The sequence below is a fragment of the Gopherus flavomarginatus genome, chromosome 1 (genome assembly GCF_025201925.1).
Source record: "Gopherus flavomarginatus isolate rGopFla2 chromosome 1, rGopFla2.mat.asm, whole genome shotgun sequence".
NCBI lineage: Eukaryota > Metazoa > Chordata > Testudines > Testudinidae > Gopherus > Gopherus flavomarginatus.
Window position 1 is genome coordinate 269,803,531 of NC_066617.1, and position 123,960 is coordinate 269,927,490.

At 43.3% G+C, this 123,960-nt stretch overlaps 1 protein-coding gene across 3 annotated transcripts; it reads left to right on the plus strand.

The window, feature by feature from the left end:
• Positions 1 to 46,828: 46,828 nt before the first annotated feature.
• Positions 46,829 to 121,515, plus strand: TMTC4 (transmembrane O-mannosyltransferase targeting cadherins 4). 3 transcript variants are annotated; one of them, XR_007773748.1, is made up of 19 exons: positions 46,829 to 46,920; positions 49,257 to 49,472; positions 55,897 to 56,012; positions 59,477 to 59,693; positions 62,757 to 62,844; positions 79,680 to 79,777; positions 82,000 to 82,092; positions 85,693 to 85,854; positions 86,850 to 87,052; positions 90,554 to 90,725; positions 90,816 to 90,947; positions 113,202 to 113,281; positions 113,487 to 113,594; positions 113,699 to 113,840; positions 114,630 to 114,744; positions 115,618 to 115,730; positions 118,825 to 118,964; positions 120,419 to 120,488; positions 121,007 to 121,026. XR_007773748.1 is itself a non-coding variant. In XM_050948389.1 (18 exons), the coding sequence occupies exons 2-18, from the start codon at positions 49,311 to 49,313 to the stop codon at positions 121,156 to 121,158; spliced, it is 2,223 nt and encodes a 740-aa protein (XP_050804346.1). In that variant the 5' UTR covers positions 46,829 to 46,920; positions 49,257 to 49,310; the 3' UTR covers positions 121,159 to 121,515. The 3 variants fall into 3 exon arrangements, 2 of the variants coding, with proteins under 2 accessions (XP_050804346.1, XP_050804347.1); XM_050948389.1 differs by lacking the exon at positions 118,825 to 118,964 and having other exon boundaries at positions 121,007 to 121,515; XM_050948390.1 differs by lacking the exon at positions 118,825 to 118,964 and having other exon boundaries at positions 59,609 to 59,693; positions 121,007 to 121,515.
• The last annotated feature ends 2,445 nt before the right edge of the window (positions 121,516 to 123,960 follow it).

The window sequence follows — 123,960 nt, forward strand, 5'->3', positions numbered from 1 at the left end:
GACATACGAGTATGTGCCCCCTGGCAATGGACCCAGCTCAGTCAGTGGCGGGACTTTCCACTGCCTGCTAGGCTGGACAAAGACACCGCCCCAGGGATGCATTCTTATACACAGGTACAAACAAGTTACACATCACTCCTGACGTACTAAGGTACAACCTCTCTACATAGCAAGGTACAACTCCTCTATGTAGTAAGGTGCCACCTCTCACCTTGTACATGTTGGTTTGAACAAAACAACTCTATCCATCGTATTACCCTTTTGGCCCTGTCATTGGGATGGGTCGGCCTGTTCCTTGTTATCTGTGGAATGTTCCAGTATTAGAGTGTCCTGGTACCATGTTTATACTTCAATACACTATATGGATATACGTTTATGCAACATCAGCCCTTTTCTTGCCAGCTTCTGTGAGCAAAGTCTTTATGTTAGCAAAGTCTTAACCATTACTTTAGTTCAGGCCTTAGGCCTCATACCAGGCCTCTGATACCAAGGTTTATATCTCAGGGCCTCTTCTCACTACACAATGTATGAATAAGTAAAAATAAGACATTAGTAATGCACTTATCCATCAACTTTTATAATATTCACATTATTATAGATTGTTTAAAAAAAATTAAAATGCAATATATAGGATCAAAACATATATACTCCAAATTCAGGAATTTCTACAGGATTCACACAACCAATGTTTTCCACCACATTGCACATATGTAGTGTTTCAGACAATTCTTTGCCTCATTAAATATACTCCTTAATACTGAGTATTTGAAAAGTGGCCAGCATTTTAGAGGGAAACAGCATCTATGTGGGGTGGGCAAACTTTTTGGCCCGAGGGCCACATATGGGTATGGAAACTGTATGGTGGGCCATGAATGCTCATGAAATTGAGGGTTGAGGCATGGGAAGGGGTGAGGGCTCATGAAGGGGTGCAAGCTCTGGGGTGGGGCTGGGGATGAGGGGTTTGGGGTGCAGAAGGGTGCTCCAGGCTGGGACCAAGGGGTTTGGAGGGCGGGAGAGGGATCAGGGCTGGGGCAGGGGTTGGGGCCTGGGAGGAGGACAGGGGTACAGGCTCCAGGCAGCGCTTACCTCAAGAAGTTCCCAGAAGCAGTGACACGTCCCCGCTCCCGCGTCTAGGCAGAGGCATGATCAGGCACCTCTGCATGCTGCCCTGTCCACAGGCATTGCCCCTGCAGCTCCCATTAGCCATGGTTCCCAGCCAATGGGAGCTGCAGGGGCCACACTTGGGGCGGTGGGAGCATGTGGAGCCCCTTGGCTTCCCCTAGGTGTAGGAGCTGGAAGGGGGACACGCTGCTGCTTCTGGGAGCCGCGCATAGTGGGGGCCAGCCCCTGACCCCACTCCCTGGCTGGAGCACCGGAGCAGGGCAAGCCCCGGACCCTGCTCCTCAGCAAGAGCTCAAAGGCCGGATTAAAATGTCTGAAGGGCCAGATGCAGTCCCTGGACCATAGTTTGCCCACCCCAATCTATGTGAAACTTTGCTACCAGTCTACACAAAGCACTCCACATAGACTGGAGGGAACATTCCAGTATTGACAGGGAGAGAGACAAGATGATCTAATTGATCTCTTCTTTCTCTAATTCCTGTGATCCTTATTGTGGTTAGGAGAGATGCATGGCTCTTTAGAACTTCATGCTTATTTGGCTTCCTGAAAAATATTAGTACGCATGATGTCTGTATTTTGACTTGTCTACTGGCCTGAAAGAGATGTTTCTGGCGCCCTACTTCTCTCTCTCTCTCTCTCTGTGTATATATATATATATATATATATATTCTGTGTGTGTGTGTGTGTGTATATATATATATATAAAATAAAACGTATAGATTAGTGAAGATCCTGTCTGTAACATCAAAAGCGTAATTGGTAGATCTGTGTTACAGCCTTATTTTTGACCCATGAATCTCTATCAAAACGTGTTTAGCAAAGAGACCTCAGACATGCTATATTCTCTGTCTGGATCTACTCATCAAATGCATTTCACTAATTCAATTATAAAATTAATAGAAAATTAATAAACCTAGAAGTTTAGATTGTATTTTTAATATTCCTGATCAATAGGTTCCATTTTCTGAACACAAGAGGAAGAATACAGAATATAAACAGATAAGGGAAATTGCCTTTCTAATGGATGTAATCATGGGAACAACACAAGGAAACCATTTTCTTTTGTTTCCATAATATGGGTCCAGTGTGAATTTCAAAGGGGAAAAATAATTTGAAACAATGCAAAAACCTAACATTTAAATAATATTTTTAACAAAATTATGAGAAATTGTTGGGTCTTGGTCATAAGAGGAAAAGAGTTCACAAAAAAGGAGACCAATATCAAATGAATTGCTTCCATAATTCAGTAGCTATAGAGTCTATATTTTTGGCTTGATTAAGACCCACCTTTCACCAATTCCTTTCTATACATAGTGTGGGCCCTCTTCTTTATGGAGTGAGGTGATAGCAGGATTCCAGAAGTATTCCAGCAGGAAGCTCCACTCCATCCATAGGACATAAGCATTGTGAAGCACAAGTATATATTGTTGCAGTGGTTTACTGAGGACAGGCAGGGAGGGAGCTAAAAAATCCCTCATTACATGGGTCCTTCCTCCTGCAAGAGTCATAAAAGAAGCAGCATAGAGGTTGTTCTGTAGACAAAGACCAAGGAACCCTAAAATAAACTGTAATTAAAGCAGAACAAACTGCAGTTTCTCTGAAGAAGAATCAAAGAAATAGAAGACTATGTAGTTTCATGAGGGGCTTCTCAAAGATCTGAGCCTAAATGGAAACCCTGCACTGTGAGGAGGCACGCAAACAAGAGCACTACAAACTGCACGGGCAAAGTCTTGTGTACTCTGTGTCAAGCAGGGTCCAAATTTTGAAGCAAAGTCCCTGGATTCCACAGAAGGCTGGTAAAAAGCTGGAGAGATTCTGTGGCTGTTTAAAATATTATGTTCTATTGAAATAAATATTAAAATGATCATTATGGTCAGCTCAATAGCCCCTGTGTTGGTTATTTTAGGGGTTACAGGATAAGCAAACTTGGATTATTTCAGCTGAAATGGTCAACAATTAAACAGTTAACAAGACTGACATTTTAAACTGTCATCTTTAAGTTACAGAGTTAGCCCTCCCAAGCTGTGAACTCTGGCCAATGCAGCTGCATCAGTTTATACTTAATTCATGTTTTCTTTGCATCCATAAACATTAGATTTTTTTTAATGAAAGCTGAGATTCTTGAGGACAATTCTGCAGTAAGGGTGAATTCCATGGCAAATCCCATAGCCACGTAATATTAGAGCCTAGGTAATAGCTTCTAGGGAAAAATATAAGGGGAGTAAAAAAGCAAAACAATGAAAGGAGTCAAGAGAGCAAGAAGTGCTTTTATAAATCAGAGCAAAAGGAGGTAATTGGGAGAACACTATTATTATCTATCTATCTAATGAGGCCCATGTCATAAACAGATGGTTAAGGGTTAATGCCTCTTTTACCTGTAAAGGGTTAAGAAGCTCAGGAAACCTGGCTGACACCTGACCAGAGGACCAATAAGGGGACAAGATACTTTCAAATCTTGGTGGGGGGAAGTCTTTTGTTTGTGCTTTTTGTTTTGGGGGTTGTTCGCTCTTGGGACTAAGAGGGACCAGACGTCAATCCAGGCTCTCCAAATCTTTCTGAATCAGTCTCTCATGTTTAAAACTTGTAAGTAACAGTCAGGCAAGGCGTGTTAGTCTTATTTTTGTTTTCTCAACTTGTAAATGTTCCTTTTTGCTGAGAGGATTTTATCTCTGTTTGCTGTAACTTTGAACCTAAGGCTAGAAGGGGTTCCTCTGGGCTATATAAATCTGAATACCCTGTAAAGTATTTTCTATCCTGATTTTACAGAGATGATTTTTACCTTTCTTTCTTTAATTAAAAGCTTTCCTTTTAAGAACCTGATTGATTTTTCCTTGTTTTAAGATCCAAGGGGATTGGATCTGGACTCACTAGAAATTGGTGGGGGAAAAGAGGGGGGATGGTTAAATTCTCCTTGTGTTAAGATCCAAGGGGTTGGATCAGTGTTCACTAGGAACTTGGTGAAAAAGCCTCTCAAGGCTGCCCAGGGAGGGGAAGGTTTTGGAGGGACAGGAAGTGTCCCAGACACTGAAATTTCTGGATGGTGGCAGTGTTACCAGATCTAAGCTAGTAATTAAGCTTAGAAGTGTCCATGCAGGTCCCCACATCTGTACCCTAAAGTTCAGAGTGGGGGAGGAACCTTGACAGCCCAGTTCAGCAATCCAATCCTATCCACCACAGTATTTCCCCAGGTGTTCAAATCCCATTCACTTTGCTGGGATTTAAGTGCATGCTTACATGCTTTTGTGAATAGGGATGGACTTAAGCAGGCGCTTAAATGCTTTTTTATTTAGGGACACAGTACCAACAATGTGCTAGACATGAGGTGGCATCTTTGAAGGGACTTAGGTGTCTGAACACCTGTCTTTTCTTGTTTCATGAATTGCTCTGGGACACAGGCAGGAGTTAGGCACTTGGACTCCTAGAATAAGGCAGCAGTGCTCATGTCCGGAAGCAAAAACTTATGCACGTAGGGAACTTTTACACTGAAAAATTAGTTTGGGCACCTACATAGTTCAGCAGGAGTTTTGTGGATCACAGTGGGGCCAAAATTAGGATTTAGGCACCTAAACTTGAGACTTAGGCACCTAAGTAACTTTGTGGATCCTGATAATTGTGGGTTAAACATTCTATCAAAAAAAATCAAGTCAATATTTGTAGTTTTAGCATTTGTTCTGAGGCTCTCCTAGATAGTGTTTGCATTATCAGTGCCAAACATTCTCCAAGGTCAGTAGTTAGAGATATCTTCTTGTTTAGTAAAAGCTTAGTCACTTTGTTAACATTATAATTATATACCTATTAGAGCAGGCTTGTTTACTCTCTTATCATGGAGGTTATTCCCAGCATTCATTATTCTTAGAATCCAGCACACTCAGAGTTCAGAGATGACCCATTATAGGTGCATTGCAGCCTTAACAAACCTATGAAATAACACAGCAGAGATACTTTGTCACATTGAGTGTTCTGATTAATGGCATCAGACATAGCTATAGATATGAGTGATGTCCAGATATTTTTTCTTATTTTAACCAAGAATAATCAGAAAGGAAAGTTCAAAGATTGTATACTGTATGTTAGCTAGCTCAAATTATAATTTTAGTACATTAATTAAAATTCTGCTAATTGGAAGTTGGACTGATCTTGTGGATTGGAAGGAAGGATGATCTTGTGATTAAGGCACTAAACAGACTCAGAGATGTAGGTTAAATTCCTGGCTGTGCCACAGATTTTTATGTGACTTTGGGCAAGTCATGTAAATTTTGTCTTGACGAGGGAAGAATATGGTAGCTAAAGCTGACTTAAATTTAACTTTTTTCCTAGTGAAGATGCAGGGGAATACCTTGTAGTTCAATTTTAGCTGATCCAGCTATTGCCAAGGGTGACCAACTAAAATCAAGCTGAGGAGGTACGTATTGTGGAAAAGCTTTAGAAGATTTAAAGTTAGATTTAGGTGCCACATGTTAACTAATCTTGACCTAAACTCGAGTATTTTCCCTCATCAAGACAAAGTCCTTGGCCTTAGTTCAGCAAGGTGCTTAAACTTATGAGTAGTCCCATCCATATTCGGCAAATGACTAAAGCATGAAGGGCAAATTAGTACGATCTGGCCCTATAAAAATTAGAGCAGGACAGGATATGGTTTTCCCATCCCACAATAATTTTTGGAATTTCAAAGAATTGTTCTATCTCAAATCAAGAAGAAAAGTCAAAATCTTAGAAACTTTCTCAAACCAATAATAAAAATTGTGGAACAGGTCCACTGAAATGTTTTGTTTCAATTTCAAAACATTTTTTGGTTCGACCTTTTCTGAATTTTCATAACTTTTTTTTTTAATATCTGGGAGATTCATTGAAACTGACTCCCACAAACAGTTTTGGTTTTGACAAATCAGCATTTTCCAAGGAAAAACATTTTGCTGGACAATTCCTGACCAGTTCTAACAAATATATTTTTAATATGATAGTTTGTGCTTTTGCTCCATTTGCAGCAAAGTGTGTGCTAGAAAATAAATACACTATCAGGAAGTCAATGATAAATGAGAAAAAGAAGTCCTATGTATTACCAACACATCCAGTCAACGTTTATCTAACATCAGTTTCCATGGCAAACCACATTAATGAAAAATATCTCAGTTCTGAATTGCATCACAAGAGAGCAATTGAAATGGAAGTAACAATGAGATATGTAGGTGATAACATTCTTTCTACACAACATAGCAAAATGGGGAATAAATATCCCTGTTGTATAGTAAATGCCAGTAGGTATAGCCAAAGCGTTTATTGTACCAAAGCCCTAAGGAAAATTGTATAAAAGCTAGAGACAATTTTTCTATTGGAACTTTCAGTTAAATGGATGTTCATTACAGCACATAAAAATGAAACAATTTAAGGCCATTTAAAATATATTTTTATCCAGTTGAGCAAAGATTGTCACATTATTCTCACTGTAGGATATGTGTTGCTGCATCAGTTAGCATCTGTTCTCTGCAATTCCTCCAGTCAGAATGCAGTCATTTAGTAAATATACAGAAGGCTGTACTTCTGCAAATTATAATTTTTCTGGAGGTGTTTGTTTTTATTTCACATACAGTAGATGGCACTGGCTGATTAGGAAGTTGTGATATGCCTGTGGCAGTTGAAGTGAATTTTGCCAGCCTATATTAGATCTCACAAATCTTGCTTTTCTCTTCAATGGGAAAACAACAAAATACTGGAGAAACCAACTAGTAGCCTAAGACCCCAAAACGATTGGAAAAACAGTTTCCTTATTTTTAAAACAGAGAACATTTTCATCTTACCTCACAAGAACTAATGTATGTAACTATAACTTAGAAAGCCACAGCATCAAGCACTCAATAAGTTTTATATTGCAGAGAGGTTGCTGGGGCACTGCTGTACTCCAAAATAACAACAGCTATAGGAGACCCAAGATATTTCCTAGCAACACTCTCGTATGACAGCTTCAGAAAGGCACCATTTGCTATCCCTAGAGTGACATTCAGTTTTTACCTCATTGTTCTGATGACAGCTGCCAGGGCAGAATGCTGGTGAGAGGAGAATAATGAAAAAATTCAAGGAAGAATCCCATGTAGTTTCAAATTAAACTGCTGAGTATAAAGGTGTGTTCAAAGTGTTAAGAAAAACATTATGGGTTAGAGAGGGGAACTGAGGTAGCTTAAGTTACTGATGAGAAAAAGAGACTGGGGATGAGGAATATATTTTGAAACTTCAGCGAGCCACGGGCCTTGAAAGACTCTAATACACTGTACCAAACATGCTCACATCTTATCAGAAGCTTTTGTTCCATTAGAAGAGAAGGTAAAGTCCCATATCTATTATGTAAGATTAAACACTCTTTGGAGACATCTGCAATACTCACCCTAAGCACAAAAAGCCAGCGCTGCCTTTCCTAGATTTTCTTAGCAGCTTAAATATTACTGCTTTGTAGATTCTTTTATTACAATGTTATGCTTAATAGTAGCATTTTTAAAGTAAAAGCAAATTGACTTTTACTTCTAAATGCATTTTAAAACCATTTTGTTAAATTAAAAGCTTCACATGGTATAACTTCCCATTCTGTATGTGAATAGAAGTAGAGAGAAAGAAAGCTTTAGCAGTTACACAAGAAAATGCAGTTGTGACTGTCAATTGTCCCCCTGCACTGAGAAATTATGCAGGCAATTTGCATTATTTATGATAAATTCTGTTCTATAGTAAGGGTCCTTGCTGTACTACAGAACAACTAGTCGCTGTTTTCAGTATACTAATTCTTCTTCAGTGCATCATGCAAGTACCATGCTATTATGAAAAATTTCCATTCACCTCAGGACAGAGTAGCATACTGACAGTTCTGGAAAGTCTTTCCTAGATCTATCTTCTCTGCATGACTTTGGGACTGCACAGTCTCATCTTTCACTTCATTGTATGTCACTGTGTTAAGTGAAGAAGCAGGCAACCTATTGACTTCCTTAATCCTTCAGTGCCAAGTAACACATGTATTCTCTCCCCAAACACTGTTCTGGCATTTACTTCATGAACATCTGTTGTCCAAGGCCAGGAACCTCGTGGCTCCTTCAACAGATAATAGCAGTAGGCAGCTCATGCCTTCACCTTTTTCTAAAAGTTCAGCTATCTCCACCAGCTTGAGGTCTATAACTAAGGCCAGTCAGAGATCAACTACCACAGAAAGCCAGAGGACAGAGCAGTTGTCGTCACTGTAGCAAAGTAAAATGAAGAATGACATTTGACTGACCTGTTCCAAAATTTCAGTTCATCGTCCTGAAAACTTGGAATCTCTCCAGAATTCACAGGAAGAACTGGCATCACAAAATGTGTTATATGAGTACCAGAAACATGTCAAGGTCTGTCCCTGACTCTTGCTGAAAAACTGATTTTGGGGGAGGGGAAGAAAATATATATGGACAGTGGGAAGGGAAAGAGGAAATCTACTAGATTATTATAATTATACATTATGAAAGGAGGCTAATATTTCTCAACTCTAGTGCAACAATGTCAGAAATGATTTGTAGTTTAAAACAAAAGTCATTAAGTATAATTTGTTTCACTTCTTCACAGTTACAGTTGGCCCATTGCCAAGGCATTCATGGGCTGCCAAAATACTCCTCCTGCTCAGAATCAAAGCACACAGTAGGGATAGTTGGTTCTACAGACGAAAAGGGAACAAAAGAAAGAAAATAGCTAGAGGTGTTCCAAATTCTCTCCAAAATATACACCCAGTGGGGATGAATATGCTTCATCAGTAGGCAAGTCACATATCTGATCATCTTCTGTGCTAATTTTAGTTTTGTTTATTTTGAAGGTTCTATTTTTTAACACTCGTTCAACTATTTTCTACACTTTCACTTTCTAGATTGCAATAGTTCTCTGTAATTCTGAAATGCAAGCCATATACAATCAATGATTCTTTGTTCTCACAGCATACAGCTCCATACAACAGAGATTGCTCCTGCTGGCCTGCCAGCTACTGGGTGAGGAGCATGAGTTCAAAGAATCAAAAAATAATGACAAATGGTATCATTCGTTCTAGTTCATTAATTTTCAGTTTGAAGCAAGCTGTGTCTGCTGTGGACAAAAAAGTCACATCCATTCATCTAATTTTTGGGGTACAGAACTCTAGGTCTCCAGTTTGAAGATGATACCTTATTTCATAAATTACAATTATAAACTGACTTTCTGTTAATACTTGGGAATGAAATAATGAACTCTTAGCTAGAAAGGGGGCCATGAAGGAACCAAGATTTGGGCAGCTGCATTATTTTCCCTTGCATGATGCTGGTTTGAGTGAATGACTGAATGGTTCCTTTGGGAGGTGCCAAGTGCCCACTAGCTGTCATTGGCTCAACTCTTCACAGGATCACGCTGCTGATTGTTAGATCCTTTTGGACTGGAAGCCCTGAGGGATCTTGTGTGACTCATTTCTGCTCCCCAATAAGATGGCCCCTCAACAAGAACATTCCATGTCTTACTACTTAGCAACAATTCTTTTCACCTGACGACCGCAAAAGTTGGAGAAATTGATGTCCCACCCCCACACAAACATGCACAAGAATATGCCAGTGTTTGCTAGAGGTCTACAATGTGCCTACACCCATACACACATATATCACTGTGTAAATATAGATGACAAACTGGGAAGAGAGTGAAAATACTCTACTCTTAAACCTTACTCAACCCATCCACAATCCCAGCACGCTTCACTCGTTACGCCCACAATCTCAGCATTTCATACTAACTATGTCCACAATCCTGACATCATCCACTCACCATTTCTACTCTGCTGGGTCCTCCAATTTTTCTAAGACATAATATTGTGAATGGAGGCAGTGCATGAAATAAAAACCATGATGAGACTGAGAACTCTTGAGTTGTGATCCTGTCTCTGCTCTTGCTAGGGTGACCAGGTGTCCGGTTTTGGACTGGAAAACCCAGTCGAAAAAGGAACCTGGCAGCTCCGCTCAGTACTGCTGACTGGGCCGTTGCCTGTCCAGTTGGCGGTGCCGCGCAGTTCCCAGGAAGCAGCTGGCATGTCCCTCCTCCGGCTCCTATGAGTAGGGGCAGCTAGAGGGCTACGCACAATGCCTCCTCCTCAAGCGCAGCCTCCACAACTCCTATTGGCTGGGAATCATGGCCAATGAGAGCTGCAGGGGCAGCACCTGCTGCCAGCACAGCACACAGAGCCATCTGGCTGTGTCTCCGTGTGGCAGCCAGAGGGAGGATATGCCGCTGCTTCCCGGAGCTACTTGAGGTAAGCACCGCCCAGAGTCTGCACCCCTTACCCCCTCCTGGGCCCCAACTCCCTGCCCCAGCCCAGATCCCCCTCTCACCCTCCAAACCCCTTGATCCCAGCTCAGAGCACCCTCCTACACCCCAAACTGCTGATCTCCAGCCCCACCCCAGAGCCCGCACCCCCACCCAGAGCCCTCATTCCCTACGTACACAACCCAACCCCCTGTCCCAACCCTGATCCCCCTCCCACCCTCCAAACCTCTCAGTCCCACCCCGTAGCACCCTCCTGCACCCCAAACCCCTCATCTCCAGCCTCACCCCAGAATCTGCCCCCACAGCCAGAGCCCTCACCCCCTCTTGCATTCCAGCCCCCTGAGCCAGCCCAGTGAAAATAAGCAAGTGAGGGTGGGGAAAGCAAGTGACAGAGGGGAGAGGGCTTGAGTGAGCAGAGGGCAGGGTCTCAGAGAAGGGGTGGAGCATGGGTGGGGTCTAAGAGGAGGGGTGGGGCAGCAGATGGGGCAAGAGTGTTTGGTTTTGTGCAAGTAGAAAGTTGTTGTATGGTCTTGAACAAGACAATTTACTGATCAATCTCAGTTTTCACACCTGTAAAATGGAGATAAAAACTTACCTACATCACAGGAGTTTTGTGAGGACTAATTAGTTTGCGTTTGAACAAGCAAAGTGTTATTATGAAAATTAAGTGCAATTTTATGCCACAAATTCTGGATTGAAAAAGTTTATGAATAGATATGTTTTTAAAGTAAACACAATTGGCATTTAATTCTTCAGCAATTTTTCTCACAATGGATTCAATTTGTAATTTACAGTTATTAAACTGGATACTGTAAAGACTGTGACCCCAATTGTGGGCCACCTTAGCCCAAGATAGGGTGCAAGATGTGGACTCTGGAGCCCTAGGATGGCTGTAAACAACGCTGTGATTCAACAGCTCCCTGAAATCCAGAGAGTACTCAGCACCTTAGAGGATCAGCTCCTGAAAGAACAATCTTGTGAGGTTCTAATCGTCTCTGGAAGCTGCTGAGCATCCTCATTTCCCATGGTGGTCCATGGGCCAGTTCCCTGAATCAATATTCAGGGCCTACCTGCCAGCTGCTGAGCACCCTGTAGGAGGGAATGGACAGCCTCCGCTTTCCGCAGGGGGCAATCAGCACCTTTCAGGAATGAGCCTTTAATTTTTATTTATTTAAAAAAAAACTGAAAAAGAAGGCCCTGGGCAAAAAGGAAAAACAAGGACATATGTTGAAATAAACCCACCATCTTTTGTTAGTGTGTGATGCAAGATTCAGATGATTCTATATGGAAAAAAACATGTAGGCAATAAATGTGGGTAGTGTTCACTTTTAATGCAGTGAATCAATATCAGTTATAAAAATCTGTAAACATGACAGGGAGGAGGATGTAAAATTACCTAGAACACATAACTCCAGCACAGTGAGCCATCTATAGTACATGACTCTACTGTTCAGTGTGGAGCCTCTTTGCTAGCAAATGCACTAGAAAGCTATCTATCACATTGCTTATAAATTAAATTTGAATTGACTGTATTAATACTGAATAAGAGTACATTATCTCATTATTAACAACACGTGTTTATAAATATGTAAATAGCACTAGGTTACCATCATTATCTGAAATAATAAACTGAAAACACTTAGCATAACATTGGAAATCATTAATGAAAGTCTACTAGGGTTTGTTGTGTGTTTTTCTTGCCCCCACCCCCTCCCGTACTCTGAGCAGTCAAGAATCATGCATAATGTAACAGCGCAGGCTGCAGCTGGTAACAGCAGGCTGGCTCACTAGCGATATTTTAAATGTGTTTTTATTAACACAAGGAAGAGTCCCCAAAATTGCTACTCCAGAGAAAAAGCTGAAGGTTATCATATTTTAAAACTTAATTGTACGTAATGATCTCCAGCAGATGCTGTCATGAAAAACAGTTCCCCTGTATTTGATCCATATTTGTTGACTACCTGACCTTCAGTGAGCTTTGGACCAGGTGCTGAGTACAGAATAAGCCTACTGAAATTATCCACAAACATTCCGTCCAACTTTAAATGAGAACTAAACGATGATCAATATCATCTATGAACCTGACATTAAAACTAACTAAAAAGAGTCCAAAGACTCAAGGAACTCTAGGCAAATATTTAATTTCATAATTGTGGGGAGTTAGAGCCCATCAGCTCACATCCCTCTAGCTATGGCGGCAAGGGCCTACCCCTGTGTACACTCTCTTTCACCTAAAGCTGTTCAACACCTTGCAGATCCAAGCAAGTCTCTCATCTGTTAAAATGGCGGGTGGCGATCATGCTCAGGATTATGTCTGAAACTGATATCAAAATCAGAGATAAGACTAAGCTGCAAAATTTGGATCTGATCTAGGTTTTAATCCCTTCAACTTCCCTCACCCAACCCCTCCTCAAAAGTTTGGGAGGTTTTGGTTCTTAGGTTTTGGTGGAAAATCATTACAGAGAGGGGCCAGACATGTCAGTTCCAGAGAGACATTCCCTGTGTTTTAAAATAGAGAATTCTGGGAGCAGCAGTAGAATCTTCCACTGCATGCCAGGGTTGAGGCAGATTGGCAAGCCAGTGTGTAGATGCATGCACTGCTGATGTACATATTCTGTGGATAAATAGACTCTAGTCTGCAGAACTGTTATTCTAGCACCTTTCATGAACACTTACTTTCATTTTTAAAAAAACTAAATTAACGGAGATGTCAGGAAATTAGATAAACTGCAGTGCTGTATGGTTGTTAACTAAACCAATCTGCTTCGGGGTTGAGAGGCTTCTAGAACTGCAAAACTCTAACAAGATTCACACCAGGGGAGAAGAGAATTCAAAAGCTGGTGAGTTTGTGCCATGATAGGAAGCACTAGCAACATATTAGGGTCACTCTACCTCCTCCTTTTCTTTGGAGCAGGAGGGATCTGTAACAAAACCTTTTTTAAAAGGTATGCTTTTTGGTAAGGGGGTGGTCAAAGTCCTTGCTGGTTCTGATTTTATCCTGATCAGTTTACTAAGCTTTATGGATAATACTATCAGAGACTGTTTCTGCTACTGGTGAGGACTTAGAAACATATTAGTTCTTGTCTATTTCTCACTTATTTTGGGCATCTTACTTTGTAATGTAGAGCTTGATAGAGGGTCTGGGCAACCTTTTCTCTGTATAGTTGTGTGTGCAGAATGGAATTAAGAGTTATTTATAGCCTTCATGGCTTTAAGCAGATTTTTATGGAAGAAGAGACCTATCTAACACACTCTTCATCATCCTGCAGGTGTGTTTGATATACCTAATTACATGTGAGTGGGGATATCAGCCTTCCTTAATGTACTTGAGACATATTCTCTATTGTGATCTTTCTATCACTGATGGTTTACAAAAAATATACATACAAAACAGGCTTTTTAAAGTAAACTTGGTCACCTGTGTAAAGTATTTTTCATTTGAACCCTTCCTTAACATTTTGTTTAGATTATGGCAAAGGACTTAACCCATACAATATATTTCCCAGCATTAGATTTCTGTGTATTTTGTGATTTCTATATAGCAGGGGCCGGCAACCTTTCAGAACTGGTGTGCCGAGTCTTCATTTATTCACTCTAATTTAAGGTTTCGTGTGCCAGTAATACATGTTAACATTTTTAGAAGGTTTCTTTCTATAAGTCAATAATATATAACTGAACTATTGTTCTATGTAAAGTAAATAAGGTTTTTTAAATGTTTAAGAAACTTTATTTAAAATTAAATTAAAATGCAGAGCCCACTGTACCGGTGGCCAGGACCCGGGCAGTGTGAGTGCCACTGAAAATCCGCTTGTGTGCCGCCTTCAGCTCGCATACCATAGATTGCCTACCTCTGCTAGATAGTATATCAAACTAACCTTTCTTAAACAGATCTCTTTTTCTTCAGGCATGTGCTAATCTACAGCATATACACAGAGCCAAATCCTTCTGCTAAGCAGGCATGGGGTCTGGGTACCTCTGTGGCTTGGCTGGTGTTTGTGCCCATAAAGCTGCAAACAATGCCCTCAGCAATGATGCCAGAATTATTCCATGGCCACTGACTGCTATCAATGGCACATCTGGGACACCAGCCTGTATATGGCAGTGGGTCTGGTGATATCTGGGAGGTGATGCACAGGAAGAGCAGTGAGTGCCTCAGCTGACTGGTAGAGAAGGAAACACTGCAGAGAGTGAGCATCACACCCTTCTGGCAACAGCCAGCCGACAGCCCCAAGTGACATTGGGAGCCACCAGCTGAAAACACATACAACAGGCAATTGGCAACACATAGAATCATAGAATCTGAGGGTTAGAAGGGACCTCAGGAGGTCATCTAGTCCAACCCCCTGCTCAAAGCAGGACCAATTCCCAACTAAATCATCCCAGCCAGGGCTTTGTCAAGCCTGACCTTAAAAACCTCTAAGGAAGGAGATTCCACCACCTCCCTAAGTAACCCATTTCAGTGCTTCACCACCCTCCTAGTGAAAAAGTTTTTGCTAATATCCAACCTAAACTTTACACACTGCAACTTGAGACCATTACTCCTTGTTCTGCCAGCTGGTCTCACAGAAAACAGTCTAGATCCGGGGTTGGCAACCTTTCAGAAGCGGTGTTCCGAGTCTTCATTTATTCACTTTAATTTAAGGTTTCACGTGCCAGTAATACATTTTAATGTTTTTAGAAGGTCTCCCTCTATAAGTCTATATATTATATAACTAAACTAGTGTTGTATTGTAAAATAAACAAGGTTTTCAAAATGTTTAAGAAACTTCATTTAAAATTAAATTAAAATGTTGATCTTATGCTGCCGGCCCGCTCAGCCCACTGCTGGTCTGGGGTTCTATTCACCTAGGCCGGCAGCAGGCTGAGCGGGGCCTGTGGCCGGGACCCCAGCTGGCATGGGTCTGGCAGCCAGAACCCCAGACCGGCAGTGGGCAGGGCGGGGCCAGTGGCCGGGACCCCAGACCAGCGGTGGGCTGAGTGGCTCAGCCTACTGCTGCTCAGGGGTTCCATCCGCCGGCTCCTGCCAGCTGGGATCCCAGCTGCCGTACCCGCTCAGCCCACTGCCGGTCTGGGGTCCCGGCTCTGCCCACATACAGTGGGTACCTACCTTCTCCCTGGTTCTGGCCCATTCTCTTCCTCTCTCTGCACTGAACTGAGGGTGGGAGTGCACTGAGCACAGGGCTGGGGGTAAAGGGTCTGGCCAGGAGCTAGAATGAGGGTGGGGGCTCAGAGTTGGGGCAGGTCCCATTTGGTGCGAGGGGTGCAGGTGGGAATGGGGGGGTTGCAGGAGCTCTCATTTGGTGCTCAGGGTGGGGTGGGTATGTGGGGGGTGTAAGAGTCAGGGCAGAGAGCTGGGGGCATGTGAGGGGGTGCAGGTGTCGGGGGGGCTGGGTATGTGTGGGGGTGTCAGAGTCAGGGCTGTGGTCGTGGGGCGTGTGTGAAGTCAAGCAGAGGGGAAGGTGCTATATGGCTCAGGGCAGGAGCCTGGGGGGGCGGTGTGGGGCACAGGGCTCAGGGCATGGGTCTGAGGGGTGTGGGGGGGTCAGGGCAGAGGGTTGGGTAGATGTGAGGAGGGGTCAGGCAGGGGGCTGGAGGGGATATGCCCCTATTCCACCCCTGTCATAACAGATTCCCAGATTTGGACCTTAGCGTCCAAAATATGGGTGTTAGCATGAAAACCTCCAAGCTTAGTTACCAGCTTGGACCTGGTAAAGCTGCCACCACCCAAAAAATTAGAGTGTTTTGGGGCACTTTGGTCCCCCCAAAAACCTTCCCTAGGGATCCCAAGACCCAAATCCCTTGAGTCTCACAACAAAGGGGAATAAACCATTTCCCTTCCCTTCTCCCTTCCAGGTGTTCCCTCCCTGGGTTCCTGGAGAGATACACAGAAGCAAGCTCCGTGAATCTAAACAGAGGGACTCCACCCTCCCTATTTCCAGGCCTGGAAAACACAAGTACCGAGAGAGAGCTAATCTCTCCTCTTCCTACCTCACCCAGAGGGTATGCAAAGTCAGGCTCGTAAATCTAACACACAGAGATTTTTCCCCCTGACTTCTTCCTCCCACCAATTCCCTGGTGAGTTGCAGTCTCAATTCCCTGGAGCCCCCACTAAAGAAAACTCCAACAGGTCTTAAAAAGAAAGCTTTATATAAAAAGAAAGAAAGATACATAAAAATGGTCTCTCTATATTAAGGTGACAAATACAGGGTCAATTGCTTAAAAGAATAATGAATAAACAGCCTTATTCAAAAAGAATACAATTCAAAACACTCCAGCAACTACACACATGTAAATGCAAAAGAAAAAAAAACAATAAACCCCTATTGTTTTATGATCTTTGTACTCACAACTTGGAAACAGAAGATTAGAAAGGCAGGAGACAGAAAAAATCCCTCTCATAGCCGAGAGAGTACAGGCACAAGACAAAGAACAAGGAACTCACACCCAAAACTTCCCTCCACCTAGATTTGAAAAAGTCTTGTTTCCTGATTGGTCCTCTGGTCAGGTGTTTCAGGTTACTCCTTTCCAGGTGAAAGAGACATTAACCCTTAGCCATCTGTTTATGACAACCCCCTCTTCCCCAAGGCCCTGCCTCCGCTTCTCTGCCTCCGCCACGAGCAGCGAACACACTGACTCTGCTCCTTCCTGACCCCCGCCCTCAGGGGTGGCTCTAGGTATTTTGCCGCCCCAAGCACGGCAGGCAGGCTGCCATCGGCAGCTTGCCTGCGGGAGGTCTCCGGTCCCGCAGATTCAGTGGCACGCCTGCGGGAGGTCCGCCAAAGCTGCAGGACCAGCGGACCCTCCGGAGGCATGCTGCAGAAGGCAACCTGCCTGTCGTCCTCGCAGCCACCAGCAGAGCACCTCCCGCGGCTTGTTGCCCCAGGCACGCGCTTGGCGTGCTGGTGCCTGGAGCTGCCCCGCCCGCCCTGGCAAGGGCCATCAGCTGATTGGCCGGCAGGGAGGGAGGGTCAGGAACCCAAGGCACTACGGGAAGAGGCAGGGGAGCCAGCAGGACCAAGCTTCTGCCCCCTGCCCCCATGAGGGGGAGCAAAGGGTGGAGAAGAGTGGGCCGGGCCAGGCTGGGCAGGATTTTTAATGGCACGCTGCTGCCTGCCGGGACTCTGGCAGGCAGCAGTGTATCATTAAAAATTGGCTCACATGCTGTCTTTTGCACACGTGCCATAGGTTGCCAACCCCTGGTCTAGATCTATCCTCTTTGGAACCCCCTTTCAGGTAGTTGAAAGCAGCTATCAAATCCCCCCTCAGTCTTCTCTTCTGCAGACTAAACAATCTCAGTTCCCTCGGCCTCGCCTCAGAAGTCATGTGCTCCAGCCCCATAATCATTTTTATTGCCCTCCATTTGACTCTTTCCAATTTTTCCATATTCTTCTTGTAGTGTGGGGCCCAAAACTGGATACAGTACTCCAGATGAGGCCTCACCAATGCAGAATATAGGGGAATAATCACATCCCTTGATCTGCTGGCAATGCCCCTACTTATACATCCCAAAATGCCATTAGCCTTCTTGGCAGCAAGGGCACACTGTTGACTCATATCCAGCTTCTCATCCACTGTAACCCCTAACTCCTTTTCTGCAGCTCTAGTCTGTAGCAGTGCGTGGGATTCTTCTGTCCTCAGTGCAACACTCTGCGCTTGTCCTTGTTGAACCTCATCAGATTTCTTTTGGCCCAATCCTCTAATTTGTCTAGGTCTCTCTGTATCCTATCTCTACTGTGCAGTGTATCTACCATTCCTCCCAGTTTAGTGTCATCTGCAAACTTACTAAGGGTGCAATCCCCACCATCCTCCAGATCATTAATGAAGATATTGAACAAAACCGGCCCCAGGACCAACCCTTGGGGCACTCCGCTTGATACTGGCTGCCAACTAGACATGGAGACAGTGATCACTCCCCGTTGAGCCCGACAATCTAGCCAGCTTTCTGTCCACTTTATAGTCCATTCATCTAGCCCATAATTCTTTAACTTGCTGGCAAGAATACTGTGGGAGACTGTATCAAAAGCTTTGCTAAAGTCAAGGAATAACACGTCCACTGCTTTCCCCTCATCCACAGAGCCAGTTATCTCATCATAGAAGGCAATTAGGTTAGTCAGGTATGACTTGCCCTTGGTGAATCCATGCTGACTGTTCCTGATCACTTTCCTCTCCTCTAAGTGCTTCAGAATTGATTCCTTGAGGGCCTGGCTCCATGATTTTTCTAGGGATCACATTAGCTTTTTCCATATCTCTGTCACTAGATTGCCTCCCTTGTTCAGCAAGGGGCCCATACTTTCCTTGACCTTCTTGTTGCTAACATACCTGAATAAACCCTTCTTGTTACTCTTAACATCCCTTGCTAGCTGCAACTCCAAGTGTGATTTGGCCTTCCTGATTTCACTCCTGCATGCCTGAACAATATTTTTATACTCCTTCCTGGTCATTTGTCCAATCTTCCACTTATTGTAAGCTCTTTTTTGTGTTTAAGATCAGCAAGGATTTCGCTGTTAAGTCAAGCTGGTCACCTGCCATATTTACTATTCTTTCTACAGATTGGGATACTTTGTTCCTGCAACCTCAATAAGGATTCTTTAAAATACAGCCAGCTCTCCTGGACTCCTTTCCCCACCATGTTATTCTCCCAGGGGATCCTGCTCATCAGTTCCCTATGGGAGTCAAAGTCTCCTTTTCTGAAGTCCAGGGTCCGTATTCTGTTGCTCTCCCTTCCTCCTTGTGTCAGGATCCTGAACTCGACCATCTCATGTTCACTGCCTCCCAGGTTCCCATCCACTTTTGCTTCCCCTTCTAATTCTTCCCTGTTTGTGAGCAGCAGGTCAAGAAGAGCTCTGCCCCTAGTTGGTTTCTCCAGCACCAGGAAATTGTCCCCTACACTTTCCAAAAACTTCCTGGATTGTCTGTGTACTGCTGTATTGCTCTCCCAGCAGATATCGGGGTGATTGAAGTCCCCCAGGAGAACCAGAGCCTGCGATCTAGTAACTTCTGTTAGTTGCTGGAAAAAAGCCTCGTCCACCTCATCCCTCTGGTCTGGTGGTGTATAGAAGACTCCCACTATGACATGACTCTTGTTGCTCACAGTTCTAAACTTAATCCTGAGACTCTCAGGTTTTTCTGCAGTTTCATAACGGAGCTCTGAGCAGTCACACTGCTCTCTTACATACAATGCAACTCCCCCACCTTTTCTGCCCTGCCTGTGCTTCCTGAACAGTTTATATCCATCCATGACAATACTCCAGTCATGTGAGTTATCCCAACAAGTCTCTGTTCTTCCAATCACATCATAATTACTTGACTGTGCCAGGACTTCCAGGCTTCTTGCATTTGTGTATAGCATTTAAGATAACTCGCTGATCATCCTGCTTTCTCAATATGAGGCAGGAGTCCTCCCCTCTTGCGCTGTCCTGCTCATGCTCCCTCCTGGTATCCCACATCCCCACTTACCTCAGGGCTTTGGCTCCTTTCCCCAGTGAACCTAGTTTAAAGCCCTCCTCACTAGGTTAGTCAGCCTGCTTGCGAAGATGTTCTTCCCTCTCTTCGTTAGGTGGAGCCTGTCTCTACCTAGCACTCCTCCTTCTTGGAACACCATCCCATGGTTGAAGAATCCAAAGCCTTCTCTCTGACACCCCCTGCGGAGCCATTCGTTGACTTCCACGAATCGACGGTCTCTACCTGGGCCTTTTCCTTCCACAGGGCGGATGGACGAGAACACCACTTGCACCTCAAACTCCTTTATCCTTCTTCCCAGAGTCACATAGTCTGCGGTGATCTGCTCAAGGTCATTCTTGGCAGTATCATTGGTGCCCACGTGGAGAAGCAGGAAGGGGTAGCGATCCAAGGGCTTGATGAGTCTAGGCATTCTCTCCATCACATCATGAATCCTCGCTCCTGGCAAGCAGCACACTTCTCTGTTTTCCCAGTTGGGATGGCAGATAGATGACTCAGTCCTCCTTAGAAGAGAGTCCCCAACCACCACCACCCGCCTCCTTCTCTTGGGAGCGTTGGTCGTGAAACCCCCATCCTTAGGACAGTGCATCTCATGGCTTCCAGGTGGAGTCTCCTTCTACTCCCTTCCCTCAGATGTATCATCTAGTCCACTCTCTACATTAGTACCTGTGGAGAGAACATGAAAACAGTTGCTCACCTATATCTGCATTGCTGGTACATGGATGCTTCTCTTTCTTCTTCTGGAGGTCACATGGAAGCCCCCACAATCTTTCCTAGTCCCCTCACCAACGTTTTTGCATGTACCATTACAGAAAAATGCTAGATACTTCACAGGAATAAGTGAAGGCATAGTTTCCACCCTGAAGAGCCTACAGACTAAATTCAGATATGTTGCAAAAATGGAGGATTGTAAACAAACAAGAAAGGGGAGGAAGGACAATAGCAGGTTACACAGATAGTCAGCCATCTGGTTCCATTAGTTGGTTTATTTAGCTCATAAGTGACATGGCAAAAAATGAGTTTTTAAAAGGGATTTGAATGAGCAGTATAGTCTGAGATACTGCCCCTTCACCTCCTCAGAGGGAGGACCATGGGTACCACTGAAGTGCCAGGTGGGGGAAGTGAGGAAATCCACTGGGAGCTATGGAACTCCAGCTATTCCACACCCTTACCCTGTGATCAGTCACACCATCATGGTAATGTCAAGCTAGTGTTGTGCTTCCCTTCTTCGGAGCCTGAAGCCTCTGCAACCTTCAGGCCCTGGACCACCTGTCTGTCTCATGTGATTAGCATGGCTCTGCCACTGAACGATCACAGAATTCCATCTGTAGTGCAGACATATGCATACACGGTAACCCTGACTCCCTCCTGTCCCTGTCCCTCTTCCTGCTCCTCTAATGTCAACAAAACGATTTTTAGAGCTATTGCACGTGGGGGTGGGGGGGAGGGTGTTTTAGAGTAATGAGATCCTGTTGCTAAAATGACAGCAGGTGAACTACTGTAAAGAAAACTTTAAAACATGCTCCTTGCCACCATCTAGTGGGTGGCTGGACATTTTATTTGCCAGAATAAATTACTGGGCTATCTTTTAGCAGAGGCCACAGTAACACTTCACAAGCCTACAAGAAATAGCTAATCATTTGCCCTCATAAATAGCTACTCTACTAATAGAGTCAATAATATAAAATATGTAAAACATTTGCATCATAAATACATTGCTAAAAGCATGGCCTCTGTTCTATAGCTTCATGCTATCGATTAAAAATAGGAACAATGTTGGAAACAGCTGTGTGCATTTATACTGACTTCCATTGTTTCTCTGAGCCCTGCTTTCAGTTAGCCACTAGCATGCAATAAAGGGTTTCTTTTCATGTTCTTGATTTGCATTTTAAAAAGAAGAGAGAGATTTAGGCTGCTTGTGCAGTGTTGGCCAGATGCTGAAGTTCTCGCTATGTTATTCCCGCGACAACGCTGTCACTGACATCCTGATCCCACTGAAGGTCAATGGGTTTTTTGGCATTGTTTTCAAACTGGTCAAGATTTGTCCCAGTGGGTCCCTTGCTGATCTAAGAAATGAGTGAAAACGAAGGGTCAAATCCTGAAGTCCTTACTCAGTTTTTTCTCAGTGTTTAATAGGCATATAGAAGAATTAATTTGTTTTTCTTTAAGAGGGAAGATGTAGAGATATGTTTATAAAAGACTGTGATTTGGAGATGCTCCTTCATAAGATACCGTGTTACGAGTGTGGGAATTTGGAGATGTGCCATGGAGGTGGGGGTTGGGAACACCACATAGTTCCATGCAGCAGCTCACTACAGAAAAAGTTTTATTCCTTTGTTATTTGTTTGTTATTTAATGAACCCCAAGATTATTACTGCTTTCAAGAGGGAAAGCTGAGTAAGGACTTGAGGCTTTGCCTGTTTGAATATGAGCTGGGTAATGGCTATTCAAGTACCAGTAGTAACTGCAAATCAAATTGGGAAAGTTCCTTCTGAGATTGCAGCCTAGGACCTTAGAATAGCTTTGACAAATTGTGGCCCATCTAATTCTCCCTTACAGAAAAACCAGCCTAGGAAACAGGAAAGTCTGCAAGGAAACAAGAAAAGACTTAGCCAGCGTGTTCTGTTAGAGTCAGCAGGGGTCCCAAGCAGGTGATTCTTAGGCCCCCAAAACCTGTGGCTCTCTTGTCAAGCACATGAATAGCACAGGCCAGAACCAGCTACTTTGCTTTTTTGAATGGCCTTTTGGCCTTTTGCCTCCTGCAGCCCTCTCCATATCTTTTCTGCAGCTATTCTTGGATCTCACCTAACCAGAGGGACCAACAAGGCAGAATAGAGATTTCAATGTTTTTGCAGGCTCAGGCTGTATTAACTGATCAGCTTAGCACATCCTGCCTCCAGCCCCACTCCTGCTCTTTTCTTCCACCCCCAGCCGGCCCCCTTGCCACAGAAGGGCTTGCCTAAGGACATATGGGGGCAAGGCATAGAGGCATCTGATCCCTTTCCTGGAAGGGAATCTGCTATGTTTCCAGAGGGGATGATTTGATCATTGTAAACATTTCCCCTTCCGCACCACTGTCAGTAAGAGGTAAATTCCAGCAAAATGACAAATACTTACCCTTCTCTGCACGACTTTTGTTCATTTTTTTCTGCTTAGCACCTAACACTGTAAGATTGCTGTAGCCCACAATTTAAGTACTGTCACACTCCACACAACCATTGCCTTCTCATTCCCTTATTGGGCTTTGGGGCACAGATGCTTTTAAACTGCACTCAAGGATTATCCATTTTCTTTAGACATGAACATTTTTTATATGAATGCAGCCCTTTACCAGTAAAAATGTGATTTTTCCAGTGACACTTCTGTGTGTATAACCTTTGTTGATTTGGCTATTGCTTACAAGAAGTGACTGGGATCAAAACTGTAATCTTGATAGGGAAAATAACAGGCTGAATTCAGAGATGGGGAAAGTGTTTTCATCATTAGTTAGCACTTCTATCCTGTAGTTCTAAATCATACAGATGCTATCCAACAAACCATTCAGATACCAGTTTGTAAAAAGTAGCAATCTGTCAGTTTGGGATAAGGTACCCTCAAATTAGGGAGGCAGTGAACTTTAGGGTTACGAAACAAAAGTAACTCTGCATTTTAGTGGCATAGTTAACCGCTGTTTAAATCTGACTGTGGAACACGTATTCATGTTGCAGAGCATTGACTCACACAAGTGTTGAAATTGACATTGATGCAATTTCTCTTGGGAGTAAGTTCTCACCAACAAAAGTGGTCCAACAATGAATTCCTAAGTGCATATTCTTATTGCTAACATATGACTTCATTGCACTTGACACACACACTCTCAGTTAATACTGAATGAATTTACACTATTTAAGCCTTCATCTTTATAAACAATGGACCCTATGTTTTTGTACTGATAAGGTTTTCTATTTCCCAAATCTAGAACTCGGGTGCAACAATAAAGATGGCAGAAATGTCTGGGGATACAGATAGCTCTGGAATTCTAACACTCCAGACTCCTCCCAAAGTCATATAGCATGTGAAATGACAATGATACACTCTAGGGATGAGCCCAAAATGTCAGAATTCCAGATCTGTCTGTCTGTCCAGGCATTTGGGTTCATTATTGTTGGATACAAGTTTAAAGATTTCTGAAACAGAAACTCATTTATCACTACATAAAGCTTGGGACAGCTGTTGTGTCTGTGGCTGGAAAAGATGGAGTGTGTCCTTGAACAAAAGAAATTTAACATAAATGCAACTTTTTATGCTTAATTTCACCTTCACATTGAAGGGATGGGGTAAAAATTATTAGCAACTAATTAGGTGGTGCTATTAATGGACCTCTGCTCATGGGCAGCGTGTGAACCGCTGGCTGGAGGACGCTAGCCTCCAGCCATGCCCCTTCCACCCGAGAACCCCCCTTCCATGTCCCCCACCCCAGCCCAAAGCTCCCCCCACTGCAGCCACTGGCCCCCACTCCAGGCTACTGCCGCCAGCTTCCTCCCACCCTGGAGCAGGTAGTGTGGCCACAGCCCCCCCAACCTGAGAGCAATGAGAGGGCAGTCAGTATGGCCCCAGCCTTAGAGCAACAGGAGGATGGGTGGTGCGGCCCCAGTTGAGGCCCCCCCACAGGGAGACTGGAGGTGGAGCAGCCATGCCGAGCAGAAGCGGGGGGCGCTGGGGGTGCAGTGTGGGCAGGGCCATACCTGACTGTTTGGAAAGGCACAGCCTGCACAAGCCTATGGTACCGCCGCCCATGACTCCGCTTTCTGTCTATGTAATGAACTTCTGGTGGAACATACAGTCTAAAGCATTTACTGAAAATAAATATTGAACCAAAGATAAAATGCTTTGTTTCCGTGTAGCAGACAGTAATCCAGCCTTATACATTATTTCTATAATATAAGAGTTTTGTCCCTTTAAAAAACAGAACAAAACCAAAAAAACCCAGCTCCCGACAGCATGTTGGATTTAACTTTACAGTTAGAGATCCAAATTGGCACCACTTCAAGGACATTTTTAGAAGGGAATTTAGACAGGCTAGTGCTTAATGGTACTGTTGTCATAAACAGATAGTTAAGAGTTAATGTCTCTTTTACCTGTAAAGGGTTACAAGCAGTGAACCTGGACCACCTGACCAGAGGACCAATCAGAAAACAAGATACTTTAAAATCTCGGTGGAGGGAAGTCTTTGTTTTGTGTTGTTTGTTTGTCCGTTGTTCTCTCTGGGTTCTGAGAGTGACCAGACATACCTACAGGCTCTCTAATTTTCTGTTCAAATAGTAAGTACCAGTAGAAGGCAGTTTAGTCTTTTTGATTGTTTTCTTTATTTGCAAATGTGCATTTTGCTGGAAGGATTTTAATTTGTATTTGTGCTGGGGGGAAGGCTTCTCTCTAGTGTCTATAAGCTGAAAGACCCTGTAACATTTACCATCTAAATTACAGAGACAACTTTTACTTTTTTCTTTCTTTTATTAAAAACTTTTCTTTTTTAAGACCTGATGGATTTTTTTCCCCTTGTTGAGGCTCATCTGTATTCACCAGGGAATTGGTGGGAGACAGGGAGAGAGAAGGGAGGAGGGAAGGTGCATTTCCCTTTGCTTTAAGATTCAAGGAGTTGAATCACAGGGAGGGAAAGCCTGGGAGAGGCAACGGTGGGAGAAAGGGTTTACTTTCCTTGTGTTAAGATCCAGGGGGTCTGGGTCTTAGGGTCCCCAGGGAAGGTTTTGGGGGAACCAGAGTGTACCAGGCACGCCAAGTCCTAGCTGGTGGCAGCACTACAGGATCTAAGCTGTAAAAGCAGCAAAGAATCCTGTGGCACCTTATAGACTAACAGACGTTTTGGAGCATGAGCTTTCGTGGGTGAATACGGATCTAAGCTGGTAATTAAGCTTAGAGGAATTCATGCTGGTACCCCAACTTTTGGACTCTAAGGTTCAGAGTGAGGATTTATACCATGACATGGTGGCAGGGAAGAGGCAGCCAACAAAATAGAGCAAGAAGCCAAAGACGCGAACCACAAAAGAAAAATAGAGCTCCAAAGGGAGGCACACCAGCAGGCCCTGGAATTAGAACAGGCTAAGCAGAAGAACACAGCCAATCCTACCAACCCTTCGCCAGTTATTGTTCCACATCCCAAGAAATTTCCCACCTACAAAGCAGGTGATGACACTGAGGCCTTCTTAGAAAATTTTGAAAGGGCCTGCCTTGGGTACAGCATCCCTGAAGACCAATACATGATAGAGCTGAGGCCACAGCTCAGTGGACCCTTAGCAGAGGTGGCAGCTGAAATGCCTAAGGAAAACATGGACGATTATAAACTTTTTCAAACCAAGGCCAGACTCAGAATGGGGATAACACCTGAGCATGCCTGTCGGCAGTTCAGAGCCCTAAGATGGAAACCAGATGTGTCATTCCCCCGACACGCCTACCACATTGGAAAGAATTATGAGGCCTGGATATCAGGAACAAAGGCTAACAATATGGAAGAGCTGCACCTCCTAATACAAATGGAGCAGTTCTTAGAGGGTGTCCCTGAGGAAATAGAAAGGTACATCCTAGATGGGAAACCCAAAACTGTAACCGAGGCGGGGGAGATTGGAGCCAAATGGATGGAAGTGACAGAAAAGAAAAAAGCTACTGTCACGGGGCGCGAATACCACAGGGGGCACACCGACAATAAACCCTATAACCGAGGGCAACCCAAGACCCCACCTACAACCCAAGGAAAGCCCCAGACTACCTATTATCCCACCTCACCAGTCTCCAGTAACCCACCTCGGCCCAGTGACCAGTCAGCTGGGTGATGCTTTAAGTGTAATGAACTAGGACATATAAAGGCCAACTGCCCAAAGAACCCCAACCGAGTGCAGTTCATTACACCACCATCACACCAAAGATCCCCAGGCCCAGATGCCTCTCAAATACCCTTGGAGTGAAGGGAAATTTTGAGAGCGGGCAGAAAGAAGGTTATTGCATGGAGAGACACGGGGGCACAAGTGTCAGCTATCCACCAATCCTTCGTAGACCCCAAATTCATCAACCCAAAGGCCCAAGTGACAATTTATCCCTTCATGTCACAAGCTGTAGACTTGCCTACAGCTGAACTGCCTGTCCAGTAGAAAGGCTGGTCAGGAATGTAGACTTTTGCAGTCTATGACAATTATTCCATCCCCATGCTACTGGGGGAAGATTTGGCCAACCAGGTAAAGCAGACCAAGAGGGTGGGAATGGTTACACGCAGCCAAACCAGGCAAGCTTCCAGACCCATCCCTGTTCCTGAGCCGTCCACAGGGGCCCCATCTGTGTTACCAGAGACCCAGACAGAGGTAGTGGACCCGGATCCCCTACCAACGACTGAAACAGCCACAGTGCCTCCAGTCCCAAACCAGGAACTGGAAAAGCAAGCAGCACCAGAACTATTGCCAGCACTGACACCAGCACTTGCAAACTCATCTTCAACCCCAATGCCAGAGGGCTCCAGCGAACCTGAACTGGCAAAAGCAGCAAACAACCATACCCAAGAGGCTCAGCCGGAGCCTGAAATACCACCTGGTGTACCAGCGGAGAGCAGCTCACCAGCAATGAAAACAACCCTATCACCTACATCGCTTCCCGAGGGACCAAGCCCAAGTCCCCAGTCTAAGGAAGAACTGGTGTCTCCAGCCTCAAGGGAACAGTTCCAGACTGAGCAGGAAGCAGATAACAGCCTTCAGAAAGCTTGGGCGGCGGCACGGAGCACCCCACCGCCTCTCAGTTCTTCTAACCGATCCCGGTTTGTTATAGAACAAGGACTTTTATACAAGGAGACTCTTTCTGGTGGACACCAGGAAGACTGGCAGCCGCAAAAACAGTTGGTGGTTCCAACTAAGTACCGGGGAAAGCTCTTAAGCTTAGCCCATGATCATCCCAGTGGCCATGCTGGGGTGAACGGAACCAAAGACCGGTTGGAGAAGTCCTTCCACTGGGAGGGGATGGGCAAGGACGTTGCCAAGTAGGTCCGGTCTTGTGAGGTGTGCCAAAGAGTGGGAAAGCCCCAAGACCAGGTCAAGGCCCCTCTCCAGCCACTCCCCATAATTGAGGTCCCATTTCAGCGAGTAGCTGTGGATATTCTGGGTCCTTTCCCAAAAAAGACACCCAGAGGAAAGCAGTACATACTGACTTTTGTGGACTTTGCTACCCGATGGCCAGAAGCAGTAGCTCTAGGAAACACCAGGGCTAAAGCTGTGTGCCAGGCCCTAACAGACATTTTTGCCAGGGTAGATTGGCCCTCCGACATCCTTACAGATTCAGGATCTAATTTCCTGGCAGGGACCATGAAAGAACTGTGGGAAACTCATGGGGTGAATCACTTGGTTGCCACCTCTTACCACCATCAAGCCAATGGCCTGGTGGAGAGGTTTAATGGAACTTTGGGGGCCATGATACGTAAATTCATGAATGAACACTCCAATGACTGGGACCTAGTGTTGCAGCAGTTGCTTTTTGCCTACAGGGCTGTACCACATCCCAGTTTAGGGTTTTCACCGTTTGAACTTGTGTATGGCCACGAGGTTAAGGGGCCCTTACAGTTGGTAAAGCAGCAATGGGAGGGTTTACACCTTCTCCAGAAACTAACATTCTGGACTTTGTAAGCAACCTACAAAGCACCCTCCGACACTCTTTAGCCCTTGCTAAAGAAAACCTAAAGGATGCTCAGGAAGAGCAAAAGGCCTGGTATGATAGACATACCAGAGAGCATTCCTTCAAGGTAGGAGACCGGGTTATGGTCTTGAAGGCGCAACAGGCCCATAAGATGGAAGCATCATGGGAAGGGCCATTCACGGTCCAGGAGCGCCTGGGAGCTGTTAACTACCTCATAGCATTTCCCAATTCCTCCCTAAAGCCCAGAGTGTACCAAGTTAATTCTCTCAAGCCCTTTTACTCCAGAGACTTACAGGTTTGTCAGTTTACGGCCCAGGGAGAAGATGACGCTGAGTGGCCTGAAGGTGTCTACTATGAAGGAAAAAGTGACAGTGGCGTGGAAGAGGTGTACCTCTCCACAACCCTGGAACATCTGCAGCGGAAACAGATCAAGGAGCTGTGCACTAGCTTTGCCCCATTGTTCTCAGCCACCCCAGGACGGACTGAACGGGCATACCACTCCATTGACACAGGTAATGCTCACCCAATTAGAAACCCACCCTACCAGGTGTCTCCTCATGCCCAAGCTGCTATAGAACGGGAGATCCAGAACATGCTACAGATGGGTATAATCCGCTCATCTACGAGTGCATGGGCATCTCCAGTGGTTCTGGTACCCAAACCAAATGGGGAGATACGCTTTTGCGTGGACTACCGTAAGCTAAATGCAGTAACTCGTCCAGACAACTATCCAATGCCACGCACCGATGAGCTATTGGGGAAGTTGGGACGTGCCCAATTCATCTCTACAATAGACTTAACCAAGCGGTACTGGCAAGTACCGCTAGATGAACCTGCCAAAGAGAGGTCAGCATTCATCACTCATGCGGGGGTGTATGAATTTAATGTGCTTCTTTTTGGGCTGCGAAATGCACCCACCACTTTCCAAAGGCTGGTAGATAGTCTACTAGCAGGATTGGAAGAATATGCAGTTGCTTACCTCGATGATGTGGCCATTTTTTCAAATTCATGGCCCGAACACCTAGAACACCTGGAAAAAGTCTTTGAGTGCATCAGGCAGGCAGGACTAACTGTTAAGGCCAAAAAGTGTCAAATAGGCCAAAACAGAGTGATTCACCTGGGACACCAGGTGAGTCGACGCACCATAAACCCCCTACAGGCCAAGGTGGATGCTATCCGAAAGTGGCCGGTCCAAAAGTCCAAGAAACAGGTCCAATCCTTCTTAGGCTTGGCCGGGTACTACAGGCGATTTGTACCACACTACAGCCAAATCGCTGCCCCACTGACCGACCTGACCAAAAAGACCCAGCCAAACTCAGTTAAGTGGACTGATGAGTGTCAAAAGGCCTTTACCCAGCTTAAGGCGACGTTCATGTCTGACCCTGTGCTAAGGGCCCCGGACTTTGACAAACCATTCCTAGTAACCACAGATGCATCTGAGCATGGTGTAGGAGCAGTTCTAATGCAGGAAGGACCGGATCACAACTTCCATCCTGTCGTGTTTCTCAGCAAGAAACTGTCTGAAAGGGAAAGCCACTGGTCCATCAGTGAAAAGGAATGCTTCGCCATTGTGTATGCCCTGGAAAAGCTATGCCCATACGTTTGGGGACGGCGGTTCCAGCTACAAACCGACCATGCTGCACTAAAGTGGCTTCATACTGCCAAGGGGAACAACAAAAAACTTCTTTGATGGAGTTTAGCTCTCCAAGATTTTGATTTTGAAATTCAACACGTTTCAGGAGCTTCTAACAAAGTAGCTAATACACTCTCTCGTGAAAGTTTCCCAAAATCCACTGGTTAAAAATTGTCCTTAAAATATAAAAAGTCTTGTAGTTTACATTCTTAGTAGTATATGTAAAGGTCCATGTGTTGTATTAATCTGTTAATTCTAAAGTTCTAGAACGAAATCACCACCAGTGAGGTTCCCCATTGTCTGCGATTTGGGGGGCATGTCATAAACAGATAGTTAAGGGTTAATGTCTCTTTTACCTGTAAAGAGTTACAAGCAGTGAACCTGGACCACCTGACCAGAGGACCAATCAGAAAACAAGATACTTTAAAATCTCAGTGGAGGTAAGTCTTTGTTTTGTGTTGTTTGTTTGTCCGTTGTTCTCTCTGGGTTCTGAGAGTGACCAGACATAACTACAGGCTCTCTAATTTTCTATTCAAATAGTAAGTACCAGTAGAAGGCAGTTTAGTCTTTTTGATTGTTTTCTTTATTTGCAAATGTGCATTTTGCTGGAAGGATTTTAATTTGTATTCGTGCTGGGGGGAAGGCTTCTCTCTAGTGTCTATAAGCTGAAAGACCCTATAACATTTACCATCTAAATTACAGAGACAACTTTTACTTTTTTCTTTCTTTTATTAAAAACTTTTCTTTTTTAAGACCTGATGGATTTTTTTCCTCTTGTTGAGGCTCAAGGGAATTGAGTCTGTACTCACCAGGGAATTGGTGGGAGACAGAGAGAGAGAAGGGAGGGGGGAAGGTGCATTTCCCTTTGCTTTAAGATTCAAGGAGTTGAATCACAGTGATCTTCCAGGGTAACCCAGGGAGGGAAAGCCTGGGAGAGGCAACAGTGAGGGAAAGGGTTTACTTTCCTTGTGTTAAGATCCAGGGGGTCTGGGTCTTAGGGTCCCCAGGGAAGGTTTTGGGGGAACCAGAGTATACCAGGCACTCCAAGTCCTAGTTGGTGGCAGCACTACAGGATCTAAGTCGGTAATTAAGCTTAGAGGAATTCATGCTGGTATCTCATCTTTTGGACTCTAAGGTTCAGAGTGGAGATTTATACCATGACAACTGTATTTTTCATTGACATGTGGGACGTGTAAATTAGTCTCCTGGGGCTACAGAAAGTGGGGGTGCTAAGAAGGATGCACAGTCATATGCTAATACATAATGTGAGAAGAGAGAACATTTTACTTTATAGCACATAGCCACAAATCTTCCAGCTGAGGAGGCAGCAGTGTTGGCTAGTTCCAAAGTGAACCATCCCACAGTACTAATCTGGAAAACTGATAGTGCACAGTGAGGCAGGAGATTATTAGTAGTACTATTTATACAATGCCATAGGTGTGACAGGAATTTTTCAACCATGTTGGAAACATTTTGGCCTAAGTCAGTAGACACCGAACCATTATAACAATGAAATTACCCTAGTATATGCATAAAACAATTACAATGGGGCCCAATCCTGCAGGCCCTCTTCACACATGTCCTGATCCAAAACCCATTGAAGTCAACGAGAATCTTTTAATTGACTTTAATGAGCTTTGCAGGAGGCCGATAGATGGCTGAAATCATCCAACATACAGGATTTGGTCCTAAGAACTCATCATATTTAGCTACTATTATTATTATTATTTCATATTTATGGTATAATAGTGACCACATTGTACTGTACAAACAGAGGCAAAGAAACAGTCCCTTCCTTGAAGAATGCTGAGGAGTCACATTTGGCTGAGAACAGGAAACAGTTAATAAAACCACAGCTGTAGATCTCAGTACTGGGATTTAGGACCCTGACATGTATCTACTGCCATCAGAGGAGGGATCAGCAGAGATAAGATGATAATACTTAGCATTTATATAATGCTGTTAATCGGTAGATCTTAAAGTGCTTTGTTAAGGTTAGTAAGCATTATTGTCCCTACTTTACAGATAGCAAAACTGAGGCACAGAGAGCTGGGGTCATAAAGTGAGTTAGCAGTGGAGATGGGACAGAACAAAGGTCTCCTGACACTCAGGTGAGTGCACTATCTGTTGGACTACATTGCCTCTGTGTGAAAGGAAGAAAGGTGTGCATCCCTTTTTTCAAAAAGTCTTACAGTTTAGGGCCAGAACAGACCATAAAATCATGTACTCTGGCCTCCCATATAACAGGCCACAGAATTTCATCCAATTCTGTATTAAGCCCAATGGCTTGTGTTTGACTAAAGTCTATCTTCCAGAAAGGAATCCAGTCTTGACCTGAGACTTCAAGAGATGGAGAATCCACCACTTCCATTGGTAGTTTGTTTCAATGGTTAATCATCCTCACTGTTAAAACTATGTGCCTTATTTCTAATTTAAATTTTGTCAGGTTTTAGATTCCAGCTGTTGACTCTTGTTATGCCTTTCTCTGCTAGGTTAAAAACTCCTTAGTACCCATATATTACTTATACACTGTAATCAAGCCACCTGTTGATCTTTTTATCAATAAACTGAAAAAATGTGTCAATTAGCAATGAGGTCACCACTGGACAGAGACCCACCAAACTCGTTTCACTGAACAACTGGTGCATGGGAGTGATTTTCAGTTACTGCTCACTGGGCTGGATTTTATTAACCATGGCACAGCAGTAAGATAATCTATATGCTGTTATTTTACCCCACTGGGCCATCTAGTCCCCCTAATAGTTTCCTCAAGAGATTACTTTACCACTAGAGGTAAAGAAGACCATCCCTTTCCACCCCTTCAGGCCACCAAAAATGACCTTCCACTGAGGTAATTATAGTCATTGCTCACAGGACTGAGGTGATAAGCGGGTGGAGGAGATGGGAAGGAGTTACTGGGTGTGGTTAGATGTTGCTAGATGTTTGGCTGTGTGTGTGTGTGTTCCCTTTGTGTGTCACCCAGCCCTGCACAGACAGCTGGCATGGCAGACTTCGAGCGAACCACCCAATGACCACAAGAAAATATCCGATAAGGAACAAAAGCACCCAGCCAGGTTTATTGTCAACAAAGTATGGTACTAGTGTCCCACAGACTATGCCAGTCACTAATACATGTATGCCCATAACAATGAACCAGCTCGGTGAACAGCGGGACTTTCTGTTCCTCCATAAGGCCAGACAAAGATACTCCCTCTGAGATACATCTTTATACTCCGATACAAACAAGTTTGTACTGCCAATCTGACATAGTTAGTTACTCCCCCCTAACGTCGCTGGTTATCACCCATCATCTTGTACATGTTGGTTCAATCAAAACATCTTTATTATCATCCTGACCTTATCTTTTAGGCGGGGTCAATATGTTCTTGTTATCTTTGGGGAATGTTTTTGTACCATCCTTGATATCAGGATGTTCTGGTACTACTTGGTATCAGGATGTGTTTGCGTGAGCACTTTGTGACTAGCACTTCTTAGGAATGTGTATTTCTGCAATATTAGCCCGGTTCTTCCCAGATTCTATGAGCAGGTCCTTCCTTATAACAAGCCTCTAATACAAGGGCTTACGTCTTAGGCTCTCTTCCTGCTACACTGGGCCTTTCCCAAATCTACACAATTAAAAAATCTAGTTTGGTTTGTTTCTGAGCTTCATGAATAAGACCAATTCTTATGTTGTCTGAACTGGCTTGTTCATCCCTATTCTAATCCTTTAAAAATTAGATACTGACTGTGATACCCCATCTGATAATAACACTTGCTGAATCTAAGCACAAAATAGGGGTTCCTGAAGGAATTATAAAATTGGTGGGATTGAGTTGCACAAAGATTTTTTTATTACTGCAGTCAAATGCTATTACATTTCCCCCCATATATTTAAAGAACCACTGCTGCACTAAGGCAAATGTTTGAAAATACACTTCATGGAACTTCTAGGATAATATAATTGGAATCATTGTCTGTTATAATAAACGTTTAGGGTATTAATTTTCTCTTCCTCCTTTCTCCTTTTTTCCTTTCTGCCTCCTTCTTTTGAATCAGTATGTTGAACTTTTTTAAAACCATATGTTATCGTGATACAGTAGAACCTCAGAGTTACGAACACATCAGGAATGGAAGCTGTTCATATCTCTGAAATGTTTGTAACTTTGAACAAAACATTATGGATGTTCTTTCAAAAGTTTACAACTGAACAGTGACTTAATACAGCTTTGAAACTTCACTGTGCAGAAGAAAAATGCTGCTTTTTTAGTAGTTTATGTTTAACACAGTACTGTACTGTATTTGTTTTTTTTTTTTTTTGTCTCTGCCTGATTGTGTACTTCCAGTTCTAAATGAGGTGTATAGTTGACTGGTCAGTTCATAACTCTAAAGTTCTACTGTATGTGTGACTGCATATCGTTGGTTTGACTTTTTGTGGTTTTGCTGTACACTGTAATATGCCTATTATTTCAAACCAGGTAATGTGTTCATAGAAAAATGTAATAAAAACACTGTTAAAATACATTGACATTCTCAGAGTTGTACAGGGTTTTAGCCTCAGTTCCCATTTAGTCTAGTTTATCTGTAATGGGAATCATGATGCTACAAACCTACAATACTCTATGTATTTTGTACATTTACTGGATAGTAGTAGACTAGCCCCAGCTTATGTACTTTTGCTGCATTTGTTTTCCCATTACTGTTGATTACCAAGATATTCATGAATAAATAGAAGCTGTCTCCTTTCTGATTGGTCTATCCCTTCAGAATGGTTCATTCATTTGAAAAAATACCCTACTGAAATTACTCCCTTGTGTTATACCAGGACAGAATTTGGACCACTGAGTCAATGATCTTGTGTCTATAACACCATTATTGCTGCCATAGTGATTAAATGTGAGGTCAGAGACAATGGACTGTGATATTACTGAGGACATGATCTTGTGAGATGCAGAGTACTTCCTCAGAGACACTCAGTATCTCACAAGATTGGACTCAAAATGAGTCATGCTGGAAAGGAGGCTTTAGGAGAAAGTTTGTATGTAAACAACTTGGGGCACAATCCTGTATGGTGCTCAGTGCCTCCAGCAATGTGGTAATCATCTTTTACCATCAGTGAAGTCAGTGGTAGCTGAGAGTGCTTGGCAACTTTCACGACTGGCACTTGATCTGAGGCAGAAAACGAACATAATTGTAGGGGGAAGTGAGGTTTGCTGTAGTTGTTTAAAGGTACAGCAGTGTTACACAACTTCTCTAACTAGTGAGAGCCCTAAAATGATATAAATAAAGAAAACACTGAGTTCATTAACCCTGGGAGGGATACGAAGATATTTTTATGCCAGCAACTGGTGCCTGAACTACGTGAGCGCTCCTATCACTTGCTAGCCCTGAGAAAGCTGTATTGATGCTAGTACAAAGTACGAAGGAGAAAGAATTCCCTAAAATCCTCATTTCACTTGGAAGTGAAATATTACAAGAATGAAAAACAGAGGACATGGTAGCCCCCACGAACTTCTTCTATTCATAGAGTCTGTCTGAAGGCTTCTACAAAATGTTCAAAGAGCCAAACTGCTGAAAGCTCTCTTGTATATTTGCCTGAGGGGATGGGACTGGAGTGTATCTGTGTAATTATGTTTATTTCTAGCGGGCAGAGTGAAGTATCTCTTTCTGGTTGACATGAGTTCACTTATTTGGTGATATGTTTAAAAAAAATGTTACAAGCCCAGAAACAATGGCAAAGGGATTTTTCTTTCTTTCTTTCTTTTTTTTAAATACAAGTTAAATAAATGCAAGATATTGTTGATATTGTCTTGGCTTCAATTTGGGTAGCACTAAGCTACTATTTTAATTATTTTAATTGACTGAGCCTGTTACAGAATCTATAGCAGCCCAACAATTCCACAGATGATTTGTTGGCAGGAGGCTCAGAATGTAAACAGGACTGAGAATGAAAGCTGATGTACATGGCTGCACCTTTCTTCTGCCATGTGCTGTAGTGTCACCAATTGACTCCATCTCGCCAAATCTGTTTGCAACCATGAAACTTACTTGCAGTAATTGCAACAGAAAATGAGTTCAACTATAAAGCGATGTGTATGCATAAATTCTACTGAATATGTGTGAAGTGAAGACAATGCCTTTGAGAGAACTGAACTGAAACTTCTTAGTATCTATTCTCGGTATTCAATTATATAGCTGTTTGCAGACTTGGAAAAGAAGGATAAGTATTATTATCCCCATTCTACGAATGAGGAATGGAGCCACAAATAGCTCTTAGGGTTTCTCTTATTTGTGATAGGGCATGAATCAGTTTCCAGGAGCCCCAGCACAGAGAACCCACAAGCAGTCTGCCTTCGTCCCTGAGCCAAACTCAGCACCAGTAGGGATGGATCTTACCATAATCCCCAGAGGGTTTATCAAACATTAAATAACTGCAACGTGTTTTTACCTATAAAGGTCAAGCAGCCTGTTGTGACACAGTGGCACAGGATAAGCTCTGCAGGGCACAGGCTGTCTTTTAGTTACACGTTTTTACAGTGCCTGGCTGTAGTAAGCGGGTGTGGCTTCCTGCCGCCCCAGAGGGGGAAGAGCCCATCCGGAGGCCAGAGCGGGTGGAGCTAGGGAGCTCTGAGCCTGCCCCTCAGAGGGTCAGGTGGTGACCCAGAAGTATAAAGGCTCGCCCTCAGAGCTCAGTAAGGCCCCAGCTGCCGAAACGACCAGACGTCTCTAGCCTAGCCTGCAACTGGGAAAACCCTGCAGCCCAAGGCGGCCACCCGGACTGGCCAGGCCTGCCCTGCACTCACTACCCAGAGCAGTTGCTGGGCCTGCCCTGCGCTCGCTATCTGGAAGAGTTGCCGGGCCTGACGCTCGCGCCCTGCCCCAAAGAACCCATGGTCCTGAATCCCCCAGAGGCCAACACCAGGACCCAGGTACGACCCGAGGGGGAGTGTGGAAGTAGCCTGGGGGCAGCCAGAGCCCATTTTGGTGTGTTGCAGCCAGGATCCCCACTGACTAAGCAATGGGTCTTCTGCCGCTGCTAGGGCCCCGGGCTGGGACACAGTGGAGCGGGAGGGCCTGCGTCCAATTTGGGGGTGGCAGTCTCCCCCTTCCCCAGGCCTGAGGAGGTTTGGGCTTATTATTATTGCTCAGCCCTGCCTGAGGGCCTGAGCCCTTGACTCATTGTTGCCCGTGCTGACCCAGGGCCTGGGCTCCTCACTGTTTGCATTGCTGCTGCTCAGCTCTGCCTGAGGGCCTGAGCCCTTGACTCATTGTTGCCCCACTCTGACCCAGGGCCTGGGCTCCTCACTGTTTGCATTGCTGCTGCTCAGCTCTGCCTGAGGGCCTGAGCCCTTGACTCATTGTTGCCCGTGCTGACCCAGGGCCTGGGCCCACAGTGTTCCAGTTACTGCAAGGGCTGCCGAGGGAGACCCCCACAGACAGACTAATTCCCCCCGATGACAACTGTGTGTAGTGAGCCGGTGTGGCTCCCTGCCGCCTGGAGGGGGTCGAGCCCCAGCTAACCCATGTACACTGGCATAGTCAGGCATATCCTGGAAATTTTACCATACCACAAATGGGGATTAAGCTTTTGTGGGGCCCTAGGCCAGAGCAAGTAGGAGTCCCTCCCCACTCATTCTGCCTGGAGGCCTCTCTGCCACTCCCCCCATGCTCCTGCTGTGGAAATGGGGTAGGGGCACAGGGGCTTCCCCCACCCGGTGCTCCTGCCAGGGAGTGGGTTGGGGTGCAGGGGCTTCCCTCACTCCCTAGCAGGAGACCTGGGTGGGTGGAGTGAAGCAAGCCCCTGACCCTATTCCCCAGCAGTTGCACCAGGCAAGTGGGCAGAGTGGGTTGGCGCACAGGGGTGCAAATAATTAATAGTAAGTTGTGTATTCAGAAGAGTAGATTCATTGCTTAGAAGCCAGACAAACTGGGTTCTGTTTCCAGCTCTGCAACTGATATACTGCATAATCCTGGGTAAGTCACTTTACCACTCTATTCCTCAGTTTCTCCATTTGTAAAATGGGGTAATGGTACTTATCTTTCTTTGCCAAGCCCTTTGGGATTTTTGGATGAAAAGAGCTAAGCTAAAGCTAGTTTTTCTTTTAAGCAAATGTCGTATAGCAGCCCTAAATTACCCCTGAGCAAAAAAGTAGGGAAGAGTAATGGTATTTACAAGTAGCTACTTTAATTATACCGCACAATAACTCATATGCACTAAATTCAGAGTGCTTATGTGAGCAGGCACAAAAATTTACTCATTAAATTACTGTATTCAGATTTATAGCAGTGCCTGCCTAGAACTCAAGGTGTATTACAAAATATCCATAAAACATGATTTTAATAAAAATAACAAGGCTATCAGAAATGCTGATGTTAGGGGAAAAAGCTTGAACACCTTCCTTCTGCTTTGTAGGAGATTTTGCTGTCTGTTCTCTACCGGTGCTACTCATCACCCTGCCTCAAACAGGATATATATCAGACAGAGACAGGTTTAAAAACCTTCCCTTCCCTCTGCCCTTTGGGAAAATGCTTTCAAATGCATATATTTTGATTTGTGAGTTGCTAACTGAGTTTTTAATATTTTAATACATATTTGCATGAGTCATATACTTGGCTCTTTGAAATTAAGAATTCTGAGCCTCTATACTGTGGGATATTTTATAATATTCATTTCTCAAGTATTCCCTTATTATTTCGGGGCTGATCTTAAAAGACAATCTTAATTTTTCCCTACTTTTTTTCCTTGGGGCTCCAATCCTGTAGCTTGGCAGTGGCGGAGATCCCCCAGCATGAACAAGATGCAGGACTGGAGCCTTAGTTTGTAATGCTGTATAATGCTATCAAAAAGAGAGAAAAGAAAGTGTATGTACACAAAAATGCATAAGGCCTGATTGACTGTTGCTCTGCACCTTGTATAGTCATTTACACTAGTCACTAGAAAATGTCATCCTTCTGACACCTATCATCCACTTTGATCTGGTGTAAATGAGAATATACAAGGTGCAGTGCAACAAAACATCAGGCCTCTTGGCTAGTCATGTACATCTATGCGATGGGATTCTGAATGGGTATCAAATGCTACCAAATCATAATAGTTCCATTTCTCACTCACTTTGCATTGGTGTAAATGGCTATACATGGTGCACAGCAACAGTGAACGAGGCCCAGAACCTCCAATTTTGTAACACCAGAAAGTGTATGAAAGGCCAAATTGGTTTCCTTGTTCTCTTATCAGTCGAAGTGCCATGAAAGCAGTTTAATCTCTGCTTGGGCAGTCAGAAAACTGTCCACTGTCCATTCTGTTCCCTCATCTCCTAATGTATATTACCAAACACAGCTTTGGTGTACAATCAAGTTTCAGTCACTTTTAGTGAGATAGATATAGCAACTTTAAAACTACCTATATAAAAGAGACTGTTAAATTGGTAGAGAAACATAATGAATTACAAATTGTTTCTGACAGCGCTGATACTGAAGGAGATGTTTTGATGAAGGATAATGCAATTCTTCATACAAAATTTAAGCTTTAGAAAATAATTTTAAATTATGTAATCTTAGAATATTTGGTCTTTCTCAGACTTTAGATGACTCAAATCTCTTCCTTTTATCGCTTGAAACAATTTTGGGAAGAACATCTGATCCCTCTTTGAAAATGATTAAAGCACTCCACTTTCCATTTAAATCTTCCCCTCCATTATCTGCTTTGTTCGAAACACTGATAGCTATTTTCACTTCAATATCTGGCAGGTGAGGTGAAGTGGAGAAATAAGGGAAAAGCATCATGGATGAGTAAAACTTTGCACTTAGCAAGCGCTACACAGATGCACAGAAATAATTGGTGATGCTTAAATCTCAGTTTTCTATCAGCTGCTCTACCTGCATCAGTACTTCTGCATAGCTTAGATTTACTGTAGATGGGAAGAAGTTAACTTTTTTGATTTTGGAGAAAGCTAAGGCTTGTCTTAGGCTATGTCTGAATAACGGGACAGAAAGGCAGAGAGTTGAGGGTCTGGATGGTTCAGGCAGTTTCTGACCTTCTGAATTTCAGAAGTATTTTGATATGCTGTGGAATTTTCACCGTATATTAACCATGAATGTATTTCACAATCTCTCTGTAGAGGAATGTATTTCTTGCATTTTCTTGCTATTTTTAGAAACATTTGGTAGCTGTTTATTTTTTGGATTAAGAATATTTAAAATAATATTTAAGAATAGTATCCAAAGTAATTTGAGGACTTAGGCCCAATCTTTCAAACACACATTTATCTTTACACGTGAATAGTGCTCCTTCAGTGGGTCTGCTCATTCACATAAAATTAAGTATGAATGTAACTTCAGTATCAAGGCCTAATACTTGACAAGTGAGTTTTTTTTTATTGTTTCCTTTTGAATGTTATCTCTATAATTTATTACTAATCAATAAGAGTTTATTCCTGACTGCAATTTTAAAGGATACCAAATATATTTTTAAATGAAATAGAAGACAGGATGCCCAAACATTATACTGTGCAGTACATTTTGTCATATTTAGAAAATACTCAGAAGGCATGTTCATTGAGGAGAGAAACTACCACACTCCTATTAACTTCAGAAGCACCCAATTCAGATAGTTTTTCTTCAAGCTTCTGAAAATATGGAGGTCATATGGGGTATGTTCAGAAATTTCAGATATTATTAATATAGTCACTCCCATACTAACTCTACATCCTCACATTTGCATAATCATTCCAGTATGAGTAACATTAGACCTGTCCTTAACAATATCATATAGTTTGTACACTTTTTTCATTCTTACATATGCCTTTGTTCATGCCAGTCCTGCAACATTATGTTTCTAAAACAAAGATGGTTTACCCACGTAGGCAGATCAACTTAACATGCTGAGAAAACTACAGAGTAGGTAGACTCTCACACCAGCTATTCTTTCCCAGAAATTGCAGATTTTTTTTAAAAAGTACTGTATTTAGGAACAACTGTTTTAAAATAAAACAGCTTAGTAACACTGCTGTGAAGCCAATGGACTGGAGATAAATTCTGCAAATATAATTTAATTGAACCAGATTTTGAAGGGACTATAGAATGAACCCTTCCTAAAACAGGTACTTGCTCTGTGACTCATCGGATTAATTGAAACAGAACAGAAGGTCAGTGTGACAAGGTGATGCATTACAGATGGTGAAATAAGAGGACTGAAGAAATATACCAATTAAAATACTCTGAAAACAACAAGAAAGCAGGACTAATATGTGTTGACCAGAAACTAAAATGCTGTAAATCAACACAGCTCCACTGACATAAATAGAGAGAAGCTGATTTACACTAGCTGAGAATCTGGCCAAGGATGTTTAGGTATGTGTGGATGTATACATCTTACCAGAGCTGATAATTAGCAGACTTACACTGAACAAATGAAATTCTGTTTACTAAACATGGATCAAAGATGCACAGATGTATCAGTTGTGAGCAAAACAACTTGTCAAGATAAATGTCTGATATGAATGGCCCATTAGCAGACACCAATAGAGCAGCAAACAATAGTGTCAAATCCTCTTTAGAACAATATATGATATAAGATGACTCAATTGGTATAAGTCTGCCAATTGTAAGAATTTATGCAATGAGAGAAACTGGAAATCATGTTAGCACATGCTTAAATTCTATTGATTTCAATGGGACTTAAGCATGTATTTAAAGTTAAACATATGCTTAAGCATCCTTCCTGAATTGGTGCTCTGGACATCATTAAAGCTAAAGAAGTTGAAGATATGTATAGGCAGAGTGGCTTAGATGAGTGTTGGATTTGGGGAAGTCTACAATAGTCTTGTAGGGCAATAGTCTACAAATATTTGAAGAATTAGCACAAAGAGCGAAAGGAATTATTTTAGGTGGTTCAGTGAGGCATAACCTGGAGTAATAAGGAAAATGTAGTCTGGAAATCAATAAAATTTCCTGACAATGAATTCCATTAGACTGTAAACCTATCTTCCAAAAAAAGTGGTGTAAGTCCTATTGCTTGGGATTTTTAAAAGGAACCCTAGCAAGCAGTGTTAGGGACTATCACAGATTTGGTCAAATGCCCCCTCTTGGGCTCTCACCATACTGCTGCGAGAGGATCTAACTGCTGGATCCTATGAGCTTTCTCTGCCTGAACAGAGGCCAGGCACCAGGGCCAGCTCCAGCTTTTCTGCTGCTCCAAGCAGCAAAAAAAAAAGAAAAAAGAAGACGAGCGGCGGCACTTCGGCAACAGCTAAATCGCGCTGCTTCTTCGGCGGCAGTTCGGCAGTGGGTCCTCCCTCTCTTCCTCTTCGGCATCAATTCGGTGACAGCAGGGCCGCCCAGAGGATTCAGGGGGCCAGGGGCAAAGCAATTTCAGGGCACCCTTCCATAAAAAAATTGCAATACTATACAATACTATATTCTCATGGGGGCCCCTGCGAGGCCCAGCGCAAATTGCCCCACTTGCTCCCCCACCATGGGCGGCCCTGGGAAAAATAAACCTTCTGCATCTTGGCACAAACCCAGTTTTGAGAAAACTTCTTTACAAGATATCACTGGTTCTCAGCATCAGCTGGTGCTAAAAGGCAGTAAAGCTCATTAAAAGGCTTGGACAAATATTTTCTGTCAAAACTATTTCTGGGTTGAAAACTAACAGGGTTTAAAAAGCAGAAAAAAATCACGGGCAATGTCTGCTTTCCTTCAAAATTTGTTGTGTTTTTTTTTTAATTGAAAAGCTGAAATTAGTCTGCCAAAACCTGAATACGGTTTGGGGTTTCAGAAGTGTGTGGCCAAATATTTGCTGCTTGCTGTGTTTGATTGTTTAAAGAAACAATAAAAAAAATCTGCTTAAAAAAAATCCAAAACTTTTGAACCACCTCAGCTTGTGACCAAACGCCTGAGCCCGTCCAGTCAGAGATTTTTCCAGGTTTCTCATACTCTGCTGGCTTCCTTGACTCATACCTGTCTCCATAACTTTGGGTTCATTTAAGTTAGAACATAAGAACAGCCATACTGGGTCAAACCAAAGGTCCATCCAGCCCAGTATCCTGTCTACCGACAATGGCCAATGCCAAGTGCCCCAGAGGGAGTAAACCTAACAGGTAATGATCAGATGATCTCTCTCCTGCCATCCATCTCTACCCTCTGACAAACAGAGGCTAGGAACACCATTCCTTATCCATCCTGGCTAATAGCCATTAATGGACTTAACCTCCATGCATTTATCTGTTTCCTAGAGACTGGCTCCATGGGATCCCTCACAAACTGGAGATGGTTACTGTGGGTTTGTCTTTGGTACAGCTTATGTACATACTCCACAGACTGAGCATTTGAGCTTGTTCCAGAATCTGGGATGAGCCTATGTTGTGGAAACTGAAATGCTCAAAATAGCACATGCATGTGAATGGACACAGGGTGCTAAAAAAATTAACCCAGGGGTTCTCAAACTGGGGATCAGGACCTCTCAGGGGGTCACAAGGTTATTACTGGGGGTTTCGAGCTGTCAGCCTCCACCTCAAACCCCGCTTTGCCTCCAGCATTTATAATAGTGTTAAATATATAAAAAAGTGTTTTTAATGTATAAGGAGGGGGTCGCACTCAGAGGTGTGCTATGTGAAAGGGGTCATCTGTATAAAAGTTTGAGAACCACTGAACTAACCCCTCTGAAGCCTCAGGGAATGCAGGGGAGGGGGGTCTCCCTTGGTAGGGTTGGGAAGGATATTGCTCTTCTCCTGTGATCCCTCCCCCAGTGGCTAATTTTAAATGAAGCTACCCTCCCCTGACATGAATCTCCCTATGGCACTGAAATTAAATATAGACTATAATTTGGCATTTGAGAAGTGAAAGGGATGGTAGCCCTAATGGAAAAGCTAACAGCTTGGCTCTTCTGCAAGCCTCAAACTGCTGAATGAGTTTTAGGGTAGGGAAGGCTGTGCCTCCCAAACAGCCTGGCCCTGCCCCCTATCCAGCCCCCACCCACTTCCTGCCCCCTGACTGCCCCCCCCCAGAATACCCAACCCATCCTGCTCCTTGTCCCCTCATCATCTCCCAGAGACCCCATCCCCCAGAGACACCACCCCAACCACCAACCCGGGACCCCACCCCTGCTCCCTGTCTCCTGACTGCCACAACCCCTATCCACTCCCCCTCCCGCTGAGTCCTGACAGACCCTGGAATGCCCATGATCCCACCCCCCTGTCCCCTGACTGCCCCCCCAACCTCTGCCCCCTCCCTGTGCCCTAACTGTCCCTGGAACTCCCTGCCCTTTATGCAACCCCCCCGGCCCTGGCCCCTTACCCCCGGCTCCGCCCTCACCCGGAGCATCAGCACAGCCAGGAGCTTCCGTGGACAGCTGCAGCGTGGCTCCAGCGGGGCCCCTGAGCTCCACCTCACCCCCTTACCATGCGGCTCTGAGGGGGAGGGGCTCAGGCCCCGCCAGAGCCACGCTGCAGCTGTCCAGGGATGCTCCTGGATGTGCTGAGGCTCCAGGAGAGGGGCAGAGACGGGGTCGGGCTGGGGCTGGGGAGGATTTGCCCCACTTGCCCCACCCCGGGCAGCCCTGGGCGACAGCTCAAAGAGGAAGAGAGGGAATGGGGGACCCACTGCTGAACTGCCACGGAAGACCCGAATGTGCTGTCCCTTTGAATTGTTTGCCCCCAGTACCTGCTTCTTACGCTGGTGCCTGGAGTCGGCGCTGCCCCTGGCTTAGGATTACTAGGCACAATCTCAGGGTGCAGACCCTCTTTCTAGCACACCCTCCTGGGGAAAGGAGACCTCATAGTCCAACAGGCCAGCCCCTGGGACCAGGGCTGATCTTCTCATACCTCCTATGTAGCTTAAACACAGCCCTCCCACCTGAAGGCATGAGCCTTTTGGGTTACAGTTTACCTTTTCCAGGGCACACGAGAGGTGTAACCCATAACACAGACCACACAGAATTCTAAAACATCACTGCTCTTTTTTAATAGTGCAAGAAATGCACAGACTTATACAAAAAATAACAAATCCTACACACATCCTCTGTATTGGTTCTCCTCCTTGTTGGTGCACTTTCCTTGAAATCTGCCCAGCAAGCCCTTTTAAAATTCTGAAAATATATCTAAATGATATATATCTAAATAATATCCAGTAGCAATGAGTTCCACAGGTCAATTAGTCAGATAAGTGGAGAGGGAAGCAGAAAGAGAAATAAATAGATAGATACTGTGGATCCCAAAGATTTTTTTTATACTTGCTCCCAAACTAATCCCAATAAAAAATAAACATTTGCTCAAAAAAAAACCAAACAAAAAACAGGCACGTTGGCAGGAAGACTTCGGCAGGAAAGGTCACAAGTAAGATCTGCCTGGCAACTCTGAGCCCTGCACAGGGTGCTGTCTGCCTGCGTGGCAGCCCATGCTCACGTTTCAGTTCCATCAAGAAAACAGAAGATCATGCTGGTTCCTGCTCCTGACACCTACCTTGTTCCTGTTGGCCTCCCTGTGGTTCCTGTTTTGTTGGTCTCCTGGTAGCTCCTGTCCTGTTGGTCCCATATGGCTTTGTGTAGCTCCCTGGTTCCTGTTCGGCTCCTTATGAGTTTTGTGCAGAGTGGTGAAGTAGGCAGTTTATTTCATATCTTTGTAACCCATATTTGGTTAGTTTGGGATCTAGGCGTTATGCTTCTGAGGGTGTTAACCATCTAGTTGTTTTATAAATAAAGCCCTTGTTTTATTTGTACCCTAATTATCTCTGGTCTATTTTGTTTAGAGAATCGCCACAGGTGATTAGATACTGATTCAAGAGATAGAAGCTGGGGAGGGAGTCCTTTATAAAGATTGCTTCTCTCTTTGGTAAAGAATTTTCTGGTAACATTATCTGCTTTGGTTTCCTCACCACCCTGGAGCATTCTTTGGGCTGGGGAAAGTGGCACAGTAATATGGCACTCCCTAGAAGCTGGTTTCCAGGCCAGGGCAATCACTCTGATCACTTGCTCCTAGAACTGGCTCCTGTAGCAACTTTCTATATTACTGTTGCAATGGGTTTATAATATCGTCTTCCCCAGGATCCGTGTGTGTAATGAGTTGGAAGAAAACTTATTTCCAAGAGGAGAGATGGGGTGTGAAGCAAAAGAGAAATAAACAGAGGCTATTTTAAACCTTTCAATTTCAGATTGTAAACCCCTTGGGGGAAAGGCCTTCTCCTGTGTGGGCACTACTAAAGCAAATGAGCGTGATCAATACTAAAGCAGGGCGGGAGGGAAAGCAGGTCAGTAACAGGACAATCCTTCCAGCGTGCACGTCAGCCGCACAGCTCGGCACACACAAGAGCAAAGGGAGCGACACACGCTGTACCGCCCAGACAAAGGTTTTTGTGAATGAGGAGCAATCTGCAAACCAGAGGGCAGCAGCCTTGTGGGCCTGCGCAAAGCCGGCTGGGCGGCCGCATCTCCCCCACTTTGTGTGTAGAGCAGAGGGGTGTGGCTCAGCGCACCTCCCCCACCTCCCTGCGCCCGCAGCCGGGCGAGAGCCAGCTCCGCTCGCTTCGGGCCTCCCCTGCTCGCTCCGCGCCGCGTCACGGCGGCAGCCACCAATGGGCTCGGGCGGCTGCCGGGGAGGGCGGGGCGAAGGAGGGGTGGTGACAGGCCGCGGGCCAATGGACAGCGAGGATGTTTTCAGGGGTAGACGCCGCGGCGGCTCCTCCCCCGCGCCAGCAGCTCCGGCTTCGGCGCCCGGGTCCGCAGAGAGGGCAGAGTTTCGCAGCCAGGTGGGAGATGCGGCTCTGGCTCCGTCTCCTTGCAGGTAAAGCTCTGCGGGGCTCCCGGAGCAGGGCCAGGCGGTCGCGCCTGCCCCGCGTGCCGCCTGCAGGGACCAGGGCTGCTCAGCGGGGCGCTCCAGGGGGGCAGGTGTCCTGTGCACCCGGTAGGTGGTTGGGCTGGGGCATGGGGCTGAGCCAGGTGAGGGGCCCGGGGGTGGCTCTGTTCCTCGCCAGGTAGGGGATGGGTTTGGCTCCTGACTGCTGCTGCAGTGGGCGGCGGAGGCAGCACGGAAACCTCGCCAGCGTTACGAACCACGCTACATCGCGTGTCATTCATGTGCTGCTGCTCCCAGGACAAAAGAAAGACACGGAGCCGCCGCGGCTACAGCTCTGAAAACGTGTGTGTGGCCAAAGCTTCCTGTACTTGCTATTAGCTCTCTCTGCACCGGTCTCATCCCACCCTTCTCCCACTCCCCTGCTGCCGCCTTCGCCAGCAGAGCAGCCCTCCTCCTTCCTGAGAGTACAAGCTCCAGCGGGCGAGCTCTCTGCGTCTGCCTTTCCCCGCTCTGGAATGGAAACTAGGAAGGATCAACTTTCTTGATTCCCCAAACAATGCTGGTGGCCAGCTATATTCTTATAGCGGGACCGTGTGTGGGTATCATCGTCTGTACAATGACAGAGGCGCGCTCATGCAGGCGGAGTACTAGACTCCCTGGTTTTCTTTACCTGCATAAACAACTGATTCCATCTGGCACAGCCTCATTAATTCACAAATATCAAAGTAATCTCTTCTTGTTACAATGGAGTCTTGAGCGCCAGCAGTATGTTTAGATACGCTCCCAGCTAGTGGAATGTGGTGTTGCGTGTAGTATTAAATATGCAACTTTCCTTCTACATGTAAAGGACCCCCCCCCCAAGAATGATATTTCATTAGGTCCTGTGCCACACCACACAGCAGTGAAATGTAAATATGCACTCTGACTGTACCAAAAAGGGAGCTGGTGGTGTCAGAGCCCAGGTGGTATGATCCCCTGGCAAAACATCTGTGATGCATATGATTGTTTCTCCCACATATTCAGGGAACATGCTTGAGTGTTTTAACAGATTTGCTCTGCTAGATAGCTTCTTCTGAATATTTTCCTTTCTTTCCCATACCATGCCACACCTGTATCTCAACAGAATTGGGTACCACAATAGAGGCCTTGAGGGGCACACCTCAGGAGCATGTGTGTGCACACGTACATGTACCTACGCAGGTTAGGAATGTGTAGGCAGTTCAAGGAACTTATATGAGTTCCACTGGTGACATTGACAAGCTCTGCAAGCTGAAGGGCTACAGAGCAAGGAACTTTATCAGTTCTGTTTGTCAAGCCAGTAGAGCTTGTAAACTCCACAAGACAAAAAACTCTGGACTTTTTCTTTCTTAAAATAAATAATTAAATAAAACTACTAGATCAAATGCAAAAACCCACCACTTAGGTTCCGCAAGTTAAAATCATAAAGTCAAGAAATGCAGAACTTAAGGTTTTAACAGCATTAATAAAGCTGAGCTGCAACATGTGTTTACTGTTCTTTTTCCTTATTAAATATATATTTGATATTGCCTATTTTATCTCTCTGTTAGTAAGCTGTGTATTGTAAAATATGAATGACATGCTGTATGACCTAGTGAACTTTGCAGTTGGAATCTTAAATTTGTGCTTCTTGACAAGGGTTGCCAATCCTCCAGGATTGTCCTGGAGTCTCCAGGAATTGAAGATTGTCATGTGATGAAACTTCCAGGAATCCATCCAACCTGACAACCCTGTTCTTGACTGTGCCTTTTTGAATACCAGTTCTAGGGCCTCCTTCTCTAAGAACTCTATGCATGTGTTTCCTGTTAAAGTCCCTGTGAGTTGCACAGATGGAGTCCTTGCAAACTTAGGCCCTTCATGTTGCATCAACGCAGTTGGGTTTGGGTTTATTGTCCCCTAACTGGTATTCATCATCCTCAAAGAACTTTACTAATCCTCACAAGGCATGTGTTTATGAAATGGGTGGTGGTATCCATATTTGAAAAACAAGGAAACTTAGTCCAAAAAGTAGAGTGACTTGCCCAAGGCTTTCGAGGTAGCATGTGTCAGAGTCAGGATTATAACTCAACTCTATGCTCAGACCATAGTCAACCATGCTTTTCTACTTTTTTAAAATGTGAAATATAAAGTTATGTTCAAAGAGGTTTTAATAACATTTAATTTTTTTTCCCTTTTTTCCTTAATGGATTTCAGAATTACATCTCGCTTTGTGTAAGATGTCATGTTTTCCTGTGCATGATTTTAATTTCTTTAAGCAAAGCTAATGATGTTTAAATGTAATTGTACATTGCATTTTTCTTTTTCAGCTTTGCAGCCAACATAATGCTGGAGCGCCACACTCAAAACAAGCATTTCACAGAATGGCACAATCAGAATTTAATTTGGATCATGAAATATCATGGTTTGTGCTTCCCTCTTATTGGGCTAAAATTATTGTTGGACTCATTTCCTGCATGTGTTTTGCTAACAGCTACGATGGAGATTTTGTCTTTGATGACTCTGAAGCTATCATCAATAATAAGGTTTGTGTTTATTCTGACTTAAATTGTAGTAGAAAAAAATTAATTTAAACTGATACTGCCAACTTAATTAGGCCTTGACCCTTGCAAAATAAGAATCTGGGGTTGAATTTCTCCTTTACCCCACTCCCCCTTAAAAAGATCATTTGTCTCTGCAAAGACTTTAAAAAGTAAGCCACTACTTATGCAGCTAATGCACAAAAACTATGCATTACTGCTCACCTGTGTACTGAGGGTGAAATTGGCTAGATTTGCACAATGTTTGGGCCTGATCCTGAAAACACTTGTGCACATGGATGTGTATACATGAGACTATTTATAGACCCAATCTTATTCCCATTAAAGTCATTGGGGGTTAGATTCACATGGGAGATTTGGGCACCCAGTGACATTAAGTTAGGCATCCAGGCTCCCCTTGCATTGTCTGGAGAGAGGAACCTAAGGAAGGGATTCACAGAAACCAGCAAGCTGAGCAGGGAGTCACCTAAATGAGTCAGTAGAAAACGCCAAGGAGCGGGGCAGGGCTTGATCTCGCCCCTCGAAAATGGTTAGGTCTCTTAACTCGGGATTGGAGGGAGGTGCTTTCCTCTGCTCAGGATTCACAGACATGAACCCTGTCCTGCAATTAGATACCAAGTCAGGTCAGTCCTTGCTTGTGGAAAAATCGGAGAGTGAGAGCCCTCCAGCCCATTATTGCCAATACCCTTGTGATTAGGTTACTCACCTGCGATGTGGGAGATCTGGGTTCAAGACTCTGTTCCAAATCAGGACGAGTGGGATTCAAACCTGAGTCTCCCACGTCAGGTGAGTACTTTAACAACTGGGCTATTGGGTATAAGGAGACACATGCACAACTCCAAAAAAATCCTGACTTGCTCCCTCCCAGCTGTCCTTTTTTGACCAGATCTGCTAGGTGTGCTCTGAGCAGGCCTACTGAATAGGTCCCCACATATGAGTTAGGTGGGGGAACGCCTAGTCTGAGAATTCCACCAGGGTTTACGTATGGACTAGGGGACTGAGCAGTTAGGCATCATCAGGATTGAGGCTTTTTTATGGATACTCACTAGCAAAAATTTAGGTGCCTAAGGGACTTTACTGACAAACTTAGGCATCTAGGGAATTTCAACACTTCCAGGGTTAGGCAGCAGATCAGTGGGGTTTTGAGGATCTCACTGGTAACTATAATGTTGGACTTAGGTGCCTAACCACCATTTTGAGAGCCTAAATACCTTTGTGGATCTCGTCCTAGGAGTTTTACCATAGACTTCAGTGAATTCAAGTTATGGTTAAGATCCAGTCTAATACCCACTGAAGTCTGTGGGAGACTTTCCATTGACTCCAATGGTTGATGGATGGAAGCCAACTCTATAACGGTTACTCTTGTGCAGAAGTTATTTGCAGGATGGGCTGATGGTGAGTTTCACTCAGCAAGAGTTCTTAAGGTTTTTCATAAGGTAAACCCCAGCCTAACAGAGAGAGTGAGTCTCATGGACCATCTCGCTTGTAACAGTCCTGTGGCAACTACAAAATTGTCTGAGTAGAAAATAATATTAAGAAAGTATTTGTTTTTTTAAAAAGTCTTTAATGCACTGTGAATCTTGTTCTTTTTGAAAAACTATTTAGCCAATCATTGCTTACATCCCTTAGCCAGTTTTCAAACTGCATGATTTTAAAGTATAACTCCTAAAATAGATGGTTTAAGATGTGGTCCTGCAAGATATTGAGTGTCCTCAGTTCCTGAGATACCTCCCATGGGGACATGTTATAACTTCCAAGAGTGGGCCCTTGGGTGGGGCCTGGCCTTATTCAAATGGTCCTTGTCTGATCTAGGAGGTATGAGTGATGGAGGTGGTAAAAGAGGCACATAGAAGCAAAAAGAAAAGGAATAGATACAGATACTGTACTCAGCACCAAAAGAATGAAGAAAAAAATACCATAGTGGTAGCCGAAAAACCTTCTGGAAAAAATATAATCTAAAGCAGAGGTCCTTTCAGAAGTAGTGTGTCGAGTCTTCATTTATTCACTCTAATTTGGGGTTTTGCGTACCAGTAATACATTTTAACTTTTTTAGAAGCTCTCTTTCTATAAGTCTCTAATATATAACTAAACTATTGTTGTATGTAAAGTAAATAAGGTTTTTAAAATGTTTAATAAGCTTCATTTAAAATTAAATTAAAATGCAGGGCCCCCAAGACGGGTGGCCAGGACCCAGGCAGTGTGAGTGCCACTGAAAATCAGCTTGCGTGCCGCCTTCGACACGCGTGCCATAGGTTTCCTATCCCTGATCTACGGTATTTTTTTCACAACAAAGTATAAAGGTGGCTACTGCAATTTGCCTTTCAGCAGCCCTCCAAATTATCATTGCTCAAATAAATTTGTAGTGTACTTGAGTAAGTCAGCCATATCCTAAGCTAGAAAAATGTTGGGGCGGGGGGAATGTCTGCCAAATTGCAATGTAAATGCATACAAAGATTATAGAAGTGTCATTTTACAAATACAATACAAACTTGCAGAACCAGATTTTCCCAGGAGATGTATTTGAAGAATAACGATGCAATTTCATTTTCTTAAACTGACATTTAAACCAAGGCAATGGTGGATGTAGTTTGTTTCAATGCAATTTCCACACTTGTAATCTTCCTCCACTTCTCTCCACTTTTGCCTGACAAATGTTATTGTTTGTTTATCGGCATGCATCCACACAAATAAAAAAGCTGTGCTAAAATTCTGGCTGCGGGCAAGGACAAGAAACTAAATCAATTACTTCAATAACCTCATTCATACTTATTCAGCTTGCATTTGAAAACTTGAAGATTTAATTTATTTCCCTATCTAAATCTTGACACATTCCTTTAGAAATTGAATGGGATTTTGGTGCCACTGAGACTTTTTAATAAAGGGGCTAGATAAATATATAGAAATATTAAATCAGTACCAAACATGTAGAGATGAAGGGTTATGAATTGGTGGGGAGGGAAAGTACCATAATAAAAGCTGGTTTTATTAAGCAAGGTACTGCATGCCATATTTTATTTTTCATGTGAAATACAGCTGATGAAGGCATTCTGTGGATCCACTGAACCTTGCTTTGCCAGTGTTTTCTTAGGGACCACACTGTGACCCTTTTGTTAACTTGCTAGCCCTTCCCTCACTTTCCTGTTTTAATGAAATATGGCTACTGTGCTTTTGATCTCACTATGAAAGAGGGGGAAGAGGCAAGATTACAATGAAAATCATCAGCAAGAGGGCACAGTAACTAGCTGCCAATTCCCTCCAATCAAGTACCTGCCAGCAGAAACACCCACACCTGCCTTATGAAAGGAGACTAAAAGAGCTTGGCTTGTTTAGCCTGGCCAAAAGAAGGCTGCGGGGGGATATGCTTGCTCTATATAAATATATTGGGGGGTCAACATTAGGGAGGGAGAGGAATTATTTAAGTTTAGTACTAATGTAGGCACGAGGACGAATGGGTACAAACTGGATATAAGGAAGTTCAGACTTGAAATTAGACGAAGGTTTCTAACCATTAGGGGAGTGAAGTTCTGGAACAGCCTTCCGAGGGAAGTAGTGGGGGCAAAAGACTTTTCTGGCTTTAAGACTAAGCTTGATAAATATATGGAGGGGATGTTATGATAGGATAGTTTAATGTGGACAATTGATCTTGGATTATCACCAGATGGGTCTGCTCAGTGGTCTGCAGGGAGATGTTGGATGGGATGGGAACTGAGTTACTGCAGAGAATTCCTTCTTGGGTGCTGGCTGGTGAGCCTTGCCCACATGCTCAGGGTTTAGCTGATCGCCATATTTGGGGTCGGGAAGGAATTTTCCTCCAGGGCGGATTGGCAGGGGCCCTGGAGGTTTTTCGCCTTCCCCTGCAGCATGGGGCATGGGTCGCTTGCTGGTGGATTCTCTGCAGCTTGAGGTCTTCAAACCAATTTTGAGGATTTCAATAACTCAGTCCTGGGTTAGGGGTTGTTATAAAAGTGGATGGGTAGGGTTCTGTGGCCTGCCTTGTGCAGGAAGTCAGACTAGATGATCATATTGGTCCCTTCTGACCTATGAGTCTATGTTGTTAGTTGGCCCCATGCCTACCGTATCATGGCGCATTCAGTTATTGGATTTTATTGGTGTTCAAGGCAGTTTTCCAGATGCTTCCTTATCATTTAAAACCACATTTTTACTGGTGCACAACAATGATTTGTCTTTATTTATTTTTTTGGCAAAACAAATCATTGGATTAGCAGGAATTTCAGACACAATGCATCTTTTTTGCAAACCATTATGTGGAAGAACTGACCCTTTTTAAAGTACTGCACCCTACTGTGCATAGGCTGCTGCTAATCAAATATTTAGGGATTCCTAGGTATCCACTTCCTGTTCCAGTGGAGAAAATCATACATAACTTTTCAAATAGATGTAAAGTTCTTACAGTTTAGGAAAAGCAAACAGTTCCTATTTTTTTTGTGTGTGTGTGTATGTAATCCCATGAAGGTGAACAAACTATTTTATGTAGCTTTCTCCAAACTTTCAGTGCTTGGTGATCAAGTTCTCCACTTCTTAGCCTGGAGAATTCAGGTCATAAGTAAGTGGAATTGAATCACAAGGTATTTCTGGGTATTTTGCTTTGTCTGCTTGTTTCCTACTGAAGATAAAAAATGAACTCAGATAAAATTGTGCAAACTGTTTCCTAGCTGCAGCACTTAAAGACCATGCATGACTTTTTTTTTATTAGTTCGCGTTCTGTTTTATGAACATAATGTTGTTGAGTACTATTTCTTATGGTGGTTAAAATCTGTTAGCACACAACAAATATATTTTGTACCTCTTGTTACAATCTTGACATAAGAGATGGTATTCAGATTGTAATGCTTTATATTTTAAGAAATATTAGACTTTCTGATAGCTTTGCACGTTCTATATACTGGCAAGTTAATAGCAAACAATTGCAATGGAATGGAAAATCTAGCTGTAAGTGGCTTGCAGCAGATCATGGAGGAAGTCTATAGAAGAGCTGAGAATTGAACTCAGATCTCTACAGTCCATATCCAGTGTCTTAATCACATGAACATCCTTTCTCTCAGGTATAGGAATGCAGTGGAGTTGCATCCTATACATCCCTGCTGAATTCAGTGCTAAACTTAGCCCTATGTATTGTTTAATAACCCTTAGAAAGTACAACACTTGGCTTCATGTGGTGATGGTGGAGTTATGGAGTTTTGAGTTTTTTTGTTTGTTTGGTTTGGATTTTTTACTACTGCATTAGTTGACTGGGAAATAAGGTAAGCTATAGTTGATTGCACCCATAGTACCAGTTCTCCTATTGAACTTATTCTTTTGGTAGTGATATCTCACTCTTAGGTGCTCTCATGGTTTTGATCAAACTAAGGGCACATTTTGCTTTCATTGATGCCCCATGAGGTTCCACTAACATAAATCTGAGCAGAATTTGGTATGCTGTGTGTGTGGAGGAGAGGTATGGGAGCTCGGTGGAAGTAAGGTGGCCTTCTCAGCAGAGCAGCTTCAATTATTGATGAATATGAGGCATGCTGTGCTGCTGCACAGAAATTTCTGAGAGGCTGTGTAGATATCTGTTTATAAAAACGTATTTTTAAAGGGCTACCTTTATGTCCATATGCGTTCTTCAGATTTTCACATAGTCTCCTATGGCACCATTTACAGTTGAAATAATCAAAATTGCTTCCTTATCACCTTAGTTATGAGATTAAGCAAACTGTGCACGTCACACTTTTTAAAAACACTTACAAAATGGATTTTATTTTTCCTTCAGGATGGTACCTAAGAAATTCCTTTCTTAACTATTACTATGAATCTTCTTGTAGAGCGGTACATAGAGGAACTTGTCGGAAGCAAAGAGTGCTAGTTGAGTGGGGTTATGTGAAAATTAAGGAAGCCACCCAACAGGATTTTCAAAAGAGCTAATCACTGGTTGCCATCTTTAGTCTTTGCTGTATATCTTTCTTGCTTTCATTAATGGTTCTCCTACTGGTGCTAGTAGAAAAATGACAATTTGCAACAGCTTGTGGTGTTCCTATTTCCAAAGATCCTAGCTCTAAAATAAGATATACAAAAATAGATATTTGTAATACATTTTACACGAGAGCTGTTGGGTCAGAACATCAGCTGGTGGAAATCAGCATAGCTCCGTTAAAATTCATGAAAATATGCTGATTTATGCCATATGAGGATCTAGTCCACAATAATTAAAGGAATACAAGAGGGTATTGAAAAGGCTTGGAACTATCTATCAGGTTTCAGTAGCCAGTCACTAAAAGACTTGATAGAAAGTGTTGTCTATAAAATATGGTCATAGTGGTGCCCATTTGCTTTGTATGTAACTGTTCTCTTTCCAACTGCTTTAACTAAACTGAAATGTTAACAATGTGGTGCTAAACGTGTGTTCTTTCAGGACCTCAGAGCAGAAACTCCACTTGGTGACCTGTGGCATCATGACTTTTGGGGCGGCAAACTCAGCAGCAATACCAGCCACAAATCATATCGACCACTTACTGTCCTGACTTTCAGGTGAGACCTGGTGCCGTGCCCATAGTGCTGCGTTTGGAGGTTTATTTTGTTAACTGACTTTTTGTTTTGGAAAATAAGAGACTTTGAGGAAAGTGAAATCTCTGCTGCAACTTACTTGCAGTACAGCTACTACCTTGCTTAACTCCAATGACCTGAGCTTGCAATAAGCTCCATGCAGGCGAACTCCCATGTCCCACAGCTTGTTGCAGGTTCGGAACCAGAGGGTGAAATTCACCCTTATGCAGAGGGCCAGCATAAGGGATTTAATTGATGCATAGACCTTGTGTTGGTGCTCTGCATAAGGGTAAATTCTGCCCAGTGGGAAGAAAAGTGGAGCCTGGATAGATGAGAACATTATTCATAATTGTTTATATAATATAAATTATATAATACGTCCTACTTAAATTTACTCCAGAGTCACGTTTAATATACCCAAGAAAAGTATCCCCACCTCAGATTCTGTAATTGTCTTTTTTCTCTTTAATCACTGTAATGTCTGAGCAGCTTCCACAAATTATCAGTTTAAGGTCTGAAGACCCTTCTACGATCTAAATCAGTTTTCTCCCTTTCGCTCAATTTCTTCTTCCCTTTTTTCCTATGGCAAGAGGTGCTGTGATATTAAACAGTAAGAATGTAGCTAGAGAAATTTATTCATGTCACCAGAACCCTTTGGTGGAAGTAGACTGAACTGTAAACAGCCTGGTTGATGTATACATAGATTAAAAAACGAAACAAAGCTAAGTGCCCAGTTTTGTGTTTATCAGTCTATCTTAAGTATATATAGAACATCAATAATAGTAGCCTCTAATCTAGGTGCTAAAATGCACTGAGATAAGTATAAAACTAAACAAAAATGGGCTCTGTTCTCATTTTCCTGGGTTCGGTTGCATTTTGATCTCTGCCCATCTACTCTAACCTCAGCTTGACAGTTTGTTTTTTAACTACTCACCCCATCCCCCCCTCAGATACAGTTTTAATATACACCCCTACTCTGATATAATGCTCCCCGATATAACACGAATTCAGATATAATGCAGTAAAGCAGCGCTCCGGCGGGGCGGGACTGCACACTCTGGTGGATCAAAGCAAGTTCGATATAACGCAGTTTCACCTATAACACGGTAAGATTTTTTTGGCTCCCGAGGACAGCGTTATATCAGGGTAGAGGTGTACTTTCCTGCTATGTATTGATATATCTTTGTACAGATATTTTAGCTGTCTTATAATAGCTGTACTGGAGGCAGCGTGGTTCAGTGAATAGAGCACAGGTCTGGGCGTCAGTAGAACTGGATTCTTTTCCCTGCTCTGCCACTGACTTGAAAAGTGATCTTGGGCAAGTCACTTTGCTTCTTTGTGCCTCTGTTTCCACACCTAGCCTTGTTCTTGTCCATTTAGGTTGTAGGCTCTTTGGGGCAAGGGCCATGGGACTTTCTCACAATGGCTAGATTGTAGAAGTTCACAGTTTACAGTCTACGTGGGGATGGGGCAGGGGATGGATGTAGTTGCACTGTCATAGAAGCAGACCAGGGAAACTGAGTTCCATCCGTGCTCCCCATTTGCCTGGGAAAAGAGTAAGTAACTTCACCCTTGTCATAGAGCTGCTTATTACTTGCTGTGAGCCTGGCCAGCCCACTCCCTTTGGTGAGTAAAGGGGGCAGATCCAGGACTCCTCTCCACCTACTTGCTCTCAGCAGGGAGTATTGAGCAAGTATTCCCCTGCTCAATTTGTGACTCCAGCTGTAATGGTGAGAGAAGGGTCTGCATGGGACCTTACTTCCCTTTCCTCCCCTGCATGGTCAAGGAAGCGCTGTGACCATGAACTGTGGGGTCCAGTCTAGGCACCACTGTAATACAAATACAAATAATGTAAATGGCTGGGTGTTTGAAATGCCTATTACAGGCTTCCAAATATTGCATAAAACATACATTATAAAATGATTCCTTTCCTCCTGCGGCCTGTGAGGCTCATTCTGACTCCAATAACACCCTGGTTAATTTAAACCCAGAACGTACGCACAAGTATTTAAAAATGTGAAACCATAGAGGAGCACGTGAAGGTAGCCAGTAAAATGCTATTTCCTCAAGCAAGAAATTGGCCTTCCCTAACTCCCTTAAGACTTTGCTTTTATGTGTATTACACATTTATAACAGGTTAGATCATCATAATGAACTCCACTTAAGCCAAAGGCAGGTTGGCTAGACATACTAGGTGAAATCCATTATCTGAATTACGTTTCTGTATGTTTTTAGCATATTGCTTGTATTATACAGAAAATTGTGGTACACTTTTTCCTCTTCAGCTTTCCTACCCAGAATAAGCTCCTACACTGAACTTTTATCCAAACAGCCTGACCAGTACTAATTCCCTCTCTCTCACCTCTCCAACCTACTTTCCTGACCTCTTTCCACCCGCAGTCCCATTCCCTGTCCCCGAAAGAATCCACATACACCCTTTAAATAATAATTTATGTTGTGCCTTTTCCTTGTGCAAAATCCCAAAGTACATCGTTTAACAGTATGTTTAGAGCACCACTGAAATGCAGCCACCACTGGGATAGAGTGAAAACCCAGCAGTGAGTAGGCCATACACACTGGAAAAATTTTGGCCAAGGATCCTGTGACCAATCTTTTTTTTTAACTGAAAGCTTCTGGGATCTTTAGTGTCTATGCAAGTCAGTTAGGACCTCAGTGTGTGAGCGATGTGGAGTTTTTTTTAAACATTTATTTTAAGGTACACCTCTACCCTGATATAACGCTATTTTCAGGAGCCAAAAAATCTTACCACGTTATAGGTGAAACCATGTTATATCAAACTTACTTTGATCCGCCAGAGTGTACAGCCCCGTCCCTCCGGAGCACTGCTTTACCACGTTATATCTGAAATTGTGTTATATCAGGTTTCATTATATCTGGGTAGAGGTGTGTAATCTGAAAGAACAGTCTCATATTACACCATCCTTCCTGCTTGCACCCCCGGGAACATTCATGTGCACACTCTCTGATGTTCAAAGATGCCCTCCAGGAGATTGGGCTGCTTTTCTGCAGGACTCTCCAACTTTCTAATTTTACACAGGGTTGCGTCCCAGAGCACTACTAGAACATTCAACTTTAAAGTTATGGCACCAACTGAGAAGCAGCCACAGTCGCTGTTTCCCATTTGGGATCTTGTAAAGGTAGTGGTTGTGCAAATTGGCACTGGTGTGAGGGTATGGTTGTTGTTCCATAGGGAAATCCTCTGTCTGGGAAAGGATCAGGGCCTGGTAGCTGCAGGCTAGGAGGCTATAGGGATGCTTGAGATAGAACCATGGTAAGGTGGATGTGTTAGATATTATTTAAAATGTACTTTTAATATTAAGCTTCTCGTGCAATGGCTACTACTCTTTCTTCAGGAGTGTTTAGCTTTTCTTTGTGTGTCTCCAAGCTCTCCTCTGACTCTTAATCTCAATGTTTTTGTTTTTATGTAGAATTAATTACCTTTTTGCTGGAGGCTTTCACCCAGTGGGTTTTCATGTCATCAATATAATACTGCATTGTGCTATCTCTGTATTAATGGTTGATGTCTTCTCGATATTATTGGGTGGGCTGCAATACAGCAGTAAAGGAAGAAGGCTAAACCTTGCTCCAAAAGCATCTCTTCTAGCTGCTTCACTGTTTGCTGTGCATCCAGTGCATACTGAATGTGTAAGTACCTAATACTTAGATCTTTTTATAATGTTTTATATCTCCAAAGTTTCTGACCAACGCTAATTAATCCTGGAACATTCCTGTAAGTTGCACACTGTATCTGTCATTACTGCCCAGAGTATCTATTGTTACATTGAGAATCATGTAATATTATGGTTAATATGCCCACAAGTTAGTGATTTTTCAGAGCAAGTCACTATTTAGGGCATAAAAGGTAAAGTACAATAGATAAACACTATTCTTTCAGGCCATCCATCTTTAGTTAGTGGATAAAGAATACATTGCTGGACATGCTGTCTCATGAACAGTAGAGGAGAGGCATGAATAAACTGCATGGGGCTTAATCACTGTTAATTCCTTTCTTTGCTTTACATAAAGTGGAGTCTCAACTAGGAGTAGGGAGGTTATATGGCCTCTGTGTTTGGCACTGGTGCAGCAACTCCTGGAACACAGTGTCCAGTTCTGGTGCTTGCAATTCAAAAAAGATGTCGATAAATTAGAGAGGGTTCTGAAGTGAGCCATGCTAGTGATTAAAGGACTGGAAAACAAGTCATATGCCGATAGACGCAAGAGCCTCAATCTATTTAGTTTAACAAAGTGAAGGTTAAGGGACTGACTTGATTAGTCTGCAATAAAAATACAAAACAAAAATTTGATAGTGGCCACTTTAATCTAGCAGAAAAAGGAATAACAAAGTCCAGTGGCTGAAAGTTGAAGCTAGATAAATTCAGACTGAACTAAAGTGCACATTTTTAACTGCAAGGGTCAATAACCTTTGGAACAATTAACCAAGAGTTGTTGGATTCTCTGTTAATGGGAATATTTTAATTAAAAACTGGATGGTTTTTCTAAAAGAGAGGCTTTTTAGTTCAACAGTAGTTATTGGACTTAAGGTGGAATTAATTCAAGGAAGTCCTATGGTCTGTGTTAGGCAAAAGGTCAGATTAGATAATCACAAATGGTACCTTCTGACCTTAAAATTCATAAATATTCATAATCCAACAGGAGGCATTTTAACTGCCTTTCCATTGTAAATTATTAAAGAGTTTTAATTCTAACGTTCAGTCTGTGCCCTAGAAGTAAGTGCTCTTAAGTTTGGTACACGTTATTTTCCATACGTAGCAAAGGGATTTACTCCACCACTTGAGCCAGATCCTTGGCCCTGCTCCATCCCTTTTGCACAATGCTGATGGTGAAAAAGAAAGGGACAGCTATATTTTAAACAGCCTGCTGGGGAATTGCTGTTGTGCAGGGGGATCCTTATGTACAGAGCTCTACATCAGGCTTTCGTGTCCCCCACCCTTAGTAAGGGATGTGACCGGAGCATTCTGCATTTTGGCAATCTAGAGAACCATGGCTACTAGTGTAAAGTTACATGAGGGTGAAGAGTGCTCTTGGCTGTCCCAAAGACCAGATGTATGGCAAAAAGGTAGTGGAGAGCACTGCTTCTGTGCACCGGGGAATCCGTGAAATCTTAGTGCAGCCTGTACAATAGAATTACTACCTAGTCTTTGATAATGTAAACTATTACACATTTGTTTAAATTGGATTCTAAATGTTACTAAGGCCCCAATTCTGCAAGCTAATCTGCATAGGCTCAGGGATTCTGTTTGTGTATATGAGCTTGCAGGATTGGGAACTATAAAATTTGTTTATATTTTGGAAAGAAGAACCTAGCATGCTGAAAAGAAACATGCCTTTTCTAAGATCAGATGGTGCACAGATGTACTTAATCTGCTAAAAAATGAATTATAAATCTTTTACACTCAATATTTTAACTGTAACAATCAAGACATTGTGTGCTTCCAGAATATACATGCATGTGTTTCTCACCCCTCAAATAGCACCTCCCAGGAGGCTCAAAACTCAGTTGTTTTGAAATCATGACAACCCGTCTCTGAAATTATGTGGCATGTTTTGACACATAACTGTGAAGAGTTTGTCAGTTTCCTGTTTTGATTTTTGATATGTTCAAAACCAAGGAATTTTAAAGCTTTCATATGTAAAATGGATATTGAAAAGTTTAGTCTTGGTAATGTCTGAAGATAAAAATTTTTATGTCAGTATGATTTTTCTGAGTAGCAGGTAAGTACTTCTGCTGTATAGTTTTCTTTTTTTAAAAAACAAAAAATGTGTTGAATTCTTCCTGTTCAAACACAAGTGATTAAAATATTACCTATTGCATGGAACTTGGATAGCTAGTTTGATTGTAAAATTAAAACTGTGTGTTGCCTTGAGACCAGAGTCTGTGGGCCTGATTCTGTGCCTCTGTCTCACACAAGGAGTGCTGTTGAAGTCAATAAGACAGTAGGTATTAGAGGATCAGTCCCTTTGCTGTAATACATTGATATTTATTTCTAGAACTGATTCTTTTATGTCATTAGCTGATAACAGTTCCTGAAACAGAACAGCACTTTGACTTTCACCTTCAAAGCGCATTACAGCCATTGAGTTAATCCTCACAACATGCTTATGAGGTAGAGAAATACTACTATCCTTAATTTACAGATAGAGAAACTGAGGCAGGGGTTAAGTGGCTTGTCCAAAGCCACACAGGGGTTCTTTCACATCTGGAATTAGAATTCAACAGTTTCTTTCCCAAAGGCCTGAATTAAAAGCTCGTTTGAAATCGGGAGGATCTTTCCATTGACTTCAGTGGGCTTTCGTTCAGTCCCCTGTTCCTACACTCAAGCCACTAGACCTTTCAGCTCTCAAATTCTATTTAAGTGATGCAGTTTACTCATTTCAGAGTAGCACAGCCTTGCTCCAGAGTCTGCATTTCACTCTGAACCCTGTGCTTTGCCCAAGAGAAGACTAGAGAACTCCACTGAGGAAGTGGGGGAGGCGTTTTCTGTCAACAAACAAATATTCCTCCAAAACCAGGGAAAATGCCCATAGTCTTATAAAGTTTATTAAAACAATATACAGAAATGGAAGTGACTCGATGTTATGTCCGTTTCATATTTTCAGTGAATTATATTTCTACGTTTCCTCACATATTAAAAATATTTTTTAAAGAAAAAACAAAGTAAATCATTTTTTCTTTTTCTTTTTTCAAAGGTTGCAGGGATTGTTGGCAGAGCAGACCTGCTGTGTGCCCTGTTCTTTTTGTTGTCTTTCCTTGGCTACTGTAAAGCCCTTAGAGAAAGTAAGCATTATGTTTGCCTCTTGTGTAATTTATTATTTTTTATTCATAGCCTCTGTAAAGTACAGTAAACTAAACCATCAGCTTGACATGAGCTATTTTTACTGCTGTTTAAATTCTCAGGAAATACAGAAGATCTATTTTAACAGGTATATGCCACTAAAGGACATGAGAGAAACTCTATACCTGACTCCTGTTGTACATTACATTAGAGAGACATTTTATTTAAAAGATTTGTTTTGTAACAGGGCTTATTTTTTATGAACATAAAGGAATAAATCAGTTTAACCCGATTATATCTCTGGGTATGAAATGACAGACTAACTTTCCAATTTTAATCTTTTTGCCATGCTTGTCAACATTATGCTGGGATTGTTTATATAGAATGAACTTTATAAGCCTTACTTGTTTTTTAATATACAGCCAAGTCCTGCTCACTTTACTTACGTGACTAGTCCCTCTGAATTCAGTGGAAGTGCTCGTTCATTTACCCCCTTTTTGATCCAAGTAGCTAAGGTTCAGAGTCCTGGAAATGTTCCGTTTGGGAGAAAAGGTTGATGATGGAGTCTGTTTTTTTTTTTTTTTGATGCAGCATTGATACATGCCTTATAAATAAACAAATCCTGCTTGTCCAAATGCAGGAGGAGACAAAGGCAAAAGGAGAAAGTTTCTTAGCTTATGGGCCCAAGCTTATTATCAGCCAGCACTCTGATCCAGACGACTACTACTCTTGGGGTCATACCATGCTTACAGGCTTCACCTTGGATTTCTTCAGGTGCTCACTCGCTCGCTCTCTCTCTCTTTCTCTCATACACACTCCCCGTACGCAAAACAATACTCAGCAAAACTCCCTGTGCTCACACAATCCAGGACTCCTGGGCAGGTTCATATAACCCTTTTTTCTTAGCTATAGGTTTGTGATTAATATATCCTTACAATAATGTTAATTGATGGGTGCAAATGCACCCTCCAATCTCAAGGTTTTAACTCAACTTAGAACAAGGTTTCAGCAAGCTCATAACGTGTTTAAGGTGTACTGAATTTGGCCCATAGACTTTAGTTCACAGCACCTGTATTATTTTAACATGCATAGACCTTTCAGAGACTCTCTTCCAAGTGAGCTTTGCTGTGGTATTTGATCTGGAAGTAATTTGGTGGTACAGATACTTTGCTCTGAGAAAATATCTTGTGGCCCTATTTAACAGAGGTGTCTGATCATGAAGTTATACATATGTGTACAGAGCGTTGAAAATCTGGCTATAGCATCTTAATGTGCCTCTGCCAGAAATGTGGGTGGGGTTAAGACCCTATTTAATGGCTCTGTGAGTGCTGTGGTAGAAGAACTTTGTTATAATACTTCTCTAAGATATGATAGCCTGCTGGCCACATAAATTATTTTTAATGGCTGCTGTTCACTTCTAAATGTTTGTGTAGCTAGTGACTATGCCAACTAAACTGAGCTTAATCAAGAAACTCTACACCATAACGCTCACAATGAATAGTCCAGACACCATCTTGTATTTTCTATTTACTTCTCTCACTACATATTTGTGTCAGGAAAGGTCATTGGAGGTTTTTAAGAACAAGTTAGATAAACACCTGTCAGGGACCGTCTAGGTAAATATACTTAATCCTGCCTCCGTGTGGGGGGATGGGGTAGATAATCTCTTGAGATCTCTTCCAGATCTACATTTATGTGATTCTATATGCTATATTTCCCTGCAATCACTCTGTACTAAATCAAATAAATTAAAGAAACTTTGTGCATGCAGTAAGACCCTATATGGACTTTTCTGCCAGTTTGTTGATGCTGGTAGATATAGAGAGAACGCCACTAGAAGAACACAGGAACAAAAAATTAGCATGACTCTTGGAGACTTTAAAATAACAATTTTACTATGATGAGTAGACTGAAAATTATTGAAAAGAATGTTTAGGGTCCGATCCTACATATTCTGAATATTTGTGCAATACAAAACGACTAGCCAGGCTGTTTAAGAAGCCTTGGTTACTTAGCCACCTTGTGCAGAAACCTCTGGCCAGCGATGTAGTGGGGGAACCCTTCCTTGTGTAGAGGATATACAGGGTACTGCTTGGACAATCTATTGGAAACGATGAATTGCGGACATTGCAGATAACTGTCTTTATGGTACTACTGACAGGAGAAAGAAAAAGTAAAGCTGGAGAAAAATTCCATGAAAGAAACAGTCTCATCTTTCCTTAACCTCATCATTGTCCCTTGAGATGGGAACTCTGTTTTCTGAAACAATGTCTTGTGGTGGGCATGGGGCTAATCTTTGAAAATGCAGGCTCTTGTGCTTTTAGCAGGCTCCTATAGAATACTTAAAACAGTGTGGTATGTGGGATAGATGTGGCATTACATCAATACTAGTGACCTTCTAAGAATATTTAACACTAACAGATATAGTTATTCTTTATTAAGCTGATTTATCAGGGAAAGCCCAATCTGCCTGCCGTTTATCTTCCAGGCCAGTTCAGCTCTCCGAAAGTTCATAATGGCCCTCACCACACCGCCTTTGGCACTGTTTGGGGAAAGCAACTGAGGCTTTCTTCATGCCCAAGAATTGTATCCAAGCTTTCTGCTCATGGCTCTCCCAAAATCTGATTTCAGTTGCCTTCTCCTAGGAGCCTTTCGTAACTGCCTCAGCTCATATATCACAGATTTAGTCTGGGGAGTCATAAATGAGGGAATATTTGTTAAAGGTGTAGTGAGATACTGTGGAAAGCAGTAGCAGGCCGCATGGAAGTTGTCAGGAAGAGCACAGGTGCAGGAGAGTGCTCTGACCTCTAGGTTACACACATGTTGGCACAGGCTGGTGGTGCTCTTAAAGCAGAGTTCTAGTCTGAAAAGTGACTGTAAAATGCCAGTGTATGCATTGGTGTTTGACTGACTTTCAGAACAAACGTAGTTTTTTGTAAGGAAAAAGATGTGGGTTCCGCTCCACCCCCACCAAATATCCCTGCAAACTCAGCCTCCTTAGACTCAAGCTGGGTTCCTTCTTTCCATACACCTTCGCCAGTAATAAAGATGACCCAGTTAGGCCCTTGGTGATACTTGTGGACCCATTGCCTTAGTGAGTTTTCACACTGATCAGAGTCTGAACAATTCTGCTGATATGCTAGCTGCACAAGTGAGTGTGTACCCTGGGGGTCAGGCACACTTGTGCAGCCGGCGCTTTAGTGTCCACTGCAGTGTTCTCACTTCTTTTTCTAAGAGAGAGAGCTAGCGTACAGTTGGTGCTGCAGCTGAACTGCAAATCACACCACTGGCTGCAGTATAGACATCCCCTTAACTGTGGTGGTTCTGCAGGGCATGCAGGGGTGAAAATCCATAAAAACATCTTTTTGTCTCCAAGGTAAGTGCATATGACTGAATATTTAGAAAGAACAGACCTGTTAAGCAATAAGATGTCTTTTTTACATTTTTGGGAGTCAGACCTGAAAAGGTCCAGAGAGGGAGCGGAAAAGCAGGAGAAGTTTTCAACCTGGAAAACTTTCAGGAGAGAAGAATGTTTTTTGCAGTTTGTTATATTCTAGCACGCTTGTTTAGTTTGGTTTACTTGTGACTTTTATCTGGATTGTCGGACAGACAGACTCTGATTTAACTGGAGTCTTTTGTATTACATTTAAGAAAAATGCATCAAGATACAGGGTATAATTATGTCTTGTGTTCCAGGTCTAAATTTCTCTCACTCCTTTTCATGGTATTTGATGTCACTAGAACTCCTCCAGAAAATATTATATTTGCATGGCTACTAATCCATTTTCTCATTCTCTCCCTCTATTTTAAAACACATTTATCTGGGACTGAAAATCTACTCTGGCTTTTGGGAAAAGCAAGAGCTGACAACTGTTAGGATATAGTAGATCCTGTAAGACAGTTGTAAATTATTTACTTTAAGTTGTTTGAATTTTAATACGCTGTACTTAGGGGAATTAATAAAGAGATCTGTAATGTTCATCCTGCCTTGCTTTGTCCTCAGCCCTGTAATCAATCCTGTCGTGGATGTTTTGCTCTGTGGATTTGCGATAATTGTGTGATGTGGGATGATATTAACTTGAGATTCACTGCATGTGAATAATATTTGGCCAAGATATTAATCAAATGATCATACCCTTCATTCCTATATTGTGCACATGCTAAAAGTGACTTTGTTCTGCTTTTGCTCTTTATTCAGAGTTTCTGGTTAATATTCTTTTCCACCCACCACTTGCTGTCTTTAATGTGGTATAACATTCAAAGTAAAGTAGAGTGATGTGCATTTGCGTGGTTCTACTGCTCATATTTTGTTTAGACTGGAAATATTCATCTCTTCTACATGAAGATTACCGTTATAGTATTGAAGCAGACTTTGTCTCTGTTAGCTGTTTTGCAGTTGGCAGATGACTGTTCTTTTGCCATTAAACACTTGGGGCCTGATTTTTAAGAGAGGTGTGTGTGCAGATCATGTGTCTGCACATCAGGTGTCTCCTATGTGCATGGCTAATTTTGAAAATCTCAACCCTGTTTTATTTCTCCATTTCCTGTCTAAAATAAATGTGTAGCTTTTCTACGTAGTATGAAATGAGTGGCGCATTTCTCCTCTGACATGGTTGTAGGTGAATGATCGATAGGGCTCCATATCTGTCACGGATTCCATGACTTTCCGCAACTTCTGTGACATCTGCAGCGGCCAGTGTGGCTGACCTTAGGGCTGGCCCCAGTGACCACCCAAGCAACAGCTGAGGTGGTGGGAGTAGCTGCAGCTCCGCGGCTCCCAGCAGTGGCCCCAGGGGTGGCCAGAGCAGCAGTGGTTGGGTGGCTCTGGGGGCAGTTGGAGAAGCTGCTGCTCGGTGGCCCCTGGCAGCTGGTGCCGCTGTCCCTGTCTCTCCCCTTGCCCCAAGCAGCAGGCCCCATCCAGCCCCCCAGAGCAGCGCGCATCCCTCCCCAACTAAGATTTAATCAGGGGTATTTATAGTAAAAGCCCTGGATAGGGCATGGGTGTGAATTTTTGTTTATTGCCCATGACCTGAACATGACTTACTAAAAATACCCAGGACTAAATCGTAGCCTTAGTGATAGATGAAGTGATTCCCTTGTAGAGCAGTTTACATTTATATACCTAGATTAGGGATTCTTGGGATACATGGGTCCTTTAGGACCTCAAAAGGCCATGGCACTCCCTGTCCTAGTTTCATCACTAAGGGTATGTCTATACTCTGAGCTAGAGGTGCAAGTCCCACTTGAAGATATACTCGCCCCAGCGCTCACCATGCTAGCGTGCTTACAAGAGAGGGTAGCTGTGGCAGCAGAGCAGGTTAGCTGCACTGAGCATGCATGCAGGGTCCTGGATGGGTTGATGATGGGGGTGGCTAGCCCCTCCCACAGCTCACGCTGCTGTGGCTACATTCTATTTTTAATAATAAGGTATACCTCCAATTAATTATTTATCTCCTAGAACTGGAAGGACCCTCGAAAGGTCATCGATTCCAGCCCCCTGCTTTCACTAGCAGGACCAAGTATTGATTTTTGCCCCAGATCCCTAAGTGGCCCCCTCAAGGATTGAACTTGCAACTCTGGGTTTAGCAAGCCAATGCTCAAACCACTGAGCTATCCACCCCCCTTTAGTGCATGTGAGTGTGTCTGCTTGAGCTGGAAATCACCCCCTGCCCCCAGCTCGAAGTGTAGATGTCCTAAGAGAATATGTAGCTGAACTGAACAGCAGTGCTAGATGGAGCCAAAGAACTGGAGATGAATGAAGAGGTCTTGGTCTTAGGAAATATGTGAAGTTAAATTCCAATTACAGATACTAACCTGGTCTCTTTGGACCAATGAGTAATGGACAGGTCTTTTCTTGAGGAAGGAAAGAAGGAAACTACACATGGTAACCAGAGGGCTGTGGGTTGTTTTGTGTAGCTGGGTTATGCACTCTAGATTAGTGGCTCCCCACGTTTTATATTGGTGACCCTTTTCACACAGCAAGCCTCTGAGTGTGACTCCCTTTATAAATTAAAACACTTCTTTTTATATTTAACACTATTATAAATGCTGGAGGTGAAGTGGGGCTTGGTGGGGGAGGCTAACAGCTGGTGATCCCCTGAGGTGTCGTGACCCCCGGTTTGAGAACCCCTGCTCTTCCTTGTTTGGTTGACTAGCCCAAAACCTGAGAGTGGCTTATTGGTTCAAGACATTGCTTAACCTTTTTTCTCTTGTTGAACCATAATAATAAATGTGAGGTCTCTCCAAAAGAGAAGTTAACTTTGCTTTCTTAAGTGCTGCGGTATGTCCCCTCAAAAACATGGCTGCTGTCACCTTAAAATCCAAGCTGTCCATCAGTTGAGTAGAAAAGCCTAGGCTCAATTAATTCCACAGTGTGGCGCATCCGGTGTATGCAGAATTACTTAGAAATGTTCACCCACCACAACAATCAATGGATGACCATCCCATAGTGGTTTTTCTCCAGCTCAGGTGGGTTGGTCATTCAGTCACCTGGACTCTCGCCTTTATTCTTGTTCTAAGAAGCAGCAGTATTAAGATCTCTTTATGTATAAGTACAAAACACTGCATTGATTTCCAGCTTTTTTAACAGGAATTTAATGCACACTTTGTTTCTTTGCTTATTTACAATTGTACCTGTCTGTTAGTGTGGCACTATGCCCACTTACAATATGGTGTACTGCTTTCAACTAGGTACAAGTGCCAACCAAAGATTGGTTTCCTTTTCTGACAGAAGATCTTAGTGGGAAGCAATGCAATGTTAAGGGAATGTGCTTCATTAAATTGATTACCTTGGTTGGTATGTGTGTATCTTATAATAATTAGCGCTTATACTTTACAATGTTTTACATTTTCAGAAAGCTGTTCAACAGTTAATTGACAGCATTGCTAAGTGCCTTTCTTCTGGATCATTTTTCCAGCCTAGCTCACTACTGACAGTTCTGCAGAAGAATAAAAATTATTGATCCAAGGAAAAACACAAGAAAATATATATTTAAATCTTACAGTACAGTACTGTCCTTTTGAAAGAGCAAAAGGAAATAAAGGGACAGGAATTGCATTTATAAAGGAGAGGAACGTGATTTTTATTTCTCTTTTCATGCTGAGTACTTTCAACATCTAGGAGTGCTTGTACTTAACCAGGTTGTACCTGGAATGCTGAGATGATTCTGGTTTCTGAGAATCAAGGTGTGCCCAAGAAGTAGTCTCTGCTTCTTGTGTATATAAGAGAGCAAAAAAAAACCAACAACAAATGTAAAATAGGTGTGACCTTAGCATCTATCTGGGACTGGCAATTCAAGCTGGAAACTTGAGCTGGTTTTCCCTTGGCCTCTGGTATTACAACGCGATAGGAGCACACATCCATGCTCAGGGGAAACATGAGCTTTATCTTACTTCATGTGGAAATTTTGCCCCTCATATGTATGTGATGAGGATAGAAGGATGGAGAAAAATAATCTTGTTCCATTGTGGCTATCAATTTGAAAACTTTCTTTGTAGTAGTAGATACTCAAACATGAAATTACTCATCTTGAGGCTTTTAATTTTGCATTTGTTTTATATTCATCATATTACAATAGCACTCGGAGAGCCCAGGATTTGGGCCATTTTATGTGAGATGTTTTCTTTACATGTAGAAAGAGCCTCTGTCCCAAAGATCTTAATTTAAAGCGGAAACCTGGACAAAGGGTGGGAGAAAGGAAGTATTATACCCCCATTTTACATACAGGAAATCAAGGCACACAGAGATCAAGGGTCACAACAGGAGTCTGTGGCAGAGCTGGGAGCTTTGAACTCAATATCCTGAGTCCTAGTCAAATACCTTAATCATAAGATCATCCTTCCTCTCAAGTAAGCAGAGTTGTTCAGTTTCCTAAGTCTGTATTTCCATGCTGGACTGGAATAACCCTTCAGTGGGGTACATACTGAGCCAAATGCATCCCTGGGTTCACTCATCCAAAATCTTCAGCATAGTTACCCCAAAGATGAATTTGGCTTGTTTTTATGTTTGTTTGTATACTATCTGTATTTCAAATGAAATCCTTTCTGTTTGGCTGAGACTATCCGGGTGGTGTCAGGGATCAGGGTCTGCAGCAGAAGCAGTCTACTGGCAACCCAGCAAGTACAGCAGGCTACTTGATTGACGACACCATATGATTGGTCAGGAAGGGTGGCTGACTTTTAAGCCCAGCAGCAGCTCTCTGCCTGCTCAGTGCATATCATGCCTGCTGCTGCACTTGCTCCTGTTCCAGTTCCTGCTTCCAGTCCCTGCTCTTGCTATGCTGCGCTCCAGCCCTGGTTCCCATTTGGCTCCTACCTCTCCAGAACTGATCCTCTGCTCTTTCTTATGACTCTGGTTGACCCTCAGTCTCTGGCATTCGGCTCCTTTCCACCTCTGACTTATGACTGATTACACTTTGGCATTTGGCTACTGATTCTTGACTCGTTCCTGGACTTTGCCCACCCTGGACCCAGCTGTAATCAGTAGACTGAATTTTCCCTTTAACTATAAGGCCATACTGCCCATGGCCCAGTCTCTAACAGTTGTAGCAGCCTCCCAAAATAACAAGGCTAGGGGTCCATCTCGCTGACATAGATCTCACCCAGGCTAGTCCTTCATTAGCAGAGTTGGTAGGAGCTCTATGAAACTTGCAGGCGCAGGGGGCATCAGCAGGTGCCCCAATTCCAGCACTCTGGAAACTGAAGATCCTGCTGCCAGAAAAATTTGACTATGATCGCAGCCAATTCTGAGCCTTCCTGAACCAGTGCTGACTCCTGTTCTTATGTCCTCTTTGTTCCCTACCGACCAGGCTTGGGTTGAGCTTATTAGTTTATTTACTGGGGAAGTCTTGGCTTAGGCATCTGCCATTTTGGAACAGTCCTGCCCTCCTGGGCCAGTTGGAGGGGTTTATTCAAGCAGTGTTTGTGATCTTTGCTGACCTTCACTGCTCTTGAACTGCCAAGGCTAAACTTCAAGTGCTGCGGTAGGGGTGTTGACTTGTGGCCAAATACATAGCCAAATTCCACCATCTGTCCATGGATGCTGAATGGAACGAGGCAGCACAGCGCCACCATTTCTGGCTAGGATTGAACGAAGCTGCTGAAGATGAACTGGTGTGGTTCAAAGCGCCATCTAGTCTAGACATCCTGAATAATTTGTGCATTCAAATTGACAGCCAGCTGACCAAGCTGTGCTATGAGCGTGGTTAAGCCCTCTGAACTCTGCCTACACGCTGGACTCTTGACTCTTCAACTGTGCAGTTCGCTCCAGAACTCAGGTGGTTTGCCCAGGTCTGCCCATGTCTACCTTTTCTAGAGAAGCACAGACGCAAGTGTCAGCTGTTCTTATATTGCAGATACTTCACAGTGTTATGTCCAGCAAAGATCATGCTGGTCATTGGGTCAGGAAGATGCCAGGCCCCAGCCTCGATAAAGTAACCTGTGGTGGACCACTCTCATCCCTCCTTTGGAAATTCTTGGCTCCCACGTGCCATTGTTGGGACAACAGCAATCATGATTCAGCGTCTGACATTCCTCCGACTGCCACCGCAGATCCAGTTTTCTATGAGTCCCAAGATCTACCTGGAGGCTCTAGTTGATTCGGGGGTCTTGGACAATTTTATGGCCTGGGACTTCAAGGCCCAAGTGATTCCTACTCTGTGCAAGAACTTTCTGGATCTTGTGGAAACCATTGATGCTTTGCTCCTGTCCTTGGGCACAGTAATTCTCCAAACCATTCTCCTAACAGTTGTTTCTCTCCACGGGCATTGGGGAAACACTCTAGTGTGAATTAATTTGGGCCCCTGCTCTGTGGTCATCTTGGTCTGACCTGGCTATCTGCACATGACCCCAACATCCACTGGCAGAAAGAGATGATATGTTTCTACTTGCAGTATTTCCTGCAGCCCTGTTTCCCAGAAGCCAGTAAGAGGACTAGTACTCTCCGCAGCTTGTGCCATGAGCTGGGGAATCCTTACTCTGCATAAGCAAGCTCACAGCAGTGAAACATGCCAGGCCTGCCACAGACCAGTCTGCTGCTGTCATGACACTGCTAAAATATTATGACCTCACTGATATATTCAGCAAAGGAAACGTGGGTGCCCTGCCCACACACTGGAGATATGACTGTCTGTCAATCTCCAGCCCGGAGCTGAGACTCGCTTCCATTGTGTATGGAACCTGCAGAAGGAGTTCATCCATCCATTCACGTTCCAGGCCGGGGCTCCATTCTAGTTTGTTAAGAAGGAGGATGGGTCCTTGCAGCCCTGCATTGATTACTGGACACTCACAAGGTGACTGTTGGGAACTGCTATCCACTCCCTCCCATTCATGAGCTCCTTGGCCATCTGTGCTCTGTTTCTCTTTTTATGAAGCTAGATCTGTTTTGGGTCCTAGAATCTGGTATGTCTGTGAGAGGGAGATGAATGGAAGACTGCATTCTGCACTCGGTATGGCCGCCTCTAGTACCTTGTCATGCCAGTTGCCCTGTGCATCCCCCAGCGACCTTCCAGCATTTTATTCATGACATCTTTTGGGACATGGCGGATCAGCTCGTCATTTACTGATATCATCCTTTTTTTTTTTTTTTTTTTTTTTTTTTTTTTTTCCCCCCTCTAGGATCAGGTATGTCATGACCAGCACATGCAAAGTGTCTTGAAAAAGCTTTGCCTGAATCATCTGTATGCCAAGCTGGAAAAATGCCAGTTTGACCAGAACACAGTAGAGTTTCTGGACTATGTCATCTCCCATAATGAACTGGCTATGGATCCATGTAAGGTGGCAGCCATCACAGACTGGACAGTACTAAAAGAAGTCTGCAGAATACAACGCTTTCTGGGCTTTGTCAATTTCTGTAGGAGATTTATCAAGGGGTTCTCTGTTGTGGGTGCTCCAGCACAACTTCCATGTTAGGGAGCATTGTTTATTTCCGGAACCACAGACTGCATTTGATCGCCTAAAGCAGAGATTCGTCTCAGCCTCCATCTTGATCACCTAAACCCAGCCAGACCATTTGCAGTGGAGGTAGATGCTTTAAGCTTTGTGCTGGGACCAATTCTCACTGATGGCTAGCTTCATCCTTGTGCCTTCCATTCATGCAGATTTATGACATTTTAGACAGTTATTGAAAATTAAAGTGGCTTTTGAGGACTGGTGTCATCTCCTGGAAGGTGGTAAATTCTCAGTCCATGTTCTTACTGATAAGAACTTGGAATTCCTTAAGACAGGTCGGCCCTTGAACCAACAGCAGGCCTAATGGTGTCTCTTCTCTACTCTTGATTTCATGGTCACCACCTGCACCAGAACAAGGAATGGGAAGGTGCAAAGGTTATCTAGAAAGGACAAATGTTTCGAGCCTGGCATGGAAACCCCATTCATGATCCTCAGACCTTAAAATTTTATTGTGGAGTGTGGTGCCAGCAATCTGATTCCCTCCATCGGGTCCCTGTTGCCCAATGAATCATTTGCGATTCAAATCCAGTGGGCCCTAGAACATACCAGCCATCAGACTGACTTGGCGTTCACGTGCCACAATGGAATCCTCTACCACAAGGAACACATCTATGTGGCTGAGGGACCACGCAGGCTCCATGTCCTATGATTCTGCCATGACACTCCTCTGGCAGGCCACTTTGGCCAATTTAAGACCCAGGACCTGGTGTCTAGAAGCTTATGGTGGCTAGCCTGGCATGCTTCTGTAGCAACTTATGTGAGGTCCTGTGATCTCTGTGCCTGGACAAAGATCCTTGTGTCAGACCACTGTGTCTCCTGCAGCCCTTGCCCACCCCATCTCATCCCTGGACTTTCTTGTGGAACTGCTGCCCTTCTAAGGACACACTACAATTCTAGTGGTAGGGGATCTTATGAAGATGCTGCATTTTGTACCACATTTAGGGCTTCCACAATGCCTGAGAGACAAGCCTTCCTTTTTGAAGAAAATATCTTTTGCCTTTCTGGGTTACCAACAACCATAATTTCTGATTGTGGATCCCCGTTTTTCTTTTTTTGGCAGGAATTCCTGCGCCTTCCAAGAATTGACAGCTGTTCCGTGAGTGCTTACTACCCAAAAACCAACGGTCAGCCGGAACAGATCATTCAGTTTCTGGAGTAGCACCTACACTGCTTTCTTAATTACCATTGTTTATCTTTCACAGGAATCACCTACAACAGTGCCGTGCACATCTCCACCCAACAGTCCCCCTTGGTTTGCTAAGCACAGATTCCACTTTTGCCTCTCCCCAAGATCCTCACCAAGTCCCCAGTGCCTGTCATTTCTGACCTTACTGTTTGCATCCATCAGGTGCACCAAAAGCTTAGACGCTGGCTAGAGGAAGCTAAGGCAGCCTACCAACTATATGCCAGTCTGCACTGTCAGCCAGACCCTAGCTGCTCAGTAGGGCATAAGGTCTGGCTGTCTGCTCAGAACCTTAGATCTACTCACCTGTCTATGAAGCTGGACCACCAGTACTTGAGAGCCCTTTCAGATTATGGAACAGATTAATCCAGTAACCTTCAGGCTACAGCTATCGGAATCCTTTCAAGGACTGTCCCGTATCTCCCTGTTAAAACCACATACTGAAAATCCCTTTCACAGCCCGACCCCACCGATAACCAGTGAAGAGTAGGAACAATACACAGTATGGCAAATTTTGGATGGTCACGGACTATGGTGAAGGCTTCAGTAATTAATTGACTGGGAGGGATATGGCTCAGATTAATGCTTGTGGGAATCTGGGGAACATATCCATGACCCTGACCTGCATGCTTTTCACTGCGCCTGATTGAAGAAAACAGGTCCCAAGGCCCACAGAGGGGAAGTGGAGGGGGGCTATTGTCAGGAAACAGGTCCTGCAGCAGACTCAGGCTCCTGGGACCGCAATAAGCAAAGCTGGCCTGCAGCAGGCTACCTGATTGATTGCATCATCTGATTGGTCAGGAAAGGCAGCTGGCTGGCTTTTGAACCCAGCAACATTAGCTCTCTGGCTGCTCAGTGCATATCAAGCCTGCATCCGTGCTTGCCCTCGTTCCATCCTTGCTCCTGCTTTGTTCCAGCCACGGTTCCTCTTCTGCTCCTGCCTCTCTGGTACTGATCCTTGGCTCTGCCCCTGGTTTGACTCTGGTTGACCTGCCAATTCTGGCATTAGACTCCTGTCTCAGTTACTGACCCTTGGCTTGTTCCTGGACTCTGCCCACCCTGGACCCAGCTCTAACTGGTAGGCTGAACTCTTGCTTTAACCACTAGGCAAGACTGCCCACAGCCCAGTCTTTAACAGGTGGAAATAAAAACAAATTGCCCCTTTTCAAAAAGCATATCCAGTAACCTCCGGGTATCCTGATCACCATTCTCTCCTACATCCCCCTCCTTTCCCAAACTGGAAGGGGGAAGAAAATGCTGCAATGTTCAAGGGTATGGATGTGTGAGCTCTTGCTAATAGCATAAGATTTCTCTTGCTATACCAGAGGTGGGCAAACTATGGCCCGCAGGCCACATCCAGCCTGCGGGACCATCCTGCTGGCCCCTGAGGTCCTGTCCTGGGAGGCTCTCCCCTGGCCCTTCTCCTGCTGTTCCCCCTCCCTCACAGCCTCAGCTCACTATTCTGCCAGCACAATGCTCTGGGCGGCAGAGCTGCGAGCTCTTACCTGGCAGCGCAGCTGCAGAGCCGCGGCCTGACCTGGTGCTCTGTGCTGTGTGGTGGCATGGCTGCCGGTCCTGGCGCTCTGGGTGGCGTGGCTGTAGCGCCGCGGCAGGGAAGTTCGGGGTGGTGATCGACAGCAGGGGGTGTAGATGGGGTCAGGGTGGTCAGAGGGCGGGGAACAGGTGTTGAATGGGGGCAGGGCCACCAGGGGGCAGCCAGGAATGAGAGGAGCAGTTGGATGGGGCGGCAGGGGGCAGGCAGGGATGGGGGGGTCCGAGGGCAGGCAGGAATGAGAGGAGCAGTTGGATACGGTGGTCGGGACAAGGAGGGGTGGATGAGGCAAGGGTCCTGGGGGAGCCATCAAGGAACAGGGGGGGTTGGATGGGGCAGGGGTCCCGGGGTGGCTGTTGGGGGTGAGAAGCAGGAGGGCTCAGATTGGAGGCCAGGCCATGCTTTGCCTGGCTGTTTGGGGAGGCACAGCCTCCCCTAACTGGCCCTCCATACAATTTCGGAAACCCAATGGGAACCTTAGGCCAAAAAGTTTGCCCGTCCTGTCCTACACAGTCTGTGCACTACCAGGGTTTGTGTTAATAAAGATCTTTGGGTATCTCATGCATGAAAGGTGCCATATGTGCTAAATATTATACTACTTATTTATTATTTTAAGATAATTACTATCCTATTCTAGCATACTTGTTCTGATATTAATTTCACCAAAACTGTCTGTGTTTAAAAATCCCAAATATCCCCAAAACACCCCCTTTTCCCCAAAAAGCCTGATCCAATTGTCGGACAAAAATATTCTGAAGACATGATATGGCGATGGAACATTAAATCATAAACATTGATTTGTTCTAGGTAGTCTCAGAAATCTATGTCTCTGGATTGTTATGAGCAATCACGTGATTGGTTATGCCATACAAAATCAGGTCTACTTCTCTGAAGTCCAAACGTACTGAATACATAAGTGTCTTGAAACTGTTGGGCATGTTGTGATGTAGATGTTGGAAATGCCTGTTATGTTGCCCTGAAAGAATCAGCTGTCAAGCAATATGCTGCCTCTGAGGGCTCCTGTCCACAGTAGTATCTGCTGGTAACCCTCAGTCTTCCCACTGACCCTGAAGTTCTCCTGTTACTATAATCTGTGCTTCCTGGCCTTAATTGCTGCACTACTGGTCCTCCACTTAAACACTGGAGTTGCTGAGTTCTATGACATTCAGGCCTGGTCTACGCAAGGGGGGGCTCAATCTAAGTTACGCAGCTTCAGCTATGTGAATGACGCAGCTGAAGTCAACGTACTTAGAGCTACTTTCGTGTCTTCACTGCAGTTAGTCGACAGCTGACACTCCCCCATCCACTCTGCCTGTGCCTCTCTCCCTAGTGGAGTACTGGAGGTGATGGGAGAGTGCTCAGTGGTTGATTTATCATGTCTAGCCTAGACACGATAATTGATCGCCCGCTGGATCGATCACTGCCTGTTGATGCAGCGGATAATGTAGACAAGTCCTCAGTTACAATGCTAGTTACTCCTGGGGAATTCTGTGCCATTGCACGCACATAGAATTCATGTTCCCTGCAGATTTCTTTGCTTCCATGCAGAAAAATGACTTTCTGATGGGGAAGCAAAGGGAGGCTTCAAGAGCGGTCACGGTAATGCGCTCCTCCCCAGCAGCATAGGCACGTTGTTTCGGGTGCCTTGAAGCAGCTGGTGAAGAGGTAAATCACTGCCAGGGCTTGAGAAGGTGGGGAGTGGGGCTGGGGACACCCCAGCTGGCTGCTCCTACCTTGTACTGGGCTTAGCATGACAGGACTTCCTCTTCCCCTACAAGGAGCAGCTGGGCCCAACTCAGACCCACCCCCAGAAACCTCCCCTGGCTGCAGGAAACTCCAAACCCCACCCCGCTTCCTGCCCCCATCACTCCTCAGCCATGGGGAGAGGAGTCACTGTACAGGAAGCTGTTCCCCTGTTCATCCAACCCCTGTGCATCCAGCCTCCTTCATACCCAACCCGCTGTCAAGCCTCGTCCCCTGCACCCAGACCATCCCTGCACTCGAACCACCACCCTGATGACTCCCATCCCCTACCAGGCGAGCCCCCGGCAACCAAACCCCTCCCATGCTGAGCCCCAACTGTAGGTCCTGGAACTGGAGATGCTGCCTCACCCCCTGGCTTGGAGTAGTTTGCATCATATAGAGGGTTTACAGTTTGGTTCGATGGCTCTCAGCACCTCCACTATACAAATTGTTCCAGCACTCCTTGCCCCAACCACGTTCACCTTCAGAGTCCCATTGCCTCAGCACTTGGAAACACCACCCCCCCCCGCCACCCAACAAACCCCTGTGCATCCTGATCCGCATCTGGACCCCTGACTGAGCCACCCACACTCAGATTCCCCCAACAGAACCCTCTTGCTCCGCACCTGGATCACCCCACACTAAGCCCCTCCACAATTAGATCCTACTGGACTGAGCCTGCCTGCCCTGCAGCCTCACCGGGGTGTCTGTGTCCCGGGAGGGAGGGGCTGCAATATGATCTCCCACCTCCGTGCAGCCAGTGGTCTTTGCTCCTCACTGCCATGCTGGAGCCTCCACATTTATTCATTGACAAAATTTGCAGAATTTTAAAATATTGTGTGCAGAATTTTTATTTTTTGGTGTGGAATTCCCTCATGAGTAGTTAATGGAGTATCCTGACGTATTACTTAAACAAATCAGCCTTGCAGATGCTTTTAACCCAGTGCACCTTTCAGATTAAGCAGCAGTTAAAATATGACTCACATGGATGATACCTCACATATAATAATTAGGAGGAATTTTATTCTCTGACACCCTGGGAGAGTGGCCAATAATAACAGACCTATAGCCGGGAACGATAAACTTTTGTGTCTACTGAGTGAGGATTAGTCTTTGAAGAGAATATATTGTGGAAACCTATGTGGAGCCTCTGCCACACTAGAATTGGAGAGACTAGAATGTCTGCCAAACAGGAAGATATCTAATGTGTCTATGGTGCATTAAATAGCTACTGCCAAGGGATTAATGCAAGTATATTGCTACTGCTACCTTCTAGTCTTAAAAGGTGAATCTCTCGCTTGGCATGAGAGAGAAAATTTAAAGAGAAAATGAATAGTGTTGTTTTATAAAGTAAAATTTCTAATGTTAATTTAGGTTAATGTACCATTTTATGTCATATTTTACATTGACAGATAAGGAAGGGAACCATTTTTCTATACTCTGGGTACTGGCGAGTGTTCTTCTTGGTGCAATAGCCTTGCTGTGCAAAGAACAAGGAATTACAGTACTGGTAAGGTCTCTTCATAACCCACTGAATTCTGTCCTGAGCAGCCATAAGCTACTACTGCACACATGCTGCTGCAAATCATCTCCACATCTGTGAACAATTTAGACAGTGCTTCTGCGCTAGTTAGTCTGTTAAGAAAATTGGCTTATGAATGTTAAACATTGACCTAGCCAGGCTCTGTGCCTAGTGCTTCTAATGTGATTCCTTTTATGCTTGTTTGTGTCTCTGAGAGTAGCTTGCATGTACCTATAGAAGTCTCTGCTTGCCTGCTTTGTAGATATTATAATACCAGTTTTAGTTTGGGCCACATTGGATGCTTGTGTTCTTGCATGTCTGACTGTCCTCTTGGGCCCACGATGCCAGCAAATCTACAAAGGGATTGTTCGTAGATTAAATGAACAAGACTGATAAATGGCTGATAAAGAAGTTTTCGTGTGCCCCACATCCCTTTTTTTTTTTAAAGAACTCTTGACACTGCCTAGTTAGAAGTAGCTGTTCTGCTTATCGCTTTTATTAATTCTCTTCCTTATTTTAAGCACGTATCTAAATAGGAGCCTTCTTTTTTTGAGTTGATGTGCTTCTGTATCTTTGTACTCACCTGAGGTCGTCCTGTTCGTGATGACCCTATTGGTTCAACAGTAGCCTACTGAGATGCCAAAACTGGGGTGTATTTCTACAGCTGGAGAATGGCTTCAGCTAGAACTGGTAGGGATGGAGTAGTATAACAGTAGTAGTAGGACAGAGGAATATTTAAAGAATGAAGAACCTTGTTCATATTATTCTTGGTATAAAGAAGAGAAAACAAATGACAGAAAACATATCCTGGAGCATAAGCAGAATTGTTTTTAACTAGACTGTCTTTCAAGGGCATTTGTGGGAGACACAGAAGTGGCTCTCTAACTTAAGGTGTGCTGTGATTGTTTCTCATAGTAGCATGACAATAATGTTTGAGTAGCAGCCTCAGCTTTTATTTTCTGGCTGTCTTTGTTGGATGTTGCATTGTTAGGATGATTATATTCATCCTCAAGCTTGGGGATAACGGTTTCACAGTAAGAGAAGCACAGGCCAAAGGGAGCAAGAACAAGGGTAAAGAAGAGCCGTAGAAGCCACACACAAAAATAAATAGTGCCTCATGCTGAAATGCCCCTTTCCAACTGGATCCCTGCCTCCCTCTCTTCCTCAATAAGCCAAGCACGTATACTGCCTGCTGGCCTCCTTGCATGGAGTCACTCTGAGGTTCATGCCAGTTTCCCTCTGATTCCTGTGGCTGACAGAGACTGATTTGGTCTTTGCCTCTTAATGAATAGAAACCCTTACCCTCACCTAGCAGTGTGCTTCTGCTAGTTCCTTGTAGCCCGTAAGACACTAGATCATCTCCAAAGATAATATTAGGATGCTACCTACATATCCCTCGTGCATAAGTGTTAAAAATTACTGAACACTTTTGGTGGGTTTGGGATGTATTTGACATAGAATATGCCATGAAAATAGCATGTCAGAATAAAATGGTTACTGGAGCAGATGGATATATGGGACCTGATTCTGATCTTGTTTTCACCAGTGTAACTCCATTAACTTCAGTTGAATTACTCCTGATTTTAAGGTTTTGTCTGGCAAAGTGCTGAGAAACAAAGGCTGAATGCCCTCAGATCCTATAGAGGTCTATAGAATTTTGCCAGAGGTTTTCAGCACCTTGCAGGATCGGGCACTTACATGGGTGTAATTCCAGTGAGAATCCTGCCTGGATCCTCTATAACTCTGTCTAAGCCATTGCTCTGGTAACCTGTGTGACCATTTAAAAAGAAAAAGGTGATTTGAACCCATCCAGCCAAAATATGCTTGATGCTTCACTGGTGCACAGTGAGAGGTAAGGGATGGGTGGCTTTTAAAAATCCACTTTATTGCACTAGTCCCTATTACTGCAACCCCTGAGCTGCGAAAAGGGTTGGGAGGGCAGAGAGGAGGTGAGAACATTACCCCATGCCGCCCCCATTACACATGCATAGACCAGGAGGCTGCCTGGCCATGCAGAGGGGTGCATGCGGCATCCTGTCAAGTGCTGAGGCATGGTCTCCTGCAGTGTTCTTTCTTTTTCTTGGAGTACTGACTCTATTCATTTGTAACAAGTTCAGAATCAGAATTAAGATGCACGATTCACTATAGAAGTAGGATTTTTGAAATACCTTTTTAATAAATGAATTCTGCTTTCTCTCTTGGTTATTTAGGGCTTGAATGCTGTATTTGATGCTCTGGTGATTAACAAACTAAATATTTTGGAACTTATTCAAAAGGTACTACATAAGGACAAGTCATTGGAGGTGAGTGTGCTCAGTGTCAGTTCATTCTAGCTGTGCAGGCAACAACAAAGATGCCATTTTCAGCTTTGTATGTGCTGGGAGTGCAGTCAAAAACTAGATATAATTTCAGAGTCAGCGAAACAAGGCAATGATCTGGAACGTCTTTTCAGCAACATGAGTGATCATGGTAGAGCACTGCTGTACCCAGCAAGACTTAAACGCCTGCATTTCATAGCTCTTTTCACAGCAATATATAAAGAGCTGATGTCCAAATATCTAAGAAAGCTGGCTCGAATGTATGGAATCAGTCCAAGACCAGTCAAATGGATGTTGACAACATCCGACTGGCAAAGCGAAGAGTGAATTATTTATCCAGGTTTACAAAACAGATTTTAAGGCCAAAAAAGCAAGAGTTACATCATGCACAGAAGTACTTGTTATGTAAGAGAATAATTTTCTCTCTTGGCAATCCAGCTCAACTACTTTCTTTCCCCTGAACACAAATTGCCAAGAAAGAAAGAGACCTCCTAGTATCTAGACCAGGGGTCGGCAACCTTTCAGAAGTGGTGTGCCAAGTCTTGTTTATTCATCCTAATTTAAGGTTTTGCATGCCAGTCATACATTTTAATGTTTTTAGACGGTCTCTTTCTATAAGTCTATAATATATAACTAAACTATTGTATGTAAAGTAAATAAGGTTTTAAAATTGTTTAAGAAGCTTCATTTAAAATTAAATTAAAATGCAGAGCCCCCCGGACTGGTGGCCAGCACCCGGGCAGTGTGAGTGCCACTGAAAATCAGCTCGCGTGCCGCACGTTGCCTACCCGGATCTAGACACAGAAACTGTGAATGAGAACCCAGTTAATCCACGGGCAGTCACTGGAGGATAAACGGGTGTCTACAGTGAACCCTAATTCACCCATTATCAGCTCAGATGGAATCTGGCATGTCACGTGCAGTGGCAAGCAAATCCCAGAAATAACAAGCATTGGGTAAACTTTTGACTCCAACTGGATAGTCCCTCAAGAGAGAGGAGGGTTACTAATGACAAACGAATTATCTGTCCCTCCTGTGGAGGGTTCAACAAGGCAGAAAAATCTTCATTGGACTTTGCATGGTGTAAAACTGCAGAGAACCGTTGCTCCTCTGGTGCTTAGTTTAAGCCCTGGGGAGCTTCCATAAACTCTGCAAGGATGAAATGTGAATGAAAGGCCCTTTGGAGCTTAAGGAGGGATCTCAGTAAACGGGAGTGGACTCTGTAGAATTGAATTAGCCATTTTGGGCAAAGATATCTAGCTCAAGAGAAAGGGGTAGTTCTAGCAGCAAAAAGGAATGCCAGAGCACTCAACAGTGTAAGCTGATAATATCAGTCAGTTTAAGAGAAGTGAGGAGTCTTGGGATTAGTAGGGGGCTAAAGCAGAACCACTTCAGAGTTTTACTGAGGAAAATGCTTCAAAGATAAGCCTTTTATAAGTGAAGCTCTTTAAAATGTGAAGAGTTTAAAGCAGTGGTCACCAACCTTTTTGTGGCCAGTAGCCCATTCATGTTTTCAGAAGCGTGTGGCGGGCGCCAACAATTTTTCAAGGCTTATTTTGTATTTGTACATTAAATAATTCGAAAAACATCATATTTAATGTAACATATTAATCCAGAGAGAAGAGAGGAGCCGGAGAGAAGCTGTGAGGACAGAGAACACTGGCACCCGCAACCTGCAGCCCCGGAGTTCTCTGCCCCTGGCAGGCACGGGGCCGTGGCTTCTCTCCGACTTAAGCCGCGGCCCTGCGCCTGCCAGGAACCGAGAACACCAGCGCCTGCAGCCCCAGACTTCTCTGCCCCCAGCTGGCACGGGGCCGCGGATTGTCTCTCCTGCTGGGCACTAGACAGGCCCTGCGCCTGCTGGGAACAGAGAACACTGTGCTCACAGCCTGAGTTCTCTGTCCCCATCAGGCGCGGGGCTGCGGCTTCTCTCCCCTGCTGGGCACTAGGCAGGTGCACATAAATTCCCCGGTGGGCGCCATGGTGCCCGTGGGCACCACGTTGGGGACCACTGGTTTAAAGTATTGTTTCGGTTTACAATTTTAAATCATTAGGGCTATGTGTGGAAAATTTCAAATGCCAGTTTTTTCATGAAAATATGATGGAAAATATTAATAGCTCATTAATTTTAACTTCTCTCACCTCCAAAAATTGTTCTGATCTGTGCATGGAAATGTTGTATACAGACAGTTTCAAGTTTCTTATAATTTCTTCCCCCATCACCTGGGAGCCTAAAGAAACATTAAACTTTTTTTTACCACAATTTCAGTTCCAGACCCTCTTTTCACATTTAAGCCTCAACCCTTGGACAAAAGAGCAGTGACATTTCTTCTAGTTTTTGTTTATTTTAATTTTTTCTCTCCACCATGATGATTTTCATGAAAGATAAACTTCCCTAACCATGTAGTGGAGAGTGACCTGAAAATGAGGTCATAATGGAGCACCAGAGGCAGTCTTAAGGATGGAATTCTTGCCTCGTTTCTCCATAATAAATCCTGTATAAACTGCAATAATACATTTTACAGTAAAATATAGGTTCCTAAGTCACTTGGGCTTAGTCACACTTTTAATAATTTTACCACAGTTTCCTCCTTTTCCCTAATTTTTAACTGTGCAACTTTCATGTATCAATTCATATAATTTTTACACTGAATAGATTTAAATGGAGAAAAACACTTGTTTTTGAATAATATATAAAAATATCTGTTTAAAACAGAATGCTAGTTAAATATTTCAATTGTATTTAATGGAGATGTTTTTAAAATTAAATGCTCGCGGTACATTATCATTAATTCTCAAGTATTGATCTTTCCAACATGCTGCATGCATACTTACACGTATGTTCCTCAAATCCCCTGACAGAAACTGACTTGAGAAATAACTTAAACTTCCAGAGATTTAGAGACGTTTCTTAAAGAAAAATTGTTTCCTTTGTAATTCATTATCAATAAGATTTTGTTTACAATAAGTTTTTCTTTTCAAATTTAATCAATGAAGACCACAAAATAAAGCCAGAGAGAAGGGAATCCTCAGCCTTTATTATTTTTGTTTCTTGATTATTTGTTTCTCAAAGCTCCTGCAACGGTGGCTCTCAAACTTTTTTTTACTGGTGACCCCTTTCACATAGCAAGCCTCTGAGTGTGACCCCCCCCTTTATAAATTAAAAACACTTTTTTATATATTTAACACCATTATAAATGCTGGAGGCAAAACAGGATTTGGGGTGGAGATTGACAGCTCGCGATTCCCCCCATGTAATAACCTCGTGACCCCCTGAGGGGTCCCGACTCCTGGTTTGAGAACCCCTTACCCTACAATATTCATATCAGATGCAGTACAATCAGAAGGCACAGTCCTTCTGAAGAACTTCTTTCTTATTCTTTATTTATAATAAATATTTTTGCCATAAAAGCAAGTAGATACCCATGCAATAGAGAGTTTGGTTTAATGGCTGTAAAACACTTATTCCCTTCAATACTTAGAATGCACAAATACCATCTTCTTTCCAGCTATTTCTGTTTTAGGTGGGTGGGAACAAGATCTGAAGGTGTTAATAATTTGTCCTGTTGTTGTTTTCTCCTGCAGAATGTTGGGTTGTTTAAAAAGGGACTCCTCTTCAGGATAACTCTTCTGTTGTCTGGAGGGGCCACTATGCTCTGCATGCGCTGGAGAATTATGGGCACAGGACCACCTGCTTTTACTGAAGTAGACAACCCAGCTTCATTTGCAGACAGCTTGTTTGTGAGAGTAAGTCACAAACCTGTCATACTTCCGCAAGTTCAAAAAAACTGGGTCTTTAAAGGGAAAGTTCAATTTTACTTCAGCACTTCAAAAAAAAAAACAACCCCTCAATAAAATGAGTGTTTCTTGTATTTGTGGACTGTATGATGAATAACCTTTTTAGTAAATCTTGTGTGGTTTTATTTAATGTACTGTGTGTTTTCTTCCCCTCTTTTCTATGTTCTTGGGAGAAAGGATAGAATCCTTTTGCTGTCCTTTTCCTTAACAAATATTGAAAGTTGGTGGTGCACTTTTCCTTCACCTTTGAATAAAATAACACCATGTTCTGGCTGGGTACGTGGCTTTGTAATTTTTTTTTGTATGTGCTTTGCCTACAGTGGGTATTTCTACACTGCAATAAAAGACCTGTGGTTGGCCCAGGTCAACTGACTCCAGCTCATGGGGCTCGGATTTCAGGGCTATAAAATTGATGTGAAGCTGTTGGGGTTTGGGTTGGTCCCCAGGCTCTGGGACCCTCTCCACCTGTAGGGTCTCAGAGCCCAAGCTCCAGCCTGAGCTCAAACATCTACACTACAGTTTTATAGCCCTGCAGATGGAGCCCAAGTCAGAAGACACAGACTAGCTGTGGGTCTTTATTGCAGCATAGACATACCCAATAATAAAGCTGGGCTTTTTTCACATTGCCTCATCTTTTGGGAGATTGTCCCATGCAGATCCAAATACACAGAGGACTGTCTACAATTGGATCTCCCATCCTGAATAGGGGAACCATCCTGTGCATGGAAAACGGTTTTGATAAAAATAATTGTATTTTTTAAAAATGCAAAATGAATGGACCTATACATACTTAGAATCATGCAGCATTTAAGTTCGAACACTTATTATTTTACAAGATACATTTTGGGGGTGGAGGGAAGGGAAACAAAGAGTGTTGAAGTTGGATTTTGGGGGTTTTTTTGGAAGTAGTATCAAATAAATGTTTGTTTTCCTTTGACTGACAGGCTATAAACTATAATTACTACTATTCATTGAATGCATGGTTGCTGCTGTGTCCCTGGTGGCTGTGTTTTGATTGGTCAATGGGCTGCATACCCCTTATTAAATCAGTCAGTGACTGGAGAATAATTGCACTAGCAGCACTTTGGTTCTGCCTAATTGCCCTGATATGCCAAGCTCTGTGCTCACAAGACAGCCATAAGAGAAGGTAAGAGACAGTGCTGAATTTTAAATTCCACACTAGGTTAAGTACAGTATTATTTTGTTAAATCCAGTACTGATCATTTTAACAATTCAGTGGAACCAATATCTAGCAAACGTATTTCAAATAAATATTTATAGCTATTATTGCAGTTTCATCCCAATTTGGGCATTGACTACTGGGAGGCAAACTTGTAGAAAGAGGTATGGATGGCTGCTTTATTTTCCTCCTGAAATGGCATTTTGAGATCCTTAGCACTGTAGGTGGTAAAAAGTAATTTGTGGTCAGAGCAGAGTGTAATTGATGTATGTTATGCCCCTCTTTTTACAATTCTTTTTTTCCTTCTTTTGTAATAACAAAAAAGGGGCCTTTTTTGAAAAGATGTAGTGATTCTGGCCTTTGATTGAAAATAAAATGCTATCCCAGAATGATTACTCTTTTATCAATGAAGGGTTGTTGAGAAAATAATTGGGGGGGAAAAGAAAAGAAAACCAAAAGCTTCTGTAAATAAAAGCTTTTAATACAATAAAAGAATTTAACATCTCTCATGATATGTTTAGGTTGCACCTTTTGGATGTCCTTAACTGATAAATTTGCCAGCTCTTTAAAATTATATAAACAATTTAATCCCAGTGCCATCCATTGTTCAAATTTTGATCATCTTCTGCAGTGCCAGTTTTTCCCTCTAAAATGTAAATCTATTATATATTTCCCTTTTCTCCATGCTTTTACCAGTTTACACAGCCTAAGTCATTAGTAAGTCAATACTCCCTCATTAATACAGAGACGGAAGCAGTGAGACACACACACCAGAGTATAGTTTAATGCGGAAGCTGCAATTTTAATAAACTACTGTATATACGTGATCATAAACCGGTTTATTTATAAGCCCCCCCCCCCCAAGATGGATAAGTAAAAATAAAAAATTTTTATGACCCGTTCATAAGCCAACCCCATAATTCAGGGGTCAGCAAACTTTGGCTCCCAGGCCATTAGGATAAGCGGCTGGCACGCCGAGATGGTTTGTTTATCTCAAGCGTCTGCAGGCACAGAGGTAAACCTAAGTAAACAAAATGTCCCAGCGTGCCAGCTGCTTACCCTAATGGGCTGGGACAGCAACTGGTGGGGAAATTATTTTTTGGGGGGAGAAGCTGGGGGTCAGGAGATTAACCCCCGTGACCACCCCCCACATGACGCCACCTCTAGCCTAGGACCCTCACACTCTCCCCATTCCATCCCTTCCCACCTTAAATGGGGAGGGCCAGGGGAGGATGTCTCTGGTCTGGCTGGAGTTGCTCTGGCAGGCCGTGCAGTGCAGCCACAGCCTGCTCCGGTGGGCTGGGCGGCACGGCGCGACAGCAGCATGCCAGCCCCAGAGCTGCAGCTCCTTCGGAGGCTAGGGGGAGAGCAGTGTGGCCAGAAGCGGAGAGACTCTGACCCCGCCTCTTCCCTTCTGGTTCTGCTGGCTGTGCTGCCTCTCCTTGCTCCCTCTGTTGGGGGGAGGGGCTGTGTCCCACCTCTCCCTCTCTATACCCGTTCATAAGCCAGCCCCATTCTCTAGTGCTTCCCTTTTTTACTAAAAACATTTGGCTTATGAACGAGTATATATGGTATTAACCAACAAGGAACCCCTTACCAAACTACCAGGCAAGGCTGTTCTAGTGTGGAATTTAATTGAGTGCTAGTGGCTCCAGGTTCTACAAATCTCATTATGGATATGCGGGCAGTACCCCCTCTATGCCCCCAGGCCTGCTCGGGGATCTTGACAAGAAGTCAGAGTCACAGCCCATTCCCCTCATCCACACTGGAGGTAGGAGAGATGGGAGCCAGGCTGCACGAGGCATGGATCCCTTCACTCTGCAAAGTTGTGCTTGAGGCCCATGCCCAAGAAGCACATTGAGTTAAGAACCTCATATAGGACTGTTTCTTAATTCCCTTTTCCCTCCCCACCCACTGGAACCAGCCAGAATTGCAATATATGTAATATAAATCCCTAAATCAAACTGCTTGGATGTTTGATGGAAGGTGGAAAAAACCCCACATAGTCTTTCGCCATGTAGGGAAAAAAAATTCCTTCCAGACTAGGTGACCAGACAGCAAATGTGAAAAATCGAGATGGGAGGTGGGGGTAATAGGAGCTATATAAGAAAAAGACCCCAAAATTGGGACTGTCCCTACAAAATCGGGACATCTGGTCACTCTATTCCAGACCCCAAATAAAATTTGGCCAGCAGCATAGCCCCTTAAGGATCTAGTATACTAAGAGGGGATGGGGTGGGGCTGGAACAAAGCCAAAATGGCTACAGGCCAGCCATGGGCAGAAACAGTGGTTTGAGCATTGGCTTGCTAAATCCATGGTTGTGAGTTCAGTCCTTGAGGGGGCCATTTAGGGAACTGGGATGAAAATCTGTCTGGGAATTGGTCCTGCTTTGAGCACGGGTTGGACTAGATGACCTCCTGAGGTCCTTTCCAACCCTGATATTCTGTGATTCCTCACCCTGCCTCTGCAGTTGGGAGCCAGGCAGTGGGTCTGTCCTGATCTAGTCATTCAATGGCAATCAGAGTGTGTGGGTCCGACTCAGACCCTGTTAGAGCCAAGCCACTCCCTCCCCTCTCCTGGAAGGGAAGAGGAGGGAAGACCAGTGAAAGCCCAAATTTCTGCCTCCATTCCCCACCCAAGGGAGGGGCAGCAACTCAGAGAGCCAATGAGCCAGCATCCATGATCACCTCTAAACTAACAAAATAATTTGGAAAATGCAGTGAATGCCTAGCACATTGGGGTGGGGGAGGGAGGACACCCAATTTTGGTTTCAAGTTCCCAAAAGTTTATTATAAATAAAAATTAGTGTAAAAATAAATATTTTAACATAATATATAAATACCTTGATGGTGGCTCTCTTTATGATGAACATGGCAGCTTTCTGACATGAACACTTGTCTTCTTTGATTGGTCTTCTACTGAGAAAACTGGTTATTTCAAGCACAGTTTCTTCTTTAGCATGTTTATGAAGCATCTTTGAGGTGGCTTTTAAAAAAAAAAAGAAAGTCAAATATTTTACCTTAATTGGTCACTTATTAGTTAAAAAATTTGTGTATAGTTGTAATCTGTAGTTTTATTGCCTGTATATTTGGATCAAGGAGAACAGAATTAAATTTGGTGTTGGTCCTGTTTGAGCAGGGGATTGGACTATATGACCTCCTGAGGTCTCTTCCAACCCTAATATTCTATGATTCTATGCATGATTTCCAGTTTATTAGTGTAATTTTGTGTCATGGAATCCATGTCTTGACTTCAGTTTAATTTTGTGGGAAGCGTGTCTAGATTTTCAAAGAAGCCCACGAGAGTTAGGCACCCAGAGCCCATTTAAATTCAATGGGAGGTAGACATGAATAGGTTAAGTCCGCATAATGGCTCCCAGTGATTAGTAAACAGTTTTTGTATATTAACAAAAGCACTTTTTCATCTAAGTTTTGTTGCTAAATTGTGAGTCTGTTTCTTATTTCCAGAATTCTTACACTGGGACTGGGATTTCTTATTATCCCTTTTCTTCCTGCAAGTAACCTGTTCTTCCGAGTAGGATTTGTTGTTGCAGAGAGAGTCATCTACCTCCCCAGTATTGGCTATTGTATGCTACTTACGTATGGATTTAGTCTATTGAGCAAACAAACTAAGAAAAAGGTACTAACTAACGGTCAATAAAACTGATGACCAAAACTAGTGGAGGAACTTTAATACAATGATGATTAACCTATATCTCCTTTCTTCAAGAAAATGCTTGCTGCCGCTGTACTAGGAATCTTGTTGATCAATGTGCTGCGCTGTGTTATCCGCAGTAACCAGTGGAGGTCTGAAGAACAGCTTTTTAGGAGTGCTCTGTCAGTGTGCCCTCTTAATGCTAAAGTAAGTTGGTCACACTCACCTTTTATTTAGTTTTTTAATGTTCCACATGGTGTATACATTGCAGTACAGCATCTGATGTACAGTGCTAGCCTAGTGAAAGCACAGCCTAAAATAGACATCTAAATTATAATGTCATAGTCAACTTCTCAGCCAGTGCAAGTTACAGTACTTTAATTCAAAACTGAAAAAGATGAAAATAAATTGACTTCAATGCAGACATCCAGTCAAATAAGAAATGACCAAATACTTAAATACATAACTAGTACCATCCATTGAAATAGTTGCATACAAAAGTGACTCTTTTCTGCAGCAGTCTCATAATCTGTGTAAAAAGAAAAATTAAACCATAAAAGTGTATTCAACTGATTTGCTGTCTTGTATTTTTAGAATCCTATTTTTGTCTCCTTCAGTGGCATTAGTACGTTTCTGCTTTTTCTCCTGTTAGCTGTGCTGCCTCTACAGGGCTATGGGAGAATGAACTGAATCACTCATCTCAACAGAACTGCCGAGTTTATGAGTGAGATCCTCACTCCTGCTCCTTGACATCCATTAAAATGGCCAGAATGATGAAAAGGAGCCCAAAATCTTCCATTGTGGACAGGGAATGACTTCCCCTTGTGGCAGGCACTGCAGAAAAGTGCCAAAGGCTGCCTTCAGAGAATCCCCTGGCAACCCCTGACTTAGGGGGAATGCTAGGGGCGAAGCTGGAGGGGACTTGTCAGTGGTGGGCACTGGGGGCCTACAGGGCAGGCCTGAGAGGCTGCCATAACTTAGACAGATCCCCATGGCTATCTAGGTTTTGTTCTAGGCCTCTTTAGCTCCTGGAGCAACCCAGTATCAGGAAGGTTCAAAGGTGGCTAAAAGCCACGGTAAGCCCTCCACATCCTTGGGCTGCAAGTTCTGTGCTGCCGCTCTAAGAGGTGCAGGGAAGAATATCACCATTTAATACTAGCATTGATGCACAAACCAGAAAGAAAAAGCTTGAATTTTGACCTCAAGTTGAGTTCTAGAACTGGCAGCGAGGAAGAATATTCACCATCTCCTTATTTGTAAACTATTACATTTTTGCCATTTCTCTTTGAAGTATAGCTGCAGTTTAAATTTCATTCACCTTTTGCAAGTCCAAGCTGAGATTTCCATTGGGCAGCATCCCTGTAGAAAAATATCTTATCAGCTTACATAATTTCAGAGCTCTGTAGTCTAGAGCAGTGCCTTAGAAAATGTGGATCAGGACCCCGAGGCCTTGTGGCGTTTAAATGAAATATTTGAACTTTCTTATTTAAAAAAATGTAATAAATATTCAACTTGGAGAAGCGAAAAATATACAAATTAATTACATAGAGCTATAAAGGGGTCACCTTTAAAAAGGACATTTTGCCAACATTTACAACAAGGTGGGGTTACCTCACCTACCACTATTTCCTTATCTCAGTAAATGGAAAAAAAAACCAAACAAACACGTGTATCTGAGGTTCTGTTGTGTGGTAACTAGGCAACCTTTTGCCTTGCCCATTTATTGAGGCATTACTCTCACTTGCCTGTATGGTTTGGCAGTAACAATCCCAGACCCATGCAAATGCGTTGACAAAAAAATACTATCTGCTAGTCAAGGATTTGGAGTATTTTTCTCTCTCCAATCCCACCCCTAACTCCCTGGTGGTAGTTGCTGTCAGTGAAAGAAATAGGCAGTATCATTCCAGGACTATGCCTTCTGATAAATAACATAGGTACTTGGACCTTACAGGCCACAAGAGCTATTCCTTGGCTGGTCTCCAGTTTAGAGTTGTGAACTATCAGGCCTTGATGTGTGGTGGGCTCACTCATCCTTGAAGCACCCCTTTGTGTTGGCATGGGATGTTGCTGCAGTCTTTGACTTCAGTACCTCCTGCTGACTTCCTGCTTCTGAATCCAGTGGCCCAGTCCTCTGGCCATGTCACAAAGTTCAGACCACTTCCAGAGTATCATGAACAAGTGCAAATGTATATGGATAATTCTCCTGCCCCTTTGGGCTGCTGAAGTCATCTCCTTGTACTCCTGTTTTAGGGCTTCCTTTGCAGGAGTGTATGTGACCCCTGTAGGGGACTTGCCCCCATTATCTCTGTTACCCTAACACTGGGCTTCTCTCAGCCAGAGGTACCTGTCTCTTCTGCAGTCTCTCCCCTCAGTTGAGCTTCTTCAATCTACTTATTTTGTGGCTTAGCTCTGCTCCCTCTGGGTGGGAGCCAAGTAATTATTCACCTGCTCCCTCCAGAGCTGCAGAACATGACTAATTGGGTGCATTCACTCGCCTTGCAGGTGATGGGGATTAAGCTCATCACATCATGGCAAAATATGACTTCACAAATTACATTACATTTTCACATTTCACTGAGCATTTGTCTCAAAACCAGAGGGAGCAGTTACAAGCCGTCTTCCCAGAAGGCCAGGTAATCATGAAGGCTTCCTTTCAGATTTCTCTCAATGTGGCACATACATACAGCTTCACATTCGATGGCAACTGCTGTAATCATGCATTACGTGTCATGGCTGCAATCTTCTGGCCTTGCCAGGGAGATATAAAATACCATGGAGAACCTTCCTTTTGAAAGGTTTAAGCTTTTCAATGATGCCATGAATGGTTCCCTCTGCTCACTTGAAGACTCTAGGGTGACTGTGTGATCTCTTGTCATCTGTATACCTGAAACAAAAAGAAAATACAGCACGTTGCAGACAGCACAGTGATCCCACCCAGTTGACTACCAAACCTCCCTCAGACTGACTGAACCAACCACATTTCCCAAGAAGGGTCACCATTTACAGTAAACTCTGTTGGCGACCTCTTCCAAGTGACCTTTTTGACTTTCTGGTCAAAGGTCATGAACCACCCTTTAATCTGGATCCTATGCTGCACCAACCCATCCTGTGAAGAACGACACCTCTCCTATTTCCTACTTTCCTGGGTGCTTATCAACTTGGACAGATGGATCCTAGAAGCGGTTTTGACAGGCTATTCCATCCAGTTCAGCTCCATGCCTCCTTTCCATCCACCTCCCCTTGTCCTTTTTCAGGGACTGTTCTCATGAGGGCTTCTTAAGGCAGGAGTACAATCTCCCCTTCTAAAGTCCATCAAATCCATTCCACCAGACTTTCCTGGAAGAGGATTCTACTCCGGGTACTTCCTGGTTCCCAAGAAAAGAGGGAGATGGAGACCAATTTTGGATCTATGGACTTTTGAACTCCTTTGTCCTCACACAGTGATCTAGGATGGTAACTCAGGCAGTGATCATTCCATTTTAGTTCCAGGGGACTGGTTAGTTACCCTCTACCTCCAAGATCATACTTTCATGTAGGTATGAACCCTTCCCACAAATGCTTCCTACAATTTGTTGTTGGCAAGCATCACTTACCATACCGGGTCCTACCCTTTGGCCTTTCAGTCTCCTAGAGGGTATTCACAAAGGTCTTCTCGGCCATTGCATGAGAATAATTCATCACTTGAGAATAATTGTCTTTCCCTATGTGGATGACAGGTTCCTCAAGGTTCACACCTTCCTCACCATACAGTCAGCAGCCAACAAGGCCCTATTTGTCTCTGCCTTAAGGTGGAGAAGTCTACTCCAATACTAGTACAATGCACTAATTAGACTACACAACTGCCAGAGCAAACCTGCCTTCAGGGAGGTTTGCTGCAATATCCAGCCTCATTTCCAGGCTACAGCAGAGCCCACAAACCACATCAACGGCCTGCTTTCAACACCTGGGTCATATGGCATCCTTCACATTTGTAACAACCTATGCAGGTCTGCACACTCAGCTGTCTCAGGTCTGTCTACACTCCCAACAAGCACAAACTGTCTCAAATCCCTCAACTGGTGGAAGGATCCACAGAATGTCTGTGGGGGAGTTCCATTCTCACGTCCCTCCCTCATAAAGATTATCGGCACGTATGCCTCCCTGTTGGAGCACTAATTTTCAAGAGTTCACTGCTCAGGGCAAACAGACTCACAAGAGGTGTCCCCTATATCAACGTTCTCAAACTCAGAGCAGTCCATATTGTTTGTTTCCACTTTCTATCCAACATCAGAGGTCACTCAGTCAGACTAATGCTAGACAACAGGGCAGCAATATACTATACAAATTGTTGAGGAGGACCAAGATCGCAGTCCTTATGTGCAGAGTACATAAAGCTATGGAATTGGTGCCTATCTCACCACACAGAAATTTATCTTCCGGGACTACACAACATTTTAGCAGACTCCTTGAAGAGGTATTTCAGTCAAGACCACAAGTGGGTGTTGAACAACGCAGTCTTTCAGGAAATCTGTCTCACCTGGGGCTCCCCAGAGCTAGATCTCTTTGCAACACCATCCAATATGAAATGCTGGCACTTTTGCTCGAAGGGAAGGCACAGTCGGAACTTGCTGAGATGCACCCTCCTCATCCCTTGGCCTCGCCTCCTGCCATACACTTATCCCCAATGACCTGGCTCCTCAAGGTCCAGAACAGAAATGAAGGAGGTTGGTGATCATTTTTATAGCACCATCGTGACCTGGGCACGTATGGTTCCCTGATCTGCTCCACCTGTCTCTGTGACCACCTCTTCACCTCCCTCTGACAGCAGACCTCCTGACCCATCCCAAACTTTCATTGCTTTACCTCAGGGCTTGACTCCTTGATGCTCTTAGGCATAGTACAGGAGTGTTCTCCCAAGAGTCAGACAGTACTACTGAATAGTAGAAAACCCACCACAAGGAAAAATTACTTAGAAAAATGGAAGCATTTCTAAGCCTGGTGTGCCCAATGGTCCACGTCTCCTCTGGAGTCTCTCCTTACAGTCCTTATTACCTGCTAAATTTAAAAAGCCATGGGTTTGTCACTGAACTCTGTTAAGGTTCATCTAACTGCCATTACAGCTTTTTACCCCCTCAATCAAAGGGTTTTCAGTTTTCGCTCATTCTACCATGATGAGATTCCTTAAGCGTTTATTTAACCTTTTTACTTATGTAAGGGAAGGTACTCTGCTTGGGATCTTAATTTAAGTCCTTAGCGCCTTAAGGGGAAAAAAATGTTTTAAACTCTTGGGGAATTTTTTGTTTCTTCATCTGTCCTTCAGAATCTCGTTCCCTGTAGCCATCTGCCTCTGGGGGAAGGGTAGGATTGCTAGGAACACTTACGGCTGATCCACCCTATACGGTGTTCTATCCTATTAAGGCGACTCTGTCTCCACCCTTATTTCCTACCTAAAGCTCTTCTGACTTCCACATCAATTGCCAGTGTTTTACCCAAGTGTCACACCTCCAGAGAGGAAGGCATTTTTCATGATCTGGATGAAAGCAGGGCTCTTGCTTCTACCTTCATAGGCGTAGGCCCTTCAGGGATTCTCTGATTGTTTCTTTTGCAGAAAGATACTAAGGACGTCTGATTTCCACACAAAGATTATTGAAATTGTTTTTGGGGATGCATTCTGGCATGCTATGTAGCTTTGGTGGTACATTCCCCACCTAGCGCTGACTGCCCATTCCACTAGGGTTTAATCCATCTGTGTTCAATCGCCCTACTGGAGAACATACCTATCTTGGACACTTGCAAGGCTGCCACCTGGTCAGTAGTGCACACATTTTCCCAACACTGTGCTATCATGTATGCTTCCACTGACCTGGCTTTTGGCAGTACTGTCTTCAATATGCTCTACACTTGCCTCCTCAGCACCGTTATCTGTATTGAGGCAGTGCTCCAGAATCTGCTCACATGGAGCATCCATAGGGACAATAACTTGAAGGAGAGATTACTTACTTGTACAGAAAGTGGAGTTCCTTGAGATGTTTTGCCCCTATGCGTGCTCTACTACCTGCTCTCTTTCCCCTCTCCTCTGGAGTCCTTGACTCTGGACTTCGTGGTTGAGAAGGACCCGGACTGACCCCTCCCTATAATTGCTCTCATTCCAGAGTATGAGAATATGAAGGGTCCAGACACTGCTGCCAAAATCTCTGATTAAAAGTGCATGGGTGTGGTGCCCACATCCTCACATGGAGCTACCGTAGGGACAAACATTTTGAAGAACTCCAGTTACTGTATGAGTAAGTAACTTCTCCTTATTGCTGTTCACTTTATCGGGATATTAAACCACCTCTCTCCCCCCTGAGCATTTGAGTCTGGGCTGCAAATTATTCTCTTTACAGATTAAAAAAAAAACCTCTTTTGGAAATGCTCAAATTGCAGACAATTTTAAGTTATGAATGTCTTGTTACTTTAGAAAACCACAAGCTGTTTCTTTCCTTTTAAGCAAAACTATAGCAATCTACACAACACTGGTACCATGAACAATTCTTATTTCTGAAGTTTTCTCTAATAAGTACTCTAAATAAAACATGTAGTTCTGCAACAACACAGCCATTAAAGAGGTAGAAAATATTTACCCCTTTTTGCCTTTCAGAGGATAAATGTCTGGCTGCAAGAATCATTTTAAACTAGTCCCAGAATTTTAACAGTTTACACACTGCAAATTCTTTCCCTGTTGCTGGATTGTCTTTAGAAAACTCTAATTATTAAAAAAAAAAAAAGAATTGCAATGAATTTATTTATTTATTAGTAACACTTTCAAAATAATGAACAAGGAAGGTTTTTTTGTTATTCCCAAATAGCCAGTGGCTTCATAAAGTCTGTTAATGGAGTAGTTTAGATGGCAGTTAAGGGACAGCTGGTTTCCATGTGTATTCGGCATCCAAAATTGGTTCGCCTTGGCTCTCAATGCATGCCTGTGTCTTTCATCTGTTTTCATGTGGTTGCTGACAGAAACGCTCTCAGAAGCATCTCTAGGATAGTCTCTGGCATTCTGCCTCTCCCTTTGTCCATGCAACTATTGGATGGTGGTTGTGCTTAATCTGTACCTCCCAGGATTCTGCCTCCACTTCATACTGTTTCATCCTCTTCTACAGTGACACCTAGGCTATTCATCACACTAACCTCTAGAATTTCACCTCAGAACATCTACTGTCACCCCGGTATTGCCACAAACAGCTATCATATAGCTTGTAGCTCTTCTGCTTTTTCAATGCAGATATGAATTTCATTTTAGAGTTTCTAGTAATCTGGAGACTGTTTGGAACCCTTTTCTGAAAAAGTGGTGGTCCTGCATGCTCAGCATTGCCTGCTGCCTTTCTCTCCCATTTTCTCCAAATGTGTACATTGTTTGCCTTTTCTGTTTCTTTTGTTTGCCTTCTGTTGAGACAGCCTTCTCTGGTGCTGAAACTGACGCTGTTTGAAGCACTAAGCTATGGAACTTGTTGCCCAAAGGCTGACTCCCAGATCCCTTCTGCTACACTCTGTTGTCTCTCTCTGGCCACACTCAAAGCCTGCCTCATTTTGTTTACATGATCAGCAACCGTTTATCTCAGCCATCCAATTCCTTCGCCACTTTCTTAGCACTGTCTAGCATGGTTTTGTCATTGTATTTTGACACATTCCTTTCTACTTCTGCTCTGAAAGACATGGTAGTTTATATCTCATTTTCTTAAAGGAAGAGCTTTTTTTTTTATTACTTTAATACAAGTCAGACTTTCTCACTATTCAAATTAAATAAAAATATATTTTAGAAGTGTTTTTATTTCTAATTTGTTTAACTTCTTATATAAGTAAGAACAGGTTGTTAAGATGGTTGGAATCTATACTAGCTTCCTTAAGATTAATTTATTTTAAACTTTCTTCTTGTTTTTTGTAACAGTGAACTATTTCTAAGCAGTTCCAAAGCCTCCATCACCATGTGGTCTAAGTGGCAGTTTTCAGAACTGTATGTTGCTGTACAGTGTTTCCAATCTTAGTAGTTTCGTTGTAGGAAAAACTTCAAATTGAAGTCCCAGTGCCTGAAATCAGGTGATTATATGAGAATCTCATATAATCAGGTGATTATATGAAAATTTCATTTTTAAAAAGCCACTAACTTCCTAATCCTCATGGATGCAGAGAAAAGCTTGAAAATATGAAACTTAACAGTCCAAAAAGCAAATAAAAGAATTCACCATTTATTATTTCTTTAAATCTCACGTTTTCATGCCAAATCTCATGATTTTTGAACACTTGGGTTGACAATAGTGCATAATGTCTGTTATCCAACCAGGTCAGACCCTGTTTTATGCATTTTTAAAGCATTTACAAAATATAAAAATAACAACTTTTAATGTTAAAACATCACGAGCAGGTTAGACCCTGTCAGAAGTTGAATCTCATTCTTCCTGCGTCAGAATTAAACTATTGCTTGGATAATCTTAACCATTGCATATACAAGAAAAGAGTAACTGAATGGAATAACACTAAAAACATCCTGTATTCTAGAGGCTGATAAGAGGCTTAGCTTGCTATGCTTCAAAGCAATACTGTATAGTTCAAAATCATAGTGGTGTGTGTTGTATGGAACCTAATAGAATTTAATAGAATGTGTCACACCCATACCATAAATGTTCTAAAGCACAAAATAAGTATGTTAAAGCAATTCAAAAAAAAAGTCCATAATATGCTTGCTCTGTCAGATAAAAAAATCCTTTCTCCTCAGCTATCTCAGATGATATATTGCTTGATATATATTGCCATGTGATATATAATCTCTCAGAATGGAATATCAGTCCCCCTGTTCTATGTTGTGCACATTCCAAAAGTAAAATGAAAGACAAACCAAATTAGATATGTGGGTTGTCATCACTTGCAAGGTCCAAATCACTCCACTTCTTGAAAACACTATGCAAATATTGTTATATCAGTTTTGTGATACGTAACGGAGAACGCAGCTATGTACTTGGTGTTTAGTTTATGCTAAAATTATACTTGTAAAATGCAAGCTATGATAACACTGAATATGTACAGCAGAGAACTAATTTTCTGTACCTTACTAAAAGGGCTGGCACTATTTCTCTTCAGGTCAGCACAAGATTTATAACTAACTGTTTAAAGATTTATTGAGCTGATGTAGAGAGGATCCCTTTTATTGACTCTTTGATTTTCTTGTCTTTGCTACGCATGAAAGAAAAACAGACTGTCCATGTTGTACAGAATAATTACAAACATGGCCATGGAGTTTGACACAATTGATGTTTAGATGTCTAACTTTCTCATATATGTGGGCACAGTCATGTTGTTAAATCTCTAGAAGACATTAATTGCAGATGGAAAAAGGGAACCTGGGATAAGTCCAGGACTTAAACTGGGTCATTTTGTCTTGTATATTATTTAGAAAATGTTTGACAAAAGGAGTTGGGCTGAAATTTTGAGCAGAAGCATCTGTATTCTTACTGCTGAAACTTCAAAACTTAGGGCTAGTCTACACTACCACACACATCTGGTGATGACGTGCTATGCTGATGGGAGAGCGCTCTCCCGTTGGAGTAATAACTCTACCTCAATGAGAAGCGGAAGCTAACACAGCACAGTGTAGACACCACATTTAGTTGATGTAATTTATGTCGCTTGGGGGCGGGGGGCTTTTTCACACCCCTGAGCGACGTAAATTACATAGACTTAAGCAGTAGTGTAGACAAGCCCTAAGAGTCATATTCATAGATTCCAACACCAGAAGGGACCATTGTGATCATCTAATGACTTCCTATATAATCCAGGCCATAGAATTTCTCTCAAATAATTCCTTTTAAATTAGAACATAGCTTTTTAAAAAAACATCTGGTCTGGAATAAAAAATTTCCAGTGATGGAGAATCCACAACAATCCGTGATAAACTGTTTAATGGTTAATTAGCCTCGCTTGTAAATTTGATTTATTTCTAGTTTAAATTTGTGTAGTTTCAACTTCTAGCCATTGGCTCTTGTCATACCTTTGTCTGTTAGAATGAAGAGCCCATTGTCAATATTTTTGTTCCCCATGTTAGTACTTGTAGACTGTAATCAACACCTCCTAACTGTCTTTGTTAAGTTAAATAGATAGACTCAAAGAGCTCAGTCACTGTAAGGCATGTTTTCTAATCCCTTAATCATTCTCATGGCTCTTTTCTGAACCCTCTTCTATTTATAAACATCCTTCTTCAATTCTGGACACTAGAACTGGACACAGTATTCTGGCAGCAGTTGCCCAAGTGCCAAATACAGAAGTAAATAACTTCTCTAATCCTACGGAGTTTCCAATTTATGCATTTTGGCCACAGTGTGACACTGGGAATTCATCTTTGTGACTCTAAAATCTTGTACTCTGATTTCAGTTGTCTCCTTTATATTCATATTTGTTTACAGGGTGATTGGAAACAACCTCGAAGAAAGGGAAAGCATCACAGACTTTATAAAACTACAGTAAAGAACAAAATTGTCAGACACACAGATGAACATAATTTGTTGGGGAAGAGTCAACATGGTTTTGGTAAAGGGAAATCATGCCTCACCCATCTACTAGAATTCTTTGAGGGTGTCAACACGCATGTGGACAAAGGGGATCCAGTGGATATAGTGTATTTAGATTTTCAGAAAGCCTTTGACAAGCTCCCTCACCAAAGGCTCTTAAGCAAAGTAAGCAGTCATGTGATAAGAGGGACAGTCTCTCATGGATCGGTAACTGGTTAAAAGATAGGAAACAAAGGGTAGGAATAAATGGTCAGTTTTCAGAATGGAGAGGTAAATATTGGTATCCTCCAACGGTCTGTACGGGGACCAGTCTGATTCAACATACTCATAAATGATCTGGAAAAAGGGGTAAATAGTGAGGTGGCAAAATTTGGAGATAATACAAAGCTACTCAAGATAGTTAAGTACCAGGCAGACTGCAAAGAGCTACAAAAGGATCTCTCAAAACTGTGTGACTGGGCAACAAAGTGGCAGATGAAATTCAGTGTTGATAAATGCAAAGTAATGCACATTGGAAAACATAATCCCAACTATACCTATAAAATGATGGGGTCTAAATTAGCTGTTACCACTCAAGAAAGAGATCTTGGAGTTATTGGGGAAGTTCTCTGACAACATCCACTCAGTGTAGCGGCAGTCAAATATGCAAACAATGTTGGGAATCATTAAGAAAGGGATAGATAATAAGACAGAAAATATCATATTGCCTCTATATAAATCCGTAGTACACCCACATCTTGAATACTGTGTGCAGATGTGATCGCCCCATCTCAAAAAAGATATATTGGAATTGGAAAAGGTTCAGAAAAGGGCAACAAAAATGATTAGGGATATGGAATGGCTGCTATATGAGGAGAAATTAATAAGACGGGGACTTTTCAGCTTGGAAAAAAGATGACCAATGGATATGATAGAGGTCTAAAATCATGACTGGTGTGGAGAAAGTAAATAAGGAAGTGTTATTTATGCCTCATAACACAAGAACTAGGAGTCACCAAATGAAGTTAACAGGCAGCAGGTTTTTAAAAAAAAAAGTATTTTTTTCCACACAACGCACAGTCAACCTGTGGAACTCCTTGCCAGAGGATGTTGTGAAGGCCAAGACTATAACAGGCTTCAAAAAAGAACTAAATATATTCATGGAGGATAGGTCCATCAAAGGCTATTAGCCAGGATGGGCAGGGATGGTTTCCCTAGCCTCTGTTTGCCAGAAGCTGGGAATGGGCGATAGGGGATGGATCACTTGATAATTACCTGTTCTGTTCATTCCCTCTGGGGCACCTGGAGTTGGCCACTGTTGGAAGACACGATACTAGGCTAGATGGACCTTTGGTCTGACCCAGTATGGCCATTCTTGTGTTTATTTAGAATATAAATAAAGTGTTCCCTTTAATATCAGATTTGATCATTGATTTTCTTTCACAACTGAAAGATGGTTGTACTCATGAGCAGACATTACTTTGTTGGAGAGGGAATAAAATGTACTATACCATGTAACCAGTGTTCCAACTGAAGGCTTGTGTGAGTTTTTAAAAAAAAATAAAATTGTCATATTCCCACTTTTACTGCCCCTAGTTGAAAAAACAGAGGAATCGGTTGGACAAAAACGTTGCTTTTGTGTAGGGGAATAACATTGTTTCTCTCGAGCATTGTGTTTCAAGCACTGCTTATCAATCTACTGTAGAACAGTATTCTGTTACATTGCCTGCTTGATAATTGTTTTTATTGATTTCCTAATCCCACTGGTATATTATGCAAAGACAACTATATAGGGTCAGATCTTTGGCTAGTATAAATTGGGGAAGCTCCATTAGCTTCAGTGGAGCCATGCTGGCCTATATCAGCTGAGGGTCTGCTGTACAGTATCTCTAAAATACTACAGTGCATTTTTAGATTACACCTTTCCAGTCACCCAGCTCTTAGAGAGCACTGTGCTGTTACACAACTGTAAGGAATTTTCCTCTTAACGCTATTAATATAAGATAATTACCTGTTAAGACTGGTAAAGAAGTGTGTGGGCATAATATAATAGGTCATTTCCAGTTAACATCTTCCTTTTAATACTGATTTGACAATGAAATGCTACACAGCCCATAAATGTTTAAACAGGAAACAAAAGTGCTCTTCTGGAGCACGTGTGCATATTGCCACTGAAGGCAGTTTTGTTTCTCAAGGCAGAATTTAAAATATTATAGTCTAATTATTAAAGGACAGATTTTTTTCCTGGCCTTCACCCAGGTGCACAGTGGGTAGGGAACAGTATCAGGAGCTCCCCTTGAGTAGCAAACCAAGTGGAATTGCATCTCTTCTGCTCAGTGGAAGGCGGGTATTACTCTGTTCTTACTCCCCTCGGAGGACACAAGGGGGCCAGGAAGCTGGTCCATGGGTCTCTTGTGTAATGGCTAGTGGAGCTGACTGGCTGGCTACATGGCAGAAGTAAGCTGCACTTCATCAGTGTCTCTGTGTGTGTGAGCCTGTTGGTGGTCTTGCTGCCCTTTGAAATGGGCTATCCCTACATGGCGCAATCTAGCGGTTAATCTGGCTGGAAAATAGCTTCCCATTAATGTACCTCTATTTCCCCCATCCTCAAAGGGATAAGCTCACAGAAAGTGATGTGACTTCATTACAATATCAGGAAGCAAAGAGACTTGCTAATCATAGCTGGTGTAATCCCAGCCAGGTGCAGCCCTAGAATAGCTGCCAGCAACTGGCGCCCTAGACGAACCATGCAGTCGGCACCTCCAAACCCCAAGGGCAGATCTAGGCTGAGATTTTGGGGAAACTGGGAAACATTTTGTCCCTTTTTTTCCTTTTCATTTTTTTAAGCACTTTTTTTTTAAACAGAATTTTAATTAGTTGGTTTGTCTGTCCATCCATCTGTCCAATCAATGTTTCTGAGATCAGTTAAAGTAGAGACATGAAATTTTCAGATTTGTACACGACAGATGATATTTCAGTCCGATTTCAAATAAAAATGCATTAAAAATGTTATTTTTATTACAAATACAAAATCATCCATTACGCTCTCCTGCTTTAACTGCCATTACCACCACATTCAATATAGAAACAAATAAGAAAACTCTTCAATGAACTTTTATCTGTATTTACAAAACACTCAAAATAGAAAACACTCAGTGCTCTTAAAACATGACTTTTCTTGCTTTAAGTTTTTAAAATTCAGGCACTAGTTCTTTTAGATCCAGTTTTCCAGCTATTTCATGCTCTATTGACATTGTGGCAAGTCCGACAAGTCTCTTTTGCACCATTGTTGAATGCAGATAACGTTTTTATCAATTTTAACTTTGAGAAGCTACGTTCCCCACTAGCTACGGAAACTGGCAAAGTTAAAAGAATGCGTAGAACTATAAAAATTTTTGGAAAACTGAGTGTATTTTCACAAACAAACTTCAGTACTTCTTCAGGAGTGGAATATTTCTTAAGTCATCTTGAAAAAGCCTGAAACTCACTACACAAATCTGTAGCATCAATGTCTTTTGAATTTTCATGAGTCAATGCCAACTCCAGTTTTATACAAAATTCTCTTATCTGATCTGCTGTTTTCTTTTGCAAGCTGTAGATATCATACAGAAAGCCAAATACTGACTCTAGCTGCTACATCTGTTGAAATCTTTCATCAACTCAGTGAATAGTAGTATCAAGGACTGCGAAGTAGAAATTCACTTTGAACCTTTGTTTTGGGTTCTGAATGGGTGTGTCTTGTCCTTCATACGAAAACTGCTGTTTCTTTTGCCGAATGCGAACTGGCTCTGGTTCAAATTCTGTTGGAAAGTCTATTCTTCTTTGAGTGGTTGTTCATGTCCATTCAAAGTAGGTGTGTGCACGCTGCGTGCACGCCAGCTGGAAGATTTTCCCCTAGCAGCATCCGTAGGGTCAGCCCGGGCGCCCCCTGGAGTGGCGCCACCCCGGCGCCATATAAAGGGGCCCGCCAACCCTCCACCCCCTCAGTTCCTTCTTACTGCCAGTGATGGCTAGCTGGAACTTCTCTTGCATAGCATTTTGGCAGTGTCCTATCCTTACCGTTTAGTCCGTGCATTCAGTTATTTTATAGTTAGTTGGATAGATCTTTGTATATAGTTTTCGTAGTTGGGGGGTACCCCCCCCCCCAGAGTCTTTGTTGCTCGCTGGGGCATGCCCGGGTCTCCTGGGTGTTCAAACTCTGCAAGAATTGCGGAAAATTCATGCCCAAGAGTGACCCACACTCTGCGTGTTTGAGGTGCCTCGGAGAGAACCGCCAAAAGGACGGGTGCTATATCTGTAGAGGCTTCCGCCCACAAACTCTTAAGAACAGGGCTCAAAGACTTAGAGTCCTCCTGATGGAGGCGGTCCTACGACCACCCTCAGACCCAAAACTGGCCGAGGCGGGGCCCAGCACGTCGTCCTCGGTGCAGAGTGCCCCGGCACTGGCATCAGGACTTAGGGCCCAGCCCAAGTCGTCGAAAAACCCGCACCGGACGGAGTCGGGTCATAGGAAGTTGGCCTAAGTGCGGCACCGCTCACCTTCTCCGGTGCCCGCTAAGAGAAGGAAGCTGGTGAGGGATCGGTCACCCCACCAGGATCCGAGGCCGACGCCGTCCGCTGGTGTAAGCGGACAGGCTGGACTGCAGCCCTCAGCGGTTCCGCCGACTCCCGCACCGCAGAGAGGGCAGTCGAGTCTGGACCAGCCTAATTCCCCGGACCTTAGCGGAGACATATGTCCCCCATCGACGCTGGAGGCGTTCGAGGCAGCCTCAGGCCTAATGGTCTCCCGGCACCGGCCTCCCCACATCGTAGGGAGTTGCCTACTGTGGCCCGTCCACCAGTGCAATCTAGAGGCAAGCCGGCCATGCTGTCGCCTCCCTCCCCGCACCGCGCTGTGAAGGCGGCACAGGACCAGATGAGAGGCTCCCGCCGCCTCAGCACCACTCTCCTTCGGCACCGGGCGCTGCTCCCCCCAGGTCCTCGTACTCAGAGACCTCAGACTCAGAGGCAGACTCCTATCACTCCAGCCGGTCGCGAAGCAGGAGATTGGTGTCGGGTGTGAACCACCAGCGTTACCCGCAGTGGCAGCAACAATGGCAGCCGCCCTCTCAGTGGCCGTTTGGACTCCCTGGGCCTACCATCAGTCGGTAGGCCAGGTGTTTCGCTCTCGGTCACGGTCGGCTTCGGTGTCCTCAACGTTGGTGGCCCCGGCGCAGCTGCCTCCCCCACTGGCACCGTCGCCGGGCAGGGGTGTGCCATCGTCAAGTTCAGCACCCCCTAACTGGGCAGCAGCACCGGCAATGGCTTTCATTCGGACTCCGCCGGCACCGCATGATACACTAAGTCGCTCACTGGTGACCCCGGTTCTGGCCGCGGTGCTGCATTTAGACTCGAAACCAGCACCGCAACCTCAATACCGTGTGCCGCAGGACCCCGAGGGGCTGCATGCACTGGAGGAAGGGCCAGTCCATGTAATCTCATCCTCCTCCCCGGACGAGGCAGTCTTGGGCACGGTTGTGGCACCGGCCCTAGAGGACACTCGAATTCTCCAACAATTGCTTCGGCAAGCAGCTTAAAGCCTCGCAATCCAAGCGGAGGAGATCGAGGTGGACGTGGACCTGTAGTGGACATTCTGGCCCCCTTAAGGCCATCCAGGGTGGCCCTCCCACTGATAAAGACTATAGCTGATATGTCTCGCACCCTATGGCAAACACCAGCCTCATTGGCCCCTACCGCCAAGAGGACGGAGCGGCGCTACTTCGTCCGCTCTAAAGGGCATGAACACCTGTATGCCCACCCTTCCCCGGACTCCCTGGTGGTAGATGTGGCTAACTAGCGGAATCGTCAAGGGTTTCAGGGGTCAACACTGAAGAGCAGGGATGCAAAAAGACTTGAGCTCTTTGGTAGAAAGTTGTACTCCATGGGGGGACTCCAACTCCGCATTGCCAATCAACAGGTAATAGTAAGCCGATATGGCCATAACACGTGTTCGGCCATGTCGAAGTTTGCGGAGCTCCTTCCCTAGGACTTGAGATCAGAGTTTTCAGCCCTAGTGGAGGAGGGCAAACTGATCTCTCGAGCCTCCCTCCAGGCCGCCTTAGATGCGGCGTACTCAGCCTTGCGCACCCTGGCCATAGGCCTGGTCATGCGGTGGGGAGCCTGGCTCCAGGTCTCGGGCCTGCCCTGTGAGGTCCAGCAGAAGATTCAAGACCTCCCCTTCGAAGGGCAGATGCTGTTTTCGGAGAAAACGACAAACGTCTGCATAGCTTAAAGGACTGGAGGGCCATGCTTCGCTCGCTGGGCTTGCATACCCCCGTGACCCAGCGCAGACAATTTAGGCCACAGGCGGCCCCTCGCCCATACCAGCCACAAACTGTCCAGGAGCTGGGGCACAGACAGGGCAGAAATGGCAGGAGGCATCACCAGCGCCACCCCTACGGCCATGCATCTGGCCAATCGAGATCACCATCTGGGCCTAGACCCCCTATTTGATGGTACGGTCAAGGGCGACCTACCGATCGAGACTCTGGATCCTTCCACGCCTACCTTTGGGTTACGTCTGTCCCACTTCTACCGTGCCTGGTCCCGAATTACGTCGGACAAATGGGTGCTCCGCACGGTAGAGAGGGGATATTCTATCCAGTTCTCCTCCCTTCTGCCCCACCAACCTCCGTCCCCGTCCCTCTTCAGGGACCCATCTCACGAGCAACTTCTGATTCAAGAAGTGAAGTCCCTCATGGAGGTAGGGGCAGTGGAGGAAGTCCCACGGGAGCTCGGGGCAAAGGTTTCTACTCCTGGTATTTTCTCATACCGAAGGCAAAAGGGTGCCTGAGACCCATTCTAGACATGCGGTGGCTGAACAAGTTTGTGAGAAAACTCAAGTTCCGCATGGTCTCCCTGTCCTCAATCATCCCCTCCCTGGATCCAGGAGATTGGTATGCTGCCCTCGACTTAAAGGACGCCTATTTCCACATTGCCATAATTCCACAGCACCGTCGGTACCTCAGGTTCGTCGTGGCCAACGTCCATCTGCAGTTCATGGTGCTCCTGTTCGGCCTGTTAGCTGCTCCCAGGGTCTTAACGAAGTGCATGGCGGTCGTGGCAGCCTTCCTGCGCAGGCGGGACATCCAGGTATTTCCCTACCTGGATGACTGGCTCATAAAGGGCCGCTCCAAGGAGCAGGTAGAGACCCAGGTGTGCTTCATCAGGCAGACCTTTCTCGATCTTGGCCTCCTCTTAAATGAAGCCAAATCCACCCTGTCTCCGACTCAACAAATAGAATTCATAGGAGCGGTTCTGGACTCCACACATGCCAAAGCATAGCTGCCGGAGTCCAGGTTCCGTGCAATTTCCGAGCTCATCCTCGGACTGAACCGCGCCCCAGTCACCACGGCGCGAGTTTGCCTCTGGCTGCTGGGCCACATGGCAGCATGCACCTATGTGGTGGTCCATGCCAGACTCCGGCTTCGCCCGCTGCAGTCCTGGTTGGCGACAGTTTATCGCCCGGGAAGATATCTTTCTCTCGGTGTTTTATCTGAAACCACACGCCTCCAGTGAAGAGTGGAGGCTACACTCCCTGGATGTCCGCAGGGCCTTGGCCTTTTACATGGAGCGTACCAAGCCGTTCAGACGCTCAACCCAGCTCTTCATCACAGTGGCAGAAAGGATGAAGGGGCTCCCGGTCTCCTCTCAGCGAATCTCTTCATGGATCGCGACTTGCATCCGGGAATGCTACCGTATAGCTAAGACCCCTGTCCCTCCGGTCACGGCCCACTCCATTAGGGCGCAGGCCTCCTCTGCGGCGTTCCTGGCTCAGGTTCCAACTCGGGAGATTTGTAGAGCGGCCACATGGTCCTCCAGCCACACGTTCTCGTCTCACTATGCCATCACGCACCAGGCTAGGGATGATGCAGCCTTTGGTCGCGCAGTACTCCAGTCAGCAATGATCTCTGACCACACCTCCTGAGGTTAGGCTTGTGAGTCACCTACTTTGAATGGACATGAACAACCACTCGAAGAAGAAAAAACGGTTACCCATCTTTTAGTAACTGTTGTTCTTCGAGATGTGTTGTTCATGTTCATTCCAACACCCACCCTCCTGCCCCTCTGTCGGAGTGCCGGCAAGAAGGAACTGAGAGGGTGGAGGGTTGGCGGGCCCCTTTATAGGGCGCCGTGGTGGCGCCACTCCAGGAGGCGCTTGGGCCAACCCTGTGGACGCTGCTAGGGGAAAATCTTCTGGCTGGTGTGCACTTGGCACGTGCACACCTACTTTGAATGGACATGAACAACACATCTTGAAGAACAACAGTTACTAAAAGGTGGGTAACCGTTTTTTACTTCAGCAAGCTCGAGAGAATCTACCAGTGTTCTTTTGAACCCTTCATCACTTCTGAATTCCTCCAGAATATTTTTAGTTTGCTGCAGTTTTTGAATAGCAGAACGTATGTTCAAGTTCTTTCCTGAAGCTGCTTATTAGTGAGGTTAATCTCGAAAAGGATATTATATCACAAAATAAGTAAGTCACAAATTTGAATTTGGAAAGGCCATTTGCAAGAGCTTCTGCATCTGAATGTGCCGTATTGCCAGATGATCCAGTAAAGGTAGTATCAGAATTTCAATTAGGGCATCATAAATGTTTCCAAGTACATACTGAAGAGGCTTCAAAGCATCGGTGCAACTCTTCCATCTTGTCTAAGTGGTATCACAGAGAATTCACATAGCCCGTTGGAATCTCCCAATGGTGTGTTGAGCCTGAGAAAAACACATAAACATGTTGCACCAGGTAAAAGAAACTGCTTGCCTCCAAACAGCATCTAGCAGCATCATTTACAACCAAATTCAGAGAATGCGCACTGCAAGGAATGAAAAAGGCCCTGGGATTGATTTCCATCCTTCTCCTTTGCACACCATTGTCTTTACTCTTCATATTACTCCCATTATCATAGCCTTGGCTGCATAAGTTTTCAACAGATAATGACATTGTTTCAAGCTCTTCTAGAATAGTTTCAGGGTATGGCTACACTTGAAATTTCAAAGCGCTGCCATGGCAGCGCTGTGGGAGCACTTTGAAGTGTGAGTGTGGTCGGAGCGCCAGCGCTGGGAGCCGCGCTGCGGCACTGTTTACACTGAAGCTTTACAGCGCTGTATCTTGCGGCACTCAGGGGGGTGTTTTTTCACACCCCTGAGCGCGAAAGTTGCAGCGCTGTAAAGTGCCAGTGTAGCCAAGGTCTCAGTCATAAATGCTCTAATCGTCTCCTTCAGTGGTATGAAACCCCAAAAATGTTCCTTTATGAGCACTTCAGCATTATTTTCATCTGCAGACTTTTCCATATTCACAAAATGAATGATTGTCATTTGTTCAACAGTACTCACATCTGGTGTACAGTCCAGTATTATTGAAAAGTATTTTGCAGAATAGGTAGCTTCTAAAAATTTCTTTTTAATGGCATTTGCTAGGATTTGAATTAGTTCATTTTGCATATTTTTTCCTAAATAATGAACCTGTATTTCATGATCAGTTATTTTGGGTAGATTCTCCTTCATGACTGGATCAAACAAAACTTAGCTATTCAACAAATTTTAAAAAGTTTCCATTACCTGGACTGTATAATTTTTTATTTCTACCCCGGCCGTGGAATGCTAAATTTTGCCCACTGCGAACTCTCACTAAAGCAATCAGATGTTCTAATATTTATTGCCAATAATCTTCTTTTTCCTTGATCACATATAAATTTTCTTCAATAGTTTTTCCTTTTTTCAGTCGTAATTCAAGTTCTTTCCAATTTTGAAAGCATTCCAAATGTTCTGTACTACTTTCATGTGAAGAGAGAATTGAAGATATGTTTTTCTGGTCCTTTGAACCATTTTCAATAAGTGATGAACCAGTTGCTTCTAAACAACTTGCAGCAAAAGCAAAACAGAGTCCTTCGACAATGAATATTGTAACCAGTTTCAATGAATTTCTTCCCCATTAATGAGTTTCCTCTTGTAATGCTGAGCAGAGAATTTTCTTTTATTTCCATATTAGGGAAATTCATGAACTTGTTCGGGTCCATGTTCCATGAGAATTTGCCGCACACTGTTATCACACCTGGGCCCTGAAGCTGGGTCCTCATACTGTAACTTGTTTGTAACTTCTTTGTCCTTTTTTCATTTTATTTCATTTACTTCAATTTCTGCATGTGTCTCTGAAGGTGAATACATTTTCTCCACTTCCATATCAGTCTGATGCTGTGAGCTGCCTTCATCTAGAAGTAAGTTTCCATCACCGAGTTTCCAAACTGCTTTTTTGTGGATGTGAGCTATCCTCATCTCAAAGTAGTATAGCTTCATCTTGATATTCCAAACTGCTTCCATGCAGATGTGAGCTAACCTCCTCTCCAAGTAAAAATCCGTCATCTGGATGTTGTGAATTGCTTCCATCTTTATTTGGATTAAAGAGAAGATATTTCAGGAAGGATCCCTGCTGTTTTGCTTGGTCCTTTTCCTTCTCAGGCTTTGGTTAACGATACTCAGCTTCTGAGGGTTTTCTTTTTCCTCTTTCTGCCATGGGGCATTTGAATATTATGTACTGTGCTCCCAACTGCAAGTATTATAGCGTTAAGGATGGCTGACACACCCACCACATGGTTGGCAATTTAAACCACATTGCAGCCATCCCAACACATCTTTTCACTGCTTAAAGGTTCAATGATAGTAACATACACTCACTTGCCTATTAAAACAGTTAGTTACAGTGTTTACATGGAAACAAAATGACCTTTTTCGACATTATAACCCAACACCGGCTGTTTGGAAAGTAATCCCCTTCCTCACGGTTACCCAGTTGGAGTATGACATCATCACTTTTGTAGTCTATTAAGCATCAATGCTGTTACTTTTCTTTTATTGACCTTATTTATTACATGTGAACCAGTTATAACAAAAGTTCATAATTATACAGCCTGATAATAACACTAAGGTTTAAGAACGCTTAAAGATACTCACATTTTGGATTTATAATTCTGAATAGGGCGACCAGACAGCAAGTGTGAAAAATCGGGATGGGTGGGGGGTAATCGGAGCCTATATAAGAAAAAGCCCCAAAGATCGGGACTATCCCTATAAAATCAGGACATCTGGTCACCCTAATGCTGAAAGACATTATTCTTTATTTTTTGGCACCAAGCAACACAATTTTCCACAGTATTCGCTCGATTCTTAACCATCTACCGGCGATGTATGTTAAAATGACCATTTGACATGTATCAGCTTGTGATATCTCCACTCTGTATGAATTTCCGGCCATGCGACCTTGATGTATGTTTGAGTTAGGTGTCACTAGCATTGCAGCTTTTGTCGCTGGTGGATGTGTTTCATTGTGGCTGACTTACTGCTTATCAAAATTGTGAAGTGGGTCATCTTGACCCTATGTCGCAAATTTGGAAAAAAAAATTGCTAAAATATTTTTTTGCGGTAAATAAAAGATTTGACATATTAATAAATTCTCAGAAATGTAGAGAAATGAATTATAATTCATATTCCTTCCATATGCACACGGGAATTGAAATAATGACATCTTCATTATTTTATTTGTATTTTTTCATCTTTGTTTTTTTTATTTGTTTTTTTTTTTTTGCTTGAATTTGGTGCTCCATTTAACTTTGGCACCCTAGGCAACTGCCTAGTTCGCCTATATGGATGGACAGCCCCTGATCCCAAATTGTCCATTTCTTCCTCAGATTCTTTTGGGCCCTCTTCATGATAGAGTCCATATCTCAGGAACCAGCTGGAACATTTCCCACCCCTGACTGCTAGTCTGGGGGAAAGAAGTCTTAAAGGTGTGAAAAAAGAAAAGTAGCCATGAAAAGGTTCAGCACTGAAGTAAATGAATACTGATTTTGTAGCCAGAAACTTTAGCAACTTGGTCCCACAACATATCTGACTGTCTGGAACATTTAGATAAATTTTTTATTTGTATTTTCAGGTGCACTACAATGTTGGCAAAAACTTGGCTGATAAAGGCAACCAAACAGCTGCAATCAAATACTACAGGGAAGCTGTAAGGTATTTTCAATTTATTATTTCACTAAGCTATCCTAAAAGTTCTTTAATTTCTCAGGCACAGTAAGACTGAGAAAATGTTGAGGACTTTTGAGATTTCAGCTGCAAAATTTTGCAGTGTCACATAACTAATCCTCCAGCTGAAAGGAAAGGGAATGACTATGGTACCTTGATTCCCTACAAGTAACAAATTTCTCTTTTATTCTAGGTTGAACCCCAAATATGTACATGCTATGAACAACCTTGGAAATATCTTGAAAGAAAGAAATGAGCTCCAGGAAGCAGAGGGGCTGTTGTCCTTAGCTGTGCAAATACAGTATGTTAAAAGAATGGCAAGCATTGTTGCGTCAACTGACCACAAACAGTACAATGGGATCTTGTATTCCAAATGCTAAAATGTATTTTAAAATTTTTGCCTAGGCCTGATTTTGCTGCTGCATGGATGAATCTAGGAATAGTACAGAATAGTTTAAGAAGGTTTGAAGAAGCAGAGCAAAGCTACTGGACTGCAATTAAACACAGGAAAAAATACCCAGATTGTTACTACAATTTAGGACGGTTGGTAAGTGTTTTTTGAATGAAATTGTGGCATGTGATTTAAATTGTGATAGCTGGATTTTCAGTGTAAATTCTGCTTTATTGCTCAACACTTACAATAACTCAGATTTGCTTGAGCGTAAATTGGGGGTGATCTCATGTTTTTAAGACCATCTCTTGTCAATCCCCAATCTACCTCTCCCTCATCTACAAAAGAGGCATGCTTCCTGAGTTTGTCATTACTTTTTCATATAAAAACATACAAATACAAATAGGGCAAAAATCTAGCTTCTGTGCTTCACAAAGCTACCCTTTCCTACAGGAGATAATTACTAGTCACTTTTCAAAATCTTGGCTTCAGTTCTAAAAAATGAGTATACTTCAACAACCTGTTGTGTAACAGAGCTATACCAAAAAGAGAAAAAGTCAATGTAGATTGGTCTCAATATTTTATGTAGATTAAAAAAAAAATGTATGTGCCCATCCTTTTCCTCTAGGCACATGTATCTCTAAAAACCATACACAAATCATACCAGAAGAGCAAAAGGAAAATATGATTTTTTCATAAAAAGGGATAATCTCTAAAGATTTAAAAATACCACCATTCTTAAATACTTTATACCTTCTTTAATGCACCCTTATCTGTTGAATGGGGTAGTATTCTGATACTACATACATGTTTTAGTTTCTGTTCTGAAAAGAACATCGGGACCACTGAACAAGACACATGAGTATCTCTGTACCATCTTTAGCATGAACTGTATGACAAAAGCAACGCAGGATATAATTACTGTGGATTGCCTTACTTTTTCAGTATGCAGATTTGAATCGCCACATAGATGCATTGAATGCATGGAGGAATGCTACAGTTCTGAAACCAGAGCATAGTTTGGCTTGGAACAACATGATTATATTGCTTGATAATACAGGTACAGTATACTAATGGTTTTGATGGTTACTTACATAACAGTTCTTATAAACCTTGAAGCTATAGATAGAGGGATAGCAAAAATGCCAACCTGGCTCTGAGACTTTTAGGGATGTTTACAAAAAAAAGGAGGATGCCTGGACTTCTCTCTCCTCTACTCCCCTCATCCCAAAGAAACGAGGACCTCTCTCTCCTCACTCCCTTGAAAAACAGAGATCTCTTCCCCACCCCTTCCTATCTGTGGCCAAGATGGGGGCCTGCCCCCTCACTCCTTATGTCCCCAACTTCCACCCCCAAACAGGGAGAAAAGGAGAATCGGCACCAGGAAAGCTGCCCTCTTATGCCACCTAGGGCCCATAATTACCTTGGTCAGTTCCAGGTGTGGACCACCTTCCCAAGATGATGATACTCTTCCTTTTCTCCCTCCTCTGTCACGTTCCCTCTCTTGCTGCTTCTGCTCTTCTGCCACAGCCTGTGCAGTGAGGGTCTGATAGGAAGCAAATCACTGCAATTGTCAGTGGAGTTTGGGGTGCTGGATTCACCGCCCAAGCCACAGGCTGTGTGTTGTGCTCTTACTGCTCAGTATGCTGGCGTGCTCTAGGTAGCTAGTGTGCATTAACATAGGCAGGCTTCATGTGGTCACTTGTTCTGGCAGCCCCGGGAATGGCAGCTACTTCAGTTATGGCCCTGAAGAAGTCCTGGAGGTCCCAGAAAGTCATGGAATCTGTAACCTCTGTGATGGAATTGTAGCCTTATTTATAATACAGTATACATATGCTGACAGCGTGGAAAGTATCTAAAATATTAGCTATATTAAAAGTTCTCTCTCTGTTTTTCTTTCCCTTCTCTCCTTCGTCACCCTATGCATTCCCAGGGAATTTAGCACAAGCCGAAGCAGTTGGAAGAGAGGCCCTGGAACTGATACCTAATGATCATTCTCTTATGTTTTCTTTGGCAAATGTACTGGGAAAATCACAGAAATATAAGGTATGTAAAGGGGGAAGTGATCTGAATGTTTGCATTTAAAAGTGAAATGTGTGGGAGGAAGGCACTGGACTGTGACTCGGCAGGTCATCCCACTATGCCACAGAACTCCTGTGAGACATTGGGCAAGATACTTAATCTCTCTGTGTCTCGGTTTCCCAAATGTAAAATAGAGATGATAATTCCTTAGCATCCATTGTGTCATGAGAATAAATCTGTTAATACTTTGGGGCATCCAATCACTGTGGTGTATATTTCGAAAAATAGAGCCAGATAATATATTTAAGACTGTAGATAGGACAGGACTGAAAGAACCAACCAGTCCTTGTACTTCAACATAAAGAAAACATCTGCAAATAAGGAGGTAAACACAATTCATATGGTAAGTGTTAGACATTTGTTTCTGAAAGGAATTGACTGCCACATGTATCAAGAATCAGTCTCTTGATTAAATATTCTCATCAGTAATTGTCACCATTGCTACAGCATGAAAGAGAAATAAACACACATTAACAGGAGACGACATAATGGAAGGGCAGCAAGAAAAAAAATGCAATTAACTGTTCCGTTTGGTCTCATTTTTTGTAATGGGTAGTTTAGGAGCAAGCTATCAAAGTCAACTCATGCATCTGTGGAGTGTTTTGCAAATGGATCAGCAGTGGCACGCAGCTCTACATATGTGTCACAAAGGGTTTGAGTTATGTTTGCTTGTTAATGAGCCAAAAGTTAGTCTTATTTTGTGGAATCATTGACCGAGAATAAGCCACCTACTGTGAATAAATGTAGTTGTCCTCACTGTCTCTGTGTTTATGCTCATCATCTGAAATGTAAGTGACAGGAAGAGATGAATAATCTGGGAAGCTTTTTGGATTTCTCATATAAACAGTGTTTGCTCCACTAAGATCCTTTGATTTGTAGCAATAATATAGCACTGAAGTAACATCCTGAGTACATCTTGAATGAGAAGCATTTATGACCTCTAGATCTTTCAGGATAGAAATATATTTTTTTCACTGATTACAGTGTTAGGTGATATTTATCTCCATGTTCTTGCCCTTTTCCAGGATGGTGTAACCTAGCCATGTATCTAAACTATCAAGTTTGCTGTAGTTGTCACAGGAGAAATGTGCCTTCAGAGAGGACTTAAAAAAGAAGAGGGGAGATGCTTTGATGACCAGCTCAGGAAAATCATCCTGTTTGCAGGAGAGTAATATGGAAGAAGTTAGAGATGGTTGTGGGAGAAAATGGGGCTCTGAGATTGGCACCATTAGTGGAGTAGAAGGAACCAGAAAGTGGTGGTAGGGGAGAATGTGATGAGAAGCTCAGTCTGATCAGTGGGGAAGTGCGGAGTTATGCACAAGGCCGGCTCCAGGCATCAGCCCAGCAAGCAAGTGCTTGGGGCGGCCACGGGGAGGGGGCGGCACATCCGGCTCTTCAGCAGCGATTCGGTCCCTCAGTCCCTCTTGGAGCGAAGGACCAGCCGCCGAATTGCTGCCGAACACTGAAGTGGCGGTGGTAGAGCTGCAGATCGTGATCATGGGGGGGGGGTTGGTTTTTTTTTTTTTTTGCTGCTTGGGGTGGCAAAAACCCTGGAGCCGGCCCTGGTTATGCAGGGCCTTAAAAGGCACTAACAGACAACTTGAACTTGGTGTGGTGTAGAAGGGGAGAGCAAGTGGAGGGATTCAAAGAAGGGACTGATGTGGTTTGTTCAATAGGGAAAGGAAATGATCTTAGCAGCTACCTTCTCTGGACTGGAGGGGAAGAATGTAGGCATCAGGAAGGCTAGGGAGCAGTAGGTTACATGGGAGATGAGAGCTTGGACAAGTGTTCTAGCTATAAGGATAGAGAGAAAGGGATGCATCTCAGAGATCTCTTCTTGGAAAAAGATTAAAGATTAGAATGTGTCGAGTGCCTAGACAGGTTGAGTGAAATTTGTGTTGTGGGGGAGAGATTGAACGATGATATGGCTTCCAGTACTTAATGGATAGATAATCTCATAAATAATGTGTCTGCATAAGGATTGCCAAGGTGTCAGTTCTGCCCTTGAAGCACACTACGCATATTTTTTCAATCTATATTCCTTTTGAAGCATTCTATTGATTTGGAAATGTCTTGCCAGCTTGAAAGCTAGGTTGTCTTTCAATATGACTGCAGAAATGTAGCCTGTAGTTTCAAATTCACTATGCATTTTTCCAGAGCGGATGACTTATTGTTACAGAAATGTAACTCCTAAGCATATGAAAGATGGAAATTCTTAACTGAGATCTGGTTTTAGCAAATTAATTTCCTTCCTTAAATATACTCCCTTTTTGAAATGGACAAAGCAACCACAGATCTTGGAAGCCATCTCTACCGCTTTTAAAGTATGTGTATATTATAAGTATATCCACAGTGTTTTTGTTCAAGAAATACAAGATGTTAGCCCCATTGGCTAAGTCAACGTGTCTCCATATTTGAGGTAAAAACAAACTTTTTTTGTGCTGCAACTCTGGCAAGAGATGGAATATGCAGCATGCTTTTTTTCCCAAAGCTTTTACTACAAACAGTGCTGCAAGTATCTTGACAACACTTAATTTAAAGATTTGGCTGTCCAGACCAACAGAAATATTGCCCAGTTTACTGAAACGTTTATTTAATGCAATGAGGTAATCTTCAAACTGCCTTTAATCATCTGATGCTCTTCTACTAACTGCTGAGCAAAGCAATGGCAATAAAATCTTTCCAATAAGTATGTGCCAGAAGGCATATGGTAATGGGAGTCAGCTGCAAACGTGTTTATTAAGTTTTCTGGAGAACACCATGCACAATAACTGTACTCTGTAATACTTGGGTAGAGGAGGAATGAGTTCCTATGTTTGCTCCTCCTACTGTGTGGCTGGTGACAATTTATTGAAAGACTGGGTTAACTGGGCAGCTGCACATCTGTGCGCTTTGATGGCTATATCTTCCCAATGGAAAAAGCAGAAGTCTACTTTTTAGTTTAAATCTTAGAATTTCCAGCATATTGGATAATACAGCAAAGATTGCAGAGAGATTCCAATGCTGTGGGAAGTGTGACTTTATTAATCTTTTACTTTTTTCCTGCTCCTGCTGTTAGGGCAAGTTTGTTTGGAGGATTTTGCTGTGTGTGTATGTGCAGTGAACTTGGAGACAGATGGAAATGCCAGTCCTGCCACCAAAGGCCTGTTTTCCCCACTTTAAAGAATTCAGATGCATGGTTCAGTAGCTTGTTCCCATGTAAGGACAGAGTAGGCCTTCATGGCTGTGATTTATAAAACTTTTCTCGCAGGACAGCCTGTATTTGGATTTTGGACCTAAGATGTAAAGGCCTTGTACATCAGACAATCTTATAGGAAGTAGTGGCCTTTCCTGAGGTGCACTGGACAGTAACTGTCCATTAGGGTATGCCTACACAACAGCTGGAAGGTGCAATTCCCAGCGTGGGTAGACTTAAATATACATGCTAGCTCTGCTCGAGCTAACACCTAAAAATAGCAATGTGGCTGAGGTGGCATAGATGGTGCCTTGAGCTAACTGCCAAATATATACCTAGGGGGTTGGGTGGGATTATACTCTTGCAGCTTGCCCAAACTACTGCCCATGCTGCGGCAGCTATGCTGCTATTTTGAATGCTCCATCTTGAGCGGAGCTAGTATGTCTGTGTATCCACACCCGCAGACTTAAGGAACACAAAACATACCACTTATAGCTGGCCTTTTGTCTCTAAAAGTCTTTTGCCTGGGAACTGAACTGGAGACTGTCCAAGAATCTAAAATATACAGCAGCACAGAAACTACCTAAAATTACCTTTCTAAAATATCTAAACTTAACTTTTTTTTTTAACATGATTTTTAACAAGACTGATTCTCTGGGCACAGAGTAAAGGTCTCTGCACTGGCGGTTAGCTTTGGGAAGACAAAACTTGAAGTGGTTAAGAAACTGACCAGATTCTTATAATCTTGGCTCTGAACATTTGGTGCCATGAGAGGCCTTTGCTTTTCTAAAAGGTTCCCAAACATCAACAATGCTAAGAACACATCCCACAAGTGGGAATATTCAGAGGACACGTGTAGATGTAGTGATTTTTTCCCAGTGATTTGTAGTTTTTATATTTTAAAGTAGAGGTACAGTTCCTCAATGTGGATTATATTCAGACCTCCACTTCAGATGTGTTTACTGTAACTCTGTTTTAATAACATTTAAAAAGTGGTTATTTTTTATAACAGTGGGAAGAAGGTAACTTAAAAACAAAAGCTTTTGCTTAAAACTTAAAAACAACACAAAATAGAATATTGGGCCAATAACAAGCAGGGAAAACTTCTACCTAAAAGGTGAACATTTTGAAACATTAGGAATATGTGAAAATTTGATTAAAATGTACACTGCTTTACAAACTTAACCATAGTGGGTACTGCTAGTTGCCTGCCTCAATAGCAGAAGCCTGTGATACATTGGTGCTTGTGTAGTAAGTATTAGTGTAGTTTATATTTAGTGCAGCCACCAGAGAGCAACAAGTTCAGACCGTGTTATGTATAACATTGTGAGGAGGTAATATATTGTATAGATGAGAAAATATGGCTACAACTCTAATACAATTTGTGATGATGTCTTTGTGGTGCTTTGGTGCACTTTGCATTTTGTGTACTACAAGAGTAACCTATACTGTTGACATCTTCTTCCAAATTATTCAGGAATCTGAAGCTTTGTTCCTCAAGGCAATTAAAGCCAATCCAAATGCAGCCAGTTATCATGGTAATTTGGGTAAGAACCTTTCTAACTCCTCAAGTGTAAACTTTTATCACATGCGCTGTTTGTTCCCTTATGTTCACTGTGTATAAAAAGAAGTTTTGAGACTGTTCCTGCTGGGTGGATTTCTATTCTAATTTCTAGGAAGCCATCAAGGAAATGGGGGCATCAAAAACTAAAAGCTGTCACATGGTATGATAGATCAGATAGGCTGCATGTAGTAGTCCAGAGATGGCAGAACTTTGGTGGCTGCAAATTGGTTCATTTGAGCTATGCTTGTAAACCTTTATGAGCTCATATAAATACAGTAATTTATGGCTACAACATATTTCATTCCTCCATCATTCCATGGCAGGTTCTTTTCCCAAGCTCTGCTCCTGCAGCTGGCAGAAGAACAAACTACTACTGTGCCACTAACCAGCCAAAAAAACCTTTATTGGAAACAAATGCCTTAATGTTGTTTTCCAAGTGATTGGCAAGATTGCACATTATTCAACAATACTGCTAATGAAAACTCCTCATTGCTGTTTCAGCTGTGCTTTACCATCGCTGGGGAAATCTTGACTTAGCCAAGAAACACTATGAAGTCTCTCTGAAGCTTGACCCTGCTGCACCTGGGACCAAGGAGAACTACAGCCTCTTAAAAAGAAAACTGGAACAACTGCAAAAGAAAGGCGATGCCTGATGTTTCTTTTTAGGCTGTCCGTGCATGCTGTGTACCTTTAATGTTACAGGGCTACTTTTAACCATGTAAGGGATTCAGTCACAGAGTTTTAAAAATAATAATTACAGCATCACTAATGCACACTCTCATGCTTGATTTGGTCTTACATTGGAAATGTATCTTTTTTTCAGTTGTCTCAACTGTAGATTCTAAAATTTCAGCTCAAGAACGTTATCTTTTCTGTTTTTGTTTTTTTGAAATCTTTAACTGTTTTAAAGCCCATTAAATACACTGACATGAGTATGTGAAATTAATGTAGGGTGGAGTTTCACAACTGTACTTCACAACACTATAAGTAAATAGCAGAGTTTATTTTCATATGCAGTTGACTCATTCATCTGACTTTTAGTATCAATGTAGAATACTAAAATGGAGAAAGTGATTTGGAAGAAATGGCACTTTCCTACTTGAAAATGTGATCCCTTACACCAGGGTTCGGCAACCTTTCAGAAGTAGTGTGCCGAGTCTTCATTTATTCACTCTGATTTAAGGATTCGCGTGCCAGTAATACATATTAATCTTTTTAGAAAGTCTCTTTCTATAAGTCTATAATATACAACTAAACTATTGTTGTATGTAAAGTAAATACGATTTTTAAAATGTTTAAGAAGCTTCATTTAAAATTAAATTAAAATGCAGAGCCCCCCGGACCAGTGGCCAGAACCCAGGCAGTGTGAGTGCCACTGAAAATTAGCATGCATGCCGCCTTTGGCACATGTGCCATAGGTTGCCTACCCCTGCCTTACACGTATGCAGAGTCATAGATATTCACTTCAGAGAGTGAAGTAGATTCCAGTCTATATAGCACATCAACAGAATGGTTAATCATTACAATTGTAGGTCCAAATTCTGACATTGTGCCTATGCAAACCCATTGAAGGCAATGGGGTTGGCAAAGGTGTAAGTGAGGCCATAATTTGACAAGCATAGGGTTATCGGCCACATGTGATGGTGCACTCCGTCAAGGTATTTTAGGGTGGAAGGACCCCAGGGACAGAAGGTCTTCCCAGAACAATGTAGTGGTACAAGTGAGCAGCACTGGCTAAGGAGTGAGTGTGGCCGTGGTACAGGAGGTGCACTGACGCGGCCTTTTCCAGTCAGCCTCTGCTGGCAGGACTCCCCCAGAACTGTTCCCCAAGCAGCCTTTAAAGGTGTCTTAACCCTTGTGGCAGAATGGTGGGGCAAACACAGTCTACCCTATGCCAAGAGTTAATCCTTATCTCCTTGGGCATAGCAAGTCCCACTAGTTCAGGAAGTTGCAACTTGGAGTCCCTGCATCAGGGATGAACCAAGCACAAAGCCACACAGAAACTGACCTGCAGAATCCTTTGCTACTGGCACATGAACCAGAAGAAATTCAGATTAACTTTCAGAACTCAGGGTGAGTTTCCTGAAGTGGCAATTAGAGGGGAAAAAATCTTTTAATTTATAAACTGAGAAAATATTATATGGAAATGACTGTGACGTTTGTACAGCACCACTTTTGGAGTATGCTGCACTTTAAACTAGGGTTGTCGATTAATCGCAGTTAACTCACGTGATTAACTAAAAAAAAATCACAATTGCACTGTTAAACATTAGAATACCAATTGAAATGTATTAAATTTTTGTGGATGTTTTTCTACATTTTCAAATATATTGATTTTCTATTACAACACAGAATACAAAGTATACAGTGCCCACTTTATATTATTTTTATTACAAATATTTGTACTGTAAAATGATAAACAAAGGAAATAGTATTTTTCAATTCACCTTATACAAGTGCTGCAGTGCAATCTCTTTGTCATGAAAGATTTTTTTTTGTTACATAACTGCACTCAAAAGCAAAACAATGTAAAACTTCATAGCCTACCAGTCCTGTCAGTCCTACTTCTTCTTCAGCCAATCGCTAAAACAAACAAGTTTGTTTACATTTACGAGAGATAATGCTGCCCTCTTCTTATCTACAACGTCACCTGAAAGCGAGAACAGTCATTTGCATGGCACTTGCTGGCATTGCAAGGTATTTACGTGCCAGATATGCTAAACATTCGTATGCCCCTTCATGCTTCGGCCACCATTCCAGAGGACATGCTTCCATGCTGATGGTGTTTGTTTAAAAAAAAAGTGATAATTAAATTTGCGACTGAACTCCTTGGGGGAGAATTTTATGTCTCCTGTTCTGTTTTACCTGCATTCTGCCATATATTTAATGTTATAGCAGTCTCGGATGATGACCCAGCACATGTTCGTTTTAAGAACACTTTCACAGCAGATTTGACAAAACGCAAAAAAGGTACCAATATGAGATTTCTAAAAATAGCTACAGCACTGGACCCAAACCACCAAAAAAGAAAATCAACATTCTGCTGGTGGCATCTGACTCAGGTGATGAAAATGAACATGCGCCGGTCTGCTCAGCTTTGGCTCATTATCGAGCAGAACCTGTCATCAGAATGAACGCATGTCCTCTGGAATGGTAGTTGAAACATGAAGAGACATATGACTCTTTAGTGCATCTGGCATGTAAATATCTTGTGATGCTGGATACAACAGTGCCATGCGAACGCCTGTTCTCACTTTCAGGTGACATTGTAAAAAAAGAAGCGGTTAGCATTATCTCCTATGAATTGTAACCAAACTTGTTTGTCTTAGCGATTAGCTGAAGAAGAAGTAGGACTGAGTGGACTTGTAGGCTCTAAAGTTTTACATTGTTTTTGTTTTTGAACGCAGTTTCTTTTCTACATAATTCTACATTTGTAAGTTCAACTTTCTTGATAG

Bases quoted from the DNA above. Each gene is read 5' to 3' on its own strand.
- TMTC4 (XM_050948389.1), top strand. From the start codon at position 49,311: ATGGCACAATCAGAATTTAATTTGGATCATGAAATATCATGGTTTGTG. The intron at 82,093-85,692 runs GTGAGTGTGCTC...TTTCTCCTGCAG, and splicing joins ATAAGGACAAGTCATTGGAG to AATGTTGGGTTGTTTAAAAA. The intron at 120,489-121,006 runs GTAAGAACCTTT...TTGCTGTTTCAG, and splicing joins CAGTTATCATGGTAATTTGG to CTGTGCTTTACCATCGCTGG.